This window comes from Phocoena phocoena, chromosome 9, assembly GCF_963924675.1.
Source record: "Phocoena phocoena chromosome 9, mPhoPho1.1, whole genome shotgun sequence".
Lineage (NCBI taxonomy): Eukaryota > Metazoa > Chordata > Mammalia > Artiodactyla > Phocoenidae > Phocoena > Phocoena phocoena.
Genome location: NC_089227.1, coordinates 30,815,129 through 30,959,307, shown reverse-complemented (window position 1 = coordinate 30,959,307; position 144,179 = coordinate 30,815,129). Strand labels below are relative to the sequence as shown.

At 39.6% G+C, this 144,179-nt stretch overlaps 2 protein-coding genes and 1 pseudogene across 3 annotated transcripts; all 3 read left to right on the top strand.

Annotated features, from left to right (window-relative positions):
• The first annotated feature begins 6,821 nt into the window (after positions 1 to 6,821).
• On the top strand, positions 6,822 to 7,455 carry LOC136128153 (small ribosomal subunit protein eS4, X isoform-like; annotated as a pseudogene).
• Positions 7,456 to 32,104: 24,649 nt separating this feature from the next.
• KLHL7 (kelch like family member 7) lies at positions 32,105 to 94,348 on the top strand. Of its 2 annotated transcripts, none has more exons than XM_065883690.1 (11): positions 32,105 to 32,224; positions 50,916 to 51,018; positions 51,886 to 51,979; positions 52,253 to 52,377; positions 54,773 to 54,948; positions 57,293 to 57,467; positions 64,933 to 65,075; positions 79,162 to 79,402; positions 81,638 to 81,839; positions 92,748 to 92,845; positions 94,065 to 94,348. In XM_065883690.1, the coding sequence occupies exons 1-11, from the start codon at positions 32,105 to 32,107 to the stop codon at positions 94,346 to 94,348; spliced, it is 1,761 nt and encodes a 586-aa protein (XP_065739762.1). The 2 variants fall into 2 exon arrangements, with proteins under 2 accessions (XP_065739762.1, XP_065739763.1); XM_065883691.1 differs by lacking the exon at positions 32,105 to 32,224 and adding an exon at positions 46,719 to 46,763.
• Positions 94,349 to 101,513: 7,165 nt separating this feature from the next.
• NUP42 (nucleoporin 42) lies at positions 101,514 to 115,748 on the top strand. Its single transcript, XM_065884105.1, has 7 exons — positions 101,514 to 101,677; positions 104,078 to 104,306; positions 105,668 to 105,762; positions 110,531 to 110,607; positions 111,361 to 111,447; positions 114,402 to 114,486; positions 115,132 to 115,748. The coding sequence occupies exons 1-7, from the start codon at positions 101,566 to 101,568 to the stop codon at positions 115,707 to 115,709; spliced, it is 1,263 nt and encodes a 420-aa protein (XP_065740177.1). The 5' UTR covers positions 101,514 to 101,565; the 3' UTR covers positions 115,710 to 115,748.
• The last annotated feature ends 28,431 nt before the right edge of the window (positions 115,749 to 144,179 follow it).

Below are 144,179 nucleotides of genomic sequence, written 5' to 3'. Positions count from 1 at the left end.
TGATCATATAATTTTTCTTCTTTAGTCTATTGATATGGTGAATCACACTGATTTTGTTTCAATATTATGCCAGCTTGCCATCCTGAGATGAAGTCCCTTGATCATGATGTACTACCCTTTTTATATATTGTTGGATTTGATTTGACAATACTCTGTTGGGAATTTGGGGGTCTATGTTTATGCAGGTTTTCTTTTCTTATAATGGTTTTGTCTGGTTTCAGTATCAGGATAATGCTGGCCTCATCAAATGAGTTTCCTGGGACTTTCCTGGTGGCACAGTGCTTAAGACTCCATGCTCCCAACGCAGGGGGCCCGGATTCGATCCCTGGTCGGGAAACTAGATCCCACATGCATGCCGCAACTAGGAGTTTGCATGCCACAACTAAGACCCAACACAACCAAATAAATAAATAAATATTTTTTAAAACATAATGAGTTTCTTATGTCAACCCTCTCAGTACAATTTTCACCCACTTACTTGATGAACAAAAGAGCCACTTCAAAATGACTCCCTATGTGAAAAATAGTGTGCATCAACAAAGCCTCTTTAGGATATGGATGACAAGCAGTAAGGTAGACATACTCATTGGTTCAGTAACTGAATCCAGAACCCCAGCCCCTTAGTATTAAAGAAAAGACTCTAAGCCTTGGCACAGTTATATATTAGTGTACCTCATTGGTCTCTTCCTGGCTTGGGACTAGCCAAAAAACACATGTTAATTCCAGCTGAGTCTTCGTCTATGCAATTGCTACCCTAATTTTTGTTTTAAAAAAACAAAGGAAAATCCAAATTCTATCTCACTAGAATATAATCTCCTTATGGACAGAGCATATAATTTTTTTATTTTTGTATTTCCAATACTAGTACAAGGCTTGGAAATTCTTGGGCATTAGCATAATTTATTTCATGAATGAATGAGCACTTTAAAAAGCTACACTTTGTACAGCTTTTCCTTGTACAAAATTCTTATTTCCTAACAGAATAATGTTCTCTGAAACAACATATGTCATAAACTCTAAAATTTAAATCTTTCGCTGCTACTGTATTCACTGTATTCAATCTGTCTGTGGGTTTTACAGGAGAAAAGCAAGATGGTATTAAGTATAAGTAATGGTCATTGTTGCTTGTTTAAATGCAAGCCTTAATAAATCTCAAGATCATGTTGAAAGCTTAATAGTCTCAAGTTGCAAGCTACATTATATATTAAGACTTATAACGTTACTGGTTATGTATATTCTTTTTGCAGAAATATTTTTTACTTAGGCTTCAAAATCTCCTTTAACTTTCAAAATAACCACAGTTTTATACTTATGGTGGCTCTATGTCTTTGTCAATAAGAGAAAAAAAATCTACATGATGTCTTTTTAACATGTATGTGCATCGTGCATCAAGGGGTGAAAAAGACATTTCTGAATTCCTTGTCTTTGGGGGTAGCTGATCAGTTAGCTGGCCTACACTACAATGACATCTACTGGCACGAGCAGGACTGAGCATCCAGAGGTAATTGTGAATGCTAAGACACAGCAGTCTTTGAGGCTTCCTTTATGATTACTGCCTGATAATATGAGTTGCATCAGCCAGAATTTCTTAAGAACAGAGATCATGTTTTTTGTTTTGTTTTGTTTTTTAATATTTATTTATTTCGCTGTGCCCGGTCTTAGATGTGGCACGCGGGATCTTCCTTGCAGCATGGGGGATCTTTTAGTTGCAGCACACATGCGGGATCTAGTTCCCTGACCAGGGATCAAATCCGGGCCCCTTGCATTGGGAGCGTAGAGCCTTAACCACTGGATCACCAGGGAAGTCCCAGAGATCACGTGTTTTTGAGCTTTGACTCTGTGGTGCCTAATACTATGCTTGTCACATTAAAGATGTTCTACAAATGTATTGGACGATCATGAACGTAATTGCCTGTAGTCTAACCTTTTAAAAAGCATAGGACTTTCCTGGTGATGCAGTTGTTGAGAATCCGCCTGTCAATGCAGGGGACACGGGTTCCAGCCCTGTTCGTGGAAGATCCCACATGCCGTGGCAACTAAGCCAGTGTGCCACAACTGCTGAGTCTGCACTCTAGAGCCGCGAGCCACAACTACTGAAGCCCGCGTGCCTAGAGCCCGTGCTATGCAACAAGAGAAGCCACCGCAGTGAGAAGCCTGTGCACCGCAACGAAGAGTAGCCCCCACTCGCTGCAACTAGAGAAAGCCTGCGTGCAGCAACAGAGACCCAACATAGACAAAAATAAATAAATAAATATATTTTAAAAGCGTGGAATATGATAATATTGTAACAGTGATTTACATTTTCTAAAAAATGATAAAATACTCTAAAATGATGGCTCTTCATCTTTGTGATTGAGAAATCTCTTCCAGAAAAATCACACACAATTTTACACACCATTTCACAAAGGGTCTAAATCCCATCTCTCAACTCCAGGTTAAGAACCCCAGGTCAGGAGGGAGCAATATGCTTTGAGACATTTCAAAATGCATGTGGACAAATTAAAACAACAGTGAAATATCATTCTATACCTATTAGAAAGGCTAAAATCCAAAACATTGGCAACACCAAATGCTAGCAAATATGTGAAGCAGCAGGAATTCTCATTCATTGTTGGTAGGAATGTAAAATGTTACGGTCACTCTGGAGGACAGTTTTGCAGTTCCTTATAAAACTAAACATACCTTTATGTATGAACAAGCACTCATGCTCCTTGGTATTTACCCAACTGGGTTAAAAACTTATGTTCACACAAAAATCTGCATACAAATTTTTAGAACAAATTGATTCATAACTGCCAAAAGCAACAAAGATGTCCTTTAGTAAGTGAATGGATAAACAAATTGTTGTAATCCATGCAATGAAATATTATTTAGCAATAAAAATGAATAAACTGTTAAGTCACGCAAAGACTTAGATGAACCTTAAGAAGGAAGAAATTTTCCTCTACTCTTCTAGGTTCTTCTGGCTGGTCTAAGAATTAAATTGACATGAGACAGATTAATAGGAGAGAATTATACAAAAGTTTAATAACATGTGTACATGGGAGAGACCCAGGAAAACTGAGTAACCCACCAAAATGGCTGAAACCCTCACCTTAAATGCCCTCTTCAGCTAAAGACAAAAGAGGATGTTTAAAGTAGTAGTTTGGGACTTCAAAGCAGAGGAAGGCAATTCACATGAAGTTGGAAAAGCAAATGTTTGGTAAACAAATGTTTTCTGGGCCACTCAAAGGCAATGGGACACACAGTGGACTCTGATCTCCAGGCCCTGCCAGGTTTCCCCTACCACACCTACCCCATATTCTTTCCATATATCCCTGGTGACAGCTCTATTCTGGAAACAGGGCCTTTAAATGCTTTAGGCAGCTAAGAGAGAGGTCAAAGTTTCTTCCTGAGTCTTTCAGGCCTTGATTGTTTTCAGTTCAAAATAAACCACAAGCCAAAGAGACATTTTGGGATGGCCAATTTTGCTCTCCTACAAATGCATATGGCTAAGTGAAAGAAACCAGTGTGAAGAGGCTACATACTATACAATGCCAACTATATGACATTCTGGAAAAGAAAAAACTATGGAGATAGAAAAAGTTCAGTGGTTGCCAGGGGTCGGGGGAGGAAAGGAATAAATAGATGGAGAACAGGGATCTTTGGGACAGTGAAACTATTCTGTATTATACTGTAATGGTGGATACGACATACATTATACATTTGTTTAAACCCAGAGAATGGACAACAGAGAGAGTGAACCCTATTGTAAACTAAGTACTTTAGTCAATAATAATGGATCAGTATAGGCTCAATTGCAACAAGTGTACTACACTAATGCAAGATGTTATTAATAGGAGAAACTCTGGGGCGGGGGTGGGGGAGGCAGTGGAGGAAGTGGGTAGGAACTCTGTACTTCCTAATCAATTTTTCTATAAACCTAAAATTACTCTAAAAAAGAGTCTATTCATTTAAAAAATGAAAAGAAATAAACTTCTATCATATTGATATATTACAGGATCTATTTGTTATGGTAAAAAAAATGCATGTGGTCTTATAAGGAATGAATTGAACAAGTTTACCTTCTAATGTTATTCTCTGCTACTATTTTAAATGACACATAATCTATGCCAGGAGTTTATTTCACAAGGGCTCATGTAATCAAGTCTCTCTAACAGAAGGCTTCTTTGCGATTATAAACCCTACAGAGAAAAAGACTTTTTACTTAATTCTTGGGTTGATGAAATTAAATACTTCATTTGGTGTGCTTTTCATTTTGATGTCCCTTAGGGCTGAGAATTGCCTTTCTCAGAAAGCACTACAAATCATCTGTGAATGGCTGGTGTGATAGAGGGAAGAAGGACGAGTTTATTATAGCTTCTGCCGAGAGCTCTAGGCACATCTAGCAAGCGGCTGCCAAGAAATGTTTATTGGTGTGGTAGGGAGCTCTACTCCCTGGATCCTTGTGAAAAACTGAAAATTGCTTTTGGCCTGTCAGTTGCATTGTAAAAAGTCTTCGGCTTAAAAATTGATTACCATTTTATCTCAGAAAGCAGAATGGCAGTCCAGCAAATCATGGTTCCCATAAGTACTCATCTGAACCCCTGGTGCTTACCAAAGTGGAAATATTTTTAGCCCATCTCCATAAAGTTTAAAGGTAGGTGGACATTTGGGCCATAGCTTGAGCGATTTCAGGACAGCAGTTTGTCTTCTGGCCTGAGTTATTTGGAGTTTGGGTCTCTCATGATAAAAAATTTACAAAATAACAATTTCACCACAGAGCAGGCTTAACCTTAGGTAACAGAAAAAAGAATAATTGTAAGATAAAATTATAGCTATAACTGTTCATATTATTCAGGCTAAAAGATATTTTGGTGTGACTAAATGTGCTTGGCTTATGTCCAGGGAAAAGACCCTGCCCCAAATAAAGAGATAAAACCAAAGGAAGTGAATCTCTACAGCCCCACTGGAGTCCTACCTTCCTCTTAGCTTGCTTGGGGTGTAAACTGGTACATATACTGAAGTCTAGTACACCGGGGCCAATGTAAGCTTTCTGATGGAAAGCAGACCACGTGAGACGGGAGGAGCCTTAGAGAGTCTCCAACTCTAACATCTCTACCCACCCAGACTCTTGTTAGAAATTCATGTATCTAATTTTGTAAGTTGCAGTTCTTTCTGGTCACTTACTGTAAGCTGCAGTTATACCGGTCACTAACACCCTTGAGTGAATTCATTTGTCAGATTTCACTCTTAGGTAGCATCTGGCCCAAAACAGGGCTCTAAAGAAACCATATACTCTAAAAAGATCTATTTAAGATAGGGAGGAGGAATGATTTTGGAAGAAGAAAGTATTGGGACAGTTGGGGGACTGCCCAAAACTGTAGCAGTAGCAGCACTTCTGCTTAAAGATATTTATTACAAGCAGCAAAAGCAACTAGGCACATATGTTTGCCTCCTACTCAGTATCCAGATTCCTTTGCTGAGAGATTCAGAGGATGAAATACCTGGTGGATAACTGTTACCACCTTTACTAACATTTCCCCCTCCTTTCAGTACTAAATGTTGCACTTGTGAAAATCCTTTAGCCAGACATTAATTGAGATAATATACTGAGGTCTACTTATCTTTAAGGTAGAGGAATCTGAGCCGCTATACTCAAAGCAGCATCAACCTGATTTTAATAAGTCACTTCTTATCAATCAGACCTATCAAAATAGGAAGAAATGATTGTAGGGGAAGGGGTAATGTTGTAGTGCTAAAACAGGTCATATTCTTAAAACCTGTTTGTTAATGCAAGCCATACATTAGGTACACAAAGTCTAACACTTTGGTCCAGGTCACACGGTAGCTAAGTAGCTGAGTCAGGATTTAAACCCAAGCTCATCTGACTCACATTATTTCCCCTATTATTTCAACATCTTGTCAATGACATAAAATTTCAGCCACTGTTTTAAGTGCTTTATATCCATTAACTCATTTAATCTTCCCTGTAGTTCTATGCGGTAGGGACTATTATTATCTCTATTTACACAGGAAGACCTGGAGACAGTGACAGCAGAAATAATCTGTCCCGGGCTATGCAGCTAGAAAATGGTAAAGCTTGGATTTGACCCCAGATAGTCTTGACAATACAATAATGTTTCTCTAAAACTCTAACTTGACATTTGTCTTCTTACAAATGAACTTTGAAATCCTCCCGCATGGTGATCAGTTTCAGCCTTTAGAAGACATCTCTCTTCCCACTCCCTTTCCACACCCTTGTTCTTCATCTGTAGCAGGTGAGGTCATGAGCCCAGTGAGAGCAGCACACCACAGACATTCAGCAGGCTTGCTCTGAATCAGTGGACAGGATTCAAAGCTTAACTCCCAGCTGTGTAAAATTGGGCAAGTCCCATAACCTCCCCCTTAGTTCTCTTGCGTATAAAATGGGGATATTCAACCCTATCTCATGTCATTGTTATGAGGCTTAAAAAGGTATGTGTGGGGACTTCCCGGGGGGCGCAGTGGTTAAAAATCCCCCTGCCAATGCGGGGGACACGGGTTCAAGCCCTGGTTGGGGAAGATCCCACATGCCGCGGAGCAGCTAAGCCCGTGCACCACAACTACTGAGCCTGCGTGCCACAACTAGTGAAGCCTGTGCACCTAGAACCCATGCTCCACAACAAGAGAAGCCACCGCAGCGAGAAGCCCGAGCACCGCAATGAGAAGTAGCCCCTGCTCGCCGCAACTAGAGAAAACCCTCACCCAGCAACGAAGACCCAACACAGCCAAAAATAAAATATTAAATAAATAATTAAAAAAAATATATATGTGTGGCTCTTTTCATGCCTAGCGCAGCCATGGCTCGTGGTCCCAAGAAGCAACTGAAGCGCATAGCAGCTCCAGAGCATTGGATGCTGGATAAACTGACTGGTGAGTTTGTTCCTTGTCCATCTAGAGGACCCCACAAGCTGAGGGGACGTCTCCCCCTAATCATTTTCCTAAGGAATAGACTTAAGTATGCCCTAACAGGAGATGAAGTAAAGAAGATCTGCATGCAACGTTTCATTTAGATTGATGACAATATCCACACTGATATAACCTACCCTACTGGTTTTATATATGTCATCAGCGTTGACAAGACTGGAGAGAATTTTCATCTGACCTATGAAACCAAGGGTCATTTTGCTGTTCATCATATTACACCAGAGGAGGCCAAATATAAGTTGTGCAAAGTGAGAAAGATCTTTGTGGGGACAAAAGGAATCCCTCATCTGGTGACCCACTATGCTCACACCATCCGCTACCCTGGTCCCCTCATCAAGATGAATGACACTATTCAAATTGATTTGGAGACTGGCAGGATTACTGACTTCATCAAATCTGACACTGGGCAACAAACCATGGATCTCTCTTCCCCATGGAAACTGTATCCACCTTACCATTGCTGAGGAGAGAGGCAAGAGACTGGCGGCCAAACAGAGCAGTGGATAAAATGATCTCTAAGTGACATGACTTGTACTTAAAGATAACACTACATTAAAAAAGAAATGTATGTGTGTATGCACCCCAGTGTTCACAGCAGCACTATTTATACTAGCCAAGACATGGAAGCAACCTAAGTAAGTATCCATCAATAGATGAATGGATAAAGAAGATGTGGTACATATATACAATGGAATACTACTCAGCCATAAGAAAGAATGAAATGATGCCATTTGCAGCAACACAGATGGACCTAGAAAATATCATAATACTAAGTGAAATTATTCAGACAGAGAAGACAAATACCATATGATGTCACTTATACGTGGAATCTAAAAAATAATACAAATGAATTTATTTACAAAACAGAAACAGTCTCACAGACATAGAAAATAAACTTATGGTTACCAAGGGGGAAAGGGCAGGGGGGAGGAGTACGGGATTAACAGAAACACACCACTATATATAAAACAGATAAGCAACAAGGATTTACTGAATAGCACAGAGAACTATATTCAATATCTTATAATAATCTAAATGGAAAATAACCTGAAAAAAATATATATGTATAACTAAATCACTTTGCTGTACATCTGAAACTAACACAGTATTGTAAATCAACTCTACTTCAATTAAAAAAAAAAAAGAAAAAAATATGTGTGTGTATAAATATTCTCAGCCCAGTGGTTGGCACCATTCAATAAATGGTAGCTATTGTTATTATTAACCATTACTATTATGATTATATTACTGTGTTACTGTTATACCAGGAACACAAATAGATGATGAGAGTGCTTGCCATTTTCAGTTACATATTTGTGTGCTGTTTCCAAAGGGAGGTAGTCACATTTCCAGTCCTGGGAAAGATGACTCGTATTGTTCTTTCTTCAAAAATATTTGAAGCAAAGTAGTAAGAATTTGGAACAATAATATGCTTTATGGAAAACACCATGTACCAAAGAATGATGGTTATTTATCACAAGTGTAAAGTCAGAAGCTTGAACCTAACTTTTTGCATTAAGCCACCTGGAAGGGATGACAGAGAGGTGGTAGTTATTAAGGAGTGTCCCCTCCAACCCATAAGAAGCAGTGACTCAGCAGTGACCCTGCCCTTGCAGGTCCATTGTTATGAGGCTTTCACTGTTATAAGTCTTTGGCATAGAACCCTGTAGCAGACACTGTGGATCCAACTACATTTCTTCCTTTCTCCATCACTACTAGAATGCCAAACTCGTTCAAGCATCAGGCAGCAAAATGCTCTGGGAAGGTCAATTCTGCTTCTGGGAATAAATCATAATTGGCCTAAGCCAGTCCTGGTAATCTCATTTCACTTTATTTCATTGGCTTAAGTATAAAAGTGTGATATGTTGGGGGTCAATTAATTATAAGGGAAAATCAGCTGAAGGTTTTTTTTTTTTTTTTTTTTTGCGGTACGCGGGCCCCTCACTGTTGTGGCCTCTCCCGTTGCGGAGTACAGGCTCCGGACGCGCAGGCTCAGCGGCCATGGCTCACGGGCCCAGCCGCTCCGCGGCATGTGGGATCTTCCCGGACCCGGGCACGAACCCACATTCCCTGCATCGGCAGGCGGACTCTCAACCACTGCACCACCAGGGAAGCCCTGAAGGTTATTTTTTAAATTCCCTGATGAAAGAGAGTCATATGAGAAGAAAATCCTTTCCTATTGCTGATATTGTCTGATGAGGGCATAATGTTTACAATGGTAGCAATTATTTTGTGACCATGAGGAGAAAAACAATAAAATTGCAGTCTAGCTGACCAAGAGCTCAAGCATCATTAAACATTCTGGAACTTCTCACATCTAGACTTCTTTTTACATAAGATAATAGACTCCCATTGTTTAGCCATGTTTAGGCAGATATTCTGTTACTTGCAACCAAAAGCCTCCTAATTAATTCAAACCATAATTCACTTGGTTCTAAACTAAACTAAACTAAACTAAAATGTGTGAAGTTAGGCGAGTTCCTAAAGCTCTCTGTAAAAGGGATATATTATGGGAAAATAAGCAGTACACAATTCAACTTGGCTTATAGTAAATATCCCAAACATCCCTCGTACATTAGGATGAAAAAAGAATGAAAAGAAGACAAGTTTTAGGATGAGACAGGTATGGACTTGAATCTTGGCGCTGCCACTTAACAGCGGTGTGATCTTAAACAAATTATTTAACATCTCTGAGCCTCACTTTTGAAATTTGTCAAGTGGGAAGAACAATATTTACCTGATAGCGTTTGTGATAAGGATCATATAGAAACACATAGAAAGCTTTGTCTTAGTCTCTCTTTTGACTATGCAGATCCTGACACATAGGAGGGCCTTAATTTGGTGATTGTATAATTTGTTGTTTAAACTGACACTGATCCACGCAACCAAGACATATGGTCATCTTAGGCTTAATAGGTGCCTTAATAAATGCCTTAATAAATGTTTTCCCTGCCCCCAACTCTCCCTTCCCTCTCTCTCTCTCTCCCTCTTCCTCTTCCCCTCCCTCCCTCACCAATTTAGGGATATCTTATTTAAATTACTCATTTCAAATCTTGACCATACCCAACATCCAAGTCCTCAGCAGGACTTACCTTCTCTCTCAAATGTGGCAGACAGAATCTCTAGGATGCCCTCATGAACCCCAATTCCCATCATTCATGCCCTTGTATAATTCCCTCCTGTTGAGTGTGGACAAGACCTGTGACATGTTTCTAATTAATAGAATGAGGCCAAGGTGATGGGATGTCACTTCTGTGTTCATGTTACCTTATATAAGACCCTGGCTTGCTAGCACCTCCCTCTAGAGACTTTGCTTGCTGTCTTGATGAAGTAAGCAGCCGTATCATGAGGTCCACAGGCAAGGAACTGTGGGAAGCTTCTATGGACTGTGTGGTCTCTAGGAGTTGAAGACAGCTTCTAGATGTAGCAAGAAGCTGGGACCCTCAGTACTACCACTAAAAGGAAATGAATTCTGCTAACAATCTAATTGAGCTTGGAAGCAGTTCTTCCCCCACTCAATCCTCCAGATGAGACCACATCTTGTTTATGGTTGGGTGAGACCCTAATCAGAGGACCCAGCTAAGCTGTACCCAAACTCCTGACCCACAGAAATTGTGAGACAATAAATGTTGTATTTTTATTTTAAGCTGCTAAGTTTGTAGTGATTTTTTTTTTTTTTTTGTAGTGATTTTAAGCTGCGAAGTTTGCAGTGATTTTCTACACAGCAATAGACAATACACCAACTGTCTAGCACGGTGTTCTTCCAAGACAAGATGGTTCTCTCCTGAGAGAAATTTTGCTTAAAACCTGTTATAATATTAAAATAATAACAATTTCCCTACATTATGATTTTCAAATTGAGAAACAGGCTCAGAAGGATTTACTGACTATATTAAGAGGGGTAATTAAGGAGAATTTAATAAAGGGTCTGTTTATAATAAAGCTGTGGCCAGGTCTTAGGAAAAGCAACAGAGCCAGAATCAGTGGGAAAGTTTTACCATCATGTCTGAAGGAGAAAGAAGCAGTTACTAAAACCAGAGGCGCTGTAATGGAAAGGGATCTGGGTAGGTGGGGGCTAGAGGACTAAATACCCTGACCTCACTCTCCTCCCTCATACTCCAGCCAGTGCACTACTTTTGCTGAATTCAACCAAAGCCAGAAGGAAAGAGGCCCCACTGATGCAGTTCATCCAGGCTAGACTCCCAGGACAAGGAGCAAGGTGGAAGAGAGTGAAAAGTAAATCTGTAGGGGACATTCAAAGAAATCTGGTACAGGGGCTTACCCAAGATCTCACAGGGAGTTGGTGACAGACATGGAACCAGGACCTATGCCTCTGACCTCCAGATCTATCTTCTCTGGCCCGAAGTAGGTCAGAGACAATGAGGATGATGGGGTGTCCAGAGGAAGAAAAATTCGCCATTTGTAGAAGGTTTTCCTTCTCCTAAGTAGTGTCTGGTATACAGTACATCTTCAATACAATTTTACCAAATGAAGAATATAAGTGATTAATGAAAGAAGTATGACCAACTCACCTTCTACAGGGATTCAGCCGGGCATGCTCACAGACCCCTCTGTTCTCCATAGGCATGGGCTTCCCTAACACCATTCCACCCACCCTGAGTGAGCCAAGCACCTTTGGGTGAAGTCAGGTCACTAAGTCCCAGGCTACTTCAGTTCTCTCTCTCCACCTGGCAGTACTTGACAGATGACCCCAGCATCTACCAAACCATGTTGTTCCTCAGGTATCATATGGCCCTAAAACAACCTTCTGGTCACCAGAAATGCAGAAGAACATTAAGGGCTCCAGCCAGATCCTCTTCTACATAAATTCTATATAAGTTGTGTGTCCAGACACTGGTGAGCAGGAAGAACACTGGACTAGAAGTAGGCTGAGCTGGGACCCAGTGCCCTCTCTGTCCATAGTTTATACATTCATTTATTCATTCAACAAACCTCTATTGAGAACCTCTCCTGTATCAAGCACTGTGCCATGTGCTGGAATTACAATTTTTTTTTTTTTTGCAGTATGCGGGCCTCTCACTGCCATGGCCTCTCTTGTTGCGGAGCACAGGCTCCGGACACGCAGGCTCAGCGGCCATGGCTCACGGGCCCAGCCGCTCCGCGGCATGTGGGATCTTCCCGGACCAGGGCACGAACCCGGGTCCCCTGCATCGGTAGGCGGACTCTCAACCACTGAGCCACCAGGGAAGCCCTACAATGATTTTTAAGACCCCGTATCTACCTTCAAGGAGTTTATACTAACCAGCTGGTCAATTCGGGACAACTCACCTGACTTTAGCTTTCTCATCTGAAAAATATGGATAATAACACCCACTATACTTCACTTCCTTTTTAATAGCATCTGTTTATAGATGGATTTCACATAGTTGTTAGGGAGCAAAATAAAATGACTTACAGGAAAGTGTTCTGAAGAGAAGATTAAATTCTATGCAAACACACTCTTCCATGCACAGAATTAAAAGACGGCCCTTTCCAGGACTTCCCTTGTGGCCCAGTGGTAAAGAATCCACCCTGAAATGCAGGGTAAGCGGGTTTGATCCCTAGTCAGGGAATTAAGATCCCACATGCCACGGGGCAACTAAGCCTGCGTGCCGCAACTGCTGAACCCACACACCTCAACGAGAGAGCCCACCTGCTGCAAACTACAGAGCCCATGTGCTCTGGAGCCCGTGCACCATGAGAGAGAAAACCTGCATGCCACAACTAGACAGAAGCCCACGTGCCGCAATGAAGAGCCCTCATCCCACGACAAAGATCCCATGTGCTGCAACTAAGAGCTGACACAGCCAAAATTAAATAATAAAATAAACAAACAAAAACAAAATGCTTAAAAAAAAAAAAGACAGTCCTTTCCTTTGAGCACCTGCCTAAATGGGAAACATTCTTTGACTTGAGATAAAAGGCAAAAAATTTATACCTATATTACCATTATCATTACTATTATTATTATCATTATTCTTTACTCTTCCCTATCCCCAGATTATCATTATCATCCCCAAATACCAGCAGCTTAGAGTGAATTATTTTTTGTTTGTTTGAAACATATGACCACTCCAGAGTATACCCAGAAAAAATAAAAACACTAATTCTAAAAGATACATAGCAGCACTATTTACAATACCCAAGACATGGAAGCAATCCAAGCGCCCATCAACAGACGAATGGATAAAGAAGATGCAGTGTATATATACAATGGAGTATTACTCAACCGTAAAAAAGAATTTCTGCCATTTGCAGCAACATGGATGGACCTAGAGAATATTATGCTTAGTGAAATGTCAAAGACAAATACTATACATACATGGAATCTGGAAAATAATACAAATGAATGTATATGTAGAACAGAAACATATTCACAGATATAGAAAACCAATTTGCGGTACCAAAGGGGAGAGGGAAGACGGGAGGGACAAATTAGGAGTATGGGATTAACAGATATAAACTACTATGTATAAAATAGTTAAGGGACAAAGATATATAGTATAGCACAGGGAATATTATATATTTGTGTTACATATTCTCTATATAAGGAGGGTGTTTAGTGGTTCACTATATCACACCCCCTTTAATATACATAAGTATCTCAACCCTTTCTGTAGTTTGTTTTAGAAAAAATATATAAAAATTTTAAATTATAACCAGTGTATTGAATAATTCAGACTCCACAGGGTGCAAGCAAAAAACAATGTAGTTTCTTCTCCCCACTTCCCTTGCAAATCCTCTCTGATTGTTCTTTTCTGTCCCTTGGATGAAACCTTTGGCAGATCGCATAGCTTTCCTTGCCATTCTTGGTAATAAAAGAATGTTCTCCTGTTTTCACGTCTTAAATAATCCAGTTCAGTGAAACACCAAAACTCTATACTCTCATGTGATTGAAAACATCTCTCCTCCCTCCTTTCTGCTCAGATGAAATCAAGACCTGCAGGGGTGATGCCTCAGTTTCTTCTCTCTGTCTCATGTTATCCTTCCTCCCACCTGCTGGCTGCAGTTTAGAAGCCTTTATAGGTTTGGAGCAGGGGTGAAGGAGAAGCATAACGGGCAGGAACAGTTCTTGATGAGTACAGTTTTAATCTGGGTGTGCCCCTTTCCAAATGCATCCTCTTTCCTTCTGGGGAACCATTTTGGGTTCTCTGGTGAAGCCCCACCCTAACCCCCTCTGTAACCTCCTGCCTCTGGGATCAGCCGTCTCCACTTCCTTTGATGTAGGTGATGCCTCCTTAGGGGACACGGACTCTGCTTCCGCATCTGAAGGTTCATCTGTAGCTTCTTCCCGCTGTGGTTCCCTCACCCTTATCAGAATGCGCTCTTGGACATGGCCAATTTCAAGACAACAACCCATGCCCAGGTTTAATCTGCAGGGTCCACTCTAGCCCAGGAGAAATACGCTTGTGTTCTTCACCTGCTGAACATTTTCTACCCTGTCAAGTCCAGGCGCAACCCCTCAACTTCAGACTTTTCAGGTGTGAGTTCAGTGTCAAGCTCTGTGTAGCCCCAACTCCAGGGATGTATGTCAAGTTCTCCAAGTGGTTCCATTGAAGCCTATTGCACCTGGCTTCAGATGAAGCTTCAGTCTCTCCCTTCCACATCTCTCCTTCTTGGAGGCAAGAAGAAGAAATGCACAGCACCCTGCCCTCCTCCCAAGTCTCTTTCAAACTTGAATGCCCCCTATTTTCTCAGATAGTCTGGAAGTGCGTCATGGGCGATGGGAGCAGGATGGGGCCATCCTGAGGTAGCCTTACCTTTTCTTTAGAGTGTGAGAGTTATTAGTACTTTTGTATTATTTTGGGACTTTGAAACTGAAGGGATTTAGAACAAGCTTCCCCAAAATGTGCCAGTTTGGTCAATGGATTATTTTGAGTTGAAGACAACAGAGGCTCGAAAGACTTAGGAAGAGCTTTTCTCCTTCCCCTCAACTGCCTAAAAGAATTTATTTTTTAAATTAATTTTTATCGGAGTTAGTTCCATTACAATGTTGTATTAGTTTCTACTGTACAGTAAAATGAATCAGCTATACATACATATACATCCCTTCTTTTTTGGATTTCCTTCCCATTTAGGTCACCACACTGCATTAAGTAGAGTTCCCTGTGCTAGGCAGTATGTTCTCATTAGTTACTTATTTTATACATAGTATCGATAATGTATATGTGTCAATCCCAATTTCCCAGTTCCTCCCACCTTTCCCCCTTGTCCCCACTGATACCCACACATTTGTTCTCTACATCTGTGTCTCTATTTCTGCTCTGCAAATAAGATCATCTATACTAGTTTTCTAGATTCCACACATATGCGTTAATATACGATATTTGTTTTTCTCTTTCTGACTTACTTCACTCTGTATGACACTGTCTAGGTCCATCCATGTCTCTACACATGACCCAATTTCGTTCCTTTTTATGGCTGAATAATATTCCATTGTATATATGTACTACATCTTCTTTATCCATTCATCTGTTGATGGGCATTTAGGTTGCTTCCATGTCCTGGCTGTTGTAAATAGAGCTGCAATGAACATTGGGGTGCATGTGTCTTTTTGAATTATGGTTTTCTCAGGGTATATGCCCAGTAGTGGGATTACTGTGTCATATGGTAATTCTATTTTTAGTTTTTTAAGGAACCTCCATACTGTTCTCCATAGTGACTGTATCAATTTTCATTCCCACCAACAGTGCAAGAGGGTTCCCTTTTCTCCACACCCTCTCCAGCATTTATTGTTTGTAAATTTTTTGATGATGGCCATGATACCTCATTGTAGTTTTGATTTGCATTTACCTAATAATTCGTGATATTGAGCATTTTTTCATGTGTTTGTTGGCCATCTGTATATTTTCTTTGAAAAAATGTCTATTTAGGTCTTCTGCCCATTTTTGGATTGGGTTGTTTGTTTTTTTGATACTGAGCTGCATGAGCTGCTTGTAAATTTTGGAGATTAATCCTTTGTCACTTGCTTCATTTGCAAATATTTTCTCGCATTCTAAGGGTTGTCTTTTCATCTTGTTAATGGTTTCCTTTGCTCTGCAAAAACTTGTAAGTTTAATTAGGTACCATTTATTTATTTTTGTTTTTATTTTCATTACTCTAGGAGGTAGGTCAAAAAAGATCTTGCTGTGATTTATGTCAAAGAGTGTTCTGCCTATGTTTTCCTCTAAGAGTTTTATAGTGTCTGGCCTTACATTTAGATCTTTAATCCATAGATAAAGGGCCTGGTCCAGGAAGAATGATATCACCAGAGACAACTACAGAGAATATGGGCTAAGTGTGATAGGCTGGGGGGAACTGGGCAGGGCCTGTTTATTCAAAGTCCTCTCTGTCTCCCACTGTCTCTGCGTGGCAAGGCGAACATTTGTTTACCAAACACTTGCTCTTGCCATCTTCTTGCGAATTGTTTTCCTTCACTTAGAAGCCCCAGGACCCTACCCACTTCTTCTTAGCTCAGAAAGGCATCTAAGCCTCAATTGTCTGTCATGAGCATCTCATTGATTTTGTGGGGCTCCTATACATATGTAATTAAATTTGTTTATCTCCTATTAATCTCTCTTATGGTAACTTAACTAATAGAGCAGCCAGAAGAACCTAGAAGGGTAGAGGAAAAGTTTTCTCTCTTACAAAGCTTCTGCTGAAACTTTGAGATAACAGGAAAAGTTCATTTAATACCCAATTCCCAAGGTATATTATAATATTAAATAAACTTTAAAAATGAATATTTTCTCTCAGAGATTCTTAAATACTCCTTCCAGGGGCAGTGCCCATCCCCCATGTACCTGAGGAAGATCACTGTTAGTTTTTGTTTTTGTTTCAGCTGTGCCAAGGCATGTGGTATCTTAGTTTCCCGACCAGGGATAGAACTCCTGCACTCTGCACTGAAGCACGGAGTCTTAACCACTGGACTGCCAGGGAAGTCCAGACCACTGTTTTATACATAAAAAAATATTAAATCTTCTTGAACTTTTTCTTGGAGCCCCAGGCATCTTTGAATCCACCCAAATTTGGTACCTGGGATCAAGGATCTGTAGGGACCTCTACCCAGATACAATATGTAACTTCGGTGAGTTGTAACTGGTGGTTGCATTTGACAAGGTTTACAACAAAAACTGAAAATGCTGAGACTCTTTGGCCATGCTACAGTTACAGTCCCCTAGGTCATTAGAACTGGAAAGGCTCTGTCTGTCTAAGGGGCCAGTAAGACCTGAGCTTTGAGACATCATTTCAGCCACTTGTTTGCTTTACTTATGGTTAGGAGTAGCTTGGGGTTGGAATGCTCATATAAGGCCACGAAGCAGAGTCAAAATGACTGTAGCCTGGAGACCTGAACATACAACTTTAGCCTCACTGGCCTCATTCTCATGGCAACTGAGCTCACACTGCAGAGAGCAGTGAGTAATACAGTAGCTGTCCCTAGAATGCTGTTTCTCCCTTTGCCGAGAATGGTTCTAAAACATTTGCAGCTCTCCTCTTGACTAGGTCATCAATCTAAGAGTCTGGATTTCCCCATAAAGTCTATATCAATATGATTCAGAGTTTTAAAAGGATTTTAAAGGCCCAAGGAGATATATAAAGGAGAAAATATTCTACCAAGAAGGCTGTAACTCTCAGAGTACCACTCCACAGGACACGAGGCTATCAAAGTGTTTTGTTACCAAGGTATCTCTTCTAACCCCAGCTGCCAGCCCAGTAATAGAATAGACACAGTAGATGTGGCAATTCCTCATTGGAGGAATCATTTCCCAGATCTTAACAAGTCCTGATGGATATGGGAATTGGTTTGAAATCTCCTCTAGGAGTTTCTACAAAACTCTACTCTGGAGAGGAGCATGTATGAAGTGGTTTCAATTTCTTAAAAGCCCTGAACAGGAGGAGCAGCATTAATTCTGTGAGTTACGGCTCCTATTAGAGCAGTGTTCTTAATCCTCCCAGGTGGTTGTCAACCAGGAGAAGAGGTGGTATCTCCTTCTGAGACGCTGAATGCCACAGTGCAGCAACTCATTGTCCTAAGGTTGTACATCCCAGAGTCTGGCCACAGAGAGGGGGCACAGGATTCATGACAATGCAAGTGAGACTTCTTTTTTTTTTTTTTTTTTTGCGGTACACGGGCCTCTCACTGTTGTGGCCTCTCCCATTACGGAGCGCAGGCTCCGGACGCGCAGGCTCAGTGGCCATGGCTCACGGGCCCAGCTGCTCCGCGGCATGTGGGATCCTCCTGGACCGGGGCACGAACCCGTGTCCCCTGCATCAGCAGGCAGACTCTCAACCACTGCGCCGCCAGGGAAGCCCAAGTGAGACTTGTTTTGATCAGAGGTTAAGGGTGGGTGATAAATGAAAATGATTTCTATTGCCTAGCCTGTAATGATAAGTAATTGGGAGATGATTAATCTATTTTTCTTTCCTATTCTTAGATAAGTCTCATCACTCCTGGCTGCCCCCCCAACCCCCAAAACACACACACACACACACACACACACACACACACAAAATTAATGGCTGTTTACAAGTGAATGTCAACCTCAGGTCATGTATGCCCTAAACTCTGCTCCACCATGTTGCCTATGAAGATAGTAGACCTAAAAGTGGAAGCAAATCTGATTGTCAGAAGTATTGTTCAACTTGAGCCCTGACAAGTACAGAGTGTCAGTGCAACAGCAGCTGAACTTTGAAAAATTCACGTTTTCCTCTTTTGCTTTTCCTAGTCTTGACCTTCTCTTTAAAGAGTTAAAGCACCCATCTTTGGGGAAGGGTGGTAATTAGGAATGAAAGAAACAACAGGCAGCTTCTGACATGTAAACTAGGATTTTACAATGAGAAACAGTCAAGGGGAAGGAGATTTATTTTCTACATCTCTCTGGCTCCCACTTAACATGTTAGGAGCTAGACTTGGCAAACAAAATCATAGAGCTTTTCCTCTTTCACTTAAACACTATGCCAAGAAACTTCCTACTCTGTAGGTGTGTAGAAAGAGGATGGATAGAGAAGAAGTAAAAGAAAACCTTCCTCTGTGGTCTCTGGGATGGTGAGAAGGAAAAGAGGGAGCAGAGGAAGGGAAAGTGGGCAATGAGAAACTCATGCTCCAAGGTGCTCTTCTTGTGCTTGCGGGATTCCGGGAGACTTATGCTGAGTGGCTTCACTTCACCATGTGATGCCCTAATATGATTAGAAGACTGCAGTGCTGAGGTCCCTCCCTGAGAGAAAGAGAGAGAGAATGAGAGAGAGAACTTAATTTGCACTCCGAAGCCTACCTTGGTACCCATGTAACATGGACACAGAATTGGCAGCCAGAAGCTTGCCATGGGACCTGTTGTGGCAATGGAAGAGATGATCCCACTGTGTTTTCAGGATGGACAGCCTGGCCGGGGGCTGGATGGGGGAGAGAACCAGAGGGTCTGCAGCCAGAGAGAGTTGAACGAGGGCCAAGCAAACAAGGAAGGCACGACCAAGCCCTGATTAAAACAGGAAAAAATAGACAACTTTAGGAGCAACTGAAGTCTGTAGCCAAAACTTGGATGAACTGACCAGTGCACAATCAAAAGCCAGGACAGGACAAGTCCATACGGACCCCCTCTCCCAACCCCATACCATAAGAATATAAGAAACTATACGCTTCCCCATGTATTCTCAGATAGGAGGGCAGTGAGAAGTGAAAATGTGGGAAATCTCAGAACCTGAGAAATATTTGATGAGGTGGTTTAAATTACTGGATCAGAATACGTTGAAACCAGATCAAATCAAGTTAGTTTTGTTTTGTTTTTTCTTTCCTACTACCTACCAGGTCATAAGACCAGATCAGCTATAGACAAAATAAAGAAACTAAATTTTTTCTAAATTTCTGTTATCATCAGTAATTTTGCAATCCTGCTACAAAAACACTGAGATAAATAATAAGTTCACATCATACTGCATTTGACCCCACAAAAATAGTCTTTTATTCCTCAGAACTTTGTTACTGATAAAGGTTTTTCTTTATGAGAGGCTTTTGTGCATGAAGAATGATCACTACTATTTGTGCTTTGGTTATTATCCAATATTTTAATCTCGTGGATGTATTAAATGTGGTAGACTACATTATTTGCCCACAATTCTTCCTTCCCTCCCCTCTTCGCCATGGTTCGCTGCAGGCAGACCATTCTTCCTTACCTCTTTGATGTTGGCCTTGGCCATGTGACATGCTTTAGACAATGGAATATGGGTAGAAAAGAGAGCCTGTCAGTTTTGAGCCAAGGTATTAAGGTAATTACCTGTTTCTACTCTTCTCTTGCACTTCTGCCATCTAGCTTGAAAAGATCCTTGAGTAGCCACTGGTCCCACAATAGAAACACATGGAACATACCTAAACTCAACACACAACCTGAAAGATATCCTCACCAGCCCCCAACTACAAGCCGTGAACATGAAATAAGCAATTTGGGTGTTACACTTTACACATCAATATTGCAGAAGAAACCTGACTGACGCATTAAGCAATTCGCATTTCTTTAAATAGTAAACAATCAGCATTATCCTAAATATTCATACAACATTCATACTGCTGATAAATCAAATCACAGATTTACAAGTCAAATTTCTCAGATATTCAAACATTGATTATAAACTTATTTAATTATACTCTCTAGATAATGACTTAGGGACTTGCCTGGCAGTCCAGTGGTTCAGACTCCGCGCTTCCAAGGCAGGGGGCACAGGTTCGATCCCTGGTCAGGAAACTAAAATCCCACGTGCCGCACAGACAAAACATTTAAAAATAAAAATAAAATAAAATAAATAAATAATGACTTTAAATCACAAATTAACATAGGTTCTTATAAATGTTTTAAACAACTTATAATAAAGACAAAACACACACACACAATATTATACTGATAGTAGCACTAAATGGTTTGGGTAGACAAATGACTGCTTCTCAACTGGATTTGGAATCCAGTCATACAGTTCTACCCCAAACCACTGGTTATTCTATTAAACCTCTATTATAGTGAATACTCACTCTTACTTTTAATTAATTGCCTTTCTTATAGATTTTAATTTTTTGACACATGGTTTCTCTCTACAAAATGATATGTTCTTTCATGTTTTCTATGTCTGGCAGTATATAACCAAATAGCTTACCACTCTGACTTAATAGTCTAACCTGAAGTTTTAATTGACGACTTCTGTTTCATGAGTACCTCATCATAATTAGCAGAATATCTAGATCAGGGTTTTGTAAACTTTAAGGTACATGCAAATCACCTGAGAATCTTGTTAAACTACAGACTTTGATTCAGTAGGTTTGGAATAGGACCTGAGATTCTGCATTTCTAACAAGCTCCCAAGTGATGCTGATGCTACTGGTCCTTGAAACATACTTTGCATAACAAAGATATAGAGATGTCTTCTCGTGGGTGGTTAAGGATTATGTTTGTGTAGCCAACACTCTTCTTTGGGATAACTGGCTCTTTTATTTTCTTGGAATACATTATCTTCTTGCACGGCTATCGTATGTGCTGAATAGTTGTCATACCCCCATTCTGTTGGTTACTTCATGTGGCTGCTGGTGTTGAAGAGTTTCTTGGAACAATATCTACTTCTTCTGTTGTTCCCCATGTATATTCTTTCCTGTATACAGACATAAAAATAAGGACATTTATATACTTCATAAACAGACTGTGAGGAAAAATTGTGAAAGACTTTGAAATCAGAAAAAAATATTATCAACTCTCCTGTCTAGCACAATTTTCCACAGTTCATTGATGGGGTTCAGGACACACTACCACAAAATATGGCAACTTGGCATATTGAATATATTAAGCTGAAGAAATTTGAGAGATGGCGTGTGCAGGAAGGACTTTCTGACCTTACTCTGAAGCAGTTTATGAAACCCTTATGTTAGAAGTGCCCTCCCTGTACTTGGAGGAAAAGAACAACCTTATCTCCAAGACTCTGAAAGGAATCTGAACAGGCCTTGCTGTTTACCCCAGTTTTCTGTACTTAGCTCATATCCCTTTTTTGCCCTATCACATTTTTCCGCCACTCTCTACGCTTCATCAAACCTAGCATTAAAACACTCAGGTATAGGACTTCCCTGGTGGCACAGTGATTGGGAATCCGCCTGCCAATGCAGGGGACACGCATTCGAGCCCTGGTCCGGGAATATCCCACATGCCCTGGAACAACTAAGCCCGTGCGCCACGACTACCAAGCCTGTGCTCTAGAGCCCGCGAGCCACAACTACTGAGCCCGTGTGCCACAACTACTGAAGCCCGCTTGCCTAGAGCCCGTGCTCCGCAACAAGAGAAGCCACCACCATGAGAAGCCTGCGCTCCACAACGAAGAGTAGCCCCCACTCGCCACAACTAGAGAAAGCCCGTGCGCAGAAATGAAGACTCAATGCAGCCAAAAAAATTAATTAATTAATAAATTAGAAAAAAAACAAGCACTCAGGTGTAACCACTTCAGGTCTTCATTTTCTTATGAAATATCTTGTGTCACGTAGAATTTATATTAAACAAATTCATACGCTTTTCTCTTGTGCATCTGTCTTGTTCTTGTCCCAGCCAAGAACTTAGAAAGGTAGAAGAAAACCATATTTTTCCTCCACTGTAAACTATTTTACAACTCTGTAAGCTGTAGTGAACTAATAATAGTACAAAGGATTTTTGTCTATAGAAATGCAAATTTACAATCGAATGCAATTTATTATTGCCTGTGGATATACGCATTTTCATCTATTTGTAAATTTCTTTGGGCATTCCTTATCGCCTCTATATATACGTGTTTTTTTTTTTTTTTTTTTTTTTTTTTTTTTTTTTGCAGTATGTGGGCCTCTCACTGTTGTGGCCTCTCCCGTTCCGGAGCACAGGCTCCGGACGCGCAGGCCCAGCGGCCATGGCCCACGGGCCCAGCCGCTCCGCGGCATGTGGGATCTTCCCGGACCGGGGCACGAACCCGCGTCCCCCGCATTGGCAAGCGGACTCGCAACCACTGCGCCACCAGGGAAGCCCCTATACGTGTTTTTTTAAATTTTCCTTTGACCAAGTAGTAACATAGGGCTGGTACCCTCATTAATTAATGAGTCACATGGATTTATTTTATGTCTACATAAGAATGTCATATAGAAATAATGCCCGCTTTTAAAAATTATCCTTTAGCAAGACATAGAAATTGAAAAGAAAAAAACTACTTACTGTCTTATTCACTATTTAATATCATTAATAAGTAAAAATTAAACAAATCTATTCATCTTCACCATTCTTTTGTCTTATATCCACCTTTTTTCTTACATTTTATTATTTTAACATTTTTCTTTTGAGTATTATTGTGAACTTAAAAAATAATCATTTGATTCATAATTTTTTGAAATTTAGAATATGGGAACGCCTTTAATTTACACCTATGCCCTTTCAGCGCTGACTCTAATGTTTTTTTAAAGAATCTTTGTCTTCTGTCAATAGAAGGATATTTCCTGACCCGTTTCCATTTTTTTCCTGTCATCTGGGAAACTGCTACAGTCCAAGGAGTCCAGGCTCCTTTTGGTGGAGAAAAGTATCAAAGACCCAAATATGGGCATTATAAATACACATGAGAGTTGGTGGTGAGTGAATGCTACTGCTATTGAGGCATTGGAGAAGTCACAGAGTTGGAAAATGTAAGTCTTTTTGGAGTCTTGAGTTCATACTCATTTCCCCAAGTATATTAAATTGCTATGTCCTAGTTTTCTCATAGGCTGGGGTTTTACTGACCTCTGAGAATTTTTCCCATGCTTCTGCTAAAGAAAACATGCTAAACCCATAGAAAAACACAGAGACATAGGTTTCCAGATACAAAGGAGAATGCTTGGGGGACAGCTGCAAAACAAAGCTTTCTACCTTAATTCTAACTTGTTTCCTTTCCCTAATCTTGTATGGAGAGTTATTTACATATGACAAGAGGAGGGAAGAGAGTTGGAAACCACAAAGATTTGGGAAAATCACTTAGGGACATAATGAGGACAAGATACGAACCATGAACAAGAACTCAACTATTCTGTCTTAAACAATCTCCATTCCTCTGGGTTCGAACTAGATTCCCAAATTGGATGAAGTAAAATATTCATCTTAGCCTCCCCCTTGGTAGCGACAGAGAGTCAGTGTTCTCCAAGAGCTCTGTAACTGTGGCTTATGATCCCCTGGAGCTTTCTCTAAAGCAGGAAATACAATTTTTTTTTCCACTGTGAGGTTTTTCACTTTGGCTATGAAAACCAAGTACCACTTGATTCTAAAGAGTTTTCCTCTTACCAGCTAATTCCCCACTGAGTTTCCTCCCCTTAGTTGCACTTTTCATCAGAACAAACTGCATCTTGCCCCACCCAGAGAACTGGAACCATGACTAATGTCAGATTCTTGGATCTAAGCAGTAAATACAGCCACATCTGAGTCAGAGGGCTCAGGCATCTTCTCAGTTCCCTTGTGAGGCAGCCAGAGGTTGGAGAGAGAGTACAGCTCCTGTCTCCATGGATTGGCTGTGCTTTAGCACGGAGCTCATGTGACTTGGGGCCAACCTCTCTCTTAAAATCTAGATTGTTTCTCAAAGACAAGCAAATCAAAATTTAAGTGCCCCCCGTTCACACAAACATACACACACACACACACACACACACACACACACACATACTCAAAGAATGAAATGTTGTTGTATTATAATAAGATTCTTCCTAAAACTGTATCACAGATTACCAGGTAAAGAATAGACTTCAATGATTTGTATGCACTTTGTGGGAATACTGTAGGGTCTGTCAACTAATATTGTACTTCCATCTTGAAAATGACTTCCTCTCTGCTTATCTGAAGGAAGCAGCAGTTAATGTTGAGTACGAAGCAAAAAAGTGCTCTGTTCATTTCTAATCACTGAGAAGTTAATATTACCCCAAGAGAAGAGAAGTTATCCTTTAAAAATCACAAATGAAAAAAAAAAAATCACAAATGAGGGACTTCCCTGGTGGTCCAATGGGTAAGGCTCCACGTTCCCAATGCAGGGGGCGCTGGTTCGATCCCCGGTCTGGGAACTAGATCCCGCATGCCACAACTAAGACCAGGCACAGCCTAAATAAATAAATAAATAGTTTAAAAATAAATAAAATTGATCACTTAATCATTCAAAAAAATCACAAATGAACCAAATTTGTGGACACATTTAAGTTACTATCTCTTTGAATCATTTGTAAGAGACAAAATTCGGGGTACCTAGCCTCACAAATGGAGGAGGGTGAAGTAATGTATAAAAGATTTTCCATAATCCATGATTATGGATGATTTTCCATAATCAAAGTAATGTATAAAAGATTTTCCAAACCTCATGAGGGTGAGGTTAACAGGAGACCTTATTGCCTTACTTTCTGAAAAGATGCTGAAATTTGAACAGGCAATTCACAAACTCCATTTATCCAATTTTATCACATTCCAGTACTAGGTAAAATTTATAGACAAGAAGTATTTATAGTCTAGTTAAATTTGTATATGCTTATTTCATTTACTGAATGCCTGCTATGTGCCAGGCCTTGTGTTAGGACTGATACAAAGGTAAGGAGGAAAAACAAATCCCTGCCACCAGAATTTCTTTTGGTCCTGATTTTATAAGCAGTTCTTTGACTCTTGCATTTAAAAAAAAGAAGCAGCATTGGTTGTGAAGGCAGCTAGAAAGGAACAGTCATTTTGCCTAAATATTGAACTCAGCGGGAAATTAACTGGTGGGTAATAGATGTTTCTGAGCAGCCAAAACCAATTTCCCACATTCCAAATACTGAAAGTCATAAGTTGAATCCCTAGACATGCCTCCTGGAGCCTTTATTCCTATTTTATACACAATTTTAGCCATGGTGGTACAGGAAAATACTGGCTCCCTTACAGTATTCTAGTAGCTTTGTTTTCAAAGTATGTTTGACCAACAGCCCACAATTCATAAAAGGGCAAATGGTGCCACAGCCCTATAAAGCTGGAGGTTACCCTGAGGGATTTGATAAGGTGTTAAGATTTTATAGCCTTCAGAGAAAGTAACCCAGAAGATGTTATGGTTTTATTGCCCTGTAGCATGTTATCCAGTTTTGTATCTCAATTAGCCACAATTTTTTTGTGTGAACAGTGTACACATCTATGTGTTTGTGAAAGCATTCAAGGAAACCAACTCTTTTGTCTAATTGCCTAATTCCTGATTCCCTCACTAATAAAAAGTAGATACATTCGAACAAATACACTTGTTCAAGAATTTTGTTTTTAAAGCTCTGTATTGTTCCACACATTATCTGAGATAATTACCTGCCCTTCAAATACTGACATAAATTCACAGGTATCTCATCTATCTTGCATTCTTCTTAGCTCTTACCCTGTCTACAGAAAGAGGCAGCCATCTAAACATTCATTCCAGAGTATGTTTTATTGATAGTTTTTATGGCTTTGTGGTTGGAACTAAGAGAGATATATTCTTAGCTCACAGCAGCTCCCCAGACCTCTCCTTCCCAGCCTCTCATCAGCTGACTGCACCATGAAGGACCTGACCTGGACTTTTTAGGTACATCAATGTAACCATGTGACTATAATAAAATACCAAAGCTCTGTGCCAAGAGAAATGTACCTGGGTCATTTTCTTAAAGAACTTTGCAGTATGTGTAACTCCCATGTATTTGCTGTTTCTGTTACTCCTTATTTGTTTCCCTAAAATAAGTGGTAAAACTTAAAATAAGAAGAGCCTTTGTTGAGGGATTATGAGAATAAATTTTTCCTTTTTTATTTCTGTTCAAATATCTCTCATCCCCTATATATAAGCACTGTTAGCAATTTGGTTTATAATTTGGTTTCCAGACAGTTTGTCTATGTATTTTCAATGTGTTCTCCTATCTTTCCATATCAAAGCCTGTCTTTTTGAATCATTTCCTCACAATTCTGAAAGATTTTCCCAAAAGACTTTGAATGTTGGTACAGCAATGGAATACTTGGAAATTGTGCTCAACCTATTTGGGGATTTAGAAAATTGCTTGTAATTTTTCTGTTTTGTCTATTGTTGGAAAGACTTGTGGCGTATGGGGAAAGGTAGGTAGAAATGTGCAGAAGATGATAGACAAGAAGCTTAGAGGGCTTCCCTGGTGGCGCAGGGGTTAAGAATCCGCCTGCCAAGGTAGGGGACACGGGTTCACGGGTTCAATCCCTGGCCTGGGAAGATCCCACATGCCATGGAGGAACTAAGCCGGTGAGCCACAACGACTGAGCCTGCGCTCTAGAGCCCGCGAGGCAAAACGACTGAGCCCGCGTGCCTAGAGCCCGTGCTCTGCAACAAGGGAAGCCACCACAATGAGAAGCCCGCGCACCGCAATGAAGAGTAGCCCCCGCTTGCTGCAACTAGAGAAAGCCCGCGCGCAGCAACGAAGACCCAACGCGGCCAAAAATAAATTAATTAATTAAAAAAAAAAAAGGGGTGGTCTTAGGCATGGGAAATGTGACTGGAGGTAGGGAAAAGGTGAGGCAATCGGTGTTCTGCAGAGACGTATCTGCATTACATACCTCTTCATGAGATACATGTTCAAAAATGGTGCAGTTTTTAGTCTTCTGATGTCAAAAGGTCATTTACGGAACACCTGGGCAGGCCCAGTTTAGGGGTCAGTGGTCCCAATCGCTCTTGGCCAGTTTGAACTGGGCGAGAGTCAACTCCAGGTCCCTGGGAAACAACTTAAGCCCACCTGTTACTATAGTGACCCATACATCAGAGGTGTTATCTGTAAGGGTGGTTAAGGAGTCCTGTAATATATTATCTAGGCTATGTGAAGCTTGGAGGGTAGGCAATTAAAGAAAAACAACAAATAAGCAGGTTAATTAGTAAAGGCAGGTTACAAACAGAGGGGGGTTTAATAAGCTGTTCCCTTATCTGCTGTTCTGTAAGACACACTCAAGGATTTCTAAGATGCTAGCTTCTGTTAACCCTGTAGTTTCAATCCCGCATGATAACAAATTGCGCATTTCTCCTTTGTACAAGGAGGAACAACCATAGCCTGGGCTAGGACCTGGGGTGGAATTAGAGCCACCGCTGTTTGGGTTGGCATGGGTCAGCAGACAGCAATCCTGAGGTTCAGTGTCAGCAACAGCAGTGACAGTGCAGATGGTCACTGGGCAACAGCAGCATGGCCTGGTCAGGGCATGCCTTCAGACTGCTCAGGTTTCAGAAGGCAGTGTACCAGGCACCTTAGTCAACATTGCGTCAGCAGCAAATTCTGGAGTTACAGCATCAGGGCTGCTCTGTGGAATCCTCTGGCCTCATGGGGACACACTGAGTTTTGGGTTTGTGAAGAAAAATAGCTAGAAGGATGAACATTTGGACATGAACCAGCTTCTTGGATATACAGTACTTGGGGAGGAAAACTCAAAAAATACTGGACTTCCTGCAGTCATGCATGCCATACTAAACTGTATAAAAAAAGGAAGCATGGCTTGTGAGGATCATATGAGGACATGCTTTTCCACATCACTCTGAATACTTCTTTTTTGCCTCTGCTGGATCCTTTTCCTCCACGAGTTCTAAATCAGTATTCTACTTTCCCTCATTTGTATTCTTTTATTGGCGTCCTCATCCTGAGTCTTCAATGACTTACTGGATATTTTACACATATATTATCTCACAGTTTACCTAAAACCCACTTTAACAAAGAATGCTTGTAAGTGAAATTCAGCCTCTGTACCCTGGTACCGAACTGAATCTCAGAGACAGAGTTTTGGGTGAAGTAGAAAAGAATAGCTCTATTGCTTTGCCAGGCAAAGGGGGCCACAGTGGACTAATGACCTCAAAACTATGTGTCCACCAGGAGGAGGTAATGAGGAGTTTTTTTTGTTGTTTTTTGTTTTTTTCTGCGGTACGCGGGCCTCTCACTGTTGTGGCCTCTCCCGTTGCGGTGCACAGGCTCCGGACGCACAGGCTCAGTGGCCATGGCTCACGGGCCCAGCCGCTCCGCGGCAAATAGGATCTTCCTGGATCGGGGCACGAACCCGCGTCCCCTGCATCGGCAGGCAGACGCTCAACCACTGCGCCACCAGGAAAGCCCTGGGGGTTTTATACTAATGGTTCAAAGCAGATGGCATGATCAGCTCATGGACATTTTTCTGATTGGTTGGTGGTGAGGTAATTGGGAGTCAGTATCATCAACCTTCTGTTTCCAACCAGTATGCGGTCTACATGCTTGTGGGCATCACACAGTTAACTTCTTCCACCTGGTAGGGGTTTCAGTATCTGCAAAACAGCTCAAAGATATTGTTATGTATATTCCTTGAGAGGGAGAATCAGGACCCTGCCCCAAGGCTGCATTATTGTTTCTTGACTGCTCCCCTCTTGTTTCTGCATTCCTTCCCTTCCTTGATTAGCAACTGTTTGAACCTGCCCTTTGGAACTCAGGGAAGGCCATTGAGGCTGAATGAAGCCTATTTCCTCCAAACAAGAAACGGGGGACACAGAAAGACTTTTGTGCCTAGAAATCCCATAGGGTCCTGGTTAGTTCCATGCTTACAAATCAATAAGAAAAAAATATCCAAAAGAAAAATGAACAAAGGACATAGACAATATAGAAAATGCATGAAACAAAAAACGTAAAGGACCAATAAACATGAAAAAATATTCAATCTCATTAGGAATTTTTAAAATAACACAAAAAATCATTTTTTGCCTGTCATATTTATAAAGGTCTCTAAAACCTAGGGTTCCACTGACATAATCTGGATCTGAAGCTCTTTTTAAAATGGTGATCACAATGCCTCCAAGCTTGCAGTCAGTTTCCTTTTCCACTTGGGACTCTTCCTCCAGGTGAATGATCCCTGCATTCATTAGTTATCTTTACAAAAGGAACAAAGGAGGTCTTCTGACATTTAGAAAAGCTAAGAAACCTCAAAAGGTACCCTACTACAGCAAAGTAGACCTAATCAAGGCTCAAGCAATAGGTACAAGTCTTCTCCAAACACTTAATATGCAAATATATTTGAGATTTTCTCTGAGAATGACATGTTAACTTATTTCGCAAAGTTGTATTCCCAGGGATACTATTTCAGGAGAAGAGAGAGGAGAGGGGGAGGGTTCACAGCACTAGTATTCTGAAGAACACGTTTGGGGAAATGCTGGATTAAATAATAATAGTTAATATTATTAGCTCAATAAAGTAATACTGTTTGTCTTGCTCTGGCACCAATCTAAGCATTTTTGTAAACCTTATAACAGTTCTATGGAAGGTTCTATTTTTACAGGTAAGGAGACTGAGACACAAGAGAAGTTAAGCAATTTGCCTAAAATTGAACAACTAGAGAGCGGCGAGTTTGACTTTGCATCCAGGAGAAGCCTAGTGCCTAAGCTCTGTGCTGTATAACTTCCATGGTCTCTTTAAGCTCTGAATCCTAAGGCTCTTCCGTGCCGTTTGGTGTTCTATATTCTGCAATATGTGAAAGGACTGTTCCAACATCAGGTAGAAAGGATGCTGCTCCTTGATTCCTTTGCTGTCTTACAGAATAGCATTCCATCTCATCACCAACATTTCTGCCTTTGAATCATGGATCCTTAGTGTCTGCCAAGGCCTTAGAGTAAAAAGACAGATTTCCACTTCATTTCAATTAAAAAATGTTTAAATACACTCACTCTTCAGTATCCTAGGTCGTTTAATAAAGTAAATGAAAATTTCCTCATTTCTAATTCCATTAGGAACAAATGGTTTCCATTGCCAGGGTCCGCTCTAAAACTCTCAAATTAGAGTTTACTCTTGAACAACAGGGGTCTGAACTACACAGTTCCACTTACACATGGATTTTTTTCATTAAATATATGTAGTACTACACGATCCATGGTTGGTTGAATCACCCGATGCAGAAATATGGATATAGAGGGCTCATTATGGGACTTTGAGCATTCATGGATTTTGGTGTCCCCGACAGGTTCCGGAACCAATCCCCCCGCAAATACCCAGCGATGACTGTATTGGCTAATTAAAATAGAAGATCTGAGAACCTTTAGATGAAAAGGTGCACAAAGACATAAATGTCTTATTTTTTTGTAGAAATGTAGGCTTATATGTCACTTGCTCTTTCATTTGAGCTATACTATATTGTTTTGTTTTCATCAAGAGAAAGCATAATGCTTTGATAGTGTCAATTATTTTACTTAAAACGTTTCTATGTATTCCTATTTAGACCTAGGTAGCAAATTAAAGGGATATGTATATTTTCAAAATGTAAAATAATGTACAATTTCAAATAATCTTGTTTATTATCATATACTAGAAAGAATAAATCATTATAGTTACCAAAAGCATGCTCCTGAGTTCCGTGACTAAGTTCCGTGTTCCTGTAGAACACTTGGGGGAAGCCTAATTGAAGATTTCTGGACCTGACACTTGATCTTAGTCTCAAACATTGAGGAGTAAAACAGCCTAAGCAAGCAGGCATTCTACATCAAGGAGACATCAATGGGGATTGTGTGTTCTTGCCTTATGAATCCCAAGCAAATAAATCTTGTACTCCATGCAATAAACCTTTAACTTTCAGTATGTGATAGTCTTTCCTCATTTCATAAATATTTATTGAGCGCCTGCAATATGCCAGTCTCTGATACAGCAGTTAAGAAAACACCAACCCTGCTCCTACGGAGCTTACATTAATGGGAGACCCTTTAATGTGTTCTGCCACCCAATTATCCAAAAAAGATAATCTCGCCACGTAATCCAATTGTGTAAAATCTGTCTTGGGCAAAGGGAACGGCACGTGCATCCTCGAACCACCTTGAAATGAAAACTCAGTCTGTGCGGGAAGGACGCAGGGCGCCAAGCGCAAGAGGGCGCCCTCGCCTAGCGCCGCTCGGAACGGCGCGCCGCTGTGACGCGTAGGCTTCGCCCCCTGCTCCCTTCATAGCGCCCCCGCCCCCTTGAGCGAAGTGCGCAGACTCCTCCTCCGGGCTCTGCTTCAGCAGGAGACGCAGGCGAGTTGCAGGCATCGTCTCCCCGCGTGCTTCTGCGGGTGGCTGCCGGGCCTTGTCCTACCGCAGTGGCCGCGCCGCGCTGTTCGGGAGTAGGGCGCTGCAGCCGTGGTCCCGGCCTCGGTGTTTGGTAAAGAGAAGCCCCAGCGTGCCGGGAGCGTGCAACCCCTCGCCCGGCCCGGCGAGCCCCGGGCGTGAACCGCGTTGACGGAGGATGGCAGCCTCCGGGGTGGAGAAGAGCAGCAAGAAGAAGACCGAGAAGAAACTTGCTGCTCGAGAGGAAGCTAAACTGTTGGCGGGCTTCATGGGCGTCATGAATAACATGCGGAAACAGGTACCGCCTCTGTGGGAGTGACCGACGGCGTCGGGGAGGTGGTCTGGGACTCGGGCCCCTGTCAGCCGCGGCTGAAACCCGCGCCCTGGGGATCGCGACCCTCTTCTTCCTCTGTCCTCGCCCTTCCTTGCATTTTCGCACGCCAGCGAAGCCGCTGTCGGTGGAGGGTCGCGTTAAACAGTTCTCGAGCAAAAGTGCCTCGTCGTCCGTCGATGCTGTGGCTCCTGACTCCTATGGGGCCCCGTGGGCCGGCATTCGGCGTCGGGTATCGGTTGTATAACAGCTGTGCCCTAGTTATCTCTTTGTGAGGCGAGGAGCCCTCCATTGGCCAGCCGTTTTAAGGTGTCGTGAGATCTCGGGCGAAGAACCCCACTGGCATAGCCCAAACCGAAGCCCCCCAAAGAAGGGAGAAGCATTGCTCGCCTGACATCAGCTCCTCTAAAATAAGGATCCCCGCCCCCCTTCTGTGTTACCAGGGTGGAGCTAGTAGAAGACAAATCCTCCTGTACGTGTTAATTTAGAGCAGAAATAGTCGTGGATAAATACCGTGCCGCCTTTTAAGGGCACCGTGCGCCTCTGTTAAGAGGAGTTCTTTGTTCTTTGATGTGTGGCGTATTAGTGAAAGTCTTCAGCACGTCGGCGAAAGGTGGGTTCTGAAAAGAATGGGTTTTAACGCCAGAGTATGTAGACTAGAGAATCTATTTGTTTTTAAATTCCATAGCATCTTATACCAGTAGGCGTAGAAAAGTCACTTGGTTATTTTCTCGTCCTGGAAGCTTTATTTCTAGAAACATACATCCAGGAAGATTTGTGGGAATGTTTGTTTTGTGACCGTGTTTTTCATGACAAAAGCAGGACATGAGTATAAGTAACTGCAAAACCTAGTTTGCTCATCGGGTGGTGCTGGAACCACACAACCCAGATTGGGACTGGAACCTACAGGCAGGGACTCGAACCCACCGTCTTTTAATTGAGATCACACACCTGGTCTCAGGACTTTAATGAAGCTCAGGTGCTTTTTTTGTTTGGGGTTTTTTTTTTTTTGGCTGCGCAGTGTGGCTTGTGGGATCTTAGTTCCCCGACCAGGGATTGAACCTGCGCCCTCGGCAGTGAAAGCGCAGAGCCCTAACCACTGGGCCGCCAGGGAGTTCCCAAAGCTCAGGTAGTTTATGTCTCATGGCAGAAGAAATTCAGTGAAAAACAAGGTGATAGGTAAGAAGTGGATTTATTTATAGAGATACACATTCCACAGACAGAATGCAGTCTGTCTCAAAAGGCGAGAATGGCCTTGGGAGAAACACACTTCACAGACGGGTGCGGGCCATCTCAGAAGGCAAGAGGCCCCAAGATGTGGGGTGGTTCGTTTTTGTGGGCTGCGTAATTTCATAGACTAATGAGTGGGAGGATTATTCCAACTATTTTGGGGGGAAGAGGCGGAGATTTCCAGGAACTGGGCCACCACCCATTTTTTGGCCTTTTATGGTTAACCTCAGAGCAGTCAGGGCAGTGATGGGTGTGTCATTTAGCATATGCTAATACATCGCAGTGAGCGTGTAATGAGGACGAAGGTGCACTGGAAGTCAGATCTTTCCACCATTTTGGACCTAGTTGGTTCTAACCAGTTTTTGTCATGTTCTATGGCTGTGTCATTCTTTTAAAGGTTGTGCCCTGCCCCCTTTCCTCCTGTTTCAGTTCTGATGGGTCTATGGACAACAGTAGAGGAATTTAAGAGTTTTATGAAGATGTTAACTTTGGTTTCTTTAGGCAGACTCTGCTGGGGTCTTGTCTTTGTTCATCAGCTCCTGACATTGTGCATGAATGCAGTAGATATTTGTGGGAGTGCCTTTATGTCTTGCCTGGTCTTTGGGTTGAAGTAGCTGTGAATGCCTGAATTCAATATTTTACGTAACTTTCATGTATCTATTTCCATATATACCTTCATGTTCCTTTTCTGTGAACCTTTCTTACATTTAGGACACCACTGACTTTGCATTGCCGGTGCATTTAACTAGTGCCTGCCTCTGAAAGGTAATTGCATCGCAGTTCACCAGTGCCCACATTTGTTTCCAACAACCCTCCCACTCCCCCAAATATGTGTTTTCATACACAGACTATAGCATTGTAAAGCATTGCCTCATTTCCTGCGTAGATGGGGTGCAACTGGGTTGCAGCATCAGATGTTGAGGAGGAGGGGATTGTCTGAGACTGTATGTTTAGCTTTTGGGGTTTAAAAATTGATTCATATCCATTTCTTAGACTTAGCTTTAAACAATATTAGCATCTACTTATTTACTGTTAAAACAGAAATAAAGTTACTGAAATACCAGGTTTCTGTTACTGAGTAGGAAGGGGAAAATGGATGCTGGGTGAGACATCAGGAATTTCTTCGACAGTGGTTAACTGGCCTTAATCTGCCAGTTTCTCCTTTTGTCATTGGCTTTGCTTGTTATTCAGACCGTTCTCCAGTAACACTTTTACCAAATTCTTGGAATCCTGCATCTTTTGTAAGATGGGCAGCTTCACTTTGCAGTTGATTTACATTATTCATGTATTGTTCTGTTTAACATAACACTGAAGAGGCGCACCAAGAATGACTGACAAGGGCAGTTGATGGGAAGTGGCAGAAATAGAAGCTGGTCTGAGCCAGAGGAGGAATGTTTGAGTGAGGACCAGTTTTAAAAATGTTCTTCTATGGTGAATACTTTTGTGTTATTACTATTTTTGCTTTCCCTTATGATCTCATTACTTTGGGGATCAGGATAATGAGTGCCTGGATGACAAGGGCCCCCAGAAACATCCCGATACAAATTTAAGAACACTGTGAAATTAGAATTCCTGAATCCCAATTCCTGCTCTATCATTAATTAGTTTTGTGATATTAGAAAAAGATATAGGTCGTTTTATGCCTCTGTAGCATTGCAGCCAGTCTATACGTAGTGGTGAAAGGGGGTTCTGCTGGGCCCGCAGCCTCAGCTTCCCGTGGAGCCTTTTCCTCCATTATCCCTTCAGTCATTTCCAGCCTTTTGTTTTTAAGTAAACTTTACAGTGAAGTATAGGATTCACGAAAGGATCCAAGTCATAAATGTGCAGCGCAAAGAATTATTGCAAAACGAACGCACCCGCTCCAAGTGAAAGAGCTTGGCTAGTACGCCAGAAAGTCTCCACCTAATGCCCTTCTCAGTTGCTACCCCCTCAGAGGTAGTCACTATTCTAATTTCTACTACCATAGATTTTTTTGTCCTGTTTTTGAATTTGTATACATGGAATCATACAGTATATACTTGCGTGTCTTGCTTTCTTAAAGCTAGCATTTATTTTTGAATAATTTTATTTTTTTATACAGCAGGTTCTTATTAGTCATCCATTTTATACATATTACTGTATAGATGTCAATCCCAATCTCCCAGTTCATCCCAACACCACCACCACCCCCGCCACTTTCCCGCCTTGATGTCCAAGTCTAGAAACTGTCATAGAGTGAAGTAAATCAGAAAGAGAAAAACAAATATCGTATATTAACGCACATATGTGGAACCTAGAAAAATGGTACAGATGAACCGGTTTGCAGGGCAGAAATAGAGACACAGATGTAGAGAACAAACTTATGGACACTAAAGCTAGCATTTTGTTTGTGAGATTTATCTATATTGTTGTGTGGTGTTCTAGTCCATCTTCGTTGTATGTAATATCCCATTGTATGAATACACCACAATTTATCCATTCTATCATGTACTATTAAAAGTAGTACTACTTTGAATATTTTTGTACATTTTGTACATGACTTTTGATGTGTACATGTATGCATTTCTGCATTTTTGTTGGGAAATACCCAAGCGTGGAGCTGTTGAGTCATAGGTTAGGCTACATTCAGCTTTAATAGATCCTGTGGTACAGTTTCCAAAGTTGTGCCAGTTCATACTTTGGCCAGCTCTGTATGAGAGAGGCTTTTGCTCTACATCTTTGCTAACACTTGGTATTGTCAGCCTTTATAACATTAGCCATTCTAGTGGACGTATAGTGGCATCTTATTTAATTTGGTTGAGCACCTTTTCATTCATTTTTCCAACTTTTTTTTAGATTAATGTTATTATCTGTTACACTAGAAAGGGGCTTTAAAAAGCAGGGCAGGGTCACAGTCACTCTTGCAGGTACCCAGTGCTGTTGCTTTTGTGTTAATGAAGTCCAGAATACCCTTAACAATTGAGAGATGTTTTGAGAACTTTCTGAGTACCACTGCAGTTCACAGTTTCCTCAGGTTAAATGAATTAAAACATAATTAGAATTTGAAAGCTTATGTTAAAGCCCCATTGAGAGTTAAGTGAGAGAACCACAAAGCTGATTTGAGGATTGGATGCTGGGCAGTCACCTGGGCTCACTTACTAACTAAAATGACTCAGCTTCTGTATACTCACCTCTCCAAGACTGTCAATTACTACATGTCATTAATCTTTAGGGTCTCTTGTGAATAATCTAAACCCTCTGCATTAAATCCTCAATAACAGAAACACTTCTCGAGCACTTATTCTGTACCAGCCATTCTCCAAAGTGTTTTATATGATTGTCTCATTTAATTTTCATAACAACTCCCATTGACAACTCCCATTATCCAGACCTTCCTATTCTTAACTCTCTTCTATTTTCTCTTTTTGTCTGTCCAGTTTAGGAGATATATCTCTCTCTTCACTCTCTTTTCAATGTCCTAAGCTTTCTTGGCCCTCAGTCCTTTTTTTACATCCTTTGGGCAAAAAGCATTGATGACTGTTTACCTTCTTTGTGCAACGCTTCTAAGCACAGCTGAAGAATATCCCATTACTGGGCAGTCCTCTGCCAGGTGAGTCCTAACTTCAGCTGGGCTGGCAGTACTACTGGTGAGCAGTTCTACTTACTATTTATTTTACTGGTTTCCTCTAACCCAAGCCCTTACTCTGTATCCTCACTTTCAGTACATCATCCCTCTTTTGACGTCACAAATAAATAGAAGTGATTAGTCTGGAACTATCTAACTTTTAACTTTCCACCACCAAATCTATAAACCTGTTTTGGCACTTTTTAAAAATTCTGCTACAATGGATAAAGCCATTTAAAGCCAGTACTTTCACCTGGGCTTTGACTTTCTCAGTACTAGTGTAGTCAGAAAAGTTACACCATTGGTTATTCTTTCTTTGATAGGCATCTTTAACTTCTCCTTCTCTGCTGGATTCTAGCCATCAGCATTTAGGCATGTTTTAACCTCTCTAGCTTTTAAACCAACAAACAAACTTAGTCTCAGTATTTCCCTGTAAATAATATCCCTCTCCCCCTTGTTAAAACCAAAAGGTGGGTAGAATCACTGCCTCTTGGCTCACTGTTTTATCTATTCCCCTATTTCAGTTTGGCTTTCTAACTTATCCATTTAGGTGAATACTTGTTGAGAACCCATTGTGTGAGACCTACTTACCATCAAATGGCATGTACAAGAGACTGATAAAAGGCCAGTGTGACTGGAGCACAGAATATAAGGGGAGGATGGTGCAAGATGAAATTGGAGAAGTAGCTAAAGATCTGCCTGTGTATAGCCTCATAAGTCAAGTTAGGGGGTTTTGCTTTTATTCTAAAACCCTTTCAAATATATATGTGTATGAGAGGAGGAATAGGTGTATCCGTTTTTCTTTTGAAAAAGACGATTGACTGCTCTATGGTGAATGAATTAGCTCTCAGAGTAGATGCTGGCAGACCAAACAGGAAGTTGTTACAGTAGCGCAGTGAGATGGTCCTTTGGACTAAGGTGATAGCAGTAACAGCAGTATCAATAAAGAAAAGATGATATATTCAAGAGATTTAGGAGGTAAGATCAACAGGACTTAGTGATGGTAACGATATGTGGTTGTGATGACTAAATTAGAAAAGCAAATTAAGATAACTTAAAACAGAACCTGATAATGAGTAAGCTCTCAATAAATGTTGGCTATTTTTGCTGTTGTTGTGATGGTGGTGGTTGATTGGATGCTGAGGGGTTCTGTACAAGATGTCATTTATGACCTCCAGGGTTCTGAAATGCATAACTAGATGGATGGTGACACAGTTCTCTGAGAGAGGAGATACTGGAAATGGATCAAGGCTTTGAGGAAAGGATTATAGTTTGTGTTTTAGATAGTTTAGTGTGCAGTGCCCCTGAGACATTAAGGTATCTGATGAGTTGACAGGTCTGGAGAGTTGTGGGTTAAAAGTATAAAGTTTTGAGTTATCTGCATATAGAAGATAGACTTGATTGAAGCTGTGGAGAGTTAAGAATCTAGGACAAAGGCTGGGTAGGGAATGAGCTTGTAAAGAAGACAAAAAAGTAATGGCCAGAAGAGTAGGAGGAAAATGAGAGTTTTGAGAATCGGAGAAGAAATTGTTTCAGAAGGGAGATGACAAATTTTGAAGCCTAAGAGAAGTCAGAGTAAGATTAGAGCTAGAAATGTTCAGAGGATGTAGCCACAAAGAGGGGCTTATTGACTGTGATGAGAGTTGTTTTGATGGGGAGATGATGGAAGTCAGATTAGTGTGAGTAGGATATGAGAAAATTGAGACAGTTCATTTGAGATTTGGCCCTGAAGAGAGTGAGGGAATCAAATAAAGGCTTTTTAAATGGAAGATGTATGTGTAAACTAGTAGGAAGAATTCATTTGAAATGGCGAGGTTTAATATATGTGAAACAGAATGGGTGATTGATAGATGATTCCTGAGATGAAGTCCAAAAGTAAAGGTGAGTAATCTCCTGTGGGAGGAGGATGGTTCCTCTTCCATAGGAGTGGGAAGGAGTACATAGGAGTGGTAGGTACATAGGTGGGTGTGTTTGGAATCAAGAGAATGAAGGAGTTCCTATCTAGAGGCTTTTGTTTTCTCTGTAAAGTAGGAGATGAGATCATCTGCTAAAATGAAGGAGGAAGAAGATGAAGCTGGAGGTTGAGGAAAGTTGTTTTTGTGAAGAATAGAAATGGTATGATGGCTGGCAGTGTGGTTTTGTTTCGTTGCTGTTTTGGCCGCGCCACGTGGTGTGTGGGATCTTAGTTACCCAACCAACCAGGGATCAAACCCATACCCCCTGTAGGAGTCCTAACCACTGGACCGCCAGCAAATTCCCACTATATAAGTCGTCGTCGTCGTCTTTTTGTTTTTTTGCCACACCGCACAGCTTGTGGGATCTTAGTTCCCTGACCAGGGATTGACAGCAGTATTTTTTGAGGTTAATTATCATGAACTTATAATGAATATTTATCCTTAACTTGGCCTTCAGAGCCCTGTCATAAAGGTTCTATGAGTCGCTTCCCTTCCTACTCATGCCTCTGTTCTTTTTTTTCTTTTTTAAGATTTTTTCGTGTGGACCATTTTTAAAGTCTTTATTGAATTTGTTACAGTACTGCTTCTGTTTTATGTTTATGGGGTTTTTTTTGGCCCCGAGGCATGTGGGATCTTAGCTTCCCCGACCAGGGATTGAACCCGCACCCTCTGCATTGGAAGGCAAAGTCTTAACCCCCAGTGAAGTCCCTCAGTTCTTACTTTAAAAGCCACTTCTTCCCTGAATGTCCTAGATTATGTCAAGCCCCTCTATTACATATACTCTTACAGAACTCTATTCCTTTCTTTCATGCATTTATCAGCTCTATAAAGGCAATAAACACTATTTAGTTTATTACATGTCTTTGCTACTAGGCTGTAAGCTGCATGAGGGCAGGGACTGTGTTTGGCTTATTCAGCTATATTGCCAACATCTACTACATAGGTGCTCAAATATTTGTTAATACAATAGTTGATATCATATGTATGGTTGATAACACCTAGAGGATGAGTGGACAGAGGATCTGGGTAGCATCAACATTTTAAAGGATAGGCAGAAAAGTGCATTGGAGATTAAGGTGTGGGAGGAAGAAAGACAGCAGGGAATAATGTCATTGAAACCAAGATTAAGTTACAAAGGAGAGCCAGGCAGGAGTGTCCAATGCTCTAGGGAGGTCAAAAAAGAGATTGTCCAGTGGATTTGAAAATTGGTGGTTTTAGCAAGTAAGGTTTTAATGGAATGGGGGGGGGGAAGCAAATTTTAGAGGACAAAGCAGGGACAGAGTGGGGAGTATATGGAGAGGAAACTGCCCGCTTTGTGGCCCAAGCTTTCCCAGATGGTATCAATGTTCTGCTAAACTCTGTAGTATCTAGTGCATACTATCATCATGACACCATATGTGTGTTGAATAAATGAGTACAGAAGCACATCTTAAGAGAGACATGATTGTATTAAAATTACCTTCTGAGAAGAAGGGGGACAGTCAAGATTTGGGAGATGCCAGAACCAGGGTAGCCCCAAAAGCCTCTGTCCTTTTTCTAGGACACTGCCTTAATTGCACCTCAGCTCTGACTACTTGCAGTCTGTTTCTCTTTCAGAATTTCAGATCTTGGAGAGAGAGGATCTGATAGACAGTAGTTTGGGTTAAATGTTAATCCTGTGAATAAATTATCGTAAGCAGAATAGGGCCGTGTAGCACAAACATGATCTTGAAAGGCCCATGTATTGAGGCCATTTCCTGAGAAGGAGGAATTGTAAGTCAGATGGCTACTCCAGTTGGCATCTACTGCAAAGATTCATATTAGTAAAACCACTGATAAATTTTTTAGTACATAATATAGCATATAATTTAGTTACATTCTGTTGAGCTGTCAAAAAATGTGGTTGATTAACGTTTAAGAGAGACACTGTTAAGAATAGGCCATCTTAAAGATGTTTTAAAAAAAAAAAGAATATGCCATCTTATTTCAGGTTAGCTTACTGGAAAATGGTGTGCCAGGATTAAATGAGTTCTGCCTTAGACCTTCTCTTTGAGTTGCAATTAAATTGGATCACAATTTAATATTACACCAAGCTATTACTGTGAAAAATTATTTTAAAATGGTTTTGTGTCTTCTGTAAAACTTCTTTTAGCAATTTTGCCTTTAGTCACTCATTGCTTTAGGAAGCAGTGTGCTATAGTGGAAATAACATGCACGTTGGATTCAAACAGATTTCTGGTTTTGAATTCTGCTCTGTCTTACTAATTGTGTGACGTTGAGCAGGTCGATTCTTCAGCCTTTTATGTTCTTCTGTGCACAATGATCATATCATTACTGAACCTACCTTACTGATGTTGGGACTAATGAGAGAAAGAATGTGAACACTCTTGATAAACTATCCAGTGTTACACAGATATTGTTGGTATTGTTATTATCACAGTGAATCTGCTGGGATTCTTGGTTACCAGCAACAGAAACCGTTCTGTCTTAAGTAAAAGTAATTTATTGCAAGGGTATCGGGAACTTAATGCCATTCACCGTAGGCTGGAAGATGAGCAGTCCTGGCAGACAAGCCCAGGGATTCTTTGGTAGCTAGGCTGCAGAAACCCTGGAGTCAAGGTTACAATGCAGGAACAGTCTTGACGACTTGCTGGTGCCACCATAAAGACTTCCCGTCGTCCCACAACACACCGCCCCATCTTTCTGTCATTCACCCAAGATTCAAAATCCTGGAAGTAGGTATCTAATTGGTTGGCCTTAGATTGTTTGCCAGATTAGGGCTCTGCTAAGGAGTGAATAGAAGAATTATCTGATTCCATAACGAGAGGCAGGCTCTGAGAATTGCCCTCTCCCCAAGATAGTTCATAATGAACATTTTTTCCAGAAATGAGAGTTCGGGGTTCTAGGAGGCAGGGGAAATTGGATGCTAGATTGCCAGAATCCACAAATATCCACTCTGACCTATACCTTAGGTTGTCCAATGCAAACATGCATGCTCTTATTCTGTCCTATAATTTTTCTTTTCTTTTTCTTTTTTTTTTGCGGTACGCGGGCCTCTCACTGCTGTGGCTTCTCCCGCTGCGGAGCACAGGCTCTGGACGCGCAGGCTCAGCGGCCATGGCTCACGGGCCCAGCCGCTACGTGGCACGCGGGATCCTCCCGGACCGGGGCACGAACCCGCGTCCCCTGCATTGGCAGGCAGACTCTCAACCACTGCACCACCGGGGAAGCCCTGTCCTATAATTTTTTTAAAAATTATATATATATATATCACCAATTTTTTCACTTACCATATCTAACTCCAGGATCACTTGGTGATATCCATTCCTTCTATAGGCATTTTAAGACCATAAGGGTATATGTAATAATAGACTCTTTATATGATCGTGGAGGGGAAAGGAAACTAGTTAAAACTTAGGTAAATATAAAAGCAAAGATGAAAATTAAAGTATAAGCCACATTCATTGTTTATTATTTGTTCATTGTTGTGTTTGTGACTTCTTCCTTCACTGGCTATTCCTATTCTTTGTCTTTAGCCAACCCCTTAAGGTTCTTTATCTGATGGGGTGACCAGGTCTTTTATTCCTAGGTATCTTGAACCTTTGGTCTTGCCTGTATAGGGTTACTTTAGTCTTACATTAACATTTACCACTGCAGTTGGCAGTACTAGTGTTGGGTCTGGGATTTGATTTTATGCTACTTAAAAGCCGATTAGTTAGCCTGTTGCTGTTTAATGGATGCTGGCAGAAGACATGAGACTCCTAGGTCAGAGAGAACAGACTTGATTGTTCACAGCATCACCAGCATCAGCATGTATGCATCAGTTCCCCTTGCCCCACAAGTACTATGAGGGTGACATGGTGGGACCCAGATGGATGTTAGGGTTTGTGTTGCAGCTAAGGAATAAACAATAAGGAATCTGCCACTTTTATAGCAAATGATAGGCAGGCTTGCTGTTTATCCTATGGCCGCTTTCTGCCAACAAAACCCTGAGAAATGATGGCCTGGGTAAAAAGTGGTAGAGCCTTGCATTCTTGGCATGTCCAGGAAGATATGCAGGAACTCGAGACCCATAGATACTTCCCAACAACCAGGAGGTATCCAAGGGGGTCCCCGAGTTCCAGTCATCTTCTGTCCCATGGAGGAAGAGCAACAACTTTTTTCTTGGTGGCCAGGATCAGGTGCCTACCCAAATGTAATAACTTTTTACCCAGTGGCATGAGGAGGCCAAAATGGCCAGGTCACAGTCTTAACTGTCAATTCTGTGGAAATGTTGTTATACCTCTTGATTAAATGATTCCTCTTTTGGGTCCCCAAGTCTCTAAACTGCTAGCAGAACCCACCTCCAGAAAGACTAATTGCTGAGATAAGAAACAAAATTTTTGTAAATGAATCCTTAAGCATATTAGTGAGGGGAGCCTCTTCCATGCCTTGGTTGCCAGGCTAGTTCTGGCTAGAACCCATTCTATCTATACAAATTAAGTGAAACCACTTAATTTGTATAGATAGAATAAAAATGGATTGAAAATGGATTCAGCTGCTTAAAGAAAAAGGTTTGAAGACCACTGATCTGAGGCTTTTCCCTGAAAAGAGAATAAACTGTGTGTGTCTTTCTGTGTCTAAGCGGTGTTGAGAACAGAGGATTTGCAGGGGTGCTCTTAAGCAAAGCCTCATCTTCCAACTTAATTTACTAGAAAAGTACTGCATATAGGGGATTGCCAGGTAGTTGCCCATCTGTCAATAGGGTGTTCTATTATGTCTCAGTTGGCTATTGATCTTTGCATAAACTCCCTGAGTTGAGAATCTCAAGAGCTGAATGGTAGAATTCCAGCACCAAATCCCCTCACAAAAGTTGGCTGGACAAAGTACTGTGAGTTCAAATTCCCAGGTTTGCTTTGTCTTTTAGTTATTCTGTTTTCTTACTGGCACAGGGAGTGCTTTGTTCTATCTTAAAGGCTGACAAGGCAGCCTCTATCAATGACTGTTCCTTTTTGTAGCCTCTGAAGAACAGTTGAAGAGGTTATTTAAATTTTTACTCCAGAAAGCTCTGGAATGGGTTGATACCTCTTAAGTTAACTCCAGACTGGAAGGTCATTTCCATTTCTCATCTTAAATTTTTCTCAGCCAAGATGTCATTCATAGCTCTCCGGATTGTCTGCAGTGAACCAAATGACAGCACTCCATCTAATTCCATACTAGCAACAGAAAATTCCCCAAATTTGTCTGTTATGAACCCTCATTATTAAATTCCCACATCTGTAATCTCCCTGTAAATTAAAATTAAAGCAATTGAAAGGCAAAAGGCTGCTCTCCCTGGTTTCTTAAACTCCTCAGTCTCAGCCAGAAGGCATTCACTTAAGTGTTTGGGTCAAGTCAGGGTAACTTCTTCAGCAGCTTCAGCGTAGGCTGTCTTCCATTGGAATAGATTGTTAGTTTAGCACCTCCAAAGCTGAACGTCTCCAATTTCAAGGTAGTTTGCGTCACATGTTTTCAGTATGTCAAAGGGTCTCTGGGACTTTTAAGATTAGTATAGTGTCACCCCCACCCCTACAAACCTGAAAAGATACAAGCACATCTACTCTCTCTACAGTAAATAGTGCGTATGTTGACACATTATTATACAGTCCTAACCCACCTTATTGTTCCCAGCCGAAAACAGATAGAAACTTCGTTTCTGGAGGAACAGGGTTCTCAAAGTAAGAAAATCTTGGCTTTTGGTTTTGACAGCTTGCCAGTCTGTGTCAGCTCTCTGTAATTGATAGACCCTAAGTAAGACTAAACTCAGCTGGGAGGAATCACTTATCAAGAGGCCAATAGAGACACTATGTTTACTGGATAGGGAAGGAATTTCACATATGCATAATAATGTTTCATTGGCATATGATATATTGTTTCTCATGGGCAAAGTGTTAGGTATTTGCCAGGGGGATTTCTCAGCTGCTCAGTCTCTTAGAGTTTCTTTTTTCCCCTTGTCCATCCTGCATGTTTAAAGATTAATTTTCCTTTCTTTTTTGAACCCTGTGGTCCTGGCAGAAATGATTGAGTTTTGTCTAGTGACAAACTCTTCCCTCCCTTTTGGGAGGAGAGTGATCCACATTTGTAACAGGCAGTTGTGCAGAGCACAGTTTGTGGCCTTGAATTCTCTACAGTTGTAATCCTCCTGGTTGTTCTGCACCTTTGTGTCCTCATTAGAAGCCTCACCTCCTGTGAAATTCCTTATATATATATACATGTATATATTTAAAATATATTGAAGTATAGTTAATTTACAATGTTGTGTTAGTTTCAAGTGTACAGCAAAGTGATTCCGTTTCTTTATATACATTAATCCTATCTCTTGGAAGAGCCTTTCCTCTATTCCCCTCCATTTGTCTCAGCTGGAGTGTGACCTTTAACAGATTCCTCTAAGGCCTGTGGCCTTTTACAGTGCGCTCCTCAAAACCTTGCCTTTCTTCATTTTTTGTTTTCCAGGCCTTGGAAACTTGGTGGTAGCAGACACATTCCTTTCTGTTACCTATTTGTGTCAAAATGGGCTGTGTCTTTGTGTCTCTTCCTTCCAGACAGCCCCAGCTGAGTTATTAACCTGTTTTTAAATTGAATACTTTCCTATCCTGTAGAGCTAACATTGTTTAGATCAAATGCCTCTTTTCCTTTTCTTTTTGGGCCCAGATGTTTTGCTAACCTACTTCTACTAGTGCCTTTCAAAGTCTGTAGATTTTGCCATGGTGGAAAATAAGAGGTCTGTGTGTTCAGGATTACTGCCAACCCTTACCACCCTCAGTAAAGTAATTTTAATTATGGGGAAGCCCAGCATCTAACTTAGGTCTGGACTATGTCTGAATTATTTGGCTTCCCTTAAGGTGTCCTACTACTGTCCCTTAGTCTTATCTCTACAAACTTCCCATATACGTTGCACTAGAGCATATACCTTGCCTGTCTTCCCACCAGATCACCTTGCAGATTATTTAACAATGCATGAAATACTCTATTGCTGCTCTTCCTTTTCCCTTTTCAAATCAATCTGAACTTACTGTAATCACCTGCTATAATTGTCCCAGGCTTTTGAGGCCAGTCCTTTAATTATGTGTTTGATTTCTTACCTTTAGCTTTAAAAGAAATCTTATAAAAAAAATTCCAGGACCAAGCTTCTTTCTGAGAGAAACGATTTAGTCTGCTCCTGAATTCTTTCTTCCTTCATTATATCTCTTTGGTCCATATTGCTTTTGTATAAATAACAATAAAAATAACTTTTTTTGTTTTCAATTTCGTCTTTTAAAGAACAGTTATACCAAAGTTTATCTCCTTTCCCTTTCAGAGCTGTTTGGCCTAGCTTGTCATACATATGTTCCCCTTAAGGAAGGAAATCCCCTTTTCCTTTATTAATCTAAGTGTGTTCCTTTGTTTTTCTTTAACTTTCCCACTTGCCTTATTGTGGTTATACATGTGTTTAAGCCCAGTGCTGTTTTCCTTGCTTTTCTGAACAAAGATGATTTCTAAAGAGGCCTTTTAATTTTTTTTCTCTTAACCTTTGGGTTTATTATGGCTTTGTTGAGACTTTTCTAGTATCTCAATCCAACATGATGATTTACCCTATATAATAAGGGTTCCATTTTCGTTTATCCTTTCAGTGATTTAAATCCACCACCCAACTATAGTTGAATCTACAGTCTACCCAGGGATTTGTACCCAGGGTCAACTTGAAATCACGCTGGGAGGGACTGATTGCAGAACCTTGTTGACAAGCTACATAAATCCAAAGGTTAGTCATTCCTCAGTCCTCTCCTTGGGATGCAATAAAGAATAGAATTTGGGACAGCTGCTTGCATGCCTCCTACTAACGCCAGCACATATTGTTAAAAGCTAGAACCTCATGCAATGCTGTGGAGCTTTCAGGAACCTGAAGTGCCTTTGCAGTCCTGTCTGGCAAATACATACAGAGAGCAAAAGGTTATTCCACTAATGCATGCCTAAAATGCTTGCCTGTTTTGAGGTCTTTCCAAACCAAAGGACTCTTCCCTCAAAAGTGTCTAATACTTGCAAACACTAAAGTAGCACCAAAGTTTCTGTTTGCCTCTGTTTGAGTTGTCTATGCATATGGATTTCAGGGGCCCTCTTCTTCTTCTGGCTCTAAATATTTGAGCAGTAAAGGTAGGAGACAGATAAATTAATGGTGATGACAGACTAGTGAACATGGCGTTGAGTTGAGCATAAAATGGGCTTCCTCTTCTTTTTCCCCTTAACTAAAAACTTACCAGTCTGAGGCAGAGCCGCTGAGGAATGGGAACAGTCCTCTCCTGCCATAGATAGGGGCAAGCCTCCCAGTGAATTACGTTCTACTTTGGGGGCAGATTAATGGAAGAAGAGTGAGCCAGGAGGCCTGGCAGTGTGTGGTCAGTGACCTCTGCCATAGCTCTTGCTCATCCTGTAGTCGCTCTAGAACAAGCGACAGTTGGAGAAAAGGACTGAAACTTCCTTCCCAGTACTTACCTTCCCCAGAGGAAGAGAGAGTACTTCATGACAGAGAAATCTGTTGTTTCTCAAATTGATATGTTATCCCATTTTTTCAGTTATCAAATCTCTCACCACATTTTTTAAATTAAACTTTTTTTTTAAGAGCAGTTTTAGGTTTAACAGAAAAATTGAGCAGAAAGTGCAGTTTTCATTTACCCCCTTTGCCTCTCCCCCTCGCCCCAGTTTCCCCTATTATTAACATCTTGTCTCAGTGTGGGGCATTTGTTACAATGGATGAGCCATTGTTACATTATTGGTTCACTCTTTGTGTTGTACATTCTGTGGGTTTTGACAGGTGTATAATGACATATATCCACTGTTAGAGTATCACACACAATAATTTCACTGCCTTAAACATTACCTGTGCTCCACCTTCTCACCACATATGTGAAATGGTATCTTTATCATATGCCAAATGCCCATTATTGTGGATCCCTCACATTTCTTAGATTTATTTCTCAGCATTTAATTATTTTGTTGCTGCTATGACTGGGATTTTTATTTCTCTCATTTGTGTGTTTTTCTAATGGCATATTACTCACATCTAATTGCTTTTTCATGTTTATCTTATTTATCTAGCCACCTTACCAACTTTTCATATTAGTTCTACAAGTGTTAAATTGATTTATCTTTATTTCCTTAGTGATATGGCTAAAATTTCCAGAACAATGTGACAGGGTGTGTGTGTGTATATTTCAAACTTGAATGAGAATGTCTCTCCTGCTTCACTAGATTGCTGTTGATTCTGATGAATGACCTTCAACATACAGACACATCATTTTCTTTATTAAAGAATCTCAGGAAATGAATTTTTAATTTTATCAAACACTCTTTTGCCCATATATTGAAGTTTTTCTTTTTTTCTTTTTTTGGCCAAGCCTCACGGCATGCAGGATCTTAGTTCCCTGACCAGGGATTGAACCCGTGCCCCCTGCAATGGAAGCATGGGAGTCCTAACCACTGGACCACCAGGGAATTCCCTGAAGTCCTTCTACTACATGAAAATTTTCTCTTTTAACCTGTCAGTATTATGAATTACATTTATAGAATTATCATTCTTGAACCCTTCTTGCATTCCTAGAACAATACCCTGCTGGATTCAGTTTGCAAATACTTGACAGATCTGTAAATGAGACACCTAAAGGAGGAAAAAGTCCAAAGAAAATGTGACCAAAATAGCAACCGACAGTTTAAAAAAAATGAAGACAGCAAAGAAACGTAATAAATAGTATTTAAAAAGATGGCATATGTAAGATGAAATGTAAGTTATCAGTAATAAATAGGAGGGATTCAACTAAACCCTACTAAAAATAATTATTAGATGGTGAGAACTTCAGACTAAGTTACACAAAAATCTATGCTGTTTATGAGAGACTAAAGATTCAGAAGCTGAAAATAATAAATACAAAGATATAATTTGGGGAGGACATAAACAGAGAAATTGCAAGGTTTTCTGGTTTAATCCAGTTAAGATGTATTGTTCAAAAGGTAGTTTTGTTTGTTTTGTTTCTCTTCCATTCACCTAGGACTTGTTACCTCTCATTCTCCAGATCACCTGAATCTCTGTCTCTTCCCATTTCCTGTCTTTGCATACACCTCTTCCCCAGAGGATTGATAGCAGGAGGGACCTCTGCCTTTAGGTCGGTCTCATTTCTTGTTGAATAGGACCTATTAATCTATTGTAGTCCAGTCAAATAAATGCACCGTTTGGATATAAAAGATTGCTCCCATTTCACCTCCTACTCGCCACACACAATGTTACTATCTGGCTAGAGATTAATCTTAGACTAAGACTAAATTGTACAAAGATCCCTCTGATTTCTCTAACTTCCTTCAGTGCCTGTAAATGCACTACACTAACATTCCCCATTCCTGAGTATGCCTTGGAAAGGTTTTTTGCTACATTTCAGTTTAGCTTTACATTTTCCGGAACTTCCCATCAGCAGCCATAGGTCCCTCCCCTATCTAATTTGCTTGCTATTCTGTCAGTATTCTTCCTCTCCTTTTTTCCTTCCTTCCCTCCCTCCTCCCTTTCTCTTTCTTTATCTTCAGCAACTTGATCAGCTTGTTTCGATAGCAACCAAATAGTTGGCTCGGTTTTGCTACCTGGTATTTTTGGGTGTAGCAAAATCACCTGAGAGCTATGCCTGTTCTGTACCCCCTCCCCAAATAAAAGGAAATAAAAATTTAAGACACTGTTGGAGTAACAGTAGCTTTAACTATAATCTGCATATAATTTCTAAGCAGTAGTCTATAGGCCTTATAAAAAATATTTAAGTAAGCTGTAAGAGTGAAATGTTCATCCCTTAGCCCATTAATTGGGACCCATTTCTTTTCTCATTCTAAGCATTACCGTCTTATTTGGGTTTTTTATTCATGAAGTAATAAAGTAGGAAATAGCAGTGATTTATCTATCAGAAACTATATCAGTAGTTTCAGTAAAATACTTAAAATTTGGAAAATACCATATCCTCTGAGCTCTTGAGCCATTATTTAGTTTTGTGTGTGAAATTACTCTGAAAATATTATTTACCTCATATTCCCAGTGCCTAAGAGGGTGCTTTACAAAATTTTTTCTGAGCCCAAGCTGTATATTATCTTTAACTTCATTAAAAAATTGAAATTTTATTTGATAAAAAGAACATTTCTTTTTCCTTGGAATTCATCTTTAAGGGTTCCAGTAAATCTTAAATTTTTTCCTTAATATACCCCATTTTTCCAACATTTTAAGTGTATAATCTAGATCTGCCTTCTTTCAGTAACCTAGAGCGACACATTTTGGCCTAGGTCAGAAATCAGAATTTAAAAGTGGCTGCTATCCGGGTCCCATCAGAAGTGCATTTTAGAGAGATGTTATTTAAGGAGAGAGTGCTGAATGGACATTTGGTTCATCCACTCTGTATATTCTGAGTTGTTTCTGTTGCAGGTTAGATCTGTGAAGGCAACTTTCTTGGAAAATGCAGTGTGCACCTGCATTTTATCAAGGACAGTTTTTAAGAAGCAGATTGTTATATTTGAAAAACCATCAAGGACATTGCCATTAGGTCATTTAATGTCCCCATAAAATCTCACCATGAGAAATATCTTAGAATTTGTGTCAGAAAAAAAATTTGGCTTCCCAAAGATTAGTAGACTACTTTTTTTCTGATTATAAAGATCTTTTTTTTTTCCTGACTGTTGAGAAGCTAAGTGCCGAATTTTGATACAGCAAACTCATGACAGCAACACTCTGTAAGTCTTTCCTAAATAGGTTTTATATTAAAAACAAAATCTGTGCTGGAAAAAGACTGGATTTAAATACAAAATAGAGATAAAGCATTTGGCAAGTGCCTGTTTTATATCTTTGCTAAGCCATGCCCATTGAACCCCTTTTAATTTTATTTATTTCTCTCTTGATTAGAAAACATTGTGTGATGTGATCCTTATGGTCCAGGAAAGAAAGATACCTGCTCATCGTGTTGTCCTTGCTGCAGCGAGTCATTTTTTTAACTTAATGTTCACAAGTAAGTATCTTAAGATAAAACATAATTTTTCTATGAGAATTAGGTGGGGTCTAATTGAAAATATGCCATTTTTCCCAGTTTTAAAAGCACTTTAAGTCCACAGAACAGTGAAGAGATTGAAGAGTGGTCATGGTGATGATTGATCAAAGGAAAACTGTCCTTTCGTTAGCCCTAAAGGCCTGAAGTCTTTATTAATGGAGATACAGCTTCTGCTTGAATACCGGGTTTTTATCTTAACCTCCGGTAGAAAGGCAAAGGAGCAGATAAGTCCTATGGCATTTTATCTGGCAAGTTAAACTAAAGAAAAATGAAATACATTATACTAGAAAGTTGAGAATTGGGTCCAAGTCCTGGTTCTACTTAGTACTGCTCGTGAGCTTGATTGGGTTATATATCTGCCTCAAGTTTTCTCTTTAGTGCTCTGGCTACCTACCAGGGTTTTGGGGAAGAGTGAGAGCTTTGCTAGTGAAAGCTGACTATACATATAATTGTCATTGTTCTTGTAGGTTTGTTCCAGCTACATCAGAGGCATTTTGCCCATAACAATTTAAGAGAATGCTACCAAATTAATTTAGGAGTTGGGGAAATATTAAATGCAGTTTTATGTCTCTCTGTTCATTTGGGCTTTTTTTTTTAGAAGTACACTAATTCACTCATTTCTTAAATTATTTTAAGGCACATGTCAAGTATGGAGAATTAATTTGCATTTATTATAGGAATGTGTTGGGCTTTCTGAGGTATTTTCTTTCAGGGAGGTCTCTGTCCTGTTATTTTTCTCCAACATTTAACACAGCCTAGAATGATTGGGTTCTTCAGTTAAACTCAGGGTAGTACTCATGCCATTTATGTTTCTTCTCTTTGTATTAGCTAACATGCTTGAATCAAAGTCCTTTGAAGTGGAACTCAAAGATGCCGAACCTGACATTATTGAACAACTTGTGGAATTCGCTTATACCGCTAGGTAAGTTAAGGATCGTTTCTGTTGTGGAGGAGTAAGGTCAGGATCTGCCATGACAAAGCGTTGTTGTAACAAATTGGTGTGCTCCAGAGTCTTCAGAATGAAAAACTACACGGATGGTAGGGGCGGGGTTTGAGGATCCTATGCCATACTAATTCAAGGGCTGTAAAGTTTAATTTTTTGTTTAATTTCGGGGGCTAGAAGGATACATTCTATGGTAGCATTATTTAAATAATAAATTGTAGGAAACTAACGTTCACTTTAACTTACTTACAGAATTTCTGTGAATAGCAACAATGTTCAGTCTTTGTTAGATGCAGCAAACCAGTACCAGATTGAACCTGTGAAGAAAATGTGTGTTGATTTTTTGAAAGAACAAGTTGATGCTTCAAATTGTCTTGGTAAGGAATGAGATTCCTATTTTTTAAAACAAAAAACACCATTAATGTATATTTTAATAAAGAAAAAAAGCATGGTTATAAGTGTCCTCATTTAATCTTTTTTTACCCTCATTTAATCTTAAAGATGTTGTCCAGTACAAAATTTTCTAGTAATATATTTTATTTTATTTATTTATTTTTAACATCTTTATTGGAGTATAAATGCTTTATAATGTTGTGTTAGTTTCTGCTATATAACAAAGTGAATCAGCTCTATGTATATATATATCCCCGTATCCCCTCCCTCTGCGTCTCCTCCCACCCTCCTTATCCCACTGCTATAGGTGGTCACCTAGTAATATATATTAAGAGGAGGTTAGGGAGGTACATATTAACCTGGGCAGAAACAAGCCATAAAATACCGTATCAACATTTTCCAAAATAAAAAATAGCCTCAGTAATGAGTTTTTGTGTGTTTAGGAAAACGAGTAATGATTTACTTCAGAAATGACAGAATGATTCAGTATTAAAAAAACAAACATAATATACTATACTAACATGCTATAGGAAAAAAATACTTAAAATCATAGCAACAGATGCTGAAGGCACTTTTGTGTTTTCAGTACCCATTCCTAATGTTTAAAAAAAACTCTTAAATTAGAAATAAAATACCTAAGTTAACCTGTATGCGTCTGAAACCTAAAGCTAATATTCTTTGCATGGAAACGTGCTACCATTCAGCTTCGTGCTGAAGATTTCCACCAATGTAGTCAATCAAAAAAAAATAAGGTAACAATAAAAGTTTCCTTATCAGGCATATTCATAACAGTAGTTTGTTGGCTAATTTAAAATTTCATTAACGCAGTGAGTGGTTAAACAAGATTATATCTGCCATAAAGGTGTTATTTTGGTGTAACATAAAAATATACCAGTCTGCCAATCTGTGACTGTAAGACCAAGTCTATGATTTGAATACTGATCCATTGTCTGTCTTACCTAAGTCACATCAATAATATATTATCTATGATTTTTTATTTTTAGTTTCCTTAAAACGAATTGATAACTGAGCAAGACAGTCTGATTATAGAATCCCTCTAGAATTTTGCAGTGTTTTCCCCGATTTTATCCGTTGTCCTGGTCATGCTTAATTTGAGCTGTTTTCAAGTCTGTTGTAAACCTTAGAATTAGTTTTCATAGAAGCAACTGCTTTCTTTTCACATTCATATTTTATTGATCTGCATGATATTTAATTGAGTAGCATAATTGCAACAAATTCAACTGCCAAAAGTTAGTTAAAAAACAAATACTGGTTCTTGGTGAAAATATCATTTCCCTGGTGGGAACATAAATGTTCAGGTGTAGCAGACTGAGCACATAGCATGCCATGGCATTGGTCAGTACATTTAGAAAATGGCAACTAGTCTAACTCACTAGCAGGCATCAGTTATGAGAACCTTTATGGTTATAAATATGAAAGTGTCAAAACTATCTGAAGACAGCATTGAAGTTGAAACATGGAAAACCAAAGCTAATAAACTAAAATAAATTTAACTAATGACTTTGAATGGAGGCCTGCCACAAGATCATATACAGTAATCAGTGGTTTTATTTAGCAGAGGTTGGCAAACTTCCTATAAGGGCCAAATAGCAAATATTTTAGGCTTTGTGGGCCATGTGTCACGTGTGGTCCTTGTTGCTCCTCTTCCTACTTCTCCCCCTCCTGCTTCTCCTCTCCTTCCTCTCCCCCCTTTTCTCCCCACTTCCCCCTTTTTCACAACCCTTCAAAAATATGAAAAACGTTCTTAGCTGCTGACCCTACAGCTAGATGTGGGCTGGATTTGGCTCATGGACAGTATTTTGCAGACTCCTGATACAGAACATTAATAATCAATTAAGGGGATCTTCCCTCCTAAAGAGAAAATAAAATAGCTGAATGGAAAATATATGGGGTTTCTATGAAAAAAACTGTTAATTACATTGAAGATCATTTAAAAATGTAAGTGGAGATCTATGTCATGATCCTAAGTGGAACTCCTCCATGTTGCAGAACAAGCAACTGTCCCTAATGTAATCCAAAAATTCAGCGGTCCTAATTGAAGTCATATCAGGATTTTTAAAAAGTAGAATGTTATAAGCTTATTTTAAATTTATTTACAAGAGAAAATGTTATACCAGTAGCCAAGAAAAGTTTGAAAAAACACTGAAGGGGGCCTGTCCTACAAAGTACCAAATTCAGCCACACATAACAGAGTATATTGGCATAACAATAGACAAATCAATGGAAAAGAAAAGGATCCAGATTTATGAAATTTATTGTCTCATTTTCCTGGAGTCATACTTAATCTTTCATGTATATTTGTTTGTTTGTTTTTTAAGGTATTCATCTTTTATTCATTTGTTGTCTTTCTGTGTTCAGGTATAAGTGTGCTAGCAGAGTGTCTAGACTGTCCTGAATTGAAAGCAACCGCAGATGACTTTATTCATCAGCATTTTACTGAAGTTTATAAAACTGATGAATTTCTACAACTTGATGTCAAGCGAGTTACACATCTCCTCAACCAGGACACTCTGACTGTGAGGGCAGAGGATCAGGTGACTAAACTGGCTTCTCACATTTTTCTTAGTAAAAATGTCCCTATGGATTTCTTATGCTTCATTTTTGGATACATGACAAAGAAAAGAATCATATTAGGAGAGAATGTGTTCTTTACACTAATTCCAAATTCTGTTTCATAGGAAAAATAAGTTTTGGGTGCTTGTAGGGGCTGGCTCTTTGAGAGACAGGCCACTTGTAGAGATGCTGTTGGGTGGGTAAAACAATGCCTCCACCAGAGTTGTCCACACCCTAATCCTTGGAATCTGTGAATGTGTTACCTTATATAGCAGTTGAGACTCAGCAGATGTGGTTAAGGATCATGAGAGGAGGAGGTTATTGGGTGGGTCCAGTGTAATCACAAGGGTGCTTAAATATGGAAGAGGGACAGAAGAGTCAGTGTCAGAGTGATGTGATATGAATTAGACTTGGTTGGCCATTGCTGGCTTTGAAGATGGAGGAAGGGCCGCAAGCCAAGGAATGCAGATGGCTGCTAGATGTTAGAGAAAGCAAGGAAATGGTTTCGCCTGTAGGCCTTCAGGCAGCCCTGCTGACACCTTGATTTTTGCCCAGTGTGTGACCCATTTTGGACTCTGACCTCCAGAACTGTCAGATAAACAGTCAGAGGTGTAAGCTGGGTACAGGTGTTGGGAACTAGATGGGGTAACACTTTGATATGCAGACATTCACTTAAACCCTGTTTTCAGTTCCCTTCTCTGTATTTTAAGTCAGTAAGTTTGTGATAATGTGTTATAGCAGCAATAGGAAACTAATAGAGGTACAGTAAGATCGCATGCTTTGGGTTACTTTTGTTCTACAGATAAAAGGTTTGCCCTGAACCATATTCTTTCTCCCAGTCGTCATGGCCCAGAGTATTAGTTTGCAAGTTGACAGGTTGGACCCGGAGAACCTGAGTAGGCATAAAGAAAAAACTCAGTTATATGAGCAAAATTGACTGACTTATATATAGTATAGAAAGGGAAGAGTAAGTAATTTTAGACTGAAGAAACCTGACAAACTTGATGAACACTACCTACAGGTTAATATCATCAGTGATATCATGTACTCTTGTGTAATGAGGATGGCATGTTACCTCTGTGTCTTCCTCCCAAAAAAACTATAACCCCAGCCTAATCATGAGAAAAACATCAGACGAACCCAGATTGAGGGACAGTCTATAAAATACCTGATCAGAACTCAGAGCCGTCAGAAAGTCCTCAAAAACAAGGAGGGTGTGAGAAACAGTCATAGTCTAGAAGAGCCTAAGGTGAGATAACCACTAAATGTAATGTGGTATCTTTTATGGGATTGTGGAACAGAAAAATAACATTAGACAAAAACTAAAGGATTTTTTTTTTTTAAGTATGGACCTTAGTTAATAAATAATGTATCAGTATTGGTTCATTAGTTATAAGAGTTTCATAATAATGTACTATTTTAACAACTGAGTGCAGGGTGTATGGGAACTCTGCACTATCTTTGCAACTTTTCTGTAAATCAAAAAATATTCCAATAAATAGTTTATTTAAAAAAGACCGATTCCCATAAAAAATTAACTATATCAGACTTAGGGCTTATTAACACCAACCCAAAATAACTAATGTAACTAATTCAAATGTGTGTGGTAGATGTATATGTATATGAAATAATGGGTTTATTTTCAGTGTATTTAAACTAGTGATTTATAAATCCAATTATGTTAATAAACTTGGGCTTGTTTGGTACAGTTAAATGAATGCTACCATATTATTTTGGAAAGCAATTCTTATGTAAATATCCTGTAATTTACTTCTTATATATAGAATTTTTATATCATAAAGTTTCCAGAAAGTAAATAAGTCTGTCAATTCATAATTCAGGAATAAAATCATAGATGACCTTCATATCTCTTGGGGTAGAAGGCCTCTGAGGAAATTAACCTGTTCTCCTGGTACCATATGAACATATATTGAAACTATCATTGACCAATAGATTTTTTTCAGTGGAAATGTACATCATATCTCCTTCCTAAAAGGAAGCTATATTTTGTTTAAAAACGATCATAGATTCAACATCCTACCTGTCATTACATTATGTAGTAGTAATTAGTTCTAAAACATATTACCTAGAAGTAGTAGTAATTAGTTCTAAAAAACATATTACCTAGAAGCATCACTAGAGCATTGTGTAAACTGTTCTGAAGTACAGATGGTGTTTGGGGATGAAAGCAAATATCTGAATAAAATATTGGGAATAAGAAGTTGTGCCTTCATGAGACTCCCCTTTCAACGTGAGAGTAAACATAGGTAATTGGAAGTGCCGCAGCCTTCTAAGAACTTTACTATGCTGTTTTTCTCCCCTTAGGTTTATGATGCTGCAGTCAGGTGGTTGAAATATGATGAACCTAACCGCCAGCCATTTATGGTTGACATCCTTGCTAAAGTCAGGTTTCCTCTTATATCAAAGAATTTCTTAAGTAAAACAGTACAAGCTGAACCACTTATTCAAGACAATCCTGAATGCCTTAAGATGGTGATAAGTAAGTTGCCTTAATATCCATTTATAACTTATCGTGTAGCCAGTTTCTCATGGGCTTAAAACCCTTCAGAATGGATCAGACTCGGTAGCCAGGGAGAAACACTCAAGGCTTTGCCCTGCTGGATAATTAATCTATTGGGGTTCTCAACTGTCTATCCGGAGGGAACTTAGCCTCAGCCCTTATTTTATAGGAACATGTGTGATAGAAGTTTAAAAATTACTTACGCTCTGTCTCCTTTTGTGTACAATAACTTTCATTCACTTTGTTTTTTGTGTTTCCTTTTTAAAATAATTTAGCCAAGTAGTGTACTGTGATCACATTTTCTTTCTTAAAGAAAAAGGTTTGTTTCTTGCGCGTGGAGCACATTTTTTGCCACATTTTTTTTTTTCATTTACTTAATTTTTCTTGACTTGCAGGCTAAGTTCCAAACCCTCTGTAAAATGCCTCTTAATAAAATTGTCTGTACAATTAAACAATCTGTTGATTTTATTTTTTGGAAACACATTTATAGAGCCTTCCTTCTGCCTATTCCAGGATGGAGTGTTTGCCCTTTAGGCTTAAGGCACAGTTCTTGTCCTGGGACTTCCCTTCTCTGCCATACTGGGATGTTCTTTCACTCCTTTCCTAAGTTAGATTCACTATCTTCCTCAACCCCAGGTCTTCACCTTTCTTAATTCTGTTTGATTGAACATATCCTTAAAAGGTTCCTGAGAAAGGATATATGATCAACAAATATTTGGAGATTTGACAAATCTCATATCTTTATTTTATCATAAAATGTTGAAGGATAGTTAAACCGGGTGTAGAATTATGTTGAAAATCATAAGCATTCTCCATTATTTGCTAGCTTTCATTGTTGTTTTTGAGAAAACTGATGCCAGTTTATTTATTCTTCCTTGTAAGCATTTAAAATCTTTTTTTTAAATCCCTGGTGTGTTGAAAGTTCACAGTAATGTACCTTGGTGTGCATCTTTTTTTAAAGTTATCATATTGGGCATTCTCTATCTTTTCAGCCACAGATTTCTCAGTTCTTTATTATTGGTATTGTGATTCTTTAGGCATTGAGTCTCTAATCTTAAGTCTCTCTTGTTATCCATCTTTGTCTCTTTGTTCTGTCTTCTTGGAGATAGGCTTAATTTTTCCTTCAGCACTTTTTTTTTTTGTTGCACCGTGTGGCATGCAGGATTGTAGTTCCCTGACAAGGGATCGAACCTGTGCCCCCTGCAGTGGAATTTCAGAGTCTTGACCACTGGACCACCAGGGAAGTCCCATTAAATACAGTTATTTTATATTCTGTGTTTGATAATAACAATATCTGAAGTCTTTGAAGACCAAATGCTGCTGTTTTTTCATTGACTTATTCCTGGTGGCTTAATTCTTTGTATTTTATAATTTTGGATTGTGAGCTTTTATATATATATATATATATATATATTTTTTTTTTAATATTTATTTATTTGGCTGCTTCGTGTCTTCCTTGCGGCGTGCAGGATCTTTAGTTGCAGCATGTGGGATCTAGTTCCCTGACCAGGGATCGAACCCGGGCCCCCTGCATTGGGAGGGCAAAGTCTTAGCCACTGTACCACCAGGGAAGTCCCATGAACTTACATTTGATCAGTCTTAATCTCCAGAAATATTGGGAGGTGTGGTTTGTATTCCTCCAGGTTTTCCCTGTTTTCCTTAAGAGGAGAATAGTGTTTGCTTTTGCCAAGTGCCCTGGGCCACAACAATCCAGGACTACTTTGAATTTTTCTCGACTTATGGGTTTCTAGACTTGTAGACAGGTAAATTCAAACCTCAAGCCTGTATGATCTGTCATTATAAATTCTCAAAAGAGGGAGACTTTACCTCTGCCTGGAGGTGAAATTGAAATAGGCAGATTACTATTTTTCCTTTTTGCCATTAGACAGTTTTCTTAGCTTATCTTCATTAAAAGTATAACCAATACAAGTGATCCAGCTTTAGATAGAGCTCTCAGTTCCAACACTTGTGCAAATCCAAGACCTAATCTTATTTCCCTCATGCAGCCAATAACATCAATTTCTAGGATTCCAGTATTATCGAAAGCTCTCAGAGTAGCTCCAGGGTCTCTTAACACTCACTATTCTGATGTTTAGTTCGCCCTCCATTTTTGGCCCTCTGATCTTAGCTATGCACTTAAAAGAATGTTTGTTTTATTCTTTCCAGCATCGTAGTAATTTTGTAGCAGAAAGTTATTAAAGTCTCAACTGTCATACTGCTGTAAGTGGAAGTTCAGCTTGTTCTTTAAACAGGCCTGAAATGTGTAGTGTATGACTGCGATATGCTGAGGTAAGTGTGCTCCTGCTAACTCTGCCAGGCTCTTCTTGAGTTCCCATTCATCTTAAACCAAAAACCACATGGACAGTATCCACACATGGGATAGCAGTATAGGTTTCAATTAATATGTCACGAGCAAGAAAGCCTCTCCTAGAAGGTATTTAGAAACCTACTTTGAAACCTTAAGTTGTTTTTGGCATTCATTTGCACATTTCGTTTAAGGTATAGCTGGTTTCAGACACAAAATTAAGGAAGGAAATAAAAGAGAAACGACAACTTTCATTCCTGCCTGAGATACCCTTCTCAAGAGTGGCAGTGGGCTTCCCTGGTGGCGCAGTGGTTGGGAATCCACCTGCCGATGCAGGGGACCCGGGTTCGTGCCCCGGTCCAGGAAGATCCCACATGCCGTGGAGCAGCTGGGCCCGTGGGCCATGGCCGCTGAGCCTGCGCGTCCTGAGCCTGTGCTCCGCAACAGGAGAGGCCACAGCAGTGAGAGGCCCGCGTACCACCAAAAAAAAAAAAAGAGTGACAATAAGTTTGAGTGCCCTGATTATTAAATAGTAATTAATAATTATTAATTACTCTACTTTAATAATTACTTTAATAATTATTAATTACTCCCAATTATTAAATTGGAAGTAAAGTAAAATTTCTGTCAAACGTATCACATAGCTAGTACTTAATATTGTTGTGGTTTTAGGTAAGTTGACCCAATACTGTCCCCTAGTTTGGAAAAGTATTACAATATATCCATACAATGGAATGCTCTATATTTACTAAAAATATTTTAGATGAATATCTAATAATATAAAAATTTTTCATGAGTGGCAAAAGCATAAGACAGTGCATGGTATAATACCTTTTGGTTACAGTTACGGTGTCAAGGGAAAAAAGAAGAGGGTATGAAGCAAGGATATATCCTTGTGAATATCTATGTTTAAGGGGTAGTAGACAAAGAACCGGGAAAGGAGAATTCACCAAGCTACTTCAACCACAGGCTGGTATCTTTTTTTTTTTTTAACATCTTTATTGGAGTATAATTGCTTTACAATGGTGTGTTAGTTTCTGCTTTATAACAAAGTGGATGAGCTATACATATACATATACATATATCCCCATATCCCCTTCCTCTTGCATCTCCCTCCCACCCTCCCTATCCCACCCTTCTAGGTGGTCACAAAGCACCGATCTGATCTCCCTGTGTTATGCAGCTGCTTCCCCCTAGCTATCTATTTTACAATTGGTAGTGTATATAAGTCCATGCCACTCTCTCACTTCGTCCCAGCTTACCCTTCCCAGGCTGGTATCTTGATAACCAAGATGTAGGGAGTTTTAAGAATTACAGCATAGGTTGCTGCTAGTTTCTTGAAGTACAGGGACGTGAAAGAAAATCAGGACCAAGAAGATGCCTTGAGATTAGGACTTTCATCTTTTGGATTTCACAAGTTAATATCAGATTTTTTGTCATGCCTCTGTTAGCAAACTCTGTTATATTTCTGGTTTCATTGGGTAGAGAGCTGCACCTGTTTCTTCATACATGGTGTAAGCTGTTGAAGATAAATTAGCCAGTCAGTGAAGTATTTAGTTCTTATGTGGATCCTGAATTGATTTAGAAACAGGATACCAGGATTATTCAAGAAATCCAAACAAGTGTGGGGATTAGGCTCTTGAGCAGGAATCTTTGTTTTTTGTTACATTTTTTTCTTTTTCTTTTCCTTTTTTGTTTTGTCTTGTTCTAATAAAGAACTATGAGTTCTAAAATTCCTTGACTAGGCACAAGCAGCTGAGACTCTTCCAGGCTTTGGAGCCTGGGTAGAGCTCAGTGGAGGAAAGGCCTCCCTTCTTCAGATCATCAGTTACCTTTCTACCATCTGATTTAGGGTCTGCCTTTTGAGAGAAGAAGAAAAACAGAAGATGATAGGAATGTAGAATAAAACTAAACTGAAAGAATTTACAACTAAAAGAAAACAAGTCATAAAAACAAAATGAAGAACACAGTCAAAACCATAACAAAGGGGCTTCCCTGGTGGTGCAGTGGTTAAGAATTCGCCTGCCAATGCAGGGGACATGGGTTTGAGCCCTGGTCTGGGAAGATCCCACATGCTGCGGAGCAACTAAGCCTGTGCACAACTACTGAGCTTGCGCTCTAGACCCTGCATGCCACAACTACTGAGCCCACGTGCCACAACTACTGAATCCTGCGCACCTAGAGCCTGTGCTCCGCAGCAATGAGAAGCCCGCGCACCACGACGAAGAGTAGCCCCCGCTCGCCACAACTAGAGAAAGCCCACATGCAGCAACAAAGACCCAACGCAGCCAAAAATCAATAAATTTATATTTACAAAAGACCATAACAAAGGGTCAGACTAAGTTCTTATTCAAAATTTGCAAATGAAAGTACCTGACTCTCAAAGGAATAACTCCCAAAGGAAAAAGCCTAAGGAGCAAGGCCTTTCTCAGGGAAAGGTGCCAGAGAGTTTGTCCCCAGCCCTGTCCTGGGAGAGAAACCACCCGTCAGTGAAGGAGCCACAGTTTGTGCTTCCTCCAGGGTTGACCTGGTTAGCCACAGTCAGCCACTTTTACCCAGTGGCCTGTTGCCTGGAACAGTTCCCTCCTGTTTCTCTCCTTCTCTGCTGCCTGTCTTCTCTTGTTGGGAGTATCGTGTTCATAGATTTCACAGTACACCTCTGCCCTGTGTGGAGCCCTCACTAGAGCAGCGGCTCTCAAACCCCACAAGATCTGTTCAGGCGTAGTGTTCAATAATTTGGATTTCTGACACGTTTGCAAGTGATGCTGCTAGTCAGGGAACTATATACCTTAAGAACTACAGTCTTAGACCTAGAGTGGGAGAGGAGGGAATGAGGAAAAGTGGTTTTTGTAATTGTAAAGGATTGTAAAAAGCAAACAAATGAATATATAATAGGAACCATATGTGGCCTGCAGAGCCTAAATTATTTGCTCTCTGGCCCTTTACAGAGAGAGTTTGCTGACCCCTGACCTAGAGCAGGCTGCTGAGTGTTCCAGCTGTTCTAATGCACAGTGCTTCTACTCATACTCTGAAATGGAAGGAGATGCTAGAAATATACTGATTTTCATTCATTCACAACCTGTTTTCCAAACGTGTCCTCGCTATCTCTCTTATAAAGGCCCAACACAGCCTCATGAACAGAAGTGTTTTCTGCATGTATTGAGAATTGCTTACATTATTTTATTTTTGGATCAGTAATACTGCACATCATCTACAATTCAAAAAGGTATAAAAGGGTATATGGTGAAAAGTAAGTCTCACTGGAGGTAACCATTATTATCTTGTATATCCTTCCAAAGGTAGTCTTGAGTTTGTGCATATACAGTAATTTACTGACATATACTTGTATAAATTATGTATAAAAATATATATGAATAAAACTATAAATTTTTAAAACGGTATCCCACTCTGTGTACTCTTTTATGTCTTGCTTTTTTTATTTCTTTTTTTTCTTTTGGCTGCGCCACATGGCTTGTACGATCTTAGTTCCCCAAGCAGGGATGGAACCTGGGCCCTTGGCAGTGGAAGCCCTAAGTCCTAACCACTGGACCACCAGGAAACTTCCCATCTTGCTTTTTTTCACTCCACATTATTTCTTGGAAATCATCTCATGTGTACATGTTACCCTTCCTCGTGTTTCTGAAGAGCCACATACAGTATTCCATTATGTGGATAGACCATAATTTTTAACCGCTTGCCTGACAGTGAACTTTAGGTTACTAAAATCCTAAAGGGGGAATTACTGGCTAAAGGGTGTGTGCATTTGTAATTTTCACAGATCATCCTGTATTGCCTTCCAGATACTGTGTACCCATCCACATCCGCACCAGCAGTGTAGGAGCTTGCTGCTTCCTTTATCAATACCCTGTGTTCCAGATAGTTTGATCTTGTACAATCTGATGAGTGAGAAAGTATGATTTTAATCTGTATTTCTCTAACTACAGCAGTTGAGCATCTCTTCATATGTTTGAGAGTCATTTGTAATTAGTTCTTTTTCCGTGAACTTTGTTCAGATTATTAATCTAATTTTCTGTTAGTTGATCGTCTTAATATTATTAAGAATATCTTTAGGTCTTTTATATGATTTATAAATACTTTCCTAGTTTGTCATTGTCTTTTGATTTTGATTTTTCTTTTTGCCATGAAGTAGTTTAACTTAAAATTTTATGTAGTTCTGAATTTTTTTTCATAGTTTCTGTGTTATTTGTCTTTTCTTAGGCTTCCTCGTTCTGGGCCTGTTTTTTTTTAACTATCCGATTTTTCCTATAGTTCGTTTGTGAGGTTTTTTACATTTTAAAATATTCTATTGATTTGGAATTTGCTTTAGAGTAAAATATGAGGTAGCGGTACAAATATTTTCTCCGTATCATTGTCTAACGTCATTTATTGAACAATCCACCTTTCCCACACTGATTTGAAATGACATCTTCAAAGTTTTTAACTGTTGAGTGTCCCCTGACTTGACAAAATTAAGGACTTGCTTAAAGGAAAAGGGTCATGTTAGATCACAATAGTTCTGAATCCTCACTGCATTTTAGAATAAGCAGTAAGTACTTCTCACAGTTTTATGTGCATCTGATTTACCTTAGGATTTTGTTAAATACGCGGATTCTGATTCGGTAGGTCTGGGATTCAGTGTTTCTAACAAGCTCCCAGGTGCGGAAGCTGCTGATCTTTTAACCACATTTAAGTGGTGATACCAGTGCTTCAGCCCTACCACCAGAGATTTTGATGTAACTGGCCTGTGGTAGGGCCCAGGTATAGATAGTTTCTGAGATTTTCTAGGTGATTCTAATGTACAGTGAAGATTGAGAACAGCCTCGTTGGGAGATCTGAATTTCAGTAATTAGTATTATGGCAACCGTTGCTTGAAAAGCCAGATAATTCCCTGGTATTTAGTAAGTGGGTGGGACAATCTTAGCATTAATGGTGATTGCTGAGAATAATAAATTGATTAGGACTCAGATTATTAAATATTTCTCCTGCCTCTTCTCCCTCATTCTTTCCTTAAATGCTATAGAGGGATGATTTAAAAAAAAAAAGTTCCAGAAATAAAAACACTATTTTGTTTGGGTATTTCCTTTTCAAAGTATTAAAGTGCCTGAAGTTCTTGAAGAGTTGCCATCTGTTTTTCTACAGGTGGAATGAGGTATCATCTCCTGTCTCCAGAGGATCGAGAAGAACTGGTAGAAGGCACAAGGCCCAGAAGAAAGAAACATGACTACCGCATAGCGCTATTTGGAGGCTCCCAACCACAGTCTTGTAGATATTTTAACCCAAAGGTAACTAATTTTTATTCTTGTTTTTGTTTTTAAAAGCACTGAGCGCATAGACACGCACCTACCACCAGCAGTAATAACTCATATAGGAGATGTTATAGTTCATGGTGTTCTTTCATAGACCTTACAAGATACATAGTTATCACCTTCATTTTACAAATAAGGAAACTGAGGCTTAGTCAGATTTCAAATGTTTCCATGATTGCTCTGGAGTGCTACATAGTAACCATTATCAAAGAAAACGGGAAACAGTTCTGTCTTTTGTTAGGAGCTCCTTGCGTTCATTACAGCTCCTTGCTTTCGTTATGTGTGATTTTCATTGAAAATCTGCTTCTAGAGCTATGTGGGTTGTTCTTTTTCCCCTTAGTAATTACGTTTGAATATAAAATAATACACAGTCATTCTAGAAAATGTGGAGAATCTAGACCATCATGAAGAAAAAAAATAAAATTACCTTTAATCCAATCATCTAAAAAATATAAATTTATTTTATTTATTTTTGGCTGCGTTGGGTCTTCATTGCTGCACACGGGCTTTCTCTGGTTGCAGCGAGTGGGGGCTACTCTTCGTTGCGGTGCACGGGCTTCTCATTGCGGTGGCTTCTCTTGTTGCGGAGCACGGGCTCGAGGCGCACAGGCTCAGTAGTTGTGGCACGTGGGTTCGGTAGTTTTAGCTCGTGGGCTCTAGAGCTCAGGCTCAGTAGTTATGGCACATGGGCTTAGTTGCTCCGTATCGTGTGGGATCTTCCCAGACCAGGGCTCAAACCCATGTCCCTTGTAGTAGGCGGATTCATAACCACTGCATCACCAGGGAAGCCCCAACCATCTAGAAATTATTACCAATTTTAATGTGTTTTCCATTATGTGTTATGCCAGTTGGACAGCAGAGCCTGAGTCATAGGTCTAGGAACACAATTTTTTTTTTTTTTTGCGGTATGCAGGCCTCTCACTGTTGTGGCCTCTCCCGTTGCGGAGCACAGGATCCAGACGCACAGGCTCAGCGGCCATGGCTCACGGGCCCAGCTGCTCCGTGGCATGTGGGATCCTCCCGGACCGGGGCACGAACCCGTGTCCCCTGCATCGGCAGGCGGACTCTCAACCACTGCGCCACCAGGGAAGCCGTAGGAACACAATTTTTAAAAATAGATCATGAGAAAATGCGCTCCTGTTTCTACCCCTTGTTTCTTAGAACTGTGTTTTCTGGCTGTGGGGGAGATAATACCATACTTTGCTGTTACTACATGTATTGCCCAAGCAGAGCAGATACCATAATCCTAAAAGATAGCACCCCGACCTTGCAAGGTGGTACCCATAACTGATGTTGAATCTCAGCACTTAATGGTCTCTTTCAACATCTCATAGGCCCATTTTTTTGTTGATGATAGATAACCTGGCGAGTCCAGAACATCCTTTTTACATCAGGATACTTCTGATACTTCTTTCTCTGAGAAGTGTGTCCTTGGAGGCTTTCTGTGTAATACTGTAGTGGTGATATACAAGGCATTTATAAAAACACATATGATGGTGTTGTCAAGAGTGCAAAAGACAGCAAAGGCCAATCCACATGCAGAATAAGTATCAATTCCAGTGAGGACAGAGCTTTGTCCCTTCAACAATGGAAGCGTTCCAGTGTAGTTAGCTTGGTATTAGGTAACTAACTGGTTCCCTCAAGGTGTGATAACAAATCAAGTTCTTAGAATCAGTCAATATTGCCAACAAAGTGGGTGCTAGCCAGTAGTGGATAGCCACATTGGCCTCAGGGAGGGAAAGTCCATTAGCTTCTGTAGCCACTGACTTACGCAGTTACTGCATGCATATCTGTCGCTGCCACTGGAGTCACTCATAAGCCCATTGAGCAAGCATCGGATTGGGGAGGAAAGATATAGATGCAGTCCTGTCCACATGATTATTAAGAGACTCTGCTGCAGTTGTGGGCACTCTGGTAAGAATTCATGTGGGACCCAAATTTGTTTCCTTTCTGGAGTGTGTTCTACATTATCCTTCCTCAGATCTCCTTGTCAGCAGTCTTTCGTGCTTGCTTGTTTTAAGTCTGTATCCATCTGGGAAAACCATTAGTCACCATCCGAGAATGGATAAAAACTGACCTGAGGCTTTCTCTACTGAGAGGTATAACGGACAATAAAAGGAACTGCTTGAAAATCTGCCATATCAGGATATGTGTCTTCTGTATTATCCTTCAGTACCATTCCTGAAGGGAGTATGATACTTAAGCAGTCCACTTTTGGCTAATACTATCACAAATGAACCAAGCTCAGGTCTCTCAATTTTGTCAGCTGATCTGTAGGGACCACCTCCATGAAGACATAACCCTGGGTGAGAGAGAAGGCCTACTGAGTAAGGGTTGTGATTATCCCATTTGGGTATTCTGTGCCTTTGGGACCTCCATATGCCCAGTTTTATGCTTAAATACTAGATCATGGGTTGAAAGCATGCTATTTGTGATTTGGTAGGTCATGTAAAACTGTTCAAACTGGGTTAATGATATGGTGTCCCTTGGTGTCAGACATTTGCTGTCTGTCAGACCCTAGCAGCCAGCCAGGAGCTATTTACTGAAAAAATGGTACCTGCTTAAAGTAGGTTGGCCTTGCTCCAGAATCCCACATGTGTGCTGTCTGGTCATACTGAGACATGCCTGAAGTTACATGCAGCATCTCATTCAGCATCCCAATGCCCTAGGATCGCAGCTGAGCCATGTGATTATAGCCTGTCCCGCTTAGAAAGCTTACCCAGTAAAAGTGTAAATGTAGGACACCCAAACACAGGATATGTGTCATCTGTAAAACGTTAGAAGATGGTTGGGGCAGCAAGCTGTCCTTCCTTTCCAAGGGGCTATGCCAACATGCTGTAGATCAGGGCTTGGCAAACTTTTTCTATACAAGACCGGAGAATATTTTTAGCCTTTTAGGCTACACATTCTCTGCCATAACTGCTCAGCTCTGATGCTGTAGCAGGAAAGCAGCCATAGGTAATACGTAAACAAGTGGCCATGGCTGTATTCCAATCAGATTTTTTTTAAACAGTGTGATGAGGTTTTTTTTTTTTAATTAGTTTATTTATTGATTGATTTTTGGCTATGTTGGGTCTTTGATGCTGTGCGTGAGCTTTCTCTGGTTGCAGCGAGCAGGGGCTACTCTTCGTTGCAGTGCACGGGCTTCTCATTGCGGTGGCTTCTCTTGTTGCGGAGCACAGGATCTAGCCGCACAGGCTTCAGTAGTTGTGGCACGTGGGCTCAGTAGTTGTGGCTCACGGGCTCTAGAGCATGGGCTCAGTTGTGGCGCATGGGCTTAGTTGCTTAGCGGTATGTGGGATCGTCCTGGACCAGGGCTTGAACCCATGTCCCCTGCATTGGCAGGTGGATTCTTAACCACTGCGCTACCAGGGAAATCCCTCCAATCAAATTTTATTTACAGAAACAGTCATTGGGTTGGGTTTAGCCTGCAGGCCATAGTTTGCCAACCCCTGCTACAGACCTGTGGACATCTAGGGACTCTGAAGTGACCAACTCTGTACTCTAGGATAACTTCTCTCCTGTCCTGTGAAGCACTTGTCCCACCAAGACATACGGGATCCTTTCCATTTTCTGTTCAGTTCTGTTTCCAGAACTGATCAGTATTATAGGCATCAATATAGGAGACCTTTGGCAAGGTGAGATAGACCAGGGCTCCTGCAGCTGAGATTATAGCAGAGAGTTAGAGTCTAGAGATCTTGAGGTCAGACTATGAAATAATTTTATTTTCCCTGCCAGTTGAAATTCCATGTAATGATCTGGGTAGATAGTAACAGAAATACTACATTACCCAGAGTGTTAACTACAGACCAAGTTTTAGTCAATGTGGTCCAGTAAGGAGACCACATCTGGCCCTGCTACAATAGTTAGTCACCAGTGTGAGTCATATAAATCATAAGAGTATATATGCTGCCAGATATCAAAAAGACCTCCAAGGAAAGAGTATCAGGTTAGATTGGTTAAATACCATCATATTTGGACTGTCCCTGTGGGCTGCTCTCAGGTCATATATCTATCTCTGGTCCATTCCTCCATGTCCAATATATAGGCTGATTTTTTACTAAAGACATCTAGCTTCCTTTCTTAGTAGAAGACTGAGTGACTGGCAGGTACCATGAGGTTTCATGGCCTGTGCCATATAGTTCAATAAGCACGGTGTCAGTGTGCTTGACAGGTCGATACACCTACACATCTGTTTCACACCAGGTAAGTTTTAAGACTACTGACATTTCAGTGGCTATTTAATTTCACTGTTTTTTAATTTTTTAGGATCCTTTTGAGTCAACAGCAGGAAATTTATAAATAAACTTTTTTTTTCCCAAGGAAAATCTGAAGTCATAGGAGCTTAAATCTATGAACCACAGCATTCAGGTGGTGACAATAGTTACACCCCTCTTGTTTCCCGAAGCCTAACTTTGGTGTTGATTTTGACATTTAAAAAGCAATAAAGTGTGTTTTGATAGAAAATACTTTATCTTAAAGTAGATGTCTGTTTTGATGTACAGGGGGACATGGGGAATCCTGATTCCATTTGGGAGACAGCACTCTTTTTAGAATAAGGCAAATATGGAATGACAACTAGCACTTTGTTTTTGGTCTGTAGTTGTACAACTTTCCTTAATTTTTCTTTTTAAATTGGACAGATGAAAAAAAAAAAGATGGATATTCTGCACGAGCCTGGAAATGAGACTGTAACTTCAGAATTCTCATTTGATGTTTTACTTTGCTCTTATAAATGGCACGTTCCTAGTGCTGTTTTGTATACTCAGTCACAAGTTTTTAGACTTCCAGTGGAAAAATGTAAATAACTGAGGATATAACTACCAATAAAAACATCCTCATTCCATCAGTTATTACTTTATTCCCTAACACTGACACCATTAGAATCCCATTACAATATTTATTAAATATTTCTGTTAGAAGTACCAACCTCTCCTTTCTTTCTGCTAAAAACTTCATCTTGAAAATATTCACCATTTACTATTATTTATAATATTTTAATATAAGTTGGTTGTCTTTATTATTTCTAATATTAAAACAATTGTGAAGGCTGATTTCATTATGTTATTATTATTTACCTTGAATCTCCCAAGGTGAACATTATTTCATTATTTAAGTAGACTGCTTAATAATAAGTACTGTATAGGAATTGTTTTAAAATTCTTGAACGTAATATTTTCAGAGATACTAAAATGGTTTTAACTGTCATTAAACGGAACCCATTGAGTGTGTCCTATACCAACCCAAAATGATTGTTTTCACTGAATTGATCTCCTTCAAAGAGACAATTTAAGCAGTACTACTTAATTGAATTATCTAGAATTAAGCCAACATCCTTATAAACTATTATCTTTAGATATTCCTTGGATATTGCTCATGAGAGGCGGCAAATATTTGTATTAACTGCTGACTGAAAAATGATAAGAAAGAAAATCGTAACAATTTTTCTAGTAGATAAGTAGATAAAGGAATAGATAAAGAAATCTTGGGTTGCTATATTGAATTGAAATGATAGTCTTCTTGTCAGGGTCCTTTCATGAAGCCTGCTGAGTCTCCCCTTCCCCACCTGTACCTGTTTTTAAAGTTTTCAAGTGCTTATTGATTACTAAAAGAGTTATTTTTCTGAATCCAGTGCTCTGTTCTCTTAGAATTGGTGTTCTCAAATTGTAGTATGGGAACATTTTATGATATTGATGCCAAATAAAAGTTGACTTAATTGATCAGATTATTTGGAGTATTCTTGTCAGTGAAATGATCAGCTTTGAGGGCTTAAAACTTTGTAGGGGTCTTGGCTCACCACTTTCATATGGTGGAGAAATAGGAGACTCTGGGACTTCCCTGGTGGCGCAGTGGTTAAGAATCTGCCTGCCAGTACAGGTTCGATCCCCGGTCCAGGAAGATCCCACATGCCACGGAGCAGCTAAACCCGTGCACCACAACTACTAAGCCCACGTGCTGCAACTCCTGAAGCCCGAGCACCTGGAGCCTGTGCTCTGCAACAAGAGAAGCCACCACAGTGAAAGTAGCCCCTGCTTGCTGCAAATAGAGAAAGCCTGTGGCCAGCAACAAAGACCCAACGCAACCAAAAAAAAAAAAAAATAGGAGCGTATGCTCTAGAGAAAAAGGGATTCTGCATATTCCCTGCCAAAACCAAACAAGGAGTAAGACCAGCAGAGTGAGGACTAGACCCTGTAAATTGCAAAGGCAGAAAACCACATGGTGCCATATTTTATGGAACCATCAGGTTCAAAAGGTTTACCCTGAGTACCTTTTCTTATTCTTTTTTTTGGTCTCACCACCGGGGCTTGTGGGATTTTAGTTCCCTGACCAGGGATTGAACCCAGGCCCTTGACAATGAGAGCACAGAGTCCTAACCACTGGACTGCCGGGGAATTCCCTCTTAGTACCTTCTCCTACTTAAAACTCTGAAGTAGACTCATCACTGAGCTTAGTGTCTGGCCCAATGTGGGAAGTCAAGTTTGTGAGGATGAATGAACCAGTATAACTTTATATAATATTTCATAAGCAATGTTGTCAGTTGGTTTTATAGGACTGGATTTAAATATAGGTGGGCCCTAAATCAAAAGAAGTGAAGTTACTTTCAACACAAAACACATTTTCCTCTTGGAAATATTGTTTACTAAAGGTATCACAGTGCCTTTTCTCACAGTATCATAGCTACCTTCCCTCTTAAACAGGCCTTCACTAAGGAGACAGTCCTACACTGTCATCACGGTGGAAACTGGCAGTTATACGTTGCATGTGATTTTAAAAGACCTGTGTGTAAAAGAAGTGTAAACCTTATAGGAAAATGGTGTTACATTAAAAAATTAATGAAGCTTTTGTAAGAGTGCATCAGTAGTGTTTGTCACCAGCAAAAGAGTGTTGTAGGAGCAGTGTGCTGGAGTCAAAGAGTGAGTGCTTTTAAAATGATCAGGGGCACCTGTAAGAACGAAATATCCAAAATGGACAGCAGTAATCCCAGGTGGTTTGGACCTATAGCTGTGTCCTGCAGGGACTGACGTTGCTGGAATGCAAGTGTGGGTCAACATGGGTATCCCTTAAGCTTCCTTAGTGGTCAGTATAACAGGCGCCGGTGGTAAAAATCAGTGTTCTTTGCCGCTTATGCACAGTAAGTATTTCTCATACCTGATTGTTTGCAGGCAGTTTGGCTAGACAGGTGGTCCTCACATTCAAGTAGAAGAGATTGGAACACATTCTGAGGTAAATTCTCAGTAGAGTGTCTTCCTAGAATGTCTTCCAAAATAGGAATATTGAGAGCCTCTGTTTTGTTTTCTTTTCAAGCATCTCCATAACACACTTTTGTAGTTTTGTTGTAAAGTCAACCTCACAGCCCTTGTACCCTACAAAGGTGCAGTACCTGAAGTTCCCACCTTCAGGGATCAGTTTCCTTTTGTGTTTAGTCACTGTGCCTTCCAAAAAACCCCAGTAAAAATACGACTCACCAAGAGAGGGATGACTTCAGACTCTCTGTAAGCCACGGCCAGCTATAATTATTATGAATTAACAGATCAGTCCCCTTAAGGGACAGAGAGGGCAGAAACAAAGCTGTAGGTATTTGACTGAGGGCCACAGGTGGGAAGGGATAAGGAGACTAGGAATGATAAATCTGTGTGGTGTTGCTTTAAAGGACTCTCGTCATCCTGGAATTAGCTGGAGGGTAGTGGCTACATAAATGCAGGGCTAGAGGGTAAGAGGCTGAGGGAAACCTACAGGGAATGAAATAAATATTTACTACACCATGTCATTCAAAAATTACTGTTGACTACCTTTGGTGATTGTTCATATGATGACGCAAAGGCACAGTAAGATCTTTTATCCTAGAAGTATTAAATCATGTTCAGATAGGTTTCTTGTGATATTTTCTGAAAATTGGTGATCAGTATAAGAGAAAGCTAACCTCAGTTGCTATAAACAACAGCAGATTGTACCATAGCATATTGTACAGTTAGCTGGTTATAAACTGCAGTTTGAACAAATATTTTGTCATATATTACCAGTATGACAGTTCCTCTAGAATTTGAAATTTGGGGATTAGGCTGCAGCAGGGATTATGAAGGAGTCAAACTCAAATTGTATGAGATGTATACAAGCTTGAAACAATTAGAGAACACAGAGGCTGAGGTTGGTGAAGCTGCCACCGAATGTAGCCAATTAAAAGTCCCGGTATGGGATAGGTAATGACAGCCTTGGTGGTCTAAAAAGAAGAGATTCCCCTGGGTTGAATTTGTTCATGGAAGTTTTCTTGAGGGACACTTATTGGTAGAGTTTAGATAGGAAGAAAGAGAAAGAAAAGAATATATTGAGTCCTAAGTCTGAATATATCTTTTTGGTTTGGTAAGTATGAGTATTAAAAGTTTTCATTAAATGCATACAAAGTATTATTTAACTGAATGGAGTCTAACTTTTTGCTTTAAAAAAAAAGAATTTAGATATAGGTGGAAGAACTGAAGGACTCAGCCATTGGTCTTTTCTCTTTTGTGAGACCTTTTTTTGGGTCCCTTGTCTTCCTTCCTCCCTCCTTTCCTTCCTTCCTTTCTTTATTTCTAAAAGAAAGAAGCTGTTTTGTAGAAAGAGCATTTCAAGTCTAGGTATAGGAGCTTAGTCAAGTCAGCCTTTCTGAACTTCAGTTTTCTGGTCTATTAACAGAAGGTTTAAATCTTAGGATTTGCGTTAATATCAGTTATGTTCATTTGACTCTTTGATCTTCATTCACTGAGTCTCTTTCTCCCTGCCATCCTTAAGTTTTTCTCATTTTCCCATATTTAAATGTAAAAAGGCTTGCCATCTCCATTTTGTTTTTTTCTTTACCCTGCCTAACTCTTCCAAACCTCCTGACTGGGTGCATTATCTCCTATACTCCACACATCTGAGACAGAGTTGATGTTTGTCCCATTGGTGAGAACATTTTATTAAATGGGTATGTTACTGCATTTTGAGATTTGAGACAATCATTTAAAGTATAATATGCCTTCCTGTGCCAAGATAAAAAATTACACGTCAGAGTTCATCTAAAGGCAGATCTTGTCATTGAGATATCTGGCAAGGTGCTAGCGCAGAGATGCTCCCCTGCTATTTCATGTATTTTCTACTGAAAGGACAAGAGCTGATATTGAGCATAATATTCATATCAGGTTTCACTTTTGAACTGAGTTTCATCTCACTTAAATTTCTGAGTAGATTTGAGTTGTGTGTCTTGGTGGTATCGTTTTAGTTTGAGAGTGGAGGGGGGAGAACATGTTGTGACTTTATAAAACAGTAGTGATTCTTAATTAGTAATTCCCTTTGAGCTGGTGTCTGGCCTCACTTCCCACTCCTTGCTAGTTTTAACTGATGAGTAGCTGGGAACTGCCCGTTTATATGTTCACTGTTCCTGAGTTTATCTAGCAGCTTACAGTAGCACAGTCACGCCCTGCCCACCCACCCCCAATTGTGGAAGCCTTTTTTCTAGCTGTGATGCTATGTTTTATGAAGAACTTAAGTTACAAGAGTATTTTCTTCCAATGGCTGATTATTAAATCCCTTTCTGGACTTTGGGAGGTTAATATGTTTACAGAAATATCTGTGTGATCCCGTTGAAAATGAGTGCATTTCAAAGTGGGTACAGCCTAGGAAATTAAGTACAATCAAGTGTTCACTTCTAAAAAACTAGATATGCCCTAATAGTGTGCTATTTGGAAGGAAGGCAAAGACTGTTTCTGATCCATCTTGTAGTTGAAATTCAGCTGCATAGTATAATAGCTATTTAGGTGTTTTAAGTTTTTAAAGCCTTAACTTAAATTACTTTTAAGTCCACATTTATGTTAAAACATTTAGTACTATTACGAGCATCTGACGTGAGAAGTTGTTTTCTTTGTGCCATACTTTTGGTACTACTTGCCTAGTTGTTGTATTTACTTTTTCTGTTTAAAAAAAATAATATATGCTCATTGTAGAAAATTCAAACATAGCAAGATAAAAAGGAGAAAGCCAAAGTGCTCCCAGCATAACAAACAGTCCTCAGTAGTTGGTGAACATCATTCCAGTTCTCTCATTTTTTGTTTTTAATTTAGAATTTTTTATTTTTTTAATTTTATTTTTTATTTATTTTTTGTTTTGGCCGCACCTCATGGCATGCAGAGCTTCCCTGACCAGGGATCGAACCCATGCCCTCTGCATTGGAAGCACAAACTCTTAACCACTGGACTGCCAGGGAAGTCCCCAGTGTTCTCACTATATATATGTGGGATCATGCCATACGTGCTATTTTACGAAAACTTTTTTTTAACTCTCTCAGCATTTATATTGTGGTGGTATTTTCATGTCAATGAAAACACCATCCTTTTTAAGGGCTGTGGAGTATTCCTCATAAGGATATATAATATTATCATTTATTTGTAATAGTGACTCTATTTCTGTTTTGTAAGTAAGTTCATTTGTACCATTTTTTTAGATTCTACATTATATGTGGATATCATATATTTGTGGTATCATATATTTGTCTTTCTCTGTCTCACTTCACTCAGTATGACAATCTCTAGGTCCATCCATGTTGCTGTAAATGGCATTATTTTGTCCTTTTTTATAAGCCACAGTGTTTTGATGTACTTTTCATGACACCGCTTCTAGGAATGTTGTGGCATCTGGCATATACCTCCTCTCTCCCCTAGCTTTGCTTGATTTTCTCTCAAAATGATGCAAAGTAAAGTTCTCAAGTCTTAAAACTAAAAAGTTTCTTTCATTTTGCATTTTGGTTGTCTTGATTATTGTTAAAATTTACATCTGTAGTGTTTCTATTATTAGAGGATTCATGTGTTTTCAGAATAAAGATTATATTAAATCAATCCTTACTCTCAAGGAAAATAGCAGGCTGATGTTTTTACCCTAAGGCATTTGGAGAAAAATATTACAGCCCTTCAACTCAAGAAGGGCTTTCACTTTCACTTCCTGTAGCAGTGTCCTACAGCTGAAAAGTCACACAAGACAAGATGTAATGGCATACTCAGTCATCAACTGCAGACTTCAGTGTGGTAGGGATTCAGAAAAAGGAAATCAGGGAAGCTTGCAAAAAGAAAAGGAGTCTTGAGCTTGAAAAAAGTCTAGAATGTGATATGTCACAGCAGAGGCAAGAAAGACTGACTGGGACCAGGAAAGACAGGACTTTATACATGGGTATGTCTGCATATATATGTGTGGACGCATACATGGGTGATGTGTCGGAACTTAAGAAATCCTTCTACCTGTGTTTTTTCTAAGCTTTCCGGTTTTCTTGTTTTCATATCTTCTCAGCAGCTAAGCATATAACCTTGCCTGGAATAGGTACTCAGTAAAAACTGCATTAAATTATATTTTTAGGGTAACAATTTCCTGCCCACACACATACACTGTGACTCTAGTGCTCTTCATCCATCTGTTGCTAACATGAAAGCTCCATGCCCTTCTAGCTTGCCTTGTAGCCTGTGAGTGCTGGGAGCCATAAGTAGTTCTTCCTCCACCTACAGGCCCCAGGTTGGGAGTGGTCCCATGACTAGAATAAGACCTGGCAAAGATACCCACTGAGCTGACAAGCATGACTTCCCATCTGTTTTTATCCCCTCTCTGCTTGCTTCTTCAACTGCACACATCTCCTAGGTAGTATAACAAGTTATCAAAGGGCAAACGTTAAATCACATTCTCAGTACTTTATTTTGGATGGGGGGTAGATTGAGGGAATTGGGTAGATTTCCAAGGGAGGTTGGCCCATACACGCACAGAAAAAAAAGACCATAAGCTCCCCTGTGTACAACCAAAGGCAGATATACTCAAACATAGGTGCATTTAACACCTGACAGGTTTATTTAATGAGCCCAAATGTAAAGCATTACATTTTATCTGAAATGAAGTCTACTTTGCATTCCAGGTAAAAAGAAAGATATTTCACTTACCTGTGTAGAAGATGAACTATTAGGCAGAATATTATATATAGCTAGTATTTATCAAGCATAGTGTTTAACATGTATGGTGACCAATGACAGTATTGGGAGAGTAAGAAAAGATTTAAAAACTTGAGGACTTCTAGAGAAATGAGAGCCCACATTGCAAGTAGATAGAAACATGTGCCTATTCCCGTGTTACACACACACACACACACTGCAGACACACAAGCTAATCAATTTTCCCTTGAGCTTGGAGTTCCGAGAGAGCAATGCATTTTAATTTTTAAATATGAAGTATAACCAAGTCCTATATGACTTATGATCATCTGTTCCCTACTCAGACCCTTGAGTAGTATTGGAAAGTTAGAATTATTCTGTTACCAAGCTCTTTGAAATTATTTCATTCTTTGGAACCTCATAATCTTAGTGTCTAAGTGTTTAAGCTCATCTAGCTAAAAGAAGTAGTATATTGTTTTTTCAGTTCCAGCTTCTACCTGGGCAGTTCTTTTTAATTTGAAGAGTATATCAGGTCTTGGAGACCATTTCAAAAAATATCTGGCCAACTTTCTCATCCTGAAATTAAGGAAGAGTTTAGAAAGATAATGTTTTTACGGATGTCTTTAGAAATTATGGGAAAATTTGCATATTACTTTCTAATAATATCAAATAAATTGGGTGTAAGAGTGGCAAGACTTGAGATTCACTAAGTTAATGTACCTTATTAATGAAATTGTATTTTTCTGCTAATGAACCTGGTCAGGTAGGAGCTACGAGTAGATTTGCATAATATGTAAGAGTAATTTTGTTTACTTTTGAGGTATTGCTCCCTGTAGAATATTTTATCGCTTACTTTTTTTCACTCTGTGGTACACAGTTTCCCCAAGAAAACAAATGTTTAAAATATTCTTCCTCAGTTTTTCAAATCCATTGAGTAAAACTGAAGCTTCAGGAAGATGTTACGTTTATCCTGCAGTTTTGTGTGCCTACCAATAAAAATACCACTGAGTAACCCAGGGGGCCTCATAGACCCTAATTTGAGAATAAGAAAGGGATTAAGGCTCTGTTTCTCTGGTCACCTAAAAAGCAGAGTGTTTATCATCACTAGGAGTCAAGATATTCTCAATCAGGAACTCTTCTTTTACCTAAGAGACCATTTCTTACGTTCTACAATGCTTTGATCTAATTCAGTGAATGCCTGAAAAACAGGACATTAGCATGATAGATATCAAATTTTCCCAAAGGGAAATCCACATTAATAAATCACAGTGCTTTGATTGATGAGATTGGAAATTGTTTGGATTTCTATCTGACCCTAATTACTTTCAACCATCTTCAGAAAGCAGCAGGAACACTGTAACTTCCTTGCTTTAAAAGGGGGAGAATCCAACAAGCTATAACTTTGGGAGCATTCCCCCACATATTTACATAGAAGAAGGGCACAGGTGTCCTTGGATGTCATCAAACATAGGAATCAGTGGTGCTGTGAACAGCCTTTATTGTGAAGTACTGATAGGTGCCCATTTCTTCTCATTGAGAAGGAAAAAGTTGTTTCCAGACTACTCAGGTTATTCAAGTATTTCATAATATCACAGCTTTAAGAGTCTGGCTGACTATTACTGGCTCACCTGAATATTTACGGAAAATTAATATCTCTCAGAAGTCTACAAAATGCCTTCTGGCTTTAGACATTAGTAGGTTAATGGCAGTTAAAGCTTCAGATTATCCATTGATTCTTTATATCCCTATACATCCGGCAAAGAAGGGATGTGCATATTTACATTTGAAAAAAAATCTTTCTTTAAATAACAAAACTGCTTATTTTAGTATTTTCTTGTATTGTTATCCTCAATAACAGAAGGAATAGAAGACGGGGTGTTGGTGATACATACAAATGTATTAAAGTTTATTTTAGAGCCAGAAAAGACCCAAAGCCGTCACTGTCTTCCTCTTGCCTTCTGCCACAACTAACCAACATTCTGAAGAAATCACGCAAGGTTAAATAATAGTCTCAAGCCAAACATTCTTATATGTACTCTGATAAATTTAACATATTCTTATGTTTTGTATGTTCTCAATTATATCTTTGCTTCATCCTTTCCTATTATAGTTTTCCATTACTGAAATCTTCCTGTCCTTTCCTGTTACAGGATTATAGCTGGACAGACATCCGCTGCCCCTTTGAAAAACGAAGAGACGCAGCATGCGTGTTTTGGGACAATGTAGTTTACATTTTGGGTGGCTCTCAGCTTTTCCCCATAAAACGAATGGACTGCTATAATGTCGTTAAAGATAGCTGGTATTCCAAACTGGGCCCTCCAACACCTCGAGACAGCCTTGCTGCCTGCGCTGCAGAAGGCAAAATTTATACATCTGGAGGTTCCGAAGTTGGTAAGGACTTATTCAGTATTTGTGTGTGCTTTAAAGCTGAGGGTCTTGGCTTTCATATTTAAACAGAGTTGGTATTATTTGTTCAGATACTTTTTGACAAATTTAAATACATATCTGTCATATTTTAGAGCACATTTCCCTGAAGGTTTACCTTACTCTTTCTAAGTCATTAATTTACGAAAACTTCAACTCCCTAGATTATGTTAACTGTCCATTTTTTGTCATGACAACGGTTTCATTGATGTCATCTGGATTTTAGTTTCATTGTTGCCATCTGGATTAGTTATTTTATATACGTAATATTATTTGCTTTAAAGATTTTGGAGTTTGGCTTACTCATAGACCCACATTCAGGCTTTTAAAATCTGTATTATCTTTGCTTTCTTTGTATCAGAAAAAAGTAAGAATAATCTTTTTCATTTGCTTTATTCTTTAACTTTGTTTTTTTCTTTTGGCTGCGTCGGGTCTTCGTTGTGGCATGCGGGATCTTTGTTGCGGCGCGTGGGCTTCTCTCTAGTTGTGACGTGCAGGTTTTCTGTCTCTAGTCGTGGCACGCGGGCTCTGTAGTTAGCAGCACTCAGGCTGTCTAGTTGAGGCACGTGGGCCTAGTTGCCCAACCAGGGGTTGAACCAGTGTTCACTGCATTGGAAAGCAGATTATTTACCACTGGACCACCAGAGAACTCCCTATTCTTTAACTTTTTAATGTAATGATTGGTAGTGGTATCTTAAGCTTATTGATCAGAACAGGGTGTGGGTATGGGTATAAAAACCTTTCTCATTGACAGATAATTTATAAGTGTCCACTAGTGTTCGTTTATTAAATGAATAATTTTTCTAAATGAATATTCTAGATGCAGACTAGCTTTTATATGCTTTCGTCTTTTCAAGTAATCTCTTTAGCTAAATAATGGGCTTATAAAGAAAACTAGGAAGACCAAGTAAATCTAAAGTATGGAATTTAAACGTTGTCTTTTTGTTTTCTTTTATAATTTTTATATTAGCCCAAAGACTGTTTTACTTTTGGTCAGCATATTTATTTGTTTTAAGTTTCTACCCCCACTCCCACTAGATGCAAAATGAATACAAGAAAGATTATGATTTTCTAAATGTGACTTGAAAATCATAAAAGATTATGATTTTCTAAAACACTTGAGTGTCTTATAGATATACTTTTTTGTGGAAAGTATTAGTAGATAACTTCATTTCTTCAGCATTTACTCTACTAAGTCAGTTTTTCACTTAAATGGTAACTCTTTTTAATCTGCTATATACTGTATATTTCCCTTTAGTGTCAACCGACTGAATCTGCCAAATTTGAAATGTTTAGAAAGTTAAAAAGAAGTTACTGTTAGTCATGACTATTACTTCTTCTGTTGGTTACTCTTTGAACTTTGCTCTTCATAGGCTTTGGTTTTGATAGAGACTTACAAGGGTGTTAATGCTTTTAAGCGTTAGAAAAGTCCAGAAAAGTGGGAAGAGAGCAATAATTTGATAAAGTTCTAGCTTCGTTTTTCTTGGGAAAGAAAAAAAGCACTTGATCTTTAATGGTATCATTTCTAAAAGTCTTTATTGAGCTCCTAAAATGTGCAGAAGTTGCAAAACAGGATGGGTGTGTTTTGCCGTTAAAGTGTATAATCAAAGTACACCAGAAACACATAACGATACTTTGAGTGTATATTCAAGCATGGACCGCCATGACTTCAGGGCCTACCCACACAACTGCTGAGAGCAGTCAGGAAGAACAGTTTTGTTAATGATGCAGTGGCTGTTGTAGAACATTAAATGACAAGCCTGAGGATACTCTCAGATAGTAGTCTTCATATTTTAAGGTATAGACTTAACCATCTGTAAACAGCTGTGTCTTTCCCCCTCTCTATAAACATTTGAGGTTCAGTTAATTCCCATCATGCATAACTGGGCTGGAAGACATACATAGTGTTTCTTAATTTGAAAATCTTTTGAAATCAAACCAATTTCTTTTTTTTTTTGTTTAATTACCAATTAATAAGTCTCTCCAGCAGATCCTTTTCTGAATATTTTCCAAGGTCTATACAAACAGGGGTAGCTTTTTCTGAAACTATTTCTACGTTTTGTTGTTGTTGATTGAGTAGAGAAAAGACTCTACAACCCTAAATTCTTTCCTCCAGTAATTAATGATTCAACTCTACAGTCAACTCACTCCAGGCCCACATACACACTAAGTTAAGCAAGATGGGGTCCTTTTCTTTTACAGGAAACTCGGCTCTGTATTTATTTGAGTGCTATGATACAAGAACTGAAAGCTGGCACACAAAGCCCAGCATGCTGACTCAGCGCTGCAGCCATGGGATGGTGGAAGCCAACGGCTTGATCTATGTTTGCGGTGGAAGTTTAGGGAACAATGTTTCTGGGCGAGTGCTGAATTCCTGTGAAGTTTATGATCCTGCCACAGAAACGTATGTATCAGTTTAAAACTCTTGCTACACAATTAATTGTATTCTATAAGCTCAATGGAAGAAGATGTCAAAAGGCAGAAGGAACCCAGCAGAAGGATTTTTGAATGTGCTAGGGTCAGGGGCATGTTTATAGCCTTGACCCTTCCTCTACACCTTAAGAAATAGCTTGACCTTATACCCCATGGGAGCCCCTCTCTTTCTATTCCTGCTTGTGCAATAAATAAATGTCTGTGAATAAGAAAATAGGACTGATTCATCAAACTCAAAATATTTTTGTTTGAGAGATCGGGAAGTGTAGAGAGGGGGAAACAATTTATGACCAGAAGTAAATTTGCCTTTAATTAGAAATATTATGTATTGGTTCATGGTATTAATGAATCATACCCCTAGGTATAATGTCTTTTTTGAGTTTGTGCTTACTAAAGTATGTTTGGATTCATATTTATTAAATAAAATTATTCTTTTTTAAAAAAATATTTATTTATTTATTGGGCTGCGCCATGTCTTAGTTGCGGCATGTGGGATCAAGTTCCCTGACCAGGGATCAAACCCGGGCCCCCTGCATTGAGAGCACAGAGGCTTAACCACTGGACCACCAGGGAAGTCCCTAAGTAAAATATTCTTAAGTCAACTGGGAAGTAAAATAACTGCTTTTAAAAGGCAAAATACAAAGAAATAAACGGTTAGCCCGTTTTTCTGATCTTGTAATTAATGATGGGACCCATTCAATACAGCCAAAGGATATGAGCCAGTTATTGATAGTGGGGGGATGGTAAGTATAGTGTAATTAACTAACAAGAAAATGAAGACAGGTGATGTTCCAGTCAGACCTTTTGTTGATAATCAGAAACATCCAAAGACCTTCAATAAGAAAATTAACTTGCTCATTTGAAAGGATTGTTCTTCCTTTACTAGAACAAGTTATTGGGCAACTATGTTCAACTTAAATGTTATGCCAAAGAGCCGCACCAAAACTCTTATACTCAAATTTTGTACTTAGGAAGTATTTCCAGGCTACAAAACATAGAAGTCTTCTACTCCAGCTATTGCTTTTATTAAATTAAGAGTAAAGATTTAATTATAAAATATGATTGTCATTTGTAGTTATTTATGCTTCCCACCTATTTTTGAAGGATTTAAGGAAGCAAAATCAGTAACTCCTTTCCCAAAGAAAAGTGCAATTACAATTGTTCTTTTCTCATTTTTTGCTCAACTAGTCACCCATGTTAGGGATAGAATTGAAAGAAGCTTATCTTGAAACTTATCTTTTGCTAAGTGTCTAGACTAGGAAATCTCTTGAGATCATCAAACTTAATACTTCCCAATTTTTTTTTTATTGGAGTATAGTTGCTTTACAATGGTGTGTTAGTTTCTGCTTCACAACAAAATGAATCAGTTATATATATACATATGTTCCCATATCTCTTCCCGCTTGCGTCTCCCACCCTCCCTATCCCACCCCTCCAGGTGGTCACAAAGCACCGAGCTGATCTCCCTGTGCTATGTGGCTGCTTCCCATTAGCTATCTACCTTACGTTTGGTAGTGTATATATGTCCATGCCTCTCTCTCGCTTTGTCACAGCTTACCCTTCCCCCTCCCCATATCCTCAAGTCCGTTCTCTAGTAAGTCTGTGTCTTTATTCCTGTTTTACCCCTAGGTTCTTCATGACATTTTTTTTTCTTAAATTCCATATATATGTGTTAGCATACGGTATTTGTCTCTCTCTTTCTGACTTCACTCTATATGACAGACTCTAGGTCTATCCACCTCATTACAAATAGCTCAATTTCGTTTCTTTTTATGGCTGAGTAATATTCCATTGTATATATGTGCCACATCTTCTTTATCTATTCATCCGATGATGGACACTTAGGTTGTTTCCATCTCCGGGCTATTGTAAATAGAGCTGCAATGAACATTTTGGTACATGACTCTTTTTGAATTGTGGTTTTCTCAGGGTATATCCCCAGTAGTGGGATTGCTGGGTCATATGGTAGTTCTATTTCTAGTTTTTTAAGGAACCTCTATACTGTTCTCCATAGTGGCTGTACCAATTCACATTCCCACCAGCAGTGCAAGAGTGTTCCCTTTTTTCCACACCCTTTCCAGCATTTATTGTTTGTAGATTTTTTGATGATGGCCATTCTGACTGGTGTGAGATGATATCTCATTGTAGTTTTGATTTGCATTTCTCTAATGATTAATGATGTTGAGCATTCTTTCATGTGTTTGTTGGCAGTCTGTATATCTTCTTTGGAGAAATGTCTATTTAGGTCTTCTGCCCACTTTTGGATTGGGTTGTTTGTTTTTTTGTTATTAAGCTGCATGAGCTGCTTATAAATTTTGGAGATTAATCCTTTGTCAGTTGCTTCATTTGCAAATATTTTCTCCCATTCTGAGGGTTGTCTTTTGGTCTTGTTTATGGTTTCCTTTGCTGTGCAAAAGCTTTGAAGTTTCATTAGGTCCCATTTGTTTATTTTTGTTTTTATTTCCATTTCTCTAGGAGGTGGGTCAAAAAGGACCTTGCTGTGATTTATGTCATAGAGTGTCCTACCTATGTTTTCCTCTAAGAGTTTGATAGTTTCTGGCCTTACATTTAGGTCTTTATTCCATTTTGAGCTTATTTTTGTGTATGGTGTTAGGGAGTGATCTAATCTCATACTTTTACATGTTGCTGTCCAGTTTTCCCAGCACCACTTATGGAAGAGGCTGTCCTTTCTCCACTGTACATTCCTGCCTCCTTTATCAAAGATAAGGTGACCATATGTCCGTGGGTTTATCTCTGGGCTTTCTATCCTGTTCCATTGATCTATATTTCTGTTTTTGTGCCAGTACCGTACTGTCTTGATTACTGTAGCTTTGCAGTATAGTCTGAAGTCAGGGAGCCTGATTCCTCCAGCTCCGTTTTTCGTTCTCAAGATTGCTTTGGCTATTTGGGGTCTTTTGTGTTTCCATACAAATTGTGAAATTTTTTGTTCTAGTTCTGTGAAAAGTGCCAGTGGTAGTTTGATACGGATTGCATTGAATCTGTAGATTGCTTTGGGTAGTAGAGTCATTTTCACAATGTTGATTCTTCCAATCCAAGAACGTGGTATATCTCTCCATCTATTTGTATCATCTTTAATTTCTTTCATCAGTGTCTTATAATTTTCTGCATACAGGTCTTTTGTCTCCTTAGGTAGGTTTATCCCTAGATAGTTTATTCTTTTTGTTGCAGTGGTAAATGGGAGTGTTTTCTTGATTTCACTTTCAGATTTTTCATCCTTAGTGCATAGGAATGCCAGAGATTTCTGTGCATTAATTTTGTATCCTGCTACTTTACCAAATTCATTGGTTAGCTCTAGTAGTTTTCTGGTAGCATCTTTAGGATTCTCTATGTATAGTATCATGTTATCTGCAAATAGTGACAGCTTTACTTCTTCTTTTCCAATTTGGATTCCTTTTATTTCCTTTTCTTCTCTGATTGCTGTGGCTAAAACTTCCAAAACTATATTGAATAAGAGTGGTGAGAGTGGGCAACCTTGTCTTGTTCCTGATCTTAGTGGAAATGCTTTCAGTTTTTCACCATTGCGGACGATGTTGGCTGTGGGTTTGTCATATATGGCCTTTATTATGTTGAGGAAAGTTCCCTCTATGCCTACTTTCTGCAGGGTTTTTATCATAAATGGGTGTTGAATTTTGTCAAATGCTTTCTCTGCATCTATTGAGATGATCATATGGTTTTTCTCCTTCAATTTGTTAATATGGTGTATCACGTTGATTGATTTGCGTATATTGAAGAATCCTTGCATTCCTGGAATAAACCCCACTTGATCATGGTGTATGATCCGTTTAATGTGCTGTTGGATTCTCTTTACTAGTATTTTGTTGAGGATTTTTGCATCTATGTTCATCAGTGATATTCGCCTGTAGTTTTCTTTCTTTGTGACATCCTTGTCTGGTTTTGGTATCAGGGTGGTGGTGGCCTCGTAGAATGAGTTGGGGAGTGTTCCTCCCTCTGCTATATTTTGGAAGAGTTTGAGAAGGATACGTGTTAGCTCTTCTCTAAGTGATAGAATTCGCCTGTGAAGCCATCTGGTCCTGGGCTTTTGTTTGTTGGAAGATTTTTAATCACAGTTTCAATTTCAGTGCTTGTGATTGGTCTGTTCATATTTTCTATGTCTTCCTGATTCAGTCTTGGCAGGTTGTGCATTTCTAAGAATTTGTCCATTTCTTCCAGGTTGTCCATTTTATTGGCATAGAGTTGCTTGTAGTAATCTCTCATGATCTTTTGTATTTCTGCAGTGTCAGTTGTTACTTCTCCTTTTTCATTTCTAATTCTATTGATTTAAGTCTTCTCCCTTTTTTTCTTGATGAGTCTGGCTAATGGTTTATCAATTTTGTTGATCTTCTCAAAGAACCAGCTTTTAGTTTTATTGATCTTTGCTATTGTTTCCTTCATTTCATTTTCATTTATTTCTGATCTGATTTTTATGATTTCTTTCCTTCTTGTTCTTCTTTCTCTAATTGCTTTAGGTGTATGGTTACATTGTTTATTTGAGATGCTTCTTATTTCTTAATGTAGGATTGTATTGCTATAAACTTCCCTCTTAGAACTGCTTTTGCTGCATTCCATAGGTTTTGGGTCGTTGTATTTTAATTGTCATTTGTTTCTAGGTATTTTTTTATTTCCTCTTTGATTTCTTCAGTGATCACTTAGTTATTAAGTAGTGTATTGTTTAGCCTCCATGTGTTTGTATTTTTTACAGATCTTTTCCTGTAATTGATATCTAGTCTCATGGCGTTGTGGTCGGAAAAGATACTTGATACAATTTCAATTTTCTTAAATTTACTGAGGCTTGATTTGTGACCCAAGATATGATCTATCCTGGAGAATGTTCCATGAGCACTAGAGAAAAATGTGTGTTCTGTTGTTTTTGGATGGAATGTCCTATAAGTATCAATTAAGTCCATCTTGTTTAATGTATCATTTAAAGCTTGTGTTTCCTTATTTATTTTCATTTTGGATGATCTGTCCATGGGTGAAAGTGGGGTGTTAAAGTCCCCTACTATGAATGTGTTACTGTCGATTTCCCCTTTTATGGCTGTTAGTATTTGCCTTATTTACTGAGGTGCTCCTATGTTGGGTGCATAAATATTTACAATGGTTATATCTTCTGCTTGGATCGATCCCTTGATCATTATTTAGTATCCTTCTTTGTCTCTTCTAATATTTTTTATTTTAAAGTGTATTTTGTCTGATATGAGAATTGCTACTCCAGCTTTCTTTTGGTTTCCATTTGCATGAAATACCTTTTTCCATCCCCTTACTTTCAGTCTGTATGTGTCTCTAGGTCTGAAGTGGGTCTCTTGTAGACAGCAAATATATGGGTCTTGTCTTTGTATCCATTCAGCCAATCTGTGTCTTTTGGTGGGAGCATTTAGTGCATTTACATTTAAGGTAATTATCAATATGTATGTTCCTATTCCCATTTTCTTAATTGTTTTGGGTTCGTTATTGTAGGTCTTTTCCTTCTCTTGTGTTTCTTGCCTAGAGAAGTTCCTTTAGCAGTTGTTGTAGAGCTGGTTTGGTGGTGCTGAACTCTCTCAGCTTTTGCTTGTCTGTAAAGGTTTTAATTTCTCCATCAAATCTGAACAAGATCCTTGCTGGGTAGAGTAATCTTGGTTGCAGGTTTTTCTCCTTCATCACTTTCAATATGTCCTGCCACTGCCTTCTGGCTTGCAGAGTTTCTGCTGAAAGATCAGCTGTTAACCTTATGGGGATTCTCTTGTGTGTTATTTGTTGTTTTTCCCTTGCTGCTTTTAATATGTTTTCTTTGTATTTAATTTTTGACAGTTTGATTAATATGTGTCTTGGCGTATTTCTCCTTGAATTTATCCTGTATGGGACTCTCTGTGCTTCCTAGACTTGATTAACTATTTCCTTTCCCATATTAGGGAAGTTTTTGGCTATAATCAAATATTTTCTCAGTCCCTTTTTCTCTTCTTCTTCTGGAACCCCTATAATTCGAATGTTAGTGCATTTAATGTTGTCCCAGAGGTCTCTGAGACTGTCCTCAGTTCTTTTCATTCTTTTCTCTTTATTCTGCTCTGCAGTAGTTATTTCCACTATTTTATCTTCCAGGTCACTTATCCGTTCTTCTGCCTCAGTTATTCTGCTATTGATCCCATTTAGAATATTTTTAATTTCATTTATTGTGTTGTTCATCATTGCTTGTTTCATCTTTAGTTCTTCTAGGTCCTTGTTAAATATTTCTTGCATTTTTTCTATTCTATTTCCAAGATTTTGGATCATCTTTACTATCATTATTCTGAATTCTTTTTCAGGTAGACTGCCTATTTCCTCTTCATTTGTTAGGTCTGGTGGGTTTTTATCTTGCTCCTTCATCTGATGTGTGTTTCTCTGTCTTCTCATTTTGCTTATCTTACTGTGTTTGGGGTCTCCTTTTTGCAGGCTGCAGGTTTGTAGTTCCCGTTGTTTTTGATGTCTGTCCCCAGTGGCTAAAGTTGGTTCCGTGGGTTGTGTAGGCTTCCTGGTGGAGGGGACTGGTGCCTGTGTTCTGGTGGATGAGGCTGGATGTTGTCTTTCTGGTGGGCAGGTCCACGTCTGGTGGTGTGTTTTGGGGTGTCTGTGGACTTATTATGATTTTAGGCAGCCTCTCTGCTAATGGGTGGGGTTGTGTTCCTGTCTTCCTAGTTGTTTGGCATAGGGTGTCCCACACTATAGCTTGCTGGTCGTTGAGTGAAGCTGGGTGCTGGTGTTGAGATGGAGATCTCTGGGAGATTTTTGCTGTTTGATATTATGTGCAGCTGGGAGGTCTCTTGTGGACCAGTGTCCTGAAGTTGGCTCTCCCACCTCAGAGGCACAACACTAACTCCTGGCTGGAGCACCAAGAGCCTTTCATCCACACGGCTCAGAAGAAAAGGGCGAAAAAGTAGAAAGAATAAGAATAAGGAGGAGGAGGGGGAGGGGAGGAAGGAGGGAGGGAGGAAGGAAGGAAAAAAGAAAGATGATAAAGTAAAATAAAAGTAAGATAAAATATAAAGTTATTAAAATAAAAAAATAAGAAAAAACAAAAAAACGGATGGATAGAACCCTGGAACAAATGGTGGAAGCAAAGCTATACCGACAGAATCTCACACAGAAGCATACACATACACACTCACAAAAAGAGGAAAAGGGGGAAAAAATCATAAATCTTGCTCTCAAAGTCCACCTCCTCAATTTGGGATGATTCGTTGTCTAAAGGAGGGAAGGAAGGAAAGAAAGAAGATAAAGTAAAATAAAATAAAGTTATTAAAATAAAAAGTAATTATTAAGAAAAATTTTTTTTAAACAACGGACAGATAGAACCCTTGGACAAATGGTGGAAGCAAAGCTATACAGACAAAATCTCACACAGAAGCATACACATACACACTCACAAAAAAAGGAAAAGGGGAAAAAATAATAAATCTTGCTCTCAAAGTCCACCTCCTTATTTTGGGATGATTCGTTGTCTATTCATGTATTCCACAGCTGCAGGGTGCATCAAGTTGATTGTGGAGCTTTAATCCGCTGCTTCCGAGGCTGCTAGGAGAGATTCCCCTTTCTCTTTTTTGTTCTCACAGTTCCCAGGGGCTCAGCTTCGGATTTGGCCCCGCCTGTGCTGTAGGTCGCCGGAGGGCGTCTGTTCTTCGCTCAGACAGGACGGGGTTAAAGGAGCCACTGATTCGGAGGCTCTGGCTCACTCAGGCCCGGGGTAGGGAGGGTCACGGAGTTCAGGGCAGCCTGCGGCGGCAGAGGCCCGCGTGATGTTGCACCAGCCTCCCTCCCAGTGGTGCAGGTCCTGTCCCTATCCTTTTGTCTCTGTTTATTCTTTTTTCTTTTGCCCTACCCAGGTACGTGGGGGGTTTCTTGCCTTTTGGGAGGTCTGAGGTCTTCTGCCAGCGTTCAGTAGGTGTTCTGTAGGAGTTGTTCCACGTGTAGGTGTATTTCTGGTGTATCTGTGGGGAGGAAGGTGATCTCCGCGTGTTACTCTTCCGCCATCTTCCCGGAAGTCTCTCTCTCCCCATGTTTTTTTAAACTGTACCTTTGTACTTGCCAGGGCACACTGGGGATACACCTTTTCCTAATCCCATCATCCATCCATCCAGCTATCTATCCATCCCCTCTTATCCTAAACCATAGGAGCAGGGTATATACCAACTGTCCTCCCTCCTGTATCAGTCTCTACTTTACCTCCCACAAATCCTATACTCAAAAAGCATTACAGCATACTAGTTGGAAAACTGTAATCTCATTCATTCTGCTGCCTAATTATTGTTTCGTTTCTAAAAAATATCTTAGAGTAGAACCCATACCATATGAACTCCAGGCTTCTAAATTCTGAGATCTTTATTCAGGCAGTATCAGTGTAAATCAATATATTCTTGTTTATAGTAGCAGAGAAAGAGTATAAAGGGATTCTACAACTGCAATATTTTTTAAAACTAGGTGAATATAATCAGTTTAGGGAATATTTTAAAACTTACACAACTTAGCATTTCTTTTGTATATATTGAGCTTATGTATTAAGTTTGAATTCTCTATATTCTCTAAATTTTCCTAAGTGAAAAGCTAGTGTGAATATAATTATCCAAATCTCATAATGAAAGATGTTATATACTACTATGATTTCCTTTCTAATATGTTGTGTCCATCCAACGTATTTTTTGTAAAACTGTTTCTTCCCAATTTTGACAATTTTTAAAGTGTTTTTTAACTAGAATATGTTCGATTGGAAGCTAAGAAATGAAACCTATGGAAACAACACAACACAGTTTCCACAGTTAGAATTTTTTTTTTTTTTTTTTTTGCGGTACACGGGCCTCTCACTGCTGTGGCCTCTCCTGTTGCGGAGCACAGGCTCCGGACGCGCAGGCTCAGCGGCCACGCCTCACGGGCCCAGCCGCTCCGCGGCATGTGGGATCTTCCCGGACCGGGGCACGAACCCGCGTCCCCTGCATCGGCAGGCGGACTCTCAACCACTGCGCCACCAGGGAAGCCCCACAGTTAGAATTTTGAGGAAAGCTACTGAACACTAACCTCAGGTTGGAGAGAGCAGAGACCTAGTGCATACTCTGCATGTGAATTATAGGAGGAAGGAAGAGTGTTTCACGAAGTTCCTTAATTCTAAACCTTGAGGAGACTTAGATATACATAAAACATTCTCTTATTTTATATCATAGACATATTTAGAGAAGAAAGGGCTATGTATATTGAATTTTTCCAAGTCAGATCCTCTGTTTAACACACTGACAGCTCACTGTGTGGAGAGGCTGTGGAGGTCGAGTACTGGCTCTCCCACTTTCGAGCTGAATGCCGGTCTTTTCAGCTGGAAGAGCACGTGTGTTCATCCTGAAAAACAGGAGGACTTACTTTAACTGAATGCTCAGAAAATGAAGTGGTGACTGTCAAAGCATTTTTAAAACAAACCAAAAGTATGTAAATATAAGGCAACAAGAGTTGTTGATATTTCAGAGTTCATCATTATGCTCTAATTATGTTTTGAAAAGTTAAATGTATTAAATTATTTAAAAGAAGAGTTATGAATAACCATATTAGGGCTTCCCTGGTGGCGCAGTGGTTGAGAGTCAGCCTGCCGATGCAGGGGACACGGGTTCGTGCCCAGGTCTGGGAGGATCCCACGTGCCGCGGAGCAGCTGGGCCCGTGAGCCATGGCCGCTGCACCTGCGCATCCAGAGCCTGTGCTCCGCAATGGGAGAGGCCAAAACAGTGAGAGGCTCACGTAACGCAAAAAATAAATAAATAAATAATAACCATATTAGAGCATTACACTTATGCCAAATTGCTCTTTTTTTGTTTTTGTTTGGAGTCTTTCGATTTATATCAGCTGTTAAGAGTTGTGTGCTGGTACCACCTTCACAATCACAGATGTCAGTTATCTGTATGGGAGTACATGCAAAAGAAGAGACGGGGGCTTCCCTGGTGGCGCAGTGGTTGGGAGTCCGCCTGCCGATGCAGGGGACACGGGTTCGTGCCCCGGTCTGGGAAGATCCCACATGCCACGGAGCTGCTGGGCCCGTGAGCCATGGCCGCTGAGCCTGCGCGTCCGGAGCCTGTGCTCCGCAACGGGAGAGGACACGGCGGTGAGAGACCCGCGTACCGCAAAAAAAAAAAAAAAAAAAAAAAAAAAAAAAAAAAAAAAAAAAGAGAGAGAGATGAATCTCATAGAAAACAATAACAAAATTGTCTGTGTGTTTAATGCTGCTACCTATGAATTAGTAGCCTTCAACCCTTGTGTCCACATTTATATTCTCAATCTCTTTCTTTATAGTAGTGCCTGTGATTACAGCAACATGCTAATAAGTTATTAAACGTGACAGAATGATAGGGTCTGCCTGAAGTTCTAAATGTATATATTTAAAGGTGTATGTGTGAATAGTAACAGATATGCTAATTTGCTGATTGCTAGAGGCCCATGATAAATTTGTTTTACTTACCGTATGTAAATATTAATTAAAACCACATGTGACTAAAACCATATTAGTACCTTATATTTTCTTACATATCTTCCCTGTTTTGTTTGTTACTGTTTTACAAGTTATTGTGAACTATAGGAAATGGATGTCTTCCAAAGACATGTTAATAGTCTCCGGATATCCTCTGTTTCCCATATCCTATTGGAGTTGAAAGGAATAAAATCCCTATTTACCCCACCTATAAATTACTGAAAACCACTGTTAAACTTTTGTTTTCTACCTTTCCAGACGTGCAGGCGCACATTTGTGTGTGTGTGTGTGCATGTGTACACATATGTGAGTGGTAAATGAGCGCTTACTTGGGATAACAGACCTTTCTTATAAATTCGTGTGAGTCCTTTTACTTCTTCTGAACATGTATACTAAAAACTTTGTTTTTTCAGATGGACTGAGCTGTGTCCAATGATTGAAGCCAGGAAGAATCATGGACTGGTATTTGTAAAAGACAAGATATTTGCTGTGGGTGGTCAGAATGGCTTAGGTATGTGAAATTAGTTCACTTTTTCAACTTTTGCAATGAATTTGCTGATATTTCCTTATCTTAAGTTATGAAAATGTTTCTTGATCACATACATCCATAGACTTTTTTTTAATAGTTTCTGTGAACTAACGGTTTATGAAGCATTGTAATATGTTTAACATTTCTGTCTATGAATTTAGGTAATAGCCACCAGTCATTGTGACAGTCTCAGGTGGCTTTAGCACATTTCCAAATACCCTCTGGGGAATGGTATCACATCACATTAGCTTAAGAGCTACTGAGTGGGGACTTCCCTGGTGGTGCAGTAGCTAAGACTCCATGCTCCCAATGCAGGGGGCCCAGGTTCGATTCCTGGTCTGGGAACTAGATCCCACATGCTGTAACTAAGAGTTCACGTACCGCAACTAAAGATCCCACATGCCACAACTAAGACCTGACACAGCCAAATAAATAAATTAAATATTTAAAAGCAAAACAGAACAAAACTGTTGAGTGACAGAAACATTTGAACTTTAATATAACTTTTAAAACTTTTTAATTTAACTTTTAGGACTTGTATCCAGGCTCTGAATGGCAGTGTTTCCTAAACATTTTTAAAAAACATTGCATGAAAATATCGGTACTACTTTTTTAAATGAGTAAATTTGATCTTTTTATTTTCTTAAATAATGTTGTACTAAAGAATCTTAAATAATTGCTTTTAATAATGTAGAATTTGGACTGAATCTATAGATAAAGATTCCACAAAGCTTATTTTAGTCAGTACCTTTAATCACTACTTAAGTATAACAAAGAAATAGCTTTATTTCCTTCTTCTGTCTCTATCCATTGCTGTTTTTCATAAGCTGCTGACAGATAAATGGTAGAAGGAAAAAGAAGGACATTTGAATGATTATAATCAAACTTAATCAGAAGGAAACTTCACTGGCCTACTTTTTAATTTTTCCAGAGCAGATAGAACATCTTTAATTTTATAGAATAAATATAAGTATTTATGATTCTAAAATGACAAATGAAAATTAAGTTAAATTTCTGTTGTGTTCAAGTAGGAATAGGAATTTAAATGGTAGATATGTGAGGATTCATTGTAAAATTCTTACAACTCTTCTGCATGTTTGAAGTTTTTCATAATGAGAGGTTTGGAAAAAATACAAAGAATTATTACTTTAAGAGATCTTAGAATTGTTCATATAGCTGTTCACGTTTTATTCTTTTGAAGGTGGTCTGGACAATGTGGAATATTACGATATTAAATTAAACGAATGGAAGATGGTCTCACCAATGCCATGGAAGGGTGTAACAGTCAAGTGTGCAGCAGTCGGCTCTGTAGTTTATGTCTTGGCTGGTTTTCAGGGTGTGGGTCGATTAGGACACATCCTTGAATATAACACTGAAACAGACAAATGGATCGCCAACTCCAAAGTCCGAGCTTTTCCAGTAACAAGTTGTTTAATTTGTGTTGTTGATACTTGTGGAGCAAATGAAGAAACCCTTGAAACATGAAAAATGAGTGAACTTCAAGACTCACTGGAGACTCAAAAGCATGGCCACCAGTGTGCTTTGTTCCAAGAGTTTGGTTACAAAGTGTTAGTTTGGTGTTTTGTTCTTTTCAAGGAAGTTTCAAGTAAAGTAAGATTCCTATAAAATAGATTTTCTTTTATATGGGATTTCTTACTTCATTCAAAGACCATATTTTAGCTGGCCACATAACCAAGAACATATCTAGCAAGAAAACTTGTAAAGTTATAAGCACTTGGTGAAAGTATGAATTCTTAAATGAATTTCACATTTGTAACTATGATTATGGCAGAATGGGGGATTGACTCACCATAGAAGCAACCTCATCTTAGCTCTAGATTCTATTTTCATACATCATAGAAGTGCTGTGTAGTTAGGACTGTTTGTTTCTGTTCAGTCAAGAACTAAGAAATAGTATGAATTGTAAGTCAAAGATAGGCAGTTCTGTTGGAACAGCTCAGTCTCACGTAATTTTGCTTGTCTTCATTTGTTCCATTTAGTGCCAAATGTATTGCATTTTAAAAGCAAGCCAGAGTGAGTCAAAGCATACACTTATATCTCACAAAACTACATAAACACATTTTGAGAGTTAAAAATGTACCCAACTCCTCATGAAATATATTCTGTCCAATTAAATAATTCCATCTTTTTAACACAAAATGTCAAGCCTAGTACCCATCACTAATTTATATCACTTTTTTTCCCAGGGGTTAAAAAGGGATTATGCCTCTTCAGTGCTCACTCTGTTAAATAAAATCCAATCATTATAAGAATTATTACCTAGCAAAAGAAAGCTACTTATAGCAAATTTCTAGGTCACTAGAATAGCACTGATAGTTACACATTTTGAACTTCTTACAGATTAGAAAGGTACATGATTTCTCTTCCTTAGCAGAGCACATCATTGATATTTGACCCAGTTGTCTCTAAAAGTTTTTTAGTTGAGTTAAATATCTGTCATCTTGTATTAATTGCTTACATGTGGTCAGTAAATCTTTTACAAAACCAACTCTTCATTTCTTTCCTAGTAATGTTTTGCCCTTTTACATTATGAAATGTATGGAGTGAGCCATGTAAAGCTGTCACCATCCATGTTTTTACCTGGTAATATTAAATATTTTTAAACTTCGAGTAGACCGCTAAGTTCATTCTTCGTTTTAAATGTGTTAGGTAATGGTTGTTTTTTGAACTTGTGAAACAATGTTTCTCTTTAAATTTTTATTGTTTTCTTTATAATGGGGGTTATAAGCTTAAAACCTAAAAATGTTTATATGAAAAAGGAATTATAAAAAGATTATGGTAGATATATTTCTATTTATGTAAGGTTTTATGTACATGACAGCTTTATTAAGATATAATTTACACATCATACAGTTCACTGATTTAAAGTGTACTATTCAGTGGTCTTTAATATATTCACAGAGTTATGCAACCATCACCATAATTTTGGAACACTTTCTTCACCACAAAAAGAAACCCCATCCTCATTAGCAGTCACTCCCCATTTTCCCTGCATTACCTTCTTATGGCTCCTGTAACAAATTACCATAAACTTTGTTGCTTAAAGCAACAGAAATTTATTCTTTCACAGTTTGGGAGACCAGAAATCCTAAATCAAGGTGCTGTTAGGGTTGAGTCCTTCTGGAGGCTCTGAGGCGAAAACTTGCCATGCCTCTCCTGTAGCCATCTTCTGATGGCTGCTGGCAAATGTTGGTGTTTCTTGGCTTATAACTACATTTCTTCAGTCACTGCCCCAGTCTTCACAGGGCCTTCTTCCCTGTGTGTCTCGTCTCTCTGCATCTTCATGTGGTGTTATAAGAATAACAGTCATTGGATTTAGCTTACCCTCCTCATAATCCATTGTGACCATATCTTAACCAATGACATCTGCAAAGACACTGTCTCCAAATAAGGTCACATTTTGGAGTTTTGGGGAGACATTATTCAACCCAGTTGCATCTCCCAAACACCCCATCCCTAGGTAACCATTAATCTTTCTGTCTCTAGATTTGCCCATTCTGAACATTTTTATGTTGAATTTTGAATTTTCCTCTCCGTTGAAAAAAATGTGTCAATGTTTTTTGAGGGTAGAATATCCATTTATCATATTATAATGGTTATATTACTTAATTTGATACAATAATTTCCCATATGGGAATATGCAGCTGTTTAAGGTATTTTAAATAACTACCCTTTCCTTTAGGCTGTATCTGCTGACTAGAGCACACTACGATAAGTATGTAGACAGCTTTGATGTAGGTTATAATGAAGTGTGTGTGGTTTTTTTCCTTAGTAATTCTAATTAGTGTCTGTTTTCTGTCCTGGAAATAGTCTATGATATTGTCAATATCATGATAAAGAGTAAAAATACAATATATTGGCAAGTATATTTTCTGTTACTCCCCCACCCAAAATTCCTATCCTGTATAGTGCTCTTTCTTTTTAGTAGATATGTGATTGTTAATGTTATATTTTTTACAGTGACACGACTTTGATGACATAGCAGTTTAGCTTTTACTTTTGAAAATCACAGTGAACATGAAATTTTAATGTCTTGAAAAAAATTGTTGCTGTCAAAAACAGTCATTAATTACAGTTGTGACCTAGCGTTCAAAAATGTGACATATAGTGTCATGGAAAATTTAGAGTCATGAAAAGAGCCATTTTTTAAAACCAGCAGTCTATTTTCCTTTTGCCTCATACACTGTTAACGGCAAATATTTTGGATTTGCTGCAGAGGCCAGGGTAAAGGAGATATTTGAAGGAAATTTTGCTTTTTAAGGGTGGTAGTGTTAACACACATCAACAACTTCAAAAATTCAATCCACTCAAACATGGCACCAAAACAGCTCTCACTAAGTCCCCGTAATTTGTTAACATGAAAGAATATTTTACAGGTTACATCATTCAGCACTTGATAAATCATTCCTTTAACCCCCTTTCTCCTTACAGTTGCCTCAAAAGACTTTTAAAAGCTTGAATCTACTTTCATCTTCCTAACTTTCCTCCTTCCCAAGGTAATTCAAACTACTTTAGGAGAAAATCTGTACTGGGAAATTGTCTGAAATGTCATCCTTACTAACTAGAAAGCTTTTTTACTTTCCAGAGCTTTAAACCTATTCTGATAACAAAGCTGTAAAATGGGGTTCAAGGTCTGGTTCATTCAGTTCTTTTTTTTTTTTTTAACATCTTCATTGGAGTATAATTTATTCAGTTCTTGTAGGGGATTTCCCTGACTTTATCTTCCAGCCATCCATTGAATTTGTTTCCACTATCCATGTTTAATTTCCAAGAGCATTTTCTTTTTAGGATTGTCCTTTTATATAGCATGCTGGTCTTGTTTCATGTTGCCCTGTCTGAGGATATTTTAGTTTCCTTAACATTACTTATATTTTTGGTGTGTTTCTCTTTCCTCTGACTTCTTTTTAGATTGCTTTGCTCTTTCCTGTTGGAGTCTTTCCTCAAATATCTGGTGCCTGGCTGTGCATTTTATATTTAAAATTAGACATTAAAAAGTTGTGAACTTTTGTTTACAAACGTGAGCTGAATTGTCAGTGAATCTCATCATATGTTAAGGAAATGGCTGCCTGTTTTTTAATAAATTTATTTATTTATTTATTTATGGCTGTGTTGGGTCTTGGTTGCTGTGCGCAGGCTTTCTCTAGTTGTGGTGAGTGGGGACTACTCTTCGTTGCGGTGCACGGGCTTCTCACTGTCGTGGCTTCTCGTTGCAGAGCACGGGCTCTAGGCATGCAGCCTTCAGTAGTTGTGGCACATGAACTCAGTAGTTGTGGCTCGCGGGCTCTAGAGCTCAGGCTCAGTAGTTGTGGCGCACGGGCTTAGTTGCTCTGCGGCATGTGGGATCTTCCCAGGCCAGGGCTCAAACCCGGGTCCCTTGCATTGGCAGGCAGATTCTTAACCACTGTGCCACCAGGGAAGCCCCTGGCTGCCTGTTTTTGTTGGAGATCCGTAAGAGATCCACAGATCTTTTTCTGGGATGTTTGATTCTCCAGAATATAAACTTAAAAACTCCTGCCCCTTGAGTGTGGGAGAGCAAGCTGGGAAGAGACTGACAATAAGCCTGGCTGCAGGATTTCTGGAGCTCAGGCAAAGCGCCATTCAACAGGCAGAGTTCGGTTCCTCTTTTGTCAGTACCATAACTTGACCCTCTATATTTACATCTTGGACCCTAAAGCCTCTCTTGTTCCCTTTTTTCAAGAAAAGAACCTATCTCCCAACAGGTAAGGATAGTCACCTAATGGATTTCTAACTGAACCTCATACAGATTTTCCAACAGTCCACTGTTCTGTGATACCTAGTGGTTCTTAATTCTTGTGGCTTTTCAGCCTTCTCTGGGGACATCAGTTGTCCATCTTACAGGAATATGATTCTTCCTCTAAGTAATTTACTATGTACTCTTCTATGTGCATTCAGTCTTCATAAATTGTGGTTTGAAATTACAGTTATCTCCTAGTATAATCAAAGATGACGTTTTTGCTTGTTTTCCCCCTCATTCTGAGATATTTTCAAGAGGAAAGGGTGGCAGAGGCATTTTTACTCTGCCACCTTGAAACCAGACGTTTCCTTCCCGTGACCTGACTCTCCTGATTTCCATCTACCCCTCCCCTATCACTACTGAGTTCTACATGCCTCAGCCCTAGGCTGTCATCATCTCACACAGCACTTTATCCAGATGATTTCAGTCAGCATTCCGGCTTTGCCCACCTCTCCACCTTCACGGAGCACCATACACACCCTTGTTTAAGCTTCAGCCTAACTGGTATTATTTTAGGTCTTTGATGCCAGCAAAGTTCTTACACATGCTGGCATTTACATGGATGAAAAGTCAGTGAACACAGTGAGAGATTCATTACTACAAGGGGACTGCTCAAAATAGATATGTTAAGAATGATGGGAGCTAAGTTTCTCACTATGAAAGAAATACAAAGGGGAAATAAAAATGAATTCTGTGATCTTGGGTTGAAATTGGAGGTTATCAGTGTGCAGTCATAGTTTTTAATAGACATATAGATATAGGAATATGTATTAATGTAAATGTGTCTGTCTATAGTATGTATTGTCTAGCAATGCCCATGAAAGGATTTGGGAACAAAGATACCACAATAGCAATGAGCAAATTTAGAGCTCAGATATTGGCTTCTGAGTGCCACCAAAAAAGACTCAGGGCTCCTTGGAGAACAGGCTGATTCCAGGACTGAAGCAGGGAAAGTGTCAAATGACCCTGGAGCATATTTTAGGTCAGGAAGTGAAGTGCTCAAAGAATCATGGGATGTGTCAACTGGATGATTTGAGCATCACAATAAATTATAGTAACAAATTATAACCCAATGAATAAAATTGGAAACCATAAGTCATACTGATAGGAATAAATAAATGAGTGAACTAAAAGTTTGGTGAGGAATGAGGTTTTTATATGCTTTCACAGTCTCTCCCTACAAAATCCTTATTACTAACAAAGAGGAAAAGAGTAATTTTACAGTGGAGCAGCTTGCCAGACAACACCTGAAGTGATCAAAGTGAACGTGACAGTGTGACAAACAGAAATTGTGCACAACTTGACAGGTACATCGTGAAGACCATGGATGCCAAAGATGCATAATCTAAATCTAATTACTAGAAAACAGATAAGTCTGCATTAAGGAAATTCTACAAAATAACTAGCTGTAATGTTTGTGTCAAGGTCATGAAAGTCAAGGAGAGACTAAGAAAATGTTCCAGAATGAAGCCTGAAGAAATATGAGTAAGGCAACAATGATTCTGAACTGCATCCTTGTCCTTTAAAGGACATTACTCCTTTAAAGGCAAAATATGAATAGAATCTAAGGATTAGATAGTAGTATGCAGCAATATTAATGTCCTGATTTTGGTGATTATATTGTGGTTAAGTAGAATGTCCTTGTCTGTAGGAAATAAAATAAATAATTGGGTGTTGGGGCATGAGGTCTGCAATATAGTCTCAGATGGTTCAGGAAAAAGATCTTTGTACTATATATACATGTAACTCCTCCATGAATTTTTTTCAAAATAAATGAATTAAACTGATTTAAAAAAATAATAAACTAGGTTGCACCAGTTATTACCAGTGCTCCTGTAGATTCTGCTGTCATCAAAATCCAAACAAAGTATATGAGCAAGAACAATGGCTAGTCATCTTAAACCACCCGGGACGAACCTGTAAGCCAACAAAGTCAGATTTATTGACGCATTGCAACCAAGGAGACTGCACACTAGAGGAACTGTAGGGTGTCTCACCACACAATGGAAAAGGTAGATGTAGGATTTGTGGGAAAGGTGGAGTTAAGATAAAATCTAAATGAAACAGTTTTGATAGCCTCAAAGCAAAGCAGAGCGGTGGAAAGAGGCATCAACATCACATCTGGAGTGAGAAGTGGGTGTAGGATCATGTTCCCTTGGAAACCACAAAGTTAAGAGAATAAGTAATATTCTTTTCAGGAACCCCTTGTCTGCAGCTCTGCACCTGATTAGAAATAGAAGCTGCTTCTCTGTGTCAAAGTGTCTTAGATCCTCCAGGCAAAAGTGGAATGTTTCATTCTTACTGATAAAATTTCAAATAGCAACGTTTACATGTACTTTAAAGAACAAGGTTTCTCCGTGTAAGAATGTATCCAAAGACGCGGGTTGTTATGATACTTTTTAGTTGCAGTTTGTCCTTAAAAGAAACTTTCCTGTAAACGTTACAACTGGCTTTATCTTATACTGTTACCCATCCTGATGAATGGCTGGGCAGATTTTTACTTTCTCAGCAGTTACAAATGAAAAATACGACTCGGCCTCTCAAACCACAGCTGATCCTCCTCTCAGGCCTTGCTGAAGTTATGGGTTTGTCCGACCAACTTTCTTTCCTCTCATTTTGTACCTCAAGCCTCCCCTGATGAACGAGACGCTGCACCACGGTCTTCGACGCCTTTCTCCACGTAACCTTTCAATCATCCTGCCTTCCCAGGCCACGCTCAGTGCGTGGGGGGGCGGTCCCACTCTTCTCAAATCCTATTGGGTAAAATCCACGCCTCTCTTCGCAGTGGGGACGGAACAAGAGATAAAGGGCTTTCCCAGGCGCGAGAAGATGACGTCACAGTAGCGGAGCCGCGACCTCCGGCTGTTTTGGGCTCTGCTGGCTGAGGGTGTCGACTGAAAACAGTTCCGTCCGCGATGCAGTCGCCATGACCATTTGTCAGTTCTTCCTTCAAGGCCGGTGTCGCTTCGGAGATCGGTGCTGGAACGAACATCCCGGCGCCGGGGGTGCGGGCGAAGGACGGCAGCAGCAGCTCTCAGGTGACGTTCTCCTCCGTCCTTCGCCCCTAGCCGAGCTGCGGAAGGCCTGGCGTGGGGCCGAGCCGGCGACGAACGGCCGTCCCTCGTGGGCCCAGCCGTTGGGCACAGCGCCGTGGCGCACCAGTCAGGTGACGCGGACGTGCCCGCGTCGTCCCCTCGCCCGCCCCGCCCACCGGCTTTTTTATTCATTTATTGGGAGCTCGGTTGGCTTTTGTTGAGCGGTTGGAGGCATGGGCTTGGTCCTGTTTACTAATGAAAAACAGGAATACGTGTCAGAACTTAACCTTGTCTTTGGGCAGCAGTGGTTCGCAGAATTGGCATAGGTCGACCCAGACGCCTCCTTTCTTTACTACTTTACTACCTTTCTGCGTACTTGCTTTTTCCCCTTGATGCCTTGAATATAATTTTTTCTAAACTTTTTTTCTAGGGAGAGGCTAGCAACTGGGGTCAAAGGATTCTTAACTTTGGGAAACACCTTTGAAGATCTAATAAAAGCTACAGAGCCATTAACCTCAGATAAATGCACATGCTCATAAAATTTGGGGTAAAATCGAGAGTGGGATGCTCAGTTAAGAACTCTGGGCTATGAGGGAAGGGGGTGCAGGACTACGTTGACCTGCTTCCTGGCCTAAGTCATTGTCGAAGCTTTTGGAATATTTCACTAAACCAATTGTGGATGATGCAAAAGGATTGACTGTCTTCGAGGAGAGGAGGGGTCCGAAATGAAATCATAGTACAATGCAAGGTTTTAGAGGTCAGATGAATCGTTAGGTTTCCTTAGGACTGAAACTTAGTCCTTAAAGTTACCACAAGATGCTGACCACCTCTCCCTTCTCTTTCCTCCTTTAGGGCTATTCATCTGACCCTTAAACCTTGTGTTACATTGTGGTTTCACGTCTGATTCCTCTTCTTGGGGGCAGTCTTTTTGCATCACCCACAATTGGTCTAGTGAAATATTCCAAACCAAAAATTAAGACTCAGGATCTGATAAATGTGCGAGTATTTCCAGGAACAACAAAACGTAATATGACATTCTGTTGAGACTCACTCTAAATGCAGTAATTAGAGGATAAATGTTGAATGGATAAATGTTAATGGATTTTAAAAGTGGAGATAAAACTAGTCAAGTAAACAGTGTATTTAATGCCCAGAAACAAATAAATGCTTATGGAATTAGTAAGTATGAAGACCAAAAGCTGTATACAAAAGATGGAATGAATTTCTTCAGTTGTGTCATCCCCGCAAAGGATTTGAAACTCTAGGAAAATAAAATATCATTAACCCATACTTGAGGGATCTGGTCTAGCAATCTGCCCCCTTTCCTCTTAGGTTTCGTTAAGCAGTTTTAGAATTGGGAGGTGAATTTTCATAAAGGAGTGTATCTCCCATCCCTCGAGTTTTTAATATACATATTTAATGGCATATCTCCTAATTCAGTCAGAAACAAGGTGAATTATCTTGACCCCAACTAAGAAGTGATGAATAATTGAGACAGTAGAAGTGAAAAAATTCTGTAAAATATAGAGACAGAGAGGATAAAAATGTTGGCTCATTTTGATAATTATAGAATACTAAAAATTTGCTCATAATAGAGGAACTCAGTACACTTTATTCATATGTAAATTACCTCTATACTCTCCCTATGGAAGGTAGGTGGGTTGGTGTTGTTTTCTCAGAGAGAATACTGAGTCAAATAGATTAACCCATCTATTCAAGGACAGAAGGTAGACTCTAATCTTTTATATTCAATACACTTCTCAATACATTGTCTGTTTTTCAGATTTTACTAATATATAGGGCCCAGTTGGGGGGCAAAGAATGATACAGACACATCTTTTTATCATGAAGGAGCTTATGATTTCGGTACATGCCTTCTATCCACTCCATTATCGAACAGTTGTTTACCTAATAAACTTAGGTCAGCTGAATTTAGTAATATATCATTATTTTTCTGTGGATTTACAGTCTTCTCAATCATGTTAACTTAGACCATTATGTGATTTGTTGATACTACACTTACCTATATAAATTGAAAGTGAAGAGTTTTGTAATTTAAAATGAGTGGAGGGCTTCCCTGGTGGTGCAGTGGTTGAGAATCCGCCTGCCAATGCAGGGGACACGGGTTCGTGCCCCAGTCCGGGAAGATCCCACATGCCGCGGAGCGGCTAGGCCCGTGAGCCACGGCCGCTGAGCCTGCGCGTCCGGAGCCTGTGCTCCGCAACGGGAGAGGCCGCAGCAGTGACAGGCCCGCGTAGCGCAAAAAAAAAATGAGTGGAAATGTAGTGCTTGTTGAATCTTTACATAAGGTCTGCACATATAATAAAACAAACTACAATGAAATTTTAAGAGATTCTAAAAATGAGTCGCTAGTAAAATTGTTTATTTTGTTGTTTATTTCAGGTAGTAACAGACGAGGATGGAATACCACCAGCCAGAGATATTCTAGTGTTATCCAGCCATCCAGTTTCTCCAGATCCACACCATGGGGGGGCAGCAAAGATCAAGAAAAGCCATCTTTTGCTTCTTTTGATTCTGGAGCGTCAGCTAGCAGGAACAGGGGGTTTGGATTGTCTCAGAACCCATTTGCTTCACCTAGCTCTGATGGGCAGAAAGATGAAAAGAAACTTCTGTAAGTGAAAGCCTTCAGAAAAATTCCTTCCCATTTGCTTATTTTTTTTCAAAAGTACCTACAGTACTTTCCTTAAAAAAGAGGTAATGTTATTATTACTTTATTAAGTTATTAAAAAATCAGAATAAGCAAAAAGCAGAAAAAACATCCATGATCAGAGATTACTATTTTGCAGGTATCATACTAGACTTTATTTCACTTAAAAACGTCATTCTTCTTTATCGATACAATGAGTTCTTGGGGATAATTATGCTTTTTCCACTTTTTTATTGATAACACCGTACTGTGAATATCTTTCTAATGTAGTCCTGCTTATATTAAATTATGAGTTCTTTACAAAGTATGAGGTGATTTAAAGCAACTTGTAATCTTGGAGGTCACTTATAGCATCTCGTATTCTTCTTTCTAAAACTTTTACTTCAGTAAGCCCATGTAAACATTTCATTTGATTTCCTTCATTATTGTGGACTAGATTTCTTACCATTTATTGAGAACATTCATAGTAGAATTTATGATTGGTGCCGAAACAGTGCCTGGCTGTGTATAACTGTTCCGTCAGCCCCCAGCAATTAGGACAGAACTTAAATATACTCATTAGTCTTTTACATCCCGTAACTAAATTAGACTAGTTGTAAACATTTTGAACCATGTACCATATATAATAAATTAAAATAAATAAAGTAAAAAACCAAATTAAAAAAATTAAAAAAGGAAAAAGAAACCCTCCTTCCTATATTTGATGTTGTCATCATAAAAATCCTAAATTTTATTATTATTTTATTATCAGTTATTCTTATTTGATTAATTCTGCTATTCTGGATAAGGGGAAAATATTTAATTTAGACCCAGATATATCCATGACTTTGCCAACAAGTTAACCATGGACATGGGTCTGTTCCCTTTTTGCAAAATGTGAGAATTAGACAAAATGATCTCTGAAGTCCTAACCACTTAAATATTTTATGGTTCTTTATTACTTACTGGTTCTTTCTTTCCCAGTTAAATGATCATTGATGTTAATAATGAACAAAGAAAGATTAAACTTAGTATTGTGTATTTTATTATATTTCAGTTCTTTAAGATATGTATGGTATGATAGTTGAGTTCTCAGTAAATGTATCAGTTAATGGTTCAGTGTATTGGAAAACCAAAATTATGAACTTCTTTGATATTATTTATAATCATGAAAGGTAGCTCATATTTCTATAAGCTTCTGCTTTAAAGAACACTCCTCAGAAAATATAACGGAAAAACCTAAAATTATATATTTACTACAATTTAAAATTTCAATCATTGAAAATTATAAATGGTAAATTTTAACAATCAGTAGAAAAAGATCTTTTGCCCTTTTTTTTTTTCAGGGAAGGAATTGTAAAAGATATGGAGGTTTGGGAATCATCAGGGCAGTGGATGTTTTCTGTTTATTCACCAGTGAAAAAGAAACCTAATATTTCAGGTAACTAGAAATTATGTGTTTTTAAAATGTGTTTTACAACTATTATTTTCTAAAACCAAGACTATGTCAAATAAAGAAATCGACCACAAACTTAGCTACAGTTAGGAGAGTTTGGACATTGTTTAAGGTATCCAAGTATTCTAGCAGAACTTCATAATTCAGAGATTGAGGTTGGAAGATATAGTTCAAGATATATAGATCCCTTGGGAAAAATAGTAGAATCAGGAACCACCACCTTTCCAATTCTGTAAGCCCAAGAAGAGGCTCTGCTTCCTTGGTTTCCTGTAGATACAACTTCAGAACCCTTTAGCTGCCTGCAGTGAATAGAAGAGTCCCGTTATGCCAAGGCTTTGGCTGCCTGATTCTGCTCTTTCTCCCCTATCTTTTTTTCTAAGGATAGTTACTTTTCATAAAGCATGTTGAGATCTATTCTGGGGGTAATATTTGAAGGTAAGGAGCCTTAGCTGGGCTACAGAGATAGCATTTCTTTAGAATACTCCTTTCCTTCCCATTTTCTTTTGTCCATAGCCCTTTTTGGGGCTGAAAGCTAGACCACCACAGTTGTTTTTGTTTTGTTTTTTGACATCTTTATTGGAGTATAATTGCTTTACAATGGTGTGTTAGTTTCTGCTGTATAACAAAGTGAATCAGCTGTATGCGTACATGTATCCCCATATCCCCTCCCTCTTGCGTTAGACCACCACAGTTTTATAAGCCTACTCTGGGTGGTCCTGGGCCCTATTAAGTTGAACAGCAAGTGCCTAGAAGATGAGAGCCCTTTCATTCTCTCAGAACTCTGGGATTTCTGTCTGTCTCTGCTCTACCTGCTCATTCTCTGTGAGCATTTGTGTCACACCACTCCTTAGTTGTTTATTTACTTAATCATTCAACAAATACTTATTGAATTTCTTTTGTGCCAGGCCTCATTCTAGGTGCTAGAGATATAGCAATGAGTAAGATAGATAGGATCCATCCCTTATGAAGTTTATGTTCTTGAGGGATGGAGGCAATAAGTAATACAAATAAATAAGATACTTTTAGATAGTGATTTTTCTGTAAAGAAAATAAGTGTTAAGCCTTTTTTAAAAAGTTCAGAATTGAACATAATGCCTAATGCCCTAGAGCAGTGGTTCTCAGTGTGAAATGTAGATCCATAAGCAGGGTTGTAAGATAAAATATGGGACATCCAGTTAAATTTAAATTTCAGATAAACAGTATTTTTAGTATATGAATATCCCATATAGTATTTAGAACATACTTATACTTTTTTTTTGGCTGTGCCGTGCAGCTTGTGGGATCTTAGCTCCCAGACCAGGGATTGAACCCGGGCCCACGGCAGTGAAAGCACCAAGTCCTAACCACTGGATCACCAGGGAATTCCCGGGACATACTTGTACTTTTATCAAAGTATTTGTTGTTTGTCAAATATTCAAATTTAACTGGGCATCCTCTTTATTTTTGCTTAAATCTGGCAACCCTATTGCTAAAATCCTTTTAGGGGCTGTACAAGTTTAGAAATATTTTCATAATAATACTAAGACATTAATTGCCATTTTCACTGTGTTGACATTTGCAGTGTTCTTACAAAAGCTTTGATGAGGCACAGGCAACAAACTGTACTAGCAGATTATAATAGTCAATAAAAAAATTTTAACGCCATTTTCACTTAAGAATGTCCTTGATGAAGAGGTAAAAATTATTAAGTTTATTAAATATTGACTCTTAAGTGTACACCTTTTAAATATTCTGTGTGACAAAATGGGAAGCACACACAAAGTAACATTAACAAATTTTTTGATATTGTAAGATGACATGTGCCAACATTTGGAGGTTCTGGATAACTCAGTGAACCAATATTTTCCAGATGACCAATGTGTGACGTTACAAAATTATGCATGTTTGAAAAATCCTTTCTAAGTGCAAGATAAAACAATTAATAGTTTTGGTTTATTAATATGATTTCATTAATATGATTTGAGTCCACATTATAGCTAACCTTTAAGAAACTACTGTCTGTCAAGTTTTGGTATAGTATCAAGAAGGATATCCACAATTATCTGAAAAGGCCATTAAAGTCATCCTTTTCCAGCTACACATCTGGGTGAGAACAGTTTTTCTTCATATACTTGAACCAGGGAATATACTGAAACAGGTTGAAGCAGATTGAACAGCAGAAGCAGATATAATAATCCAACAGTCTTCTATGAAGCCATACATTAAAGAGATTTACAAACATAAGACAATGCCACTTATATCACTAAATTTTTATTTTTTGTTTTGGAAAATAGTTTTTTCATTTATGTTGATATATTTCTTATTTTTAAGTGAATTAATATTTTCTACAATTTTTCAGTTTTCATTTCAGATATGGTAAATATTGATTTATGTAACCCATGTGAGCAAAAGGTCTGCCATCCTTATTTATTTTTAAGAATGTAGATGGGTCCTGAAACCAGAAAGTTGGAGAATCACTGTCTGTAGGCATCCATTATAATAAATTAATTTTTCCTGTGCAGCTAGAATGATACTACATTTGTACCACCCTTGAAAGAATTGAGGAAATAGTCACTCAAATCATTTTCTGTCTTCATGGTTCAGATGAGTAACAGATGGAAGGAGGAGAAAGTAGCCAGAGGGATAGTGTTTCTTCACAGAGAGTGGTTATCTATTCTTAGGAAGCAGTATTGGAGCTGAGTCCTGAATGAAGAGAAGATGTCACTTATGGGAAGATTTGGGGGAAAATGTTCCTTACAGTACAATAGCTAGTGCAGAGGCACTTGTGGAAACAAGGTTGCCATGTATTTCGTCTAGCAAGGCCTGAATTTGCCAGAGGAGAGTAAATAAGAGAAAGAGTAATATGACATAAGGCCAGAGAGAGACAGCCAGGGGCCAGATTATGTTGGGCCTAATTGCACTAGGAAGCCAGAAAGAGCTTTGAGCAGGAGGAGGGATATGATCTGATTAGAAAAAGCTCACTTAGGGACTTCCCTGGTGGCACAGTGGTTAAGACTCCGCCTGCCAACACAGGGGACATGGGTTTGAGCCCTGGTCCGGGAAGATCCCACATGCCGCGGAGCAACTAAGCCCGTGTGCCACAACCACTGAGCCAGCGCTCTAGAGCCCGCGAGCCACAACTGCTGAGCCCGCGTGCCACAGCTAGTGAAGCCCGTGCGCCTAGAGCCTGTGCTCTGCAACAAGAGAAGCCACCGCACTGAGAAGCCTGCGCACAGCAGCAAAGAGTAACCCCTGCTCACTGCAACTTGAGAAAGCCCGCGCACAAGCAGCAAAGACTCAATGCAGCAAAAAATAATTAAAATTAATTAATTAATTAATTTTTAAAAAGCTCACTTAGACTGTTGTATAAAAAGAAATGGTCTGTTGGGGGGCAAAATAGCGGCAGGGCAATGAGTTAGGAGACAACTGCTGATGACCGAGAGTTACTAGCAGTGGAGACAGAATAGGTCAAAATTCGTGTTCTGTTTTGGAGCTAGTACTGGCAAGAGGCTTATTAATTAGATATGGGGAAAGAGAGAAATGCAAAGTGATTCTAGGTTTTGTGGCCTGAGCAGTTAATAAAGGTGGTAAAGACAAGTTGTTAGAGAACTCCAGGATTCTGATTTGAATGTTTAGTCTTTTCTTTATTCTGAGGTAAGGGTCTTTGGAGTTAATGGTGTCTGGTTATAAATAATTCTCTGTAGAAAAATATCCTGAACTTTTTTTCCCTTTCTTAAAAAGTTTTCCTAATTATGAAAGTTACAGCTGTTGCCATAGAAAACTTGGAAAATACAGAAATATGTGAATAAAGATCAACTAATCTCAGAAATAACAACTGTAACATTTTAGTGTATTTCTTTCAAAACATGCGCACACATATTTCTTATTTATATATATAATTAGGAATCATAACCTAGTGTTGTATTCTGCTTTGTTTTCAGTGTCTCCATTACTAAAAATACTAGAATGAACATATTTTTATGTAACACCCTTTGTTTATACATTTAATTATTTCCTGAGGTTAAATCCTAGAAATTCTAAGGTCAAAAGGTATGAGCATTTTTAAGGCATTTGACATTTATTGACAATTTTCCTCCCAGAAAAGTTTACCTTTTTGATTTCCATAATGGCGACTTAGGAGAATGTCCATTTCACCACATCCTTAATAACAATTATTCATTATTAATTTTTGTCAGTCTGATAAATAAAGCATTGTATCTCTATTTAAGTTGTATTTTTAAATTGAACTTTTTTTTTTGCGTGAACTTTTTAATTTCATTTATTTACTGGCTATTTGAATTGTTTTGTGAATTGCCCATTCATTATCTTTGCCCATACTAATTTTTCTTACTGATTTGTAATAGCTATTTATACATTGATGTTAGCTCTTCTCCTGTCATATATGTTGCAATTATGGTTTTCCCAGTTTACTGTTTGCCTTTCAATTTTGCTATTGTAGTTTCTGACTTACAGAATATTTTTTTTAGAAGTATGAATGTATATGTAGTCAACTCTTTCTTGTTTCTTTTGTTTATTATTCTTTCTACTCCATTTATCTTTAGAAAATTTTTCCCCTTCAAAGATCAGTTAACAACTATATTTTATTCTAATTTTATACTTTATTAAATAGAGTATAGGCTTTGTATTTTTTCCTTATGATTATGAAATTTTTCTAATGATCAAGATTAGCATATTTTCCTGTCTAGTACCTCTTATTTTACTCTACTATCAAAAGTATTGGTATTTAAAGATTCCAATTGATTCCTCACTTCAGGTTTTACAGATATTTCACCAGAGGAGTTGAGACTTGAATACCATAACTTCTTAACCAGCAATAGCTTACAGAGTTATGTAAGTTTGTTTCCTATTCATCTACCTAACCGATTAGCTGTTAATTATTGTCTTCTCTGTAGTGGCTTGCTTGTGTGTTGGCAAAGTGGATGAGGTCTATAATTTTTTTTCATAACAAGGCTATTTTTATATTCTAAATTAAACTTTAGAATTTCTTTGAAATTGGTTGGTTATCTAAAATGGTGATAATATACTTTGACTGTAGTAACTAGGAATGTCATTATTTTTATTACGGGTTATCCAGCAGTCAGTCCCAGAAATCATACCTTTCATTATTTGGCAAACATCTATGGAGTATGTCTTAGGTGCAGACACCACAATGAATGCTAGAAAAACAAACTTAAATAAAATGCAGTGTTGTATATAGATTAACATTCTCATATATCAAATATCAAAAAATTGAAAAGCTGGGCTTGAATAAGTTCAGTGCCTAAAGGAAATGACATAAATCATGTATTTTTCTATTGTCTACAGTCAATATCATGTGTTTCAACTAGTGCACATGTTTGTCTCTGTACTGCCAGGTACTTGTGATTTTAACTAGGTGATACAAGGAGTTGGAGAACAGGGAAGGGGGTCTACAGCTGGAGTATCTTTAGCAAGTAGGGGTAGGTCAATGCAAATTTTACAAGTTATGGGTTGTAAAAATGTTTTATAAATTTATTGTAACTTTGGAAATACAAACATGAAGTTATTGGAGAGATTATCTTAAACACTCAATATTGACTCATCATTTTTCTGTCTTCTCTCCAGCTACATTCCATCCAACAGTTAATAAATCAGTGGAGGAACAAGGTAAATGAACTGAAAAGTCTAAATACATCAACTACAATAGCTTTGGTGAGTATTGGAGAATTTTCTACAGGGAAACGTCTTATCTATTGCTTTTTTGCAGAATTTCACTTTGGATTTGGAAAGCAAAGCTAAAATTCTCTGTCAAGAATTGTGATACACATATTCTCAAGAACTGTATTATCATTTAGAGTCACGGTCCTGGAATTGTTTTCTCTCTGTTCCTTAGTCAGAAAAGCACAGATAATTATGCTTTTCTAAAACTATTTTTAGGATAAGATGTTTAACTTTGGTGGTACTAGTTTTAAAAATTGGAAAATATTACATAAATTCAAGTATGCCAGGTTATCAGCGTTTAAAAAGAAATTGCTTTGAAAAATATGAATGCATATTTAGACTAATGTATACTTTTGTGACTGAAGGACCATATGTTCCTTGTCTTATACAGAAATGCCTTTAGGAGATACATGCCCACTTGTCCCCAAAGATACATGATCCTACTGCAGCATATTCATTATCTCTGTCAGTAGTTTATTTTGCTACCCCCATAAGAAGTTCTTAAGAATATTATTTTTAAATAAGATATTTACATTTAGAATTTGATATTTCCAGTCTACGAGGTGGTTTTTCTTTGTACTTTCTGAAAAAGGCTATGAGAGTAGTAGCTGTCTAAAGTTAGTGAATGACTGTTTGAAAGTCCTGACACCCTACTCCTTTCTTTTTTTTAAAATTTATTTATTTATTTATTTATTTATGGTTGTGTTGGGTCTTCGTTGCTGCGTGTGGGCTTTCTCTAGTTGTGGTGAGAGGGGGCTACTCTTCGTTGCAGTGCGCGGACGTCTCATTGCGGTGGCTTCTCTTGTTGTTGAGCACGGGCTCTAGGCACATGGGCTTTAGTAGTTGTGGCGCGCGGGCTCAGTAGTTGTGGCTCACAGGCTCTAGAGCGCAGGCTTAGTAGTTGTGGCACACAGGCTTAGTTGCTCTGCGGCATGTGGGATCTTCCCGGACCAGCGGTCGAACCCATGTCCCCTGCATTGGCAGGCGGATTCTCAGCCACTGCACCACCAGAGAAGTCCCCCTACTCTTTTCTTAAATATATGCTCCTAAATGACTAGAGTCTTTTTTGGGGGGCCATTGCATTTTATTTAATTAATTTTTATTGGAGTATAGTTGCTTTACAATGTTATGTTAGTTTCTACTGTACAGCAAAATGAATCAGCTGTACATATACATATATCCCCTGTTTTTTGGATTTCCTTACCATTTAGATCACCACAGTGCATTAAGTAGAGTTTTCTGTGCTATACAGTATGTTCTCATTAGTTGTCTATTTTATGCATAGTATCAATAGTGTATATGTGTCAACCCCAATGTCCCAATTCCTCACACCCCCCCAAATGACTAGACTCTGTGCAAGCTAATTTCTTCTACCTTTCAGTTGTTGTAATGCCATTTGAATTCAGTAGGACTCCTCGGAAGTATTTTTTCTCTAGATGAGAGATGGCCCGCCATCACCATTGCTGATGTAGAAGGGATAACTGAGTCCAGAGAACTACAGAGCTTCCTTCAAGGTTGGAAGTTCCATGTTCTTTGCCACCTTCCTAGGGGCCCTTCTGTAGGTGAGAATCTTGGACAGCCTGCCTACAACTGGCTTACCATGTGTCAATTCTTCATGCCAAGTGATTGGGGTTTTTTTAATATTTATTTATTTATTTTATTTTTGGCTGTTTCGGGTCTTAGTTGCGGTTAGCGGGGTCTTCATCGCGGCATGCGGGATCCTCCACTGCGGCACCCAGGCTCCTCATTGCAAGGCGCGGGCTTCTCTCTAGTTGTTGCCCGTGTGCTCAGTAGTTGTGGCGTGCAGGGTTAGCTGCCTCGTGGCATGTGGGATCTTAGTTCCCCAACCAGGGATCAAACCCACGTCCCCTGCATTGGAAGGCGGTTCTTAACCACTGGACCACCAGGGAAGTCCCCGCCAAGTGGTTTATTCTTTATTCCTTAATCTATTATATGGATATAATTTGTTTATCCACATACCTGTTAATGACTGAGGGAGAGAAGCTAGACGAAAAAAAGAAAAAGTACATACTATATGATTCCATTTATATGACACTCTAGAAAAGACAAACCTCATCTCTAGTAATAGAAAGTAGGTGAATGGTTCCCTGGGGCCAGAGCTTGGGAGAGTGTTGACTGGAAAGGGACACAAGGGAACTTTTATGGGTGATGGAAATATTCTAAATCTTGATTGTAGTGGTTGTTATAAGTTTGTCAAAACTCATCAAAATATAGATAGATTGTTTTAATGGACGCATTTTATTTTGTGTAAACTGTACCTCAGTAAAGTTGATTTTGTTTTTAAAGAAAAAATGCCAATAGGGTTTTAAAATGAGAGAAATCTTATGTACTTAGGTTGTTGAGGGAAGACTTCTTAGAGGTAAGGATTAAGTGAACAGTGCCTTGAAAAGGAGATTAAGATTTCAGTAAGCAGAGACGAAAGACATTTCTAGAGCAGAAAATAGCAAGAGCATAAAATATTTTCAGGGAGAAGGAAATGTTTAATAGATTTTAGTGGTAAGCTTTTAATAATGTAATTGCAAATTAACTTCAGTTCAAGCATTTGAGTAAGTGGACTGAGTAGCCTCTAAAGGTCCTTTACCTAATATCTAGGTTTTTTGATAAATGCAGATCAACCAGTAGAAACTAAAATCCAGAATTAAAAAGTATTTTCCTGATTTTAATATGTGTTCATTGAAGAAATTTAGAAAGTGTTCTAAAAGCATAAGTAAAATTAAAATCATTCATAATTCATCAGCCACACAATCACTTCGAACTCATTGAGGTTGGCCCATTTTTTCCTGTGAACATTCACTTGCAGGCATTTTTCTATATTAAACAAAATGAAGACGTTTTTAAGTACACGTTTTAAAAATTGAATTTGGCTATAAAGTGTATAGAAAAGGTACTTGAGAATTATTCACTTGCCTACCTTTTTTTAATAGCTCTCTGATATAAAGGGTGGAGTAAATCAAGCAGCACCTGCATTTGGATTTGGCAGTAGGCCATCAGTAACATTTGGGTCACCAGGTAAGTGACAAAGTAATGAAGGACTTCACTGATTCAAAAAAATAGGATTTTATAGGTTTCAAATATAAAGCCTGAAGTTTTGTTTAGTGCCATTTTAAGTCACTCTTGCAAATTCTACCACCTTCCATAATAGAGCTTCAAAGAATTTGGCTCATCAAGCATTTGCGAAATGGGATTCAGAATGGGCATGGTCTTTGAAAGACCCTATGGCTCAGGCTTTAGAAGTATATTTTTGGAATAGTTTTTCAAGACTTCCATAGGAATACATAGTTAGGGTAGCAGCACCTTTGAGGACTTTGTTGTCCCTGTATATAACAGCATAGTATTGTCCTCAAATGACAGTTCCGATGAGATGAGGGGACAGGTGAAGTGAAGGTTTACTCCCTAATCCCTGAGGTTTCTCAAGAGCTGCCTCCTTGAGTGTAAATTATGGTGCAAATGAGATCAATGTAGCAGAAAGACAGGACAACAGGGTTTAGTGGGTTTGTCCTAGTTTCTCATTTTCACTTTTCTCTTCTTCCTTCCAATAAGTTAATTATCATCTAAATATGGCAGAAATAAGAAAAAAAAGGGCGGGTGGGGAGTAGTAATATAGCTACATTTTCTGATTAATAGCTTCTTTTTTTCTTTTTCTGGTTTTTGTAGGTTTTCCAGTGAATAACAACAGCAGCATTAATGCTCAGAATTTTAGTTTTAAACCAAGTGCTGGATTTGCTACTGCCCCTTCTGGAAGCCCTTCTGTGTTTGGGAGTACTCCAGCATTTGGAGCTGTACCCTCCGCCAATTCTGCCATCACTGCTTCTACTCCAGCTTTTGGACTTGGGAAACCCCAAATCACATCTGCTGCTTCATTTTCATTTAAAAGCCCTGCAGCTTCTGGTTTTGGATCATCCGGATTTTCAGGATTTCCAGCTTCTATGGCAGCAGGACCTGTTAGAGCTCCAGAGACCCCAGCCTTTGGAAGCGGCAGTTCTTCAGCTGGTTTTGGTAGTCCAGGCTCACAGTCTCACACTGCTTTTTCCAAGTCATCCAGTGGCACCTTTGGAAACAGCAGCATATCCACCTCTCTCTCATTCTCAAATGGCAGCACCACAACAAATAATGTATTATTCACACCCAGGGATCAACTAACAGCAGGAGAACAGGAACAATTTCAATCCAAGAAATTTACTCTGGGAAAAATTCCATTAAAGCCACCTCCTGTGGAACTTCTAAATATTTAAAAGAGTAATTTTAAATACAGAAAAGAACAGCTTTTAAAATTGTTTTGAGTGGTTCATATAAAAGGGCAGATATATATATACACATACATATATATTATATATATACATATATATTTATAAGAAGTATAAACTTTCAATAATAGGAGTTTTTATATTTAGCATTTTCTTGAGTGTAACTATTTAAGTAAAACAACAAAAACTCAGCAACGGATTTTTTTTTTTTTTTTTTTTTGCTATAATTATGAATGGAACTGAAAAAACTGTCAGGGTGCAGTGAATAAAGTACTTTTCTTATTCTACATCACTTTACTCTCTTACCATTTAAAATTTTACATTTAAACATTTTTTTTAAAAGGAAGGAGATAATTTCTAGAACCAGCAGAGAAAAAATGCTTAAATGTTTAGCCTACGTACCAAATAAACATCAGTAGCATGACTTTAAACTTCATGTTAAAGAAGATTCTCTTAAAGAGAGAAATAACAATATTTAAAGGGTGAAAACTTTTTAGGACCTAAGAAGCATTTTCCCCTCATATTTTTTCCTCCTCAGTTTTGGCTCTCTCATGGACCATTTGAGTTTTCTTCAACAATTCTGGGCTAATTTTTATCTTGGCCTAATTTTTATGTAATTCTATTTTTTCCTCACATTATCCCATCAAGTGGATGGATTGTAAGAGGAGTAGAAATTATGATCTTCTGTGAATAAATAGTATATAAATATCCTTTGTAGTTGCATAAAACATTTCTGGAAGAATATTTAAGAAACTTGCTAACAATGATTACCTCTGGGAAAAGAATTGGTGTCTGAGTTAGGAGAAATACTTTATATACCATTTTGAACTGTTTGAATATTTTACCATGTACATGCATTACTTTGTTTTTTTAATTGAAAGAAAATCAGGAAAATTAAAAAAGGATTAGGAAGCTTTTTTCAACTATAAACAGCAACATTATTGGCAAGTTTAATGATACTTAAGATGAAGCTAGTTTTTCTAGCTGCATTTTTGAAAAGCATTTTTTTTTTAATATAAATTTATTTACTTATTTTTTTTTTGTTTTTGGCTGTGTTGGGTCTTCGTTGCGGTGCACGGGCTTCTCATTGCCGTGGCTTCTCTTGTTGCAGAGCACGGGATCTAGGCGTGCAGGCTTCAGTAGTTGTGGCTTGTGAGCTCTAGAGCACAGGCTCAGTAGTTGTGGCACACGGGCTGAGTTGCTCCGCGGCATGCAGGATCCTCCTAGACCAGGGCTCGAACCTGTGTCCCTTGCATTGGCAGGCAGATTCTTAACCACTGAGCCACCAGGGAAGCCCGAAAAGCATTTTTTTTAAACTAACAAATAACTCTTTATTCAAGATGCATCTTCTCTAGACTTCTTTTTTAAGTAACAGAGAAGGGACTTATAACTGGAAAAAAGTTTTTGAACAAATCTAGGCTGCTTTCTTCCGCCTCCATTTACATTATTACGGTATGCTCTTATTCCTTTATGGTATATTTCTTAAAACACTTTTTTATAAAATATGTTTATTATAATAAATTTGGAAATTTCCAACAAAGAAATTAAAATTTTCAGTAATCTTCTCCCTGCTTCCCCCAAATAGTTTATGTAGAGCGGTGAGGATTCACCAGCTGTTTCTAGAGTTTCTATTAGAATTCTCAGACATGTTTGGATCTCCCTGTGTCCTCAGATTGAGGGAGTAATATCTTGTATATCTTACATATGGTTGATCCAAATACCCAGAGACCTGTCATGAGTTGAAGCATATGTGTCAGAGTTCTGTGTTCCTTTCTCAAGCCTCAAAAATTACACAGCTAGCACTGTGAGAACAGTTTCCTGACACAGATCTGGCATTGAAGTCATTTTTTTAAGTGAAAATAAAAACTTAAAAGATATGCACTCCACGTGATTTTAGCATATATGCAAAGGGTTTAATCCTCATGGGATCCAGGTTCTCTGTTAAACTTTTTGAAGAACTGTATGACTCAAACTAACAGTTGTGGAACCCCAGCATTTCGAATAAAACCTACTCAAGGGGGTGTATGTTTGAAACCATCCTTGGTATAGAGGTGATAAATAGACCCTAAGTTCCTGCTTTGGTCGTAAGTTCTAAAGACTTTCCAATGTTTTTTTCAACACAGTTGACTCCTAGAGTTGTCCTACCCTGATGGAATGAACCCTGTGCTACCATTAGGTTGGTTACAGGCTTACCAGGCTCCCTTGGGTCCCAATTGAACTTCCCAATGTCCTGGAAGCTCTGAGGATGCAGATTAAGGGCCCAGTGTTTCTAAATCTGCCTGACTGTAAGGATCACCTGGGGTACTGATTAAATAATATATCCATTGGGCTAGGCCTGGGAATGTGTTTTTTTTTACCAAGTGACCCATGAGATCCTTCAGGCAAGTTTGGGAAACTAGCCTATCCAACTACATTTAGGCTACTTAGTAATTTGCAATTTGGGAGTTATAATTGTTGGAAGTCTATTTTCTGTGCTCTCACACACACACACACACAAAAATGAGATCCAAAGTTGTCAGATAGTGCACTTGTCAAAAAGTACAAATAGGTGCTGTGAGTTCCTTAAAAGTGTGAGAAACTGAAGCAAAGAAGTCCACAAAGTAGAAGTCAGCAGTATGCATGCATACTGGTATCAGGAGTCCAAGGAGGCCAGGAACTCCTAGACAGGCCCTAAGGGGCAGCAGGGCTTCAGAAAATCAGAAACAGGTAACACTGAGGTGGTGGTGGCAAGGCATAAAGGTAGTTTGAGTTTCAAGACCCTAAGAGAGAGTGGAAGGGAAAAGGCAACCGCAAGGCACAAGAGCAAGTGCCACCATCTGGATTTTTTTTTTTTTTTTTCACCATCTGGATTTATTCAGTGAGGTAAGAACCGATTCTAGCAGAGCTGGTTGAACTGAAAGTAGACCCAAAGTAAGCACAAACAGCCTCCCTTCACAGCTTCTACAACAGCTGTCCCTTTTACCTAGGACTCAGAGCAAGGGACAGAATTGTATATAAGGTTTTATTACAAGTAAACTGATTTAACTCGGTTGATTATCTTATATAATGATATAATCAGATATCATTATAATTGATATTATAATGATATCTGATTATCTGATTAGAAGGGGAGAAGTGTGACAGCCGAGAGCTGACTAGAAGGAGAGAGAGAAGCTGATATTAAAACTATTTAAAAGGCATAATATGATTTAGCTACATAGTATTGTTCATAAGAGTAAAATAATTCAATCCAGTGTCCAACAACAGGAAATTGGTTAATGTGGTAGGTTCACATATTGGAATACTAAACAGCCTTTCTAAATGACCTAGAAGAATAGGGAATAAACTTGGAAAGTTTTCACTCTGTAGTCAATGGACAAAACCTGTTATAAAACAGCATGTACAATGTGGTCCAGTTTGGGGGGAAAGTGTATATTCATGGGAGGAAAAAGCCTAAAATTAATAATAGCTCAGATTTGTTTGGTTTTTTTTTTATTGTGGTTAAAAAAATAAAACATTAAATTTACCATCTTGAACATTTTTAAGTTCAGCAGCACTAAGTTACATTCACATTGTTGTACAACAGATCTCTGGAACTATTTCATCTTGTCAAACTGAAACTGTTTACCCACTAAACATTAATTCTCCCTCCCTCCTCTCTCCAGTACTTGGCAATCACATTTCTACTTTCTGTTTCTATGATTTGACTACTTTAGATACCTCATATGAGTAGAATCATACAGTAATTGTCCTTTTATGCTGGCTTATTTCACTTAGCATAACATCCTTGAGGCTCATCCTTGTAGACTGTGATCGAATTTTCTTCTTTTTTTAAGTTTGCATAATATTCCATTGTATGTATTGTATGAACCACATTTCGATTATCCATTCAGCTGTTAATGGAATTTGGGTTGCTTCTACCTCTTGGCTACTGTAAATAATGTTTTAATGAACATCTCTTAAAGATCCTGCTTTGAATTCTTTTGGATATATACGCAGAAATGGGTTTGCTGGATCATATGCAGCTCCGTGTTTAGTTTTTTGAGAAACCTTTACACTGCCCTTCATAGGAGTTACACCATTTTACATTCCCAGCAGCAGGGTTTCAGTTTCTCCACATCCACCCCAGCACTTAGTTCCTTGTTTTGACAGTGGCCTTCCTAATAGGTGTGAGGTGATATCTCGTGATTTTGATTTGCATTTCTCTTATGATTAGTGCTGTTGAGTATCTTTTCATGTGCTTGTTGGCCATTTGTATATCTTCTTTGGAGCACTATCTATCTATTGAACTCCTTTGCCCATTTTTAATAGGGTTATTTGTTTTCTTGTTGAGTTTTAGAAATTCCCTATGTATTCTGAATGTTAACCCTTTATCATATATATGATTTGCAAATATTTTCACCCATTCCACAGATTGCCTTTTCACTCTGTGGATTGTTTCCTTTGACACACATAAGTTTTGAAGTTTGATATAGTCCCACTTGTCTATTTTTGCTTCTATTGTCTGTGTTTTTGGTATCACAATCAAGAAATCGTTGCCAAGTCCAATGTCCTGAAGCTTTTCTCCTATGTTTTCCTCTAGTAGTTTTATACATTTAGGTCTTTAACCTATTTTAATTTTGGTCCATGGTATAAGGTAAGTGTCCAACTTCATTCTTTTGCATGTAAATATACAGGTTTCCTAGTACCATTTGTTGAAAAGACTATCTTTCCCTATTTTGTAGTTTTGACCTCTTTGCCAAAAATTACTTGGCTATATAGGCAAGGGTTTATTTCTAGGCTCTAGTCTCTGTTTCATTGGTCTGTATATCTGCCTTTATGCCAGTACCAGACTGTCTCAGCTGGTGTTGCACTGTAGCTGGTTTTGGAATAAGGAAATGTGAGGCCTCCAACTTTGATCTTTTTCAAGATTATTTTGGCTATTCAGGGTACCTTGAAATTTCGTATGAGTTTTAGGATTTTTTTTCTACTTCTGCAAAAAAATGACATTGGGTTTTTTATATGAATTGCATTGAATCTTAACATCGCTTTATGTAATATGCACATTTTACCAATATTAAGTCTCCCAAACCATAAGCACAGGATGTCTCCATTTATTTGTGTCGTCTTTGATTTCTTTTAGCAATGTTTTATAGTTTTCAGTGTACAAGTCTTTCACCTCCTTGGTTAAGCTTATTCCTATGTATTTTATCCATTTTGATGCCATAGTAAATGTGATTGTTTTCTTAATTTTCTTTTCACATTAGCCATTATTAGTGTATAGAAATATACCTGATTTTTATATGTTGATTTTGTATCCTGCTACTTTGCTGAAATTACTTATTAATTGTAACAGGGTTCTTTTGTGTGTGTGCATGAAGTCTTTAGGGTTTTCTACATATACGATCATGGAATCTGTGAACAGAGATCACTTTACTTCTTCCTTTCGGAATTGGGTTTATTTCTTTTTCTTTTCTAATTGCTCTGGCTAGGACACTCGGTACTAAGTTGAATACGAGTGGTGAGAGGGGGCATCTTTACCTTGTTTTTTTTTTTTTTTTTTAATGGACACTTTTAATCCTAATTGCTTTTCTTAAAATTCATTTATTTTAATTTTTGGCTGCATTATGTCTTCATTGCTGCGCATGGGCTTTCTCTAGTTGCGGTGAGTGGGGGCTACTCTTCATTGCAGTGCGCAGGCTTCTCATTGTGGTGGCTTCTCTTTTTGCGGAGCACAGGCTCTAGGCATGCGGACTTCAGTAGTTGTGGCACGTCAGCTCAGTAGTTGTGGCTTGCAGGCTGTAGAGCACAGGCTCAGTAATTGTGGCGCACGGGCTTAGTCGCTCCACTTTGCCTTGTTTCTGACCTTAAAGGAAAAACTCAGTCTTTCGTGATTGAATATGATGTTAGTTGTGGCCTTTTCATATATGGCTTTTATCATGTTGAGGTAGTTTCCTTCTTTCCCCAGTTTGTTGAGTGTTTTTTTTTTTTTTGCGGTACGTGGGCCTCTCACTGTTGTGGCCTCTCCCGTTGCGGAGCACAGGCTCTGGACCCACAGGCTCAGCGGCCATGGCTCACGGGCACAGCCGCTCCGCGGCATGTGGGATCTTCCTGGACCGGGGCACGAACGTGCGTCCCCTGCATCAGCAGGCGGACTCCCAACCACTGCATCATCAGAGAAGCCCACTATCTACTCTTTCAATTCTAATTTTAGTTATTTGAATCTTCTAGCTCTTTTTCTTAGCTAATCTAGATAAGGGTTTGTCGATTTTGATGATCTTTTTAAAAGACCATGTCTTAGTCTGCTTGGGCTGCCAAAATAAAACATCATAGAATGGATAGCTAAAAAAACAGATCTTTATTTCTCACAGTTTTGGAGCCTGAAAGTCCATGTCAGGGTGCCAGCATAGTCAGGTTCCGGTGAGAACCCTTTTCCTAGCTTGCAGATAGCTGCCTTCTTCTTGGGTGCTAAGGTGGCCTTTTGTCATGCATGTGCATGAAGAAATAGATTTCTCTCTCCCTCTTCTTACGAGGGCACTAGTCCCGTCATGAGGTTCCCACCCTCATGACCTAATTTAAACCTAATTATCTCTCAAAGGCCCCACCTCCAAATACCATCACTTTGGTGGTCAGGGCTTCAACATATGAATTTAGGTGAGGGGGCACAAACATTCAGTTGGTTTTATTGATAATACCAACTCTTGGATTTATTGATTTTTTTTTATTGTTTTTCTATTCTTTATTTCATTTACCTCTCCTTTAATCTTTATTGTTTCTTTCCTTCTGCTAAATTTATGTTTAGTTTGTTCTTTTCCTATTTCTTCAAGGTATAAAATTAGATTATTGATTTGAGATCTTTCTTCTTTTTAATGCAAGTGTTTATCTCTATAAAGTTCCCTGTTATCACTGCTTTTGCTGCATCCCGTAAGTTTTGGTATGTTGTATTCTTCATTTGTCTCTAAGTGTTTTCTAAATTCACTTGTGATTTATTCTTTGATCCATTTGTTGTTTAAGAGTATGTTGTTTAATTTCCACATACTTATGTTTTTTCCTTCTGCTGTGGATTTCTAATTTCATTCCATTGTGGTCAGAGATACTTTTTATGATTTCAGTCTTCTTAAATTTGCTAAGACTTGTTTTGTGACCTAACATATGGACTACCTTGGAGAATGTCCATGTGCACTTGAGAAGAATGTGTATTCTGCTATTGTTGGGTGAAGTGTTCTGTATATGTTTCGTTCAATTATTCTATAGTGTTAAGTCCTCTGTTTTCTTATTGATCTTCTGTTTGGCTGTTCTATCCATAACTGAAAGTGGAATATTGAAGTATCCTACTATTATTGTGTTGCTGTCTTTTTCTCCCTTCAGTTCTGTCAATGTTTGCTTCGTATATTAGGGAGTTCTAATGTTAGGTGCATGTATATTATAACTGTTATATCTTCCTGGTGAATTGACCCTGTTATCATCATGCAATGTCCTTCTTTGTCTCATATGTCTATTTTATCTAAGTATGGCCACCTCTGCTCTCTTTAGGTTCCTGTTTGCATGGAATATTTTTTCCATCCTTTCGCTTTTAGCCTATGTGTGTCTTTAGACCTATAGCATGTCTCTGTAGACAGCATATTAGTTGGTTCTTGTTTTTTATCCATTCAACCAATGTGTCTTTTAATTGGTACATTTAATCGATTTACATATAAATTAATTATAGGCAGGAAAGGACTTATATTGCCATTTTGTTTTCTGTATCTTATAAACTTTTTGTCCCTCTCTCCATCCTGCTGCCTTATTTTGCATTTTGCTGATTTTTTTGGTAGTAACATAGTTTGATTCCCTTCTCATTTCCCTTTGTGTATATTCTATAATTTCTCTGTGGTTATCACTGTAATTACATAAAATATTTTAAAGTTACAATAATATGTTTTAAACTGAAAACAACTTTAATCACATTAAAACTCTGCTCCTTTACAGTTCTGCCTCACCCACTTTATGTTATTGAGACATAAATTATCTCTTGTAACATTGCATATTTATTAACATAAATTTATAAGTACTTTCTATGCTTGCTTTTGTTTTCTTAAATCTGTACCAGATTTAAAAGTGATTTATGCACTTACATTACAATACTACATAATTCTAAATTTATCTATATGTTTACTTTTACCAAGGAGTTTTATATTTTTGTATGGTTTTTGTTGCTCTTTATCATCCTTCTGCTTTAACTTGAAGGACTCCCTTCAGTATTTCCTTTTTTCTTCCTAGCCAGTTTGTTTTCTATTGACACCACAATGCTCAGGTCTCGACCGTGTACTTCGATGGTGGTCACAACCATTACTTCCATTGCTGCTGCTTGGTCTTCAGGTTCTCCTCATGCTTGTTGAGCTGGCAGTGCATAGTACATATTTTCCTGGGCTGCAGTTCCAGGGGTTTGTACTTCTTGCCCTTGTAGAATTTCCTGAGGTTCTCTTTCTGAGTCTGGTTAATGGCAGTGAGAACACAGGCAATAGATTTGCAAACAACTCGAATCTTATAGAGTTTGGAAGCTGCACTGCCTGTCACTTTGGAGACATGCAGCTGGGACAGCTCCACTTTCAGGTCATCCATCTGTTTCAGCAGCTCCTCCTTCTTCTAGCCTGAAAGTCTCAAGACTTAATGTTGGCCATGGCTGCACAAGGATGCTTTAAAGTATGAAACAGATGAATGAAGACATCTTCTTTACCCAAAACATTAATTTATGCTAACAAATATTGCAGGGCTTCCCTGGTGGCGCAGTGGTTGAGAGTCCGCCTGCCGATGCAGGGGACACGGGTTCATGCCCCGGTCCAGGAAGATCCCACATGCCGCGAAGCGGCTGGGCCCGTGAGCCATGGCCACTGAGCCTGCGCGTCTGGAGCCTGTGCTCCGCAACGGGAGAAGCCACAACAGTGAGAGGCCCGCATACTGCAAAAAAAAAAAAAATTATTGCAGAAGAAGAAACTCAATGGGGTCTGACTTCAATAATACTCATCAAAGGTAAATTAATATAACAAAATACCACTTCATGCCCATCAAATTGGCAAAAATCAAAGTCTTACAATAACAGTGTTAATGAAGATGTAACATTGTGGAGACTCCGGTGAGCTGCTGATAGGAGTATGGATTGGTGCAAGCACTCCAGAGAGCCATTTGGCAATATCTAGTAACTTTGAAGATGATCATCCTCTACAACCTAGAAGTTTTACTCCTCTGCAAGGCCCTTGCTCCTCAAAGCGTGGTCCTAGGACTAGCAATATCAACACCATCTGGAAACTGTGCAGAATCTCAGGCCCCATCCCAAACCTACCAAATCAGAGTCTGCATTTTAACAAGATTCACCAGATGATTATATGCACATGAATATATGAGAAATTACTGCATATGGGAAAAGGAGACATGTATAAAACTTTAAATAGAATTGCTTGTAGTAGCAAAACATTGGAAAAAACCAGAAGTTCATGCCCATGATAACAGATACACTTTGGTATAATAGGACACATCTGTACAACAACTTGAGTTACATGTGTAAACAGCCAAGAAAGCACAGGTGCAGAATGATGTGTATAATATACCACTGAAAGTACAAAACAATATTATATATTGCTTATGAATTTATAAACATAGTAAAGGAATAACAGCATGAGAATAATAAGCACCAAATTCAGAATAGAGCTTGTTCAGGGTGGGGAAAAAAAAGAATGAGATTTAGGAGGCATATACAGGGGGCTTTATATCTGTGACTTTTTAAAAATTTAAACTTAATATGACAATAGTAAAATTTTATAGAGTGGGTGATGAGTACATAATTATTCATTATATTTTTTCTGTACTTTTCCATGTACTTGAAATAAGTTTACAAATTTTTAAAGGTTTAATTTAGAAAAACAAAAAAAGGAATGCCTTCTTTCCCACCCTAAATTTTGTATTATCGAGTAGCTTTTAGATTTCTGAAGTGATCACTATGAATCAACTAGTTTGTCAAATTGTTTCCAAGTCTTGAATTAAATATTCCACTCTGAAGATTCCATTCATTCAAGTACTGAAGTACAAGGAGTAAGACTACTCTAAAGAACAACTGACTGTGGATGTAGACCATGTTATTTTTGCTGCTAATGAAATGTTAAAGGTACACACTCAAATATTTGTGGAGCAAAATGGAAACTACATTTGATTCACTTATTTGGGTAAGAATATGTGTTTGTCTCTCTACTTACGCCAGACAAGGAAGATAATCTAGAATCACTATGATAACCTTGAGGCTCTTTTCTCAACCATATGTTATCAACCAACTGGAAGTCTAGTCTTATTTCCTTGGTGATTTATAACGTAAACAGCATTTATTCCTGTAAGCATTGAAGTGGAGAAATAGAGGAATTCTCTGCCACTGACATTTTTTTATCACAATGGTTGTCAAGCTTTTCCATTTGGAAACCTTCTATTGACTCTATATGATTCACATCTCCCCTACACCAAGAAAAAAAAATTCAAAAGAGGACATGACTTTACTGGAATTATCTATTAATTTAGAAGCTATTCAACTGAGGGACATTTACATAATTCAGTAGAGAAAACATACAGTGCTGTGTAAGAAAAAGTTTGCCTGATTTATAGGAATTGTTGATCATCAATATTAAGGACCCACCAAATGCAAATGTTACACTAAGGATTCAGTCCTAAGACCTACTGAGGTTTGGAAACAGGCTCTGAAGGATTATGGGAAGTTCTAAAGAAAGTGTCAAGTCTATCAAGGAGCTCATCATCAAAGATGAAGATGAAGGAGAATAGAATCAAATTCAAACGGTAACATATATACAAAAGCACTGCAGTGAGTATATCAAAATGCTACAGAGTAAGGTTAATGGAGTCACGAGGAGCCATGAGCCTGTGGCAACTTCCCAGAGGAAATGAATTTTAATAGTTTTGAGAGAGAAGTGAAATCATAATGGGAAGGAGAAATAGCTCAAAGGGCCAGAAGTGAGCTTCTAAAGCGAAATAAGCGGAGCCTGGGAAGACTATGTTCACTTTATGATATAGAGTTTGAAAAGATTATCTCTTCAGATGATCTAAATGTGAGCTTGGGCAGGTTAACTTTTCTAATCCTCTTATCTGTAGAATAGGTAATATTCACCACCCAGAGATTGTGTGATCAGTAGTGAATGTAACATGCTTAGGAGGGAAATTATGTTCAATAATTCCATTATTCACTAAAATTATGCTTGTTTACTATAGAGAATTCAGACCACACAGAAATACATAAAATGAAAATTATACTCCATGTTCCCAATAACATTGTCTTTAACATTTTTGTGTGCATTTCTTCCATTTTTATTCCTTATACACATTCGGATAGTTATTATCATTATCGATGCTATCATACTATTTTGCATCTTGTCACTGAACAGAACGTCTTGAAGAACCTTCCATGTCAGTACATATAGATTTACCTCACTGTTTTTTGTTTTTTTAGATAAGTAGATCTATTAATATAGGATGCTTATGAAGGATAGAAGCAGGCAAGCAAGAGAGCTCTGCCCCGAGAACTAAGTGGGCTACATTTTTATAATCAAAGGAAAAGTGGGGAGGGAGAAAAGACCACCTTCTTCCTCTTCCTTTGTAAAGTTATTGCAGGAAACTTGGACACAAGAGGTTGGTCATGTCCCAGGTGAGTCCCTGGGATGGGCCACCAATTCTTTCCTTCGCACAGGAAAGAATTCAAGAGTGAGCCATAATAAACTGAAAGCAGAGATACACATTCCATGGGCAGAATGCGGTCTGTCCCAAAAGGCGAGAGTGGCCCCAGCAGAAACATGCTCCACATACAGGGTGCGAGCCATCTCAAAAGGCAAGAGCGGCTGACCTCACTGTTTTCAAAGTCCATATAGTATTCCACTGTGTGTCCATTGCTTAATTTACTTAACCAGGCCCCTATTTATGGACCAACAGTCCTTCACTAGGACATTCTAGAACATATATCTTTGCATTGTGGTAGTGTTTTGTAAGAAGCAAAAGTGCTGAGTTGAAAATTTTTCATTTTAATAGAGTTTGTTAAGTTGTTCTTTGAAAAGTCTTATTGATTTATCCCTCTCCACTTTCCTCCCCACCATGTAGGTGCTGAAAACAGAAGACATAACCTATTCGCATTTCAAAGGATAATAGATGATGAATTTTTTGTCATTGAAAATATACAGCAATAATAGCCATGAAGACTGGGAGACTGATCAGCAGCGTTGCCGTAAGTCCCTTCCAGTGAGCCCCTGGACCAGTCCTCTATGGACATTGCCTCAGGTCTTATGTGCTTTTTTTCATCAAAACCATAGATCCGTATATATATATATAATACATCCATATGCATACATAATCAGATACATTGTTGCTATTATTATTTTGAGCAGACTGATATTTGTTAGATCAATTAACAGTAAGAAAAATAAAACTTTTCTTTTACCTTCAAAAAAACAAAAAGAACAATCCAGAGACCCAGAGAGACAGGATTCCCAACTGCTCTGAAGATGCCATCTGCCCTGCAGACCAGTTTTTGTGCTTGACCAAACAGCGGAATCTCATCAAAACAGAAAGGAAAAAAAAAAATTTCTTGGCAGAAAGTACCACCTTAGGCAGCTCACTGGTGGGGGCAGAATTGGACAGGGATGGCTTTAAGAAACAACCCTAGCCTTCTAACTGGCCAAGCAGCTTCTAACAAGCTGCTAAAGGAAGAGGTAAATGAAACTCTAAGGGAGAGAGAACTATCCCCAAGTGACTGAGGCACCTCCTGACCTCACATGCTTCCTTATCTAGCTTAGAGCCCATGGCCCATCAGTCAATCACTCTTAAAGATACGTAACTGCAACTCTTCTGCACCCCCTTCCTCCAGGTACTTGCCTGGCCAACCTGAAACCCAGAGAGGCTGTCTCCTGTGACCAACACACCTGCAGGGCAGAGTGGTGCTACAGACAGCTGCGCTGTGAGTCACGATCTACGATCTCGGTGACACTGCCCAGAAATCCACACAGTTCCTCCAGGGGGCTCGGCCAGTACCGAAATGTTAATACTTGATTGCAGTTAATACTTGATTACACTGTTCCCAACTAAGCCGTTCTCCACTGTCGCCTAATCTACCTTCTCTCTGAAAGAATGACCCCCTCCTCATACTTCACAGAGAATTCGAAGCCATCCAAGAAGACATTGGTCATTCTCTTCTGCACTCCAAGTCCAGCCCTTCACACATGCTATCTGACACCACCAGTTATCCACTCCCCCTTCACCGAGTCTCCCATAAATGTCACACATGCTGTAGCATCTCCTCCCTGCTTGGGGGGTGGAGAAACAAATGCAAAATGCTCTCCATCTCATCTTCTCGCCACCACTCCAGCTCTCTACTCCCTGTAACAGCCATGTGTCTTTAAATGTTAGCTTCACTTGATGGCTCCCCTCCTCTGCCCAGTCTCCTCTCACTCTTCAACCCATTTGTCTCCCACCCACCATTCGCCTGAAACTGTCCTTGGTAAGGTCTCACTACCAGTTAGGCTTCTTTTCAGGCTCTCTTTTCATCTGACAACATTCCTGCCACAGCTCCAGACTCTACATCTTCTCTGAAAGTCAGTAAAGAAAAAAAGATTCCAAACAAAATTCTCACAGCCTCTCTGGCTCTGCCCAGGGCTATGTGCCCATCCTGGATCAGTCATGGAATACACAGAGGCTCTTCTGATGTCCTGACCAAACTCTGATACAAAGGTCTCCTTTTTAATGGCTGCATAGTATTCCATTGCATGAATGTATCATTATTCATTTAACCTCTCCTTTGCTAATGGACATTTGGGTTTTTCTAGCAATTTACTAACATAAATAATGCCAGGAGGCACTTTCTTAGACCTTGCCCACCTACATACACACTCATACTCACACAGTTCTTTCTTCACCAAACTCATAGAGCTCATGACTGCTGAATTGTGCTTTTTGTGTTTTTGAGGATCTTTCCATCACACCACCAACATGTCACATTGTATGTTCCTGTGACCACTATGTGGAAGAGAAGGGGGGAGGGGACACTGGAGGCTGCAATGTCTAGACTTTGTCTTCACTGCCTTCAGTTCACTAAATGTAGTCCAGCTGTCAAGAAAGGAGCTCTATGAAGTTTAACCTAAAATTAGAAGAAAAAAAGCTTCAAATTTCTATGGAAGTCTCAGTTGCCTTCTAATTTCTCTGGGTGACCTGGGGGTACAGGGGGAGGCAACTTTCTCCTAATCTGTTCTGCCCTGTAGCCTCTGTTTCCACCATAACAGTTCGCAGGAACTGTTAAAAACCTTGAAATTTCCCATTTCCCTTCTTTTGCCATTGTCTAAGAGCTGCTATGACCCAAGCTGCAGAGAGAGCCTCTACCACATCCCTCCAACCTCCATCCTCAAGGAGGTGACAGCACCCCCAGACCAATGCCTGATGTCTTAGCCCTTGTCTTGATCCCCTGCTCTGTGGTACTGGCCTTGCCTGTCCCACAATGCCCTTATCCTGCCAACCCATCACTCTGAAGCTGTAAATCAGCACTTCTGGTTAACTAAATGGAGCATCTCTCAGAATGTCATGTGTTCTTTCTGCTTCTGATGCCTGATTTTTTAAAAAATAATATCTTTACAAACCTCTCTGGGCTAGCTTCAGTTTAGAAGTCCTAGAACTCAGCTCTAACACTATCCAGATCTGTCTGCAGTTAATACTTGATTACACTTCATGTCCTTTTTTTTTTTTTTCTTTTGCGATACGCGGGCCTCTCACTGTTGTAGCATCTCCCGTTGCGGAGCACAGGCTCCGGACGCGCAGGCTCACTGGCCATGGCTCACGAGCCCAGCCGCTCCGCGGCATGTGGGATCTTCCCAGACCAGGGCACGAGCCCGTGTCCCCTGCATTGGCAGGCAGACCCTCAACCACTGCGCTACCAGGGAGGCCCCTTCCTGTCCTTTTATTGTTGATAAATAAGCTTTCTCTTCCTTGACTTGCGGAAAATTGTTTTTGCATTTTTTTCTCTTGTGCCTGTACATGCTCAGTGCCGTGACCAAACACCACCAACCCCATTCTCCCGTCCTTACAACAAAAGTCCTCTTTGTCCTCCTTCTCCCCCCATGCCCAGCAGAGAGTGAAAACACAGACTGAAAATATTCTCTCTCCTAGCCCTTTCTGATGGGATCCCTGCCCCTCTCCCTCAGCATTTGCAACTCCACAGGGGTTCCCAGGGAAAATCCCAGCCCCCTTTGGAATACGGTCTTCCCTCGGGTCACATTTGCTGATATTTTGTAAATGAAACTTTCTTTTACTGGCACTTAGTAAACTGAATGAACGAGTATCAGTACTACTCATAGGGACTTCACTCGTGGTCCAGTGGCTAAGACTCCGTGCTCCCAATGCAGGGGGCCCGGGTTCAATCCCTGGTCAGGGAACTAGATCCCATATGGCGCAACTAACAGTTCACACGCCACAGTTAAAGACCTGGCACAACCAAATAAATAATTTTTTTTTAAGTACTACTCATAAAATATAGAGAGAACTTACAACTGCCAGCATTGTTTCTAAAGGGTGTTACAAACACTGCACTATTGACATTAGTTAACACATTTGTTTTAAAGACTCAGTTTTATCAGAAGCTTCAAAACAGAATCAGGAATGGTGTGCAAGTTATAGTCCCTGCCTTGTGATTATTTTGGTTTTCCAAAGCGTAATTTTTTTTCTAGACCTGCATACATGAGTGATTCTTTATCCTGTGAAAGTAGCACTTTATCACTGCATAGCTCCCTAATTCCCATTTACTCACAAGATTTAGAAGAGAGGAGCTCAAAAGGAAAGTTATTCAACTTGAAACAAAATTTCTAGTAAGAAAATAACTAAGCGGGCTTCCCTGGTGGCGCAGTAGTTAAGAATCCGCCTGCCAATGCAGGGGACATGGGTTCGAGCCCTGGATCGGGAAGATACCACGTGTTGCGGAGCAACTAAGCCCGTGCACCACAACTCCTGAGCCTGCGCTCTAGAGCCCGCGAGCCACAACTACTGAGCCCTCGTACGACAACTACTGATGCCCGCATGCCTAGATCCCGTGCTCTGAAACAAGAGAAGCCAGCACAATGAGAAGCCTGCGTACCGCAACGAAGAGTAACCCTGCTCGTAGCAACTAGAGAAAGCCCATGCGCAGCAACGAAGACCCAACGCAGCCGAAACTAAATTTAAAAAAAAAAAAGAAAATAAGAAAATAACTAAGGCTTGAAGCAGAAGAAACCCCAGCTGGCCTATTTCCATTACCTAATTAAGAAGGTAAATCAAGGGACTGCCGTGGCGGTCCAGTGGTTAAGACTCCACACTTCTAATGTAGGGGGCACAGGTTTGATCCCTGGTCGGGAAACTAAGTCCTACATGATATGCAGCGTGGCCAAACAAAAAAGAAGGTGAATCAATATACGAATGTTTGCTGATTTGATTAATTTGGGAGGTGGTGAATTACGTTTATGGTATTCAATGTCTCAGTCTATAATAATGCACATATGTACATATGACTCTTTTTTTTAATTTCCTTCCTTTTTAAATATTTATTTATTTATTTATTTTGGCTGTGTCGGGTCTTACTTGTGGCACGCGGGCTCTTTGTTGCGGCGCGTGGGCTTCTCTCTAGTTGTGGCGTGGGTCCAGAGCACGTGGGCTCTGTAGTTGAGGAACACGGGCTTAGTTGCCTCGAGGCATGTGGGATCTTGTTCCCATACCAGGGATCAAACCCACGTCCTCTGCGTTAGGAAAGGGGATTCCTAACCACAGGACCACCAGGGAAGTCCCACATATGACTCTTTTAAAGAACAGATTCTCTGATCCCCCAAGTCCCACTGGAGCCAACACTTTTCTGCAGTCCTATGAGATCCAGGATTGTTTTCCTCTGGTTTGTCCCAGAGTGCAGCATGTCTACCTCCGGAGGTACCTGAGATGACTTTTGGAGGTATGTGAACACATTTTTAAATTTCAACCGGTTTCCAATATTTATTTTACAATAGATTACTTTTCTATAGCTACAGTAGATTATTCTTCTACAGATAGAAAAAAACATAGCTAGCGTGTCAAACTCCTGAGTTCATGAGTACTATTGCTTAGGGTGAGATTAAAGTATCACTAGTAGATCCAAAGATAAATATTAAGTAAAAACTACAATAAAAAGTACACAGATATGACAAAAATCAGGAAGGTGGTACAAGGGTGACTGAGGTTGAGAAGACCCTGCTCTCTCTCTCATGCTGCCTGAAACATTATGGTCCTTCATCAGAGTTCAATAATGTGATACCTGACCCTCATCCATCCTTTTTCCTGCAATATTTCAAATAGTCTACCACAGGCAAGGTGAGTTAACTTAGTGGCTGGCTTTCTGTGCTCCCTGTTTCCTGCGTAGCTGGTGCAGCTAAAGCAGAACCCACCTGCTGAACTAACTGTGCTGAATTTGGGCATCAGAGAAGATGCCGGTCATTTATCTGCTCAGTGGCTAGTGAGTTCTTTGGCATTTGTTTTACTTTTGAGAAAGACGAAGAGGGAGGTAATGATCTTCTCTCCAGGAGCCCTGGGCAGCTGACTCAGAGTCACAGGACTTGCTGGCCTGGAGGCATTTCAACACCAGGCTCGGGCCCTTGCAGAGCAAATCCCATGACTCCGTGGGACTGCCCCCACTCACTGTTGTGCCAGAATGCCCCTGTGAATGATACTGCTCAAGTGAGTAGGTCCTGGAAAAATCTTCTTATGTTATAAGAATTTTATGGGAAGAAGGTGCTTGATCTTGTAGGACTTAATTTATTTTATTTTAACAATTGTTATTTATTTATTCAGGTATAACTTTATTCTAGAAAGGATATGAGATGACTTACAAAAATATTCACAGTAAGATAAAACTTTAAACAAGTAGATGAGGAAACTAGGGCAAAAGGAAAGTGAGCGGGCTTCCCTGTTGGCACAGTGGTTGAGAGTCCGCCTTCCGATGCAGGGGACACAGGTTCGTGCCCCGGTCCGGGAAGATCCCACATGCCGCGGAGCGGCTGAGCCCGTGAGCCATGGCCGCTGGGCCTGCGCGTCCGGAGCCTGTGCTCCGCAACGGGAGAGGCCACAACGGTGAGAGGTCCACGTACCGCAAAAAAAAAGGGAAAGTGAGAGCAGGAAAGATAAAATGGAGCCAAGAATGAGGACTGTCACCAACATGCTTGCAGTACGGGCTCTGCGCTTTCTAGCGGTGGTGGCACAGGAGCCTCTAGGCTTCCTCACAGCGTGAAGGCAACAATGAGTGATGAGCCCATAGTGACCCTGACTTTTTTCCTAAAAAGAGAACACAAACAAACAGCTGCTCAGGACAAGGCTAACCATTCCATGTGCTGAGACCAGAGGAGTTTCTAGTGTACATGTGATGCCTTCAATAGCATCCTCAATAACGTCCCTAGGATGCAGCATGGTGGCTTCACAGGGCTGTTTAATACCAGGTCCTTAAGCAGAGGTGGACAACTGATTTTTGACGAATATCTGAAGGCAATTCAGCGGAGAAAGGGTAGTCTTTCAACAAACGGTGCTGGAACAACTGGATATTCACATGCAAAAGATGAACTTTGAGCCATACCTCACATCATACATAAAAATTAATTCAAATGGACCATACTTTCATTTTCACATTTAATTTAATAGCTGTACTGAGGCATAATAAATAGTAATAAATAATAATAAATTATTGCCCATATTTAACGTGTACAGTTAAATAACTTTGACACACATACATATCCAGGAAGAATGGAATTGCTGCTGAGGGATGGCAGACTACATCATCGGTCAAGATTCAGCTGCAGAGAACAGAATACACTCTAGCAGAAAATTCCACTCTAGTTGAAGCAGAAAAAGACATTTCAGAGTATAAAATGATGTAACAATAGAGGCTCTACCCTGAGCTTCTAGGAACAGCTCTCAGTCTCATGACCAAGCCAGAGTCAGCAAGCTGCCTCTGCTAAGCTAGGAAGCCACCCTGACTTCTGCAGGCCTCAGAGCTCTACCACTTCTGCTGTGCTCCTCATTAGTAAAGAGATGCATGTGCCCCGCCTCTCCTCATAAAATCAGTTCCAAATTCAGGTCTTGCAACTGATTGTCGAAACCTAACTGACATCTGGAACTCTAGCTTCAAGAAAGTCTGGGCAATGTAGTTTTTAGCTTTCCAGCCTCTGCAGTATTGGAAGGCACTTTATTTTAATTTATTTATTTTGGCTGTGTTGGGTCTTCGTTGCTGTGTGCGGGCTTCTCACTGCAGTGGCTTCTCTTGTTGCGGAGCACGGGCTCAGTAGTTGTGGCACGTGAGCTCTAGAGCGCAGGCTCAGTAGTTGTGGCATGCAGGCTTAGTTGCTCCGCGGCATGTGGGATCTTCCCGGAGCAGGGATTGAACCCATGTCCCCTGCATTGGCAGGCAGATTCTTAACCACTGTGCCACCAGGGAAGCCCTGGAAGGTACTTTAGAAGGAGCTTGGGGTAGATGTAGAGCAAGCAAATCCACAATACCCATCACACTGTGGAAAGAGTTTGTTTGGGGGACAAAATCAGGAGTTCAGTTTTGAACACGGTAGCTTTAAGGTATCTTTTAGATATAATAGTAGAGGTGTATAGTAGGCAGGGGAATAAAATGCTGCAGCATAATATAGAGGTACAAGCACAGATTCTGGGTCTTGGGTTGGGTCTGGGTCTTGAACCCAGTCTGCTGGTGTTCATATCATACCTATATCATTTATTAGCTGTGTGACATTAGAAAAGTTACTTAACATCTCTGTGTCTCCAATTTTATCACCTATAAAATGGGAATAGTAATAGCATTTGCCTAAGTAAGGTTGCTATGAAGACTTAAATGAGTTAAGTTTTGTAAAGTGTTTAAAACAATACCTGTCACAGAAGAAGTGTGTTTGCTCTAGTAATAATTACTATTGTTTTAATTAATAATTATTGTTTAATTAATAATGCAGGTGGTCCTCCATATCATGGGTTCTGGGAAATAATGAATTTGTGCTATTTTAAGCCACTATATTTGTTATGTTACATAGCAACATATAACCAATACAGTCGCCTAAGTATGATGTGATATTAAGGAATTATTAAGTTAGAACTGTTACAATTTGGAGTTACAAAACATGTTCTTTTTACCCTGGGGTGCTGCCTGCCTGCCTCTCCCAGAGAGCCTCAACCCCTGTGTTGGGCCCAGTGACGCTGCCTGGACAGTATGTGCTGATCAAGGCAGCCCAGCCCGATGCCACCCGCTCCTGTTCATCCAGCCCCAGGTCCTGGTGGCTTCCACCCCTGCCTCTACCCTCTGACTGGGCTTTGCATGTTCCACTGACCCAGGGAGGTGGTGGGTGGATGCGCCAGGCTTCAACTGCCTTCTGGGGTAGAACACTAACCTGACCACGGCGGGTCAGCGGTGCTCACCCCAGTGAAAGCAATTCCAACTTTAAAAAAACAAGGTGATTTTTTATTAGTGATACATACAGAAATATGCAGGAAGTGTCTGGGATTTATTTTAAAATAATGGTAAAGAAATAAATAGATAAAAATATATGAAGAAAACACGGTAAAATGTTAGTAATTACTAGATCCAGGTGATGGATATACATGGAATCATTGTGCTATTCTGCTCTCAGATATGTCTGAAATTTTTCATATTAAAATGTAAATACATATAGATGGGTGTGTATAGAGAGAGAATTCTGTCTTAAAGCCCGTTTCTCCTCTTCCTTCTTTATGTTGATGTTTCCTAATTGTCGCTTTCATTTGTCTCACGAGGGTATCCCCTTTGGGTGGACTGTATTTCTAAAAGATGTCCCTATTAAAGCATACTTTTATAATCTTCTCCTCTTAAAAGTTGGATTAAGCCTGCAAACTCCAGCTCTGTGTGTCCTGGAGCCCAGTGTGAGCCCCCACAGGGGGACAGCCACCTCCTCTCAGCAGGTCTGGTTGAGCCCCTGGGGGCTGGAATGCCCTTGAACAATGGCCCTTATTTGCTGCCTTTCAGGGGGCCTGGCGTGCTCTCCTGGTGCCAACCCCAGCTGTCTTTTTCACCATTCTGAGCTCTCCTCCGGCACCTCGGCCGAGCCTTAATTCTTTCTCAGAAACCCGATTCCTTCGGCAGAAGCCATGTGTCCGCTCAGGCCCCATCTGACAGCTGTGGCCCCTGGCCTGGCCCTACAGACATTCAGTGTTCCCTTTCACAGGCCGTGGCGTGTTCCTGCCAGAAAAGTCCACTTCCTTTACGAGTCTCTTTTTCATGGTGTCGCTCTTTGTGGCCTTGAGTGTCATGCCAATTCCTTGCACACTTGATGAAAGGATTTGGGCGCAGAAAACTTGAATCAATGGGGTCTTTTTATTTTTGAACATCAGTAAACAGCACAAATCAGTTCAATGAGTTCAGACTCAGTTATTTCCATGCTTGGTGCAGTCTCTACCCAGCATTAAATCCCACTGAAAATGCCTCTTATTATCTCCAGCTAATGAAGAATGTTGCTCTTTTTTCGTGGTTTGAACACACTCCAAAACACTGGCCTGAAAGATCAGTTTAACACTGGACAGCACTGAATACAAACATCTTTAACTTTCCCTTTGCTACAGCTCACTGACATTATTCTATCGTTTTCTTTCCTCTTCATTTATTCTGCTCACTGACAGTATTTTTATCTGTTTGGTAGTGTAAAATGCAACCATTTGTTTTTGAGACTAATGAAGACATGCCAGGATCCTTTCCATTGATTCAGTTATGAATAATATAATTAGAGATTAAGAGGTCCAGTTAACCTGTTAATTTGTCATAGCTGTACCTCCATCAAAACGGCCCCTTCTCACCTGTGTCATTCTCAATATCCAAACCCAGGAAGAACACTTCACAGTATATTGTGGCACCAGCAAAGAATATGACCCTCAATATTTTTTACTTAAAAATAATTGGTGGTATATGAATTTATTGAGAAATAAAACCACAGAACAAATATTCCTGAAAGAAGATTTTAAGGCAAAAAAATCTATATATTGTCCCCTGTAATACTGAATGCCCCCATATTTTTAAAAGGTTAAATCTTTTGTAGTTAAACCACTAATACCACGAGCATAAGTTAAGTGGTACCAGTGATATAGCTTCATCAGGTACTGATAACACCTAGTGAAACCCTCAGCCCAGCAAGAGGGTTCAGTGGCAGAGTCCAGAACCAGACTGCAGGTGTTCAAATCTCAGTTCTAGTACTTACTGTGTGACCTTGGGCAAATTGCTTCACCTCTCAGTGCCTTAGTCCCCTCATCTGAAAAATCAGAACAATTAGAGTACCTATTGTCTCCTCTCCTCACCTTGGTGGGTTGTTGTGAGGATGTAAAACACTTAAATTATTGTCCAACATGGGCTTCCCTGGTGGCAGAGTGGTTGAGAGTCCACCTGCCTATGCAGGGGACGCGGGTTCGTGCCCCAGTCCAGGAAGATCCCATGTGCCGCGGAGTGGCTGGGCCCGTGAGCCATGGCCGCTGGGCCTGCGCGTCCGGAGCCTGTGCTCCGCAGCGGAAGAGGCCACAACAGTGAGAGGCCTGCGTACCGCAAAAAAAAATTATTGTCCAACATATGGAAAACAATCATTGTCATTGCCATTGTTGTTATACTGGGTGGATGACCGTTAACTCTCTCTGCTCTAGCCTCACAGCCCTGCCAGAATGTTCTTCCTGCAGCACTGCTACCTTCTTTTCTCACACTAGCCCACACTTGACAAAACCTCTGGCATTTTTTCATTCATCAAGTGATCTGCCACTCCCCCTTGGGGGAAGCTTCATTCCTGTGGCAGGATAAATCACCAGGCTTTCACTCAGAAGGCAGAAATGATCAAGAAACTCCAGGTCACAACATGAAACAGATCTGGTTTTTCAAGGTCCTCATTAACTTAAAAAACTTTTTAAAAATGTTAACTTAGATGGAAAGTTGAGTTAACTTTATCCCTCTGTTTGAAGCACATTCTCATTAGTCTCCACATAAGTCTGTTCCCTTGTTTTATATTTTCCTTGTTCTCTTGTTCACTTTCCTCACTCCCATCTTCCCCCACCCCAGCATTCTATGTTTAAGGTGACTCTCTGTTTCGGGCTTTGTGAAAAGGCAGTGTGGCAGTGGTGAATGCATATGTCTTTAAGTTACACATGTATTGTGTGTGATGTTCCCCCTACCGTCTTAAGGTCCACGTGGCTGTGAGGACTTCTAGGCTTCTCTTCTCCCTGCTGCCTAGTACCCCAGAGCACCCATCCTTACATCTGATTCTCCTGGTCCTCAGGTGACAGACACCCAAGTTGCTCCCAAACATCCTCTACAACAAACCAGGGAAGAGAGGGGTTCTCAGAAGATGGTCTTGGGAAATCTTGCTACTACGTGGATGAAAATAAAATTGGATCCCCACCTACCACTACGTACGAAGTGAACTCTAGATCAATTAAAGACCAATATCCGAAAGCTGAAACAATGGGATTAATAGAAGTAGGTGTGGGTGACTATCTAAGTGACCTGGCGGAGTAGAGAACTTCTTAAACTAAACCTCAAAAGCATGAAAGTCCTTGAACATTTCTTCCATTCACCTTGGTTTTCCAGTCCTCCCTCACCTCTTGGTCAGCCCTTCTCAATTGCCGAGAGGTTATCTTTTGTTTAAAAACAAAAGTGGAACAACAAAACTTTCAATTCGTCCTTCCTGTAAATCAAAGAGATAGTCTTTTTTCTAGGGTTTTCCTTCATCCAGCTCAGGGGTCAGTAATCTATGGCCCATGAGCCAAGTCTAGCCTACCTCACAGTTTGGTACAGTGTGCTAAAAAAGGTTTTTACATTTTCAGATGGTTGAGGAAAAAACAGAAGAAGAATATTTTGTGACACTTGAACAACCTATGAAATGTCAGTGTCCATAAATAAAGTTCTGTTGGAACCCAGCCAAAATCACTTATTTCCATCTTGTCTACACCTGCTTTCTCACCGCAGCTGCAGGGCTGAGTAGTCGTGACAGAGACTGTACAACTCCCAAAGCCTGAAGTATTGACTCTCTGGCCCTTGACTGGAAAAGGTCTGCCACCTGGATTGCATGCCCCTTGAGGATGGGAGTCGTATCCAATAGGTCTTTTATTTCCCTGATGTCTTAGCACAGGGCCTTGCAGGTAACCAGTGCTATTTATAACACATAGGACTACTTTTGCCTTCAAGTAACAGAATACCCTACCGATAGGGTTTTTAATTCTAACGTGACAAGGAATCCAGAGATAGGGCTGGCACTGATTCAACAGCTCAAGGTCTCTTCCCCTGTCCCCTCAGGGTTGCAAGAGAATAGAGATAGCTCCTCAGAGAGTTTCTTCAAGTGACCATGTTCAAAGACAGAAAACTGGCAGCAACAAGGGCAAAGAAATGACCTGGTATACCCTTCTCTTATAGGAGAAGAAAATATTCCCTGAGACACCCCCATCCCAGCAGACTTCCCCCCTTGGTATTAGCCAGAAGTGGATCATGTGTTCAGTTAGGCTAGGGACTGGATCCCCCTTCCTTGAGAGCTAGAGATCTCCACCCAAAACTCAAACGGCATCAGAGAACGAGGAATAAGGCATGGCTTTGGAGTAGGCAAAGAATAACGTCTGCCTAAGGATTAACTAACGATGAGGCTGATTTTTGAACTTGGAAAGGCAACCCAAAAATTTGAGCTATTTTTTTCTGAGTGGAACCAAGCAATAGCTTGATTCCAACCTTCCCTATGATTGATAACTCATTTTAAGAGAGAATAAACTTTTCAAATAGTTTCAGATGGTTTTCAAACTGTAGAAGCACCAAAATTGACTGAGTAGCTTTTACAAGTTCTGCGTGGTCTTTTCTAATGAAATTTAACGGTCCAGAGTCAGGCCCTTCAGCTGCACAGAGTCCCATGGTGGGAGGCCATAAATTGAATAGCATCCCAACTCTTATATGCATAATGGCTGGTCCATCAGGATCACGGGAGTGCTCTTTCACAATGGTTAAACAAGCAATCAAACAGGACGATAGTAATGGCTTCCAACCAAAGCATGCTGCTGCGTGTAGGAAAGAAAGGCCAGGATGTGAACACACAGGTTCCAGAGAGATGTGAAACCAATGCCCAGCATGTGATCCGGGCCCTTGTGATTCAGAGCCCCCGGCTCTGGCAGCCTGCCCCAACAGGTGGCCCCTTTGATTCTCCCGACTCATGTGTTTCACATTCTGTTTATGAACCTCTGCACACTCAGTTCAGCAGATGAGCAAATGAAGACACAATCAAACAAGGACAAGTAATAGCAAGAAAAAGAATATACCTTTTTTTTTTTTTTTTTTTTTGCGGTACGCAGGCCTCTCACCGTTGTGGCCTCTCCCATTGCGGAGCACAGGCTCCGGACGCGCAGGCTCAGCGGCCATGGCTCACGGGCCCAGCCGCTCGGCGGCACGTGGGATCTTCCCAGACCGGGGCACGAACCCGTGTCCCCTGCATCGGCAGGCGGACTCTCAACCACTGCGCCACCAGGGAAGCCCTAATACAATTTTTAAACCTAGAAATCTCGAAATGCCAGCTCTGTAAAGAGAGTATTATGATGTGGTGGGTTTTATATACTTTTAGAAGATTTGGCCGCTCTTCTTCCTCAATATCAGTGTTTCCCAAATTTTTTTCAGTCTATGACTTTGTGGGATCTGTCCCCACACTCTTGTCCTATTCTGACAGTCCCACCTGCCTTTAAGACCCAGGCATGAACATAATCCACACAGTCCTGCACCACAAAAACTTGGGGGAAATAGGTGCAGGGGTAGAAATTACAAATTTATATGTAGCGAGTAAAACACTTTGTTTCACAAAGGCAACTTCCTTGACCACTTCAGTGCATAGCCTTAACTTTGTAGATCAATGTTTCCTAATGCCAGAAGAAGGTAAGGAAGTGGTCAAAAGAACAACAAAACATATTTAAAAATTTAAACTTTAAAGCATTGACTCCTGCCATGAACCACAGTCTACCCAAACTTCTCCCAGAAATTCAAATATGGCTATGGAGTTGCTGTCTCTGCTTCAGTCAAACATTACACTTTTTATGACCTGTTGTCAATATTATCGGCACCCCCAATACACACACACACACACACACACACACACACTCAAAAATTGTAATAGAATTTGCATTCTGTGGCGAACGGGTGAAAAGAAAGGGATCCATGAGAATTGGTGTCAGCTTCCAACTGTATCCCCTTCTCCTGGGTCCCTGGGAGAAGCAGGGGGTGAGGGCTGTGATGCTGGGCCCTAAACCCGACTCCACTCACAGGTCTCGGCTCTGGAACAGAGCGTGCAGCTGGGCACACTCTTCACTGAACTGGAGTTCTTTTGCATTTCCGTATTTAGTTCAAGGTATTGAGAAAAACCCTGTTTCATTTTCAGTCATTTCATGTAAAGGATTACTGAATAGATACCATTTAGCTCTAAAACTACATAAGCTTTAGAATTCACATGATTCATAAAAGAAAGATAAATAAATGTGCAAGAAAGTTTTTGTCCAACCCACCAAATTAAGAAAATGCTGAAGATAAAGAGAGCAAGATGGAATGTAGCCTCTTTATAAAAACTGATCTGCTGTAACGAGAGAGATTGTGTTATTATGTGTGTGAGCTGAGGTTTGTTTCATTATAGTTATGTATGTCTTCAATGAAATCACATTCTAAACATTTTCAGAATTTTCCCATATATACTTAAATCAGAAGCTTGCTGCTTTTTATGTGAAGGAAACTTCTATTTGTTTTATAAATTTCATGTGAGAATTGCAATAGCCCTCTCTTATTGGCATAAGGCCTCCAAACCTCAATCCATAAGAACTGTCCAGAGCCTACTCTATGCCTTGCCCTGTGCTGTTTGTATATACTTACTTTTAAGTAATAGTCTCTTCAAGTTAGTGACTAGAAAAGTGTTCAAAAGTTATTAGAAGATGTGATGCAATAAAAAGGAAGTAGTATTACTTATGCAGTACTCAAAATGCAGAACCTGAATGTAAGCATGAGGAAGCATAAGACAACCCTAAAATGAGGGGCATTCTGTAAAACACTGGCCAATACTCTTCAAAAATATTAATGTCTTGAAAGATAAAGTAGGCTGAGGGAATGTTCCAGATTCAAGAAGACTAAAGAGGTCTTCCTTGGTGGCGCAGTGGTTAAGAATCCGCCTGCCAACGCAGGGCACACGGGTTCGAGCCCTGGTCCGGGAAGATCCCACATGCCGCGGAGCAACTAAGCCCGTGTGCCACAACTACTGAGCCTGCGCTCTAGAGCCCACGAGCCACAACTACGGAGCCCGCGTGCCTAGAGACCGTGCTTCGCAACAAGAGAAGCCACCGCAATGAGAAGCCTGCGCACCTCAACGAAGACCCAAGACAGCCAATAAGTAAATAAATTTTCCTTTGGAAAAAAAAATAAAAGAACGCTGGAGACAGACAGTTGGGTGTAGGGAGTGGGCATTAAATCAATTATGTGTAATGGGAACTCGACCTCTGTGTTTCCTCTTCTTTATCTCCACTCCTGGGAAATAGGTTAGAGAAAACAATACCAGATGTGCATTAAAACATTGTCCCTATTACACTCTCCGTAGAAATCAGGCTTGACCCTCTGCCCTGGCTGTAGGGTGAGCATGTCACCCTCATAGCTCCCCTCCAGCTGTGGCCCCCAACCCCTGACTTGGTTGCCTGGAGCAACACAAACTCCAGGCCACTGCTCAACCCGTGGGGAAGCTCTTCCTGTCCCTGCTCTGTGTGACACACCAGCCACTGGCACATGTGGCCAGTGAGCACTTGCAATGTGCTGGTCTAAAATACACACTGGACTTCAAAGACTTTGCATGAAAAAATATAAAATATCTGGGCTTCCCTGGTGGCGCAGTGGTTGGGAGTCCACCTGTCAATGCAGCGGACACGAGTTCATGCCCCGGTCCGGGAAGATCCCACATGCCGCGGAGCGGCTGGGCCCGTGAGCCATGGCCACTGAGCCTGTGCACCTGGAGCCTGTGCTCTGCAACGGGAGAAGCCGCAACAGTGAGAGGCCCACGTACTGCAAAAAAAAATAAAATAAAATATCTCATTAATAATTTTACACATTGATTACATGCTGAAATGATGTTTTAGAGATATCGAGTTAAATGGAACATAGTCTGAAAAGAATTTCAACTGTTTCTCTTTAGTTTTTTAAAATGTGGCTGCCAGGAAATTTAAAGTTACACACGTGGCTCACATTATATTTGTACTGGACAGTGCTACCCAGCTGGGACTGAGCAGCCCCTTTCATCGTGCCCTCAGTGTGCACCCTGACATATTTCTACCGTAGCCCCTGCACAAGCTTCTTCACCTGGCTGCTAACTCCAACTGGACTGCCAGCGCCATAATGCTTGGTGCCCTTTTATCCTCGGTTTCTAGCATCGTGCCTGCAACACCTAACAAAGGGTGTCATGGAGTTAATCATTACTGTTC

Excerpts from the sequence above, each read along its gene's own strand:
- KLHL7 (XM_065883690.1), top strand. The coding sequence starts at position 32,105 with ATGGCAGCCTCCGGGGTGGAGAAGAGCAGCAAGAAGAAGACCGAGAAG. Across the intron at positions 57,468-64,932 it reads ATGCCTTAAGATGGTGATAA|GTGGAATGAGGTATCATCTC; the intron begins GTAAGTTGCCTT and ends GTTTTTCTACAG. Across the intron at positions 81,840-92,747 it reads TATGATCCTGCCACAGAAAC|ATGGACTGAGCTGTGTCCAA; the intron begins GTATGTATCAGT and ends TTGTTTTTTCAG.
- NUP42 (XM_065884105.1), top strand. The coding sequence starts at position 101,566 with ATGACCATTTGTCAGTTCTTCCTTCAAGGCCGGTGTCGCTTCGGAGAT. Across the intron at positions 104,307-105,667 it reads AAAGATGAAAAGAAACTTCT|GGAAGGAATTGTAAAAGATA; the intron begins GTAAGTGAAAGC and ends TTTTTTTTTCAG. Across the intron at positions 105,763-110,530 it reads AAAGAAACCTAATATTTCAG|GTTTTACAGATATTTCACCA; the intron begins GTAACTAGAAAT and ends TCCTCACTTCAG.